We start from the raw sequence: 144,179 nt of genomic DNA on the forward strand, positions 1-144,179 counted from the left end.
ATCTAAGTGAATGCACTTCATAATAGACTTAAAGTAATGTTTCCAATGCTAAACCTAATTCTGCTCATTTTACCATAAATGTAGTGATCACAGAAGGACGATTTCTATATTTTGTCCTCTCCTAACACCTTTTGTTTACTTAGTTCAACTAAACGCTTTTCATTGACATGCCCCAACCTCCTATGCCGCAGAAATGTCTTATTTGGTTTCTGTGATGATACAGCTATTGTTAAAGTGATGGCTGAACAATGTAGAACATACAGCCCATTCCTTTTTTCTCTTTTCATCACTGTTTGAAGAATTTCATAATCACCAAAGAAAGAAAAAGAAAACGCAAATAAGAAAAGCAAAACAGTAAAGTAGAAAGAGTTCTGGAAACTTGATTTTTCACTAACTACCAAAACAGAAACCAGGCGGCCTACATTGCCCTTATTACAAAACGCAATGTATTAGCTGCTCTTTTACAAATTGCAGAAGTAACATCATTGCTTGTAATGATTACAAAGTACACCTAATTACTAAACTGAAACTTGTAAAGATTGCAGACAAATCCCATTATACATATTCTTCTTAACATCTCCCCTTAAACAAAACTGCACTACACTTACCAGTAACAACCAGTAACAATCCATTATATGCATTCTCTTTAACATCTCCACTTAACAAAACTGCACTATTTGGCTTTTCATAAAAATGTAAGAATTACAACAACACTGCAACCTAGTCCTAAGTAGCTATGCAGACACTTGAACCAGAACAAAACTGCACTATTTAACTTTTCACAAAATTACAAGAATTACAATAACACTGCAACCTATTCCCAAGCAGCTCTATAGACACTTGAATCAGAACAAAACTGCACTATTTGACTTTTCACAAAACTACAAAAATGACAACAACACTGTAACTTATTCCCAAGCAGCTCTGTAGACACTTGAATCAGAAGAAAATTCTTCAGTTAGTTGACTCTACCTTTGGTATTGGGGAAAACACATTCAGTTTCTCCTTAAGAATTAGAAACCTAGTTGTAGCAAGTGTTTTTGTTAGAACATCAGCAATTTGGTACTCCGAGGATACTTATTGAACAAATAATCTTTTGTCAACTGCTAGCTCCCTCGCATAATGCACATCAATTTCGATGTGCTTTGTTCTTGCGTGAAAAACAGGATTTGATTACAAGACACCAGCACTCATGTTATCACACCATAGGATAGGAATATTGTTGATTTGTAAACCAAGTGCTTGAAACAAATTTTGGATCCAAACTACATCTATTGCTACCTGACTAAGGGCTCTATATTCTGCCTTAGTGAAGGATAAAGCAACCACCTTTTGTTTTCTAAAGCACCATTGAATCAAATTTCCACTAAGAAAGATACTGTAACCGCTTGTAGATCTTCTGTCACCTACATCACTTGCCCAATCTGCATTTGCATACCCTTCTAAAGTGAGCTGCTAATTTTTGGTAAACAATAAACCATGATGCATTGTACCTTTAATGTATCTGAGGACTCTTTTGCATGCAATCTAGTGATTTGTAGTAGGGTATTGAAGAAACTGACTTAGTCGATTGACAGCAAAGGCTAAGTCAGGTCTAGACAATGTTAAATATTGTAGTCCCCTTACAAGGCTCCTATACAGAGAAGGTTGATCAAAGAAGTCACTGTCTTCTTTCATGAGTCTAGTTCCTGTAGCCATAGGAGTGAAAAAGGGTTTACAATCAGAGAGACTAGCTTTGCTCGACAAGTCCTGAGCATATTTGGCTTGAGTAAGCAATAGACCCTCTTTATTTCTATGAAACTCAAACCCCAAGAAATAGTTAAGAGCACCTAGAGTTTTTAGAGCAAACCTACTGTTCAGGTCTGTAACAATCTGATAGAATCATTCCCAGTAATTAGTATGTCATCTACATACACCAATAGGTAGATTACTTTAGTTCATTCCTTAAAGAAGAACAAACTTGTATTAGAAACACTGCCCTGAAAACCCCAATCAATAAGGGCAATTTTTAATTTGTCAAACCAAGCCCTTGGGGCTTGTTTGATGCCATAGAGAGCCTTATGAAGTTTACATACATGTTTAGGTTGAAATTGATCAATAAAACCCTCAGGTTGCATCATAAACATTGTCTCTGTAAGCTCCCCATTCAAAAATGCATTGTTGGTGTCTATTTGCTGAATTTCCCAATTGCTATGGACAGCAAGAGAGAGCATGATTCTGATAGTTGCTAGTTTAATTACTGGTGAAAAAGTGTCAAAGTAATCTAGTCCAGGGGTCTGTTGAAACCCCTTGGCAACTAACCTTGTCTCATGTTTTTGAAGGGTGCCATCAGGTTTCAATTTTGTCTTAAAAACCCACTTATAACCTACTACATTCATGTCTAATGTGAAGGTGGGAGCCAGTCCCAGGTTTTGTTCCTCAATAGTGCATCAATCTCCTCATTCATAGCTATTTTCCATTAAGGAATTATGACAGCTTCTACAGTAGTTTTTGGCTCTAGTAAAATGGACAGATTTGTAATATAGGCCTGACCTATAGAGTGTTGAGACTGAGAATTTGATCTTGTAATCATTGGGTGGTTATTGGTGACAGGTTTGTGCTATTAAATGGAATTTGAAGAACTATCTCTAACTGAATTCCAAAAGATGCAGCCTGATCAGCAACTAATAAACCTTGGTGTGAACCAGAATTTGAGGTACTTTGAGCTAAACCAGAATCTGAAGTACCTTGAGCTAAACTAGAATCTGAGGTACCTTCAACTAAACTTGTTGCATCAGGAGAATTAATTGGTGGATCAGAACAAGTTCTTGTAATTGTGTGAGCAGTAGGCAAAATATCAGAAATAGGACAAGACTGAGAGGAATCAATAACACTAGCATAAGAGTTCATTCCCCTTCTAATATTGGAATCCAAACAGTGAGATAAATCCCAGGATAAGTGTAAACCTTCAATATTAGAATATAAATTTGATTTTGTATTATCCAAATCTTTGAACAGAAAGCAGTTAAAACCAATCTTGTAAGGAAATACCTCTTCATTGAATTTATCTTGCTTTACTATGTGAATTTTACCTGTAGAGGAGAGGCACTTATATCCTTTATGAGTTGAGCTATACCCAATAAAAACACACTGCTCAGTATGGTAGGATCATTTATGTTTTTGGTAGGGTCTTATAAAGGGATAACAGCAATACCTAAACACTTTCAAGGTAGTATACTCAGGTTCCTTAATATAAAAATTATGATAAGGAGAAAAATCATATAAAGCAGAAGAAGGAAGTCTGTTTACAATGAACACTAATATACTAAAGGCTTGCCACCAGAGACACAATGGCATACCAGCATGTGCCAATAAAGTCAGGCCAAATTCAGTGATGATTCTATGTCTTCTTTCTACTCTACCATTTTGTTAGTGTAGATAAGGACAAGGATGCCTAAAACCAATACCATGCTCCTGTAAATATCCAGTAAAAGATCTAAACTCACTGCAATACCCAATAAAAACACACTGCTCAGTATGGTAAGATCATTTATGTTTTTGGTAGGGTCTTATAAAGGGATAACAACAATACCCAAACACTTTCAAGGTAGTATACTCAGGTTCCTTATTATACAACTTCTGATAAGGTGAAACATCATTTAAAGCAGATGAAGGCAGTCTGTTTACAATGAACACTACTATACTAAAGGCTTGCCACCAGAGACACAATGGCATACCAGCATGTGCCAATAAAGTCAGGCCAAATTCAGTGATGATTCTATGTCTTCTTTCTACTCTACCATTTACAAGGATGCCTAAAACCAATACCATGCTCTTGTAAATATCCAGTAAAAGATCTAAACTCACCACCCACCCACCCACCCAAAAAAAAAAGTTTGCAAAAATTTAAGCTTAGCATCTTATTGTTTTTCAGAAAACCTATGAAAATAGGTAAATACTTGGAAAGCTTCAGAGTTAAACTTTAGGGGATATATCCACATATGTTGACTATAATCATCTACAAATAACATGTAATATTTAAAGCCTTCAGAAGAGCTCATAGGTGCAAGGCCCCACAGATCAGAATAGACCAACTAAAGAGGTTTGTAGTTGTAGAACCAGACTTGGGAAAAGAATATTGAGATAACTTGCCAAATTGACAGGATTCACATAAATTGTTATTATAAAAAACACCAGTTACATGAACTTTATTCATCACACTCTTAAGAGTTTTGACTTGTGGATGCCCTAATAGAGCATGCCACAGTTTTGTCAAACTAAGAGGTACATCAGATTTCTGTGAAACAAAAGCTTTATTCAAGCTACAATTATCAGTAGTAGAGCTGCAAGTAGAATTAATTGCATTTGAACAAGAAATGGAAGTAGCAGGAGACAAAGAAACTTGCTTAGCAGTAGGCAAAGACACTTGCAGCTGATAGAGGCCATCCTTTACAGATCCTTGAAGCAATATCTCACTGATCCACTTATCCTTTACAAGACAATGGTCAAAGTGAAATTCAACTATCACAACATTGTCTTTTGTAATTTGAGATATGCTTAGTAAATTCTTAGCAATATAAGGAACACACAACATATTCTTGAGAAATAAAACTCTAGAGGTAGTGTTTTAGTTTAGAAAAGATACACTTGTGTGTGAAACTGGAACTGTTTGATCATTCCCTACTTGAACAGTGGCTCCATCATGGTACTTGTCTTGAATCACCATATTCTTTAGATCGGAGGTCATGTGGTTTGTAGCTCCAGAATCCACATACCATGTCTGATCCTTCACAGTGTGTGGAGTAGCAATTGATGTGCCAAAGGAGGATGAAGTCAAATGCTGTTGTGAGGTCTGTTGTTCTCCATCAGAAACTGAAGAATGACCATACTGAAACTGTTGAAAATGCCCAGAGTTGTGAGCATTTTGTGGAATAGAAACACAGCCTCCAACATATCCAACTTGGGAATTAACTGGTGGATTTGTCCCAGCTGGGTTATATGGATTAAACTGGCTTGGTACAACTCTAGTTGCTAGAAGAGCTTGTGGTGATTTGTGAGATTAAGCATCAATCAAGAAAGTTTGTAGGTTATTGACATGACTAAAATGAGTAACTTGTCCAGCATTGTGGGTAGTCTGTCCAGCATTGTTAAAATTTCCAGTATTATATCCAAGTCCAGTATTGTATCCTGATCCAAAATTGACAAACCCCTGGTATTCATGGTCAAATCTGTGATAACACTGCAGTGCCGAATGACCTCCTTTACCACATACTTGACAGATCAACCTTGGTCTAAAATAACCTCTGCCTTTGCCTCTACTACGTACCAATTGAGAATTATAAGCCTGATACTGATTATATGGAACAAAACCATCCCTTGGAGCTAACTTTTGTGGGTGTTGTTGTTGTATAAGGTTAAACCCAGGTCTAGGAAATCCCAGATTAGCATTAGTAAACTGATTTTTTGTGAACTGACTAGCTGGTTCTAATAAGTGTAGTAAGAAATATTGGGAAAAGGTTGTTGAGACTGTAAGTATGGGTGAGAGGTATGTGTATAGGGTCTGGAGTTAGCAGTATCAAATGTGTGAGGGTTAATGACCTGAGGGGCTGAATTATAATCATTTAGACCTTGTTTTGAAACCATAAGAGCCTCATGAAAATTAGTAAAGGATGCATGTTGCTTTTCTAATCTAATTTCATGTTTGTGAAGCAAAAATTGTGCCTCCTGTAGTGTGGTTTGACTACTGGTTGAGACTAAATTGGCCATTATCACATCATATTCAAGCCCAAGGCCATCCAAGATATACAATAGAAGCTCTTCATCAGTTAAATTGACACCACTAGCAATTAACTCATCCCCTAATTCTTTCATTCGCAACACATATTCATTCACAGTGCTAACATCTTTCTTGGTAGTTTGTAACATGTTTCAAAGATGTAGGGTTCTAGCTTTAAAGGCATATTGAAAATGTAATTCAAGAGTATTCCAAATCTCATAAGCAGTAACACATTTAGCTACATGACGAAACATTGTCTCTGAAATTGTAGAATAAAGCCAACTTACCAAAAATTGATCAATCTTCTTCCATGCAAAGTAATCTGGATTTGGTTTCTTGACTATCTGCCTAAGATCGTCTGACTTTTCAAGAGTAAACATCGGTGGACACATCCTTTCTCCAGTCACGAATACTTCAATTCCATGTGAGGTGAGTGCTGGTAGAATCTGTGACTTCCAAAATGAATAATTTCTTTCCAGGAGTTTCACATAAATGGTAGATAGAGTAAGTGGATTACTTGGAATACTGAAATTTGTACTTTCATTGTTCATTTTTACTAATTTTGAGTGAGAATTTTCTAAATCAAAGCAAAGAATTACCATAGACGTGTGTCTAGGGCTCTAATACCATGAAGAATTTCATAATCACCAAAGAAAGAAAAAGAAAACGCAAATAAGAAAAGCAAAAGAGTAAAGTAGAAAGAGTTCTGGAAACTTGATTTTTCATTAACTACCAAAACAGCAACCTGGCAGGCTAATTTATATTGCCCTTATTACAAAATGCAACGTATTAGCTGCTCTTTTACAAATTGCAGAAGTAACATCATTGCTTGTAAAGATTACAAAGCACACCTAATTACTAAATTGAAACTTGTAAAGATTGCAGACAGATCCCATTATACACATTCTTCTTAACACTACTAAAACCCTTTTGTAACCTTAAGAACTCCACCTTGAGCCTTATAACTATACTCATTTGAATCTAAACTACCCAAGGAAATAAAATTCCTTTTTAACTCGGAATGAACCTGACCTCTGTGAGTACTTTAGAGCTGCCATCATATAAGCTTAACCTAACATCTCCAATACCTAAGACATTACACAGCATTGTAACCCATCAAAACTTTCTCAGATTCTAACTTCTTAAAGTTTATCAAAAAAACTCTTATTTAGAGTCATGTGGAAAGTACATCCAGAGTCTAGAATCCATTCAGAATCAGTTTTCTTATCAGAAGCAACCAAAACATCAGAACTTTCAGATCCATCAAATGCTACATCTACACTTCCACTAGATTCTTTTTCCCCTAGTTTTTTTTTTCCTACTGGATACTCTCTCTTAAAATGCCCTTCTTTATGACAGTAGAAACACTTCCTTACAAACTTGGATTTTGACTTAGATCTACCCCTATGATGACCTTTCTTAAACACTTTCTTTTCAGATTTGCCCTTTACGTTAAGCCCTTCACCATCTAACTTACCCTCTTTCCTACACTCAGCATCTTTGGCAGTAATGGCTACTACCACTTCATCTATCTTAAGGGTCTGTCTACCATATTTAAGGGTATCCACAAAATCTGCATACATTTTTTATAGTGAGTTGATAAGAATAACAGCTTGGTCTTCATCTTCAACCTTGACACTTAGACCTTCTAAATCTTGTACCAGTTTCATGAAATCATTCATGTTTTCCCCTAATGACTTATTTTCATCCATTTTAAAACCAAAAAAATTTTGTTTTAAAACTAGCCTATTAGGAGAAGATTTGGACAACTACAGGGAGTCTAACTTTTCTCAAACCCCTGCTAGTGTGGTCATTTTCTTAACCTTTTTCAAAACCTTGTCCCCCAAACCTATAATCAAGGTACTGTGAGCTTTATCTAGAATATCTTTCTTCTCCTTTTTCAGTTAAAGACTATGGTAAGTTATCCTCACTCTCTAAAGTAGTTGATAACCCATCTTTTACTAGAACAGCCCTCATCTTCATCTTCCATATATAACCCATAATCATATCACCTATGAACTTCTCTACCTCAAACGTATATGTTTCTAGGTTTACAACCCTCACAATTACTAATAAAAGAAAAGCCCCAAATTTTAAGATTTAGAAAAACCCTAAAACATGAAACCCGTAATCAAACAGTTTAGATCTAACCCTAGAAAGTTCCAAATTCGAACAATCAATACAAACCAGACCTAACTTCGCTCTGATACCACTTGTTGAACGTACAAATTCCGTGAATTCTAAAGAACAAGAAATCTAATTTCTTAACATTCATGTGTTCACAATAAACAGAAAATTGCAAGATAAAAGAGACATAAAAATAAAGGTGTAACATTGCAACCCACTATCGGCCCAACACAGCCAAGATATTGTCCGCTTTAGCAGCCTGGGTCGTACGACTCCGAAGCCCAGCCCTTCACTATTTTGTTTTCAAGCCTAAGAACCCTTGTTCAAGCCCAAAACATGTTTTGACTATTAGGGGGTTCCCCTGTATTTAGCTACCTCAAGCCTCTCCTTCCCAAGCAATGTGGGTTGTATCGATCTCACCCCCCCCCCCCCCCCCCCCCCCCCCCCCCCCCCCCCCCCCCCCCCCCCCCCCCCCCCCCCCCCCCCCCTCTCCCCTTTCTCAAGATTCAGTGTCCTCGCTACGAACCCTCTTGGGGTAAAGCGAGATCTCTTGACTATCCATACATTTTCGATTGGGATTGGCTCTGATACCAATTATAACACCCCGGCCCACTGCCGACCCAACATAATCAAGATATTGTCCGCTTTAGTAGCCTAGGTAGTCCAACTCTGAAGCCCAGCCCCTCATGGTTTTGTTTTCAGGCCCAAGAACCCTTGCTCAAGCCCAAAACGTGTCTTGACTATTATGGGGGTTCCCTTGGTATTTAACTAGCTCGAGCCTCTCCTTCTCAAGCGATGTGAGATGTCTCAAAAGAACACATCAAATTTATAGTGGTTCGATAATCAAACGATTATCTACATCCACTCTTCAGGGCAGCAAAGAAAATCACTATGAAGAAAGCAACCTTGTTGCTTACAGAGTTTACAACTCTCTCTCTTTACATGAAGATCCCAAGAGAAACCCCTCTGTAATAGACACGAGATAACCCAAAGTTCCTTACCTCTCATACATCAGCAAAGAATACATTAACAACCATTTATACACAGAAAGGAATAAAGGAGATAACAAACTAGTCTTACCATCAGCGTTTGATTTCATCCAACGATCTGCACAACTCTAGCTCAATCATCGTTGTAACAAATTTTCTCTCTCTGTTAACCAAAAGAGAACAATCGAGAATGAAAAAGAAAAGAATCAAACAGGCTACAATTTTGTTTAACCAAGAATCCCTAATTGGGAATTATCACCAAAGTCCCTGCCTTTATGAGAAATGACCTTTGACCAATGTATTTAAAAATTGACTTCCACGTAGGCACAAAACATATGCCACATCATTATAGATTTGTTGCCAGGCTTGATTTACTACTGCCATTATTTCTATTTCTACACCTGGAGCTATTGAAAATGTTTGCAGCTCCTGATTTCTACAGATTAATAAATTATTCTTCTACTTGATTGTTATTTTATCGGGGCTTCATTAAATAATTTAGAGTAAACAACATGTTCCCACCCAAGGTTTAGCGAAATGGCAAGTTCCCACCCCTAGCTTCATAAATTTCATATTCTCATCCTTAAATTAACATAAAATCATTAATATAACAATCAAAGGATAAAGTGGTCGTTTGCATTGTATTAAATCTGAAATAGAGAGATTGAGAAGGGTTAATTAATTCTAGAGCTGTGTGTTTTGTATCGTAAATGTATTATAGCTAAATAGTTAAAAACCCTAGCCCACTGAGAAGAAGAAGAATTTGAATGCATGTGTTGTGGAGAACCTATAGAATCAATTTGGTGATAGTGGTTAGGTGGTGGTGGTGGCAATGCCTGGGTGGCGGCAATGGCTAGGTGGTGGTGGTAGTGGCAATGGCAGTGGCAGTGGCAATGATAGTGACTAAGTGATTGGAGATAGGATGATGTGAAGGTTGAAGAAAAAGGTGTTATTACAATAAATTTGAAAGTAAGATGATTATTTTCCTAATCCTACTAATTTGGGGGTTAACAAGTAATTTATTAATTTATTTGTTAAGGATAGTTTGGTAATAACACTCTTTATCCTGTGTCAAAACCCAAAAATCACTAACGGTGTTAATTTGAGGGAGGGAATCAGAATTTATAAACCAAAGATGGAAACTTGCTATTTGGCTAAACCTTGGGTGGGAGCATGTTGTTTACTCAATAATGTATAATGTTGTTGTTAATTGTTATGAAGTCATTGAACCGTACAGGGACTAGTCCCTCCTGACTCCAGATTTTAATTTTAATTTGACTTCTTAAAAGTTTTCCAGTAGAGTGAATATCTGAATGACTTTAACTAATGTTTAAGATCCTAAGCTTGATCTTCTGCAAGATCATGAATGCGATGGGCACTTATTTTCAAACAAAACCAAATATAAAATAAACTAACTTTGCTTTACAACCACAACTGCATTATTGAGTAAAAAAAATATGTAGGGTAACAAAATTAAATAATGTTAATGATATCCTTAAGTTTTGACTTAATTGTAAGGATTATCACAAAAAATTCTCTACAGTTAGATTATGTCAGTTTTAATATATTTGTCATCTGATACATATCAGCAACATCAGGCCAGACCTGAATAAGAAAACTTACTTTGTCACATTGAAACTCTACTGCCAATGTGTAACTCTTAAAATTAATTATGAAGGAATAATTCCTTCTACAACAGAAACACACACACCCCCAACAAAAACTACAAAAGCATATAAGAGTTTTGAACATGATTACAAGTAGGATATATGTATATAGGCAATGCATTATTCCCCAAGTATATTAAACAACTCCACAGAAGTGCCAAATTATGTACTTTAGAAAAAAAAAAACCATTTGTTTTTAAGTGTAAAAAGATTACTTTAATCTTCCTTTCCAAGTTAACAGCCTGAAGCGAAGCAGCGCAGAAGTCCCATCGAGGCCTTTTTCTTTGAAGTAGGTACCATAGTCTTTGAGTGTGGTTTCCCTGTACTTAGGAGGATTCTCTTCTGATAACAGCTCCGGTATTGGTCCATAAAGTCTTGATGAGCAATGTGACTGCAGATATGTGCTGAAAAAGCTTGCCACTGATATTCTTGGTCCTACCCGGTTCGCCAGTACTCTATGCTCTGCGCTTATGAATTTGTCATTTGATATCAGCTGCAAAAACCAGAGAAAAACATAGCTATAGCTAATAACCGTAAATTAAAAATTATTTGTTGAAATAGCTATACTGCACCAGGCCAAATGTGAAAAGATGATCAAATTCTTTCCAAACGATGCAAAATATATGAATGGTGAAAATTAACAACATGCCTGCAGAAGATCTCCGATGTTAACCACAAGAGCACCAGGAGTAGGGGGCACGTCAATCCACTGATTTTGATGAAGAACTTGGAGGCCACCCATATGGTCTTGTAGAAGGACAGTGAAAAAGTCACAGTCCGCGTGCTTGCGTGTGCCGATTGTTAATTCTGGCTGTGGGCATGCCGGATAGTAATGGCAAAGTAATGAAAGCCCTTCAGCACAATTCATGTCTTTCAGGTGACTTGTTTTCAAACCAAGAGCCTCTGATAATAATTCGAACAATACATAGCCAAGTCCCATTACTTGCTTCGAGTACTCCATAAGTATATCTCTGCAAGATGGTAACAGGACATTAAAGTCCATACAGTAACAAATTAGTGTTATGTACTTGAAATAATCCTTTTATGTAGTATTATTTCTCCATTCTAAGCGGTACAAAAATCAAAATAAGATTATTGTAGTGATTAATTAGCACAGATTTTTGCACAGAAAATGTGTAATAATTAATCAAGGATTAATGACAGATTTTTGTTATGTACCAATAAAAAAAAATCGACACTCAGATCAACACGAAACAATGCCAATGATAATCAAAACTTTTTCTAGCCAGACTTTAGCCCGGTTAAGACAGCTTAATTTCCAATAATCCATCAAGATTCAATTGTTTATTCTATAAATTTCCCTTAAAGAGTAAAAAAATCTGTAAATAGCTAATTATAAATTACAAATAACATACCTGCAAGCAGCTGGTAACTCTTCAGCCTTGGGAGGATGAGGAGCCATGTAACAAGCAATCGTATCACGCCAGTTCGTTGCTGGTCCAGTATATAAGTCAAAATTGCTATTGTAGATAAACTTTCTGGTATTATCACGCGAGTAAAATTGTTTTTTCACCTCAGAATCTTGCTCAAAAAACCTGCGAGCCCCATCCTTCATCTCCTCCAGAACGCTCTCTGGAATCCCATGATTGATAACTTGAAAGAACCCCAACGTCTCCGAAGCATTTCGAACTCTTTCAACAATCTCCTTGCGGTGAGTGGGATCTTTATCAAGTCTTTCCAGATCAATAATTGGAAACTTATATTCAGTGTCATTAGAAACCTGAGTAGTCTTCTCGAAGTTATCGGGCGGGTTGTAGAATATCCTCGGAATCTTGACAATTCCAGCATCAACGAGTCCTTTAACACCAACTTTTGAGTCATCGAAAGCTTTTAACTCGCTGGCTCGATCGTAGTTGGTTTCAATTGTCACCTGAGCTTCATCTGCAATGGTGGTCACCATTTTCGCTCGTGTGTAAGGAGTAAGGACCTACAATTCTGAGTACTGAAGTTAACTATTGAGAGAAGTAATTGTAAAGAGAGAGGATGAAAAACTTGATATGGATGCTACCATATGCCCCTTAAGGTCGTGAATGGATGAGTGATAGCGTTTTTTGACTAATGCGGCAATGCCAAAGACTAAAATCAGATTTATCATTCAGGTGTCAGCGTCATGAGCTGCCACTGGGGCAATAATGTCATGAATCCAAAAGAAAAATTCTGATAATCCTGGCATCATTTTTTGAATGGAAAAATAAATATAAGGACGATATTGATAAATGTATAGCATAAATAATAACAAATAAACTGTCTCAAGATATTTCAGATAAGAAAATTCAGATAGATTGGATCCAAAATTTTTATGTTAGTTATGATTCTTATGAACCAGTGGTCTGGGATTACAAAGAAGAAGAAAAAATCTATAACGTGCTTCTTTTTAAAGAAAATGAATTCTAAATATTTTTTTATCCCAAAAGCATTTAATTTATTTGATTCATGTTATAAAATTAAAAAACAGATAAAAAAAATAACTTTTTGGAAGTTCTTTAACAATTTCCTAATTAATACCATAAAACAATTTGATCTTTGATTACTAGAACGTTGAACCTGTAGCAGTTTTCAAATTTGAGTGGACTTTGATCAGATAATTAAATTAACCATTTGAATTTGAGTTAAGGGATTTTTCCCACCCAAATTAATGGCTTAACATCAGTTTTCCATTCATAGACTTTTAAAATACCATTTTACTATCCAAATTTATACTCCGATAACAAGAACAAACTCGGTATAGACTGTTTAAGCTTTTAAAGAGGGGAGGCTAATGAATCTTTCGGCGGTGGAAGGCAAGGGTGGATCCAAAAATTTCTGTTAGGGTGAGCCAAAATAAAAACTAATTATACATTAATTTTTTTTCTATTAATATTTTTGTTAGGGTAAGCCAAAATCTAGAAATTGTACATATTATTTTTATAAAAAAAATTTAAGGGTGGATCGTTGCGTCCGCCTCTGGTGGAAGGTTAGGTTTTAGTGGTTGGGATTGATTGGAATTTGATATGGGAGGGGCTGCTACGAAAACCCTAATTGCTCGATTACCAACGATTAATTGGATCGACGATAATAAGGTTTGAGGGGTTTTGATGAATGATGATCAAAGAAGAGAATGGTGATGGTGTGATGTCGCAATAATGCCAAAATCGAAAATAGAATATAAATTTGGATAATAAAATGATATTTTAAAAATAAAAATCTGTGAGTGGGAGTGCCATTAAATCATTATTTGAGTGGGAAAAGTCGTTTACTCTTTGAATTTTTTGCAAAGCATATAAAAGACATTCAAGTAAAATGCTTGGCATTTATATTATCAAAAATTTAATTTTGATGAGTAAAAGCTCCATAAGGCCAGTCTCAATCACTCAAAAGTCGGTTAATAGAGACCTAATCACCACTCGGCCCATGAAAGTTGAGCCTTAGGGCATCTGCCAAGAATAGAAGTGGGCTTCAAAAAGAGGCCCTGAGGAGGACCTAGAAACTCAAACATTGATCTTTCTCGTGTCGTGGAATAACAATCACTAGACCAAAGGAAATTCGTCATTCCAACCGCAAACTACTATTGCAGATCACTCCCTAAAGTACTTTGGTAAGGCAATCTTTTACAATGATTGACAAAACCATTAGTTGAACTTAACGATGATTATGGATATTCTTTTAAATCTTCATTGCCAAGTTCATAGCCTGTAATGAAGCAGCGCAGAAGTACCATCAAGGCCTTTTTTCCTGAAGTAAATAACATAGTCTCTCACTGTGGTTTCCCTGTACTTTGGAGGATTCTCTTCCGATAACAATTCCTGTATAGGTCCATAGAGTCTCGAGCATGGGACTTCATCTGTGGTGAAAAAGCTTGACATTGATAATCTTGGTCCTACACTGTTTGCCACCACTCTATGCTCCACGCTTATGAATTTATCATTCGTTATAAGCTGCCAAATCAAACAAAAATGTAACCACATCAATTTCAATTCGGAATTAATAGTTTAACAATTCATGATATATCTGGAAAAACTGAGAACTAAAGACTTGCCTGTAGAAGATCTCCAACGTTAACCACTAAAGCCTCGGGACTGGGGGGAACATCAATCCAGTGATTTTGATGATGAACTTGGAGGCCACCAATATGGTCTTGCATAAGCACAGTAAGGAAGGCATTGTCCGCGTGCTTAGTTGTGCCCATAGTTAATTCTGGCTGCGGGCAGGCCGGATAGTAGTGGCAATAAAATACAAGCCCTTCAGCACAACCCATCTCTTTCAGGTGATCTGGGTTCAGCCCAAGAGCCTCAGACAGTAACTCCAACAGTAAATATCCCAATTTCATTACATGCTTGGAGTACTCCATCATTATATCTCTGCAAATTTGCATAGGAAGTGACAAATGCCATATTAGACACATGACATGAAAGAAACCAGATAACAACTTAATTATAAATTGCAATTAAATCACAAAACCTGCAAGCAGCTGGCAGCTCTTCTGGGTTGGAAGGATGAGGAGCCATGATACAAGAAATCGTATCTCTCCAATTAGTTGATGGTCCAGAATACAAATCAAAATTGCTATTATAGACAACCCTTTTGGTCATATCACGGGTGTAGTATTCTTTTTTCACCTCAGTATCTTGTTCATGAAACTGGCGTATGCCATCCATCATCTCTTTAAGAGCGCTCCCTGGAATCACATGATTGATCACCTGAAAGAATCCCCACTCCTCCGATGCATTTCGGACTCTTTCAACAATACTCTTCCGTAGAACTGGATCTTTATCAAGTCCTTCAAGATCTATTATAGGAAAACTAAACTGATCCTCACCAGAAACCTTAGAATTACCATTAAAGTTGTCGTGTGGATGATAAAATATTCGGGGAATTTTATCGATTCCAGCATCAACAAGTCCTTTAACTCCAGCTTTCGTGTCATCAAAAGCTTTTAATTCACTTGCTCGATCGTAGTTCATTTCTAATGTGGTCTGCGCCCCATTACCTGTGCTAGTTACCACCATTTTCTCTCTTGTGTGGCAGCCTACGTAGGCTAATTACTACATTAAGTCGAGTAATATAATGGGAAGAGAATATTTTTTATTAATGAATATACTTTTGACATGCTACTATACAATAACTGCCGCCCACTTTGAAACTACAAGTCAATTACAAGCCCCCTTCGAGACAAAGCAAAAGTTGTGGCATCTTTACTTAACTAATATAACGGCCAAAAAAGAATAAACCTTACGCTAACTCTTGTATTAATTAAATTACTATTGAGGGAATATATATACACACAACAATTGCTGCCCACTTCGAAACTACAAGCCCACTTCGAAACTACAAGCCCACTTCGAGACAAAGCAAAAGTTGTGGCATCTTTACTTACCTAATATAACGGCCAAAAAAGAATAAATCTTATACTAACTCTTGTATTAATTAAATTACTATACAAATTAAGGTGTATATATATCAAATTTATCCTCATATATTATAAATTAAGATTTATGGCTCATCACTTTCGAACGTATAAAGATAAAAAAAATATATATATATAACTCTGAAGTTTTATATAAGAAATCTTCTATGTATCCTTCAGCTTTGCAAGAATTGATAATGTGGACTGTAATGAATAACATTTTACATGTTTGCTCTGAGCTGAAGGGTGGCCTGACTATTGAATGCTCATTCAGAGCCATCCCATTTTGAACATAACTTAGGCTTCGGTAAAGTACACAAATACGATAAAAGTGTTGGAAGAGGACATCATCAAGGAAAACTGGAAGCAGATACATAAAATAACAAATATCAAATAAGCAAAAATATATATTACATATATATGCATTATAGTTGTGTATTTGGATGGGAATATATTTAGCGGCTTGAGGTTGGGGAAAGATAAGAAAGCAGGTCATGGTCAGCTTCAAATTTGGCCATGTCTACCTCTGTCAAGTGAATCCATGCCTCTATTCCATCTCCACATTTGGTGTCCATTAAAACAAATACATTCCTGTAAGGCAAACCACCCCAAGCCACCCATATTGGCCTCCCCCACCCAAAATCAGCTTCATATACAGGAAACCTACATAAACTAGTGTTAAAGAATTTAACCACCTCTCTTTTGTTCAATGTTTCGTCATCGCTTTCCAAAACACCAAAGTCTTCAAACACACCATTTTGTAGTTTTATCACATAATCCTTGTTGATTTTGCTTATTGCATTTCTAAACTTTCTGATTAGCCTATAACAATCTTTCGACTCTGAATCCTCTGAAACGATAGCGGCTGACGGTCCAGCTATATTCCCAAAAGAATCATCAGGTAGTGGCTCGTGCATCCTCTTTCGCAAATTCACTGCATGAACCAGCAAGCAAGGTCTTTCAACCCCAATCTTTAATTGGGTGGACGCAGCAAAACGACTCCAAATAAAAGATGATAACACCTCAACACGCGTTGGATGTATCCCACCATCAGAATATTTTTCTCTGAGAGCAGCTATCATAGACCCACTGAAAACAAACCTCCTCAACACAATATTCTTCTCTGAAGGAACACTAACTGTGCCAGTTAGCCCACCTATATCTTTAGGTGGAAAGAGAGTGGCAGACACAAACTGTGGACAAAAATTGGCACTTTCACCACGAGCAGTGGCAGCCCAGTTCCTGATAAAGGTGATCATTGATGAAGCATCTGCAATCTTGTGTGACATGAGTACACCAATCGCAAAACTGCCACAGTTAAAGAAGTTGATTTGAATGGCGAGGACAAAATTTATGGGGCCATCATCGTAAGGGAGGAATCTATTGAAATCACTTGCAGTTGGTTCCTAGATGAATTGTGAGAGCTGGCAACTGACTTGAGCCTTCAAGAAAACCACACCATCATCGTTGCAGTGTACATAGTTGTCTTTGAGGCATCCGGCTAATGGATAATAATGACAGAGAACCTTTGACAAAGATGATTTTAGGTTGCTGAAAATATCATTGTTGCTAAGTTGGTGATCAATGATATTGTAGAAGTAGATCAAAGGAATATGGAAAGAGGGAGATAGTTGATCAGGAAAGGAGAATTGGTAATGGTGAAGGTGATGTGGAGTTGGAAAAGAGGGTTTGATCTTCTCTTTGGAGACAACTTCAACATCGATATTCATTATTTGCTACCAAATTAACTTTAAGCTACGTATCAAAAAACTATATATGATTACAACAATCAAACTGTAATTGTTGTATATGCAGGTTTGAAAGATAAATACTGAGAGATTACAATGAACCTCTATTATATATATATATATATATATAGAACTTAACTATAAACTATAAAGCACGTTTTTTCCACTTATTTCTAATTAATATTAAGAAATAAAAAATTAAAAAGTCTCTTTCATGAAATTTTTATTTGAAGTTGACTATTACGAATATTCTCTATTAATAATATATAATTCGCGTACTTGCTGTAATATACGTGTATTGAATATATGATTTATTCAACGAGCTACTACTTCTAAAATTTAAAGGTAACCATTTGAGACCACAAGAAACACAATAATCAAACACCAATATCTTTTAAGAAAATGTTTCTTTTTATTGGGGATTGATACGATTGCACCCACCAAGTAATCTTGTGATTTGTAGCACCTTCTTCAAAATATTCTCGTTTGTAAGTTTTGATGATTCCCCTTATAAAATCTCCAATATGTAAATGCATGGATCAAATAAGTTCAAAATTTTTTGTACTTTTGTTCAAACTCAATATTTGGAGCTCGAAACCAAACAAAAGATATCTAGATGACAGATACGACATAATGTTTAGGCTATGTTTGTTTCATTCAAATACCACTATCATATCCTATTATCATATTCAAGCATATCCAAGTATACATTTGTTTTAATATTCTCAATTCTCTTCAAAATTCAATCATATTATATTCAACTCAAAGCATTAACAATTATCACTCTCAACAAAAGTTTTAAAATTAACAAAAACACCCTCACCCACTCAAGCCACTATCACCTGCCAACAGCCACCCTTGCCGCCAGCCATAGTCGTTGCCACCGCCGTGGGAGCACCGGTGACCAGAAATCAATCATGCAAATACACACACAACAAAACTACTTCTACAATCAAAATACAATAAAAAAAGCTATCAAAAACTCAAAAATCTCAACCCCAAGTCTTCAAAATGGTGAAACCCTAAATGGTGGGGGGCAACAGCCAGCGAGCAATTGGTGTCAAGAAGCATAGGAGTTTTGGAAGTGGGAGACCGGTGAGATGATTGGTGGTCAAGAGATGGATTTTTAACGCTGGGATTAGAAAATGGCAAAAATCGTCCTAGATCTACCGCCGCAGATCTGGACGGAAAAGGCTAGATTGGCACACGACAGCCAAAATTCAACTGGTCATGTGCCATTCCGACAGATTCTGGCCACCTTCCAACAGTCATGGCCGGGTACCGACAATACGTGGGGTAGGGGTGTTTTTATCAATTTATAAACTTTTATTGTGGGAGTGTTTAATTAAATTAACAAACCTAAGAGATTAAAAATAATCTAAACATTTTCAGAAAATGCTATTCGGAATTGTACCGAAAACTTCTCAGAATCCTATCCTATTTTCCAAAAATGCTATTCTAAAAAACTTACCAAACAGAGTTGTAGATTTGGATGATACCTCGAAAATCAAGATTTCTAGTTCTTGATATGAAAAAAAAAAAGGAAAGATCTCAAAAACTAATTAACTTTGATCTTTTAACTCAAGTTAATTTAGCCACTAGATCCACCATTGGGTGACCTAATCGTAAAAAAGCAAAGGAGAATCTAAGTTTACATGGTCTTTTGAGTTCGAGTCCCTGCAGCCCCTAATAAGGGGTCAAGTACTGGAGCTCGTACCTAGCCGATAGTTTCAAAGTCTCAGAAAATTAGTTGAGGTACGCGCAAACTGGCCCAAACATTCTCAGTCGTCAAAAAAAAGAAAAAAAAAAAACTCAAGTGAATTTTAAGATACAATTTAAAGGATTTAAGTTTTGTCCTAGTATATTAATCATTAATCATATGGACGGAGGTTGTTAATTTGATGGGAATTGATAATGGACTTGAGAGAATGCAACCAGTGGTTGAGTTTTTATTGAATTAATCGAATCAAGTTGAGGGTTTCTGGATATTATAGTATAATGCTCCTTACAAGAAGTAAACTACAAGTAAAATAGGCCAAATAGCTGATTGCTGATCTGCACCACTGATTATATAAATGTGTGTTTGTAATTATAAATTTATATGTTGATAATTAATGAATCATTGATAATTGAACTGATTTTTCTGATATGATATTATAAGTCCTGACTTCTGACTTATTGGCAAGATGATGTAGGAGACAAGCAATATATATAAATGGTCACACTAGTATAGTGTAATAGCTACCTCATGCAATTGCAGCTGTATAGGATTTATTTTGAAATTGAATTTCAAATAGGAAGTTATTGAGAAGATGAGAGAAAACTGAGAGGACGTGAAAAGAGAATTCTTGAAAAACAAAAAATTATATTGACAGTGAGTCAATAGATCTCAAATACACTGATAATTAAGAGATGTCCCAAACGCAATCTAAGAGAAGAGCAATGAGAAACAGCTAATTAAGCCCCGAAAAGTGCCAGGCATTAATGCTCTGATTTAATCAACCAGACACATTAGTATAATTCTATAACATACCAAAAGCTGTAATCTTCGAGGCATAAATTCCAGTCCTAAATTCTGCTTTGCAGCCCAAATTAGTGGACTTGCGGTTATATATATATAATCGGATGTTTGGATTAGTTTGTGCGTACCTTAACTAATTTTTAGGGTCCATTAAACACCCTACAAACCCAAAAAACTAGTAAACCACAATCTTATTGTGGTAGGTGACCCCAACACTTGAATCCAAAAACTCAAAAAAATGAGTAAACTTTTTTTACCGTCAAGCCAACCCTTTGAGGTTAAGATGATATATTCATTTCTTCGTGATTCTGCTGCATTAGTTATATGTTGGACTGTAATTAATGATAATAATAAGGTTTTGGTTCAATATTGACTATAAATTGAACCAGCTGTGAACTGAGGGCCTTCCTCAAAATGAAATGATCATGAAGTGGAACAAAATTGAGTTTTGGAGAATGCCACTGTTAAACAAAATAGAGATAGTATCTATCAGTTCTCTATAAGCAATTTAAGCAAGAACTGTGGTTTTTTATTTCACAATTAATTCATCCTGTCATGCTCAATGATCATTGACGCTGACATAAATATGGAAGAGTAATGCTACTTTTCTTAACCTGTATTCAAAATTTCATTTTTATGATGTGAAATTTAATTTCCTAAAACTATGTTCTTTATCACAGGATTATCTTATTATTTTCATATAATTTCAAACAATAATACACATTATTACATATGTTGAATTCTGAATGTATTAGTTGAATGAGGCAGGAGAAACAAAGGAGAGTAGCTCCTCGTCAGCTTCAAATTTGGCCATGTCTTCCTCTTTCAAGTGAACCCATGCCTCTATTCCATCTCCACCTTTGGTGTCAAATAGAATTGCCAAATTGCTACAAGCCAACCCACCAACAGTTACCCAGATAGGCCTTCCCCAACCAAAGTCAGTTTCATACAATGGAAACCTACATAAACTTGTAAAGCAGAATTGAACCATATCTTCTCTATTCAATCTTTCATTAAGACCTTCCCTTAAACCAAAGTCTTCGAATACCCCATTTTGTAGCTTTTTCATATAATCCTTGTCCAGTTTCCTTTTAGCCTCCCTGAACTTTGTAACCAGTCCATGACACTCTTCCCCAGTAAATTCTGATGAGATCATTGTCACTGCAGGTCCAGATATATTCCCAAAAGACTCATCAGGCAGCGGTTGATCCATTCTCTTCCGCAAATTCACTGGATGAATCAACATGCAAAGCCTCTCAAGCCCCATCTTTGTTCTAGTGGAAGCCGTGAAACGACTCCATATAAAAGATGATAAGGCCTCAACACGGGTTGGATGAATCCCGTTGTCAGCATATGTTTCTTTGAGAGTAGCCAGAACGGAGCCACTGAACACAAACCTCTTCAACACGATGTTCTCCTCAGGAGGAACATTAACTGTGCTTGTTATGTCATCTAGATCCTTGGGTGGAAAGAGAGTGGCGGACTCGAACTGTGGACAAATATTGTCAGTTTCATCACGAGTAGTAGCAGCCCAGTCCTTCATAAATGTGATCATTGATGAAGCATCTGCAATCTTGTGCGACATGAGTACACCAATCGCAACACTGCCACAGTTAAAGTAGTTGGTTTGGATGGCCAGGACAACATTTGTGATACCGTCTTGCTTGTGATCGTTAGGGAGAAATTTGTTGAACTCACTTGGAAGTAGTGGTTCTTCGATAATTTGAGAAAGTTGGCAACCGACTTGAGCCTCCAAGAAAAGTACTGACGCATTGTTGCAGTCTACATAGTTGTTTTCAAGGCATCCGGTTAATGGGTAGTAATGATTTAGAATCTTGGACAGTGAGCTTTTTAGGCTGTTTGAAATTTCACTATGGCTACGTTTGTCATCAAGATGGTAGAAGTAAATCGTAGACATAAAAAAGGTCGGAGATAGTTGATCAAGAAAAGAAAATTGGTAACGGCAGAGATGCTCAGGGATTGGAGTACAGGGTGTGATTGATTCTCTGGAGATAACTTCGACATCAATCTTCATTATTAGCTTGCAACTATAAGCTACCCAAGATATGAGTATTTGTGAAGGCGCTGATGGGCCAAGACGGCAAGCAAGTTATATAGAGCTGCAACGCAACACACCTATATTATTGCATATTGGACTTGTTCAACTACGTACATTATCAAGCTTTACACTGCTTTCATCGAAATAAATTTATAAACACTTACTCGACCGGCAGGCGGCACATCTGACATACATATCTGACTCTGGTCTTTTGTTTTCTTCCTTTTAAACCCTCTGTGGATAACAAATTCGGTAGAATTTATTTTACAGGAAGCGGTGTCTTGAAACCAATAGTGAAAGGGAACCGATAAGAGCGCAAGGGCGGCATTTCAACACTGTTACATTGAGCTTTCAGGGATAAAGACAAATACCTCCTGGTAGATGCTCATTAACTTGATCGTATAAGTACAATAAATGCACATTCTTCAGTCCCTTACTTTACACAGGATTTGTTTTTGAGGTTAAAAAAGGATCAATAACGACAATAATGTTAAGCTTTTCTTTGTCTAATTTTTTTTATTTTTTTATAATCTGAGTGGATCAACTTATATTTATCCCAATTAATCTCTATCAATTAGATAAAAACTTCAATGATTATCTTTATTAACAATTAAAGAAAAACTCAAACTCATAACTTCTTAAGTCATATATCCAAGAATTCATATCCGTCCGTTATTCAGACATAATTATAAAAGCTAGACCGAAGAAAATGACCAAGCTGAGCTAAATGAGATCAGATTCAATAAACTTGCAAAGAAGTATGGAGTCTAATTTTGTTTACGGTTGTTTCATACGTAAAACATTTGGAGCAGAAAGAGAAAGCTCTTTTATCATGAACGCGACACATTTGTGATCAGAAAGAGATATGAGAAGTTGCAATGCAGACTACTGAAATATTCTTCTAATGTATGACGGAATGTGACTGCCCATGTGTATACATCATCAGAGTTTCCATCGNAAAGTTATATAGAGCTGCAACGCAACACACCTATATTATTGCATATTGGACTTGTTCAACTACGTACATTATCAAGCTTTACACTGCTTTCATTGAAATAAATTTATAAACACTTACTCGACCGGCAGGCGGCACATCTGACATACATATCTGACTCTGGTCTTTTGTTTTCTTCCTTTTAGACCCTCTCTGGATAACAAATTCGGTAGAATTTATTTTACAGGAAGCGGTGTCTTGAAACCAATAGTGAAAGGGAACCGATAAGAGCGCAAGGGCGGCATTTCAACACTGTTACATTGAGCTTTCAGGGATAAAGACAAATACCTCCTGGTAGATGCTCATTAACTTGATCGTATAAGTACAATAAATGCACATTCTTCAGTCCCTTACTTTACACAGGATTTGTTTTTGAGGTTAAAAAAGGATCAATAACGACAATAATGTTAAGCTTTTCTTTGTCTAATTTTTTTTATTTTTTTATAATCTGAGTGGATCAACTTATATTTATCCCAATTAATCTCTATCAATTAGATAAAAACTTCAATGATTATCTTTATTAACAATTAAAGAAAAACTCAAACTCATAACTTCTTAAGTCATATATCCAAGAATTCATATCCGTCCGTTATTCAGACATAATTATAAAAGCTAGACCGAAGAAAATGACCAAGCTGAGCTAAATGAGATCAGATTCAATAAACTTGCAAAGAAGTATGGAGTCTAATTTTGTTTACGGTTGTTTCATACGTAAAACATTTGGAGCAGAAAGAGAAAGCTCTTTTATCATGAACGCGACACACTTGTGATCAGAAAGAGACATGAGAAGTTGCAATGCAGACTACTGAAATATTCTTCTAATGTATGACGGAAAGTGACTGCCCATGTGTATACATTATCAGAGTTTCCATCGAATTTTGAAATAAGTCAATTAAATCAGGTCGACTTCGTCAAATCTGCTTCCCATGATTAACCAAGACAAATCTCTCTAAATTCAGTTCAATGACAATCAATTGGCTTGGTAATAAACAATATCATACCCTCAATGAAAGTAAACCACATTTTTACCTAATCTTTAAAAACAAAAACCAAAAAATCTGATACAAACATTGAAGCATACAAAACTAGATCGTGGACTACATCCAGGCAGAGTCAGATATCGACTGTGAAACTAGACCCAGGCATAACTGCATATAACTCTTTAAACTGTTTTGGTTTTGAGAGCCTTTTTCCTGAGTTGTCTCCTCGGCATTGAGTTCTTCATACCAATGAAAAAAAGCAAAGCCCCAAAAAGTGCCAAGCTCTGCAAAAAGAAAGCAGAAACAGATTAAAAACTACGCCCTGATTTAGACAAAAAAAACCATAAGAAAGCTTAAAAGAGGGGTAAGAGGGAACCAACGAAGCTTATAGCATATTAAATCTTAATTGCTAACCTGTGTAAACTTCGAAAAAAGTTGACCGAATTCCTTCTTGTCAGCATCATAGTTGTAGAAGTCATATAGAATAGGAGTAGCAATAGCCTGATGCAGAAGCTGCGCCCCAAAACAAAAATGGAGTTAATGCAGTTAATTTGAGTCATTACTAGTTTTAAAAACCAGAGAGACTACAATACCAACCAAAAGATACGCTCCAAGAGAACTTCCAAAGATGAAAAGAAGGCCCCCAACACCCTTCAATGCTATAGCAGCAGCAACTAAATACTTGATCTGTAAAGGAAAACACCAATATTTCAGAAAAATCACTAAATTATATCTCAATAGTTAAGTTTCAAGAAGTTAAAGGGTTACACACTTCAACTTCTGGAACTTGCAACCCAGTGTGAGTTGACACGTGCTTTGAGAAGATGTTGAACTTTGGTTCCAATGACTTTGCTGCAGGCCCACCATCAATGCCAAAATCGTTGAACCTATAAGCATGAATAAAAAACATTAAAAAAACAATGATTAGAACTTGAAAGTCTGCATTGCTACAAACATACAAGTTATGGAATTGGGAAACAACTGCACATGCAGTTTATAATCATCTGCTGCACTTAAAATCATAATTGCACCAAATTAACACCAGTGACAATAAAAAATTGATTTCATGATGCAAATAAGCATGCAACAAAAAATGAGTTTCACTGTGACATTGTTCTCAAATGTTAAAACTCTAGCTGATGCTCTGATTAGAAATGAAAAGCATTTCAGACAGCTAACTGACAAGTATGGGTATACAGCAACCTATACTTGATACACTGCATATAATCTTATTTTAAACTGATGAAATCCTAAATTCTGAGTATTCAAGAAAACATAAATATACTGAGAAAAAAACTGTGGAGATTCTTCCATGACACCAACCTTTTAACCAATCACATACCACGGAAAAGTAAATAGCATCATTCAGCTATGAGGTCAACCCTCATTCACTTAAAAATGAAGTCTACAGTATCAAATGCGTTTCCATACATTTGACACAGCAATAAAGCTATTAAAATTGAAGACTCTTATCAAATTTCTAGTTACAAAGTACACCTGCTGGATTAGTTTTACAAACAATAAGAAAAACTCAAAATGTTTTAACTAACTTAACTACCTGACTAGGATACAAGCCAAATAACAATAATTAACAAACTTCAGCAAAGGCAGAGCCACAAGCATTATTTAAGCCATAGCAGGGATGGAAGCAGAAAACAGTAATAAACTAATTAATAATCATCACTATGTATTATTAAATTTTGTGATCACAAGATAAAGTCGTTAAAAAATAAATAAACACCTAACTGTCCTGTAAATATTTTATACTGCTCATGGATAAAGTTATTTACTATTTTTGAATACACAATCATTAAGACTTGTGAATAAACAAATTTAATTATCAATATATAAAAGCCATCAACCAAATAAAATTTTCTAAATCTGGCAACCGTTGTCATCAACGGAATACATTTTAAACAAACAACGCAATTATCATACATGGCTCAATTCAAATAAGCTGAGCCTTCCTAGATAATCAAATTCAATGAAGTTTCAATTTCCTTGTCAAGAACAATAAAAAACGAACTTCAACACGTGCAACCAATGCCCATCACATAAATATCAGTTTTTGTAAAAATGGTTTAACTTCAAATCGGCAAATAAGGTACCACTTAATACAAAACACCTAATGGAATTAAACAAGATACTACACTAAGCATTTCCATGGCATGGTTGCAATAATATGTTCCACCTCACTGATCACAGCATTGCCAGAAAACCAACTCCTTAACACACTGTTACGTACAATATGTTTCACTACCTCCAGTCCTCAACATTAAAGGAAAAAAGAAATAGCATAACAAGTGAATCTAACTAATATATCTATATACAGACAAAATGAATCTCAATCACGCGATATCCTCAAATCCATTCATTCACAACCAATAAAAAACCGTCACCAGACGTCTCTCTTTACGGTTCTACCAATTAAAACTCCTAAACTACAACAGCAAATTCAAGATCAATAGTAATAAAGAATCTACTAAAAAAATTGAGCAAACTCTTCACCTCAAAATCTATTTATCAGATCCAATGCTTCAAAGAAGAACAAACAGATATACACTACGATAAGCAGCATAACCATAACGTTTAACCTTCTATGTATCTAAAATTCAAATTTTTCCCTCCTTTTTCTAACTTTCGCCCGGAAAAGCAAACCCTCATTCAAAGTTCAAACTCACAAACAAACACAAAAACAGAATTAAAAAAGAAAAAAGAAATAAAGAGCAAGAAATGAAGCAAAGTTGAATAAACAAGCAGATCTGAAGATGTGTTTTAGAGCTTTACTCTTGCCATGCCGATAAAATAAAAACCGACGCGAACATCACTCTTCCAATAAACGAAGCGAAAGCCATTTTCAGGCAAAGACCGAACACAAATATTTGAGTTTTTGCTGTTACTAGGAAAAAATAGTGGGGGCCAGACTGAATCCAATTCCAACCCGACTTTGTAAAATCAAAACACGGTGGAGTGAAATAAGGGACGGAGATTTTATAAAGACAGACATGAAGAGAGAGAAAAATGATGACATCGATCATACGCGTACTCCCGCGTGTATGAAAATAATAGAAAATCGCTTTGTTTACGTGTCACGTGCTATGTTTGAGGGAAACACGTCGGTAAGCCAATGGCGTAGTTGGAGGGAAATGAAGAAGCAATGACGTGGAGAGGGGAGAGAGTGTTGGAGAGGTCAGGTAAAGTACTTTTTGTAAGGAAAAATAGGAAATGACCCTGTTATTGTGGGATTACGGTTGTGTCCCTTGTCTTTGAATTTTTTGGCTTTTAGTGGTTGTCTGTTTCCAATGAGAGTTTGAAATTTGAACGTAGAGTCCATGTTCAAAAGGTCTTTGGTCAGAGTCATGCCACGCATTTGGCGACTTGCCTTAAGCAAACAATATTTTTTACAAATTAAAACCTTATATTATCAAAATAAATCTACAATTCCAATGGGAGGCGAAGCGTGATTATTTAAAAAAAGAAGAACCAATAATCAATTATCTCCTAGATTTTATTACTCACTATTTTAGACGAAAATGAAATTTTAGCATTTATGGAAGATATGGGCATAGTTAGATTGAACAAAATCCCGAGGAAATGACCCACGAAGACAATGAGAAAAGACGATGATTTTACGTGTGATTAGACATTACTAATCCTATAGAGAAGTGGTAGGAGCGTGTCAACAAGTAGGTATCACGACATATGTGATTCATTGAACTTTCAATTTTTTTAATAAAAATCTTATTGCTAAGATATAGCTAAAGGAAGGAGACATCTCAATAATTAAATAAAACACAAGATGTCCAATGACAATTTAGCCTTTAGAGTCTGCTCTAATTGGATCAACAGTTGCATGTTCCAAATTGGATCAATGCATGTTCTCATTGGATCCCAATTCAAGCTGGCTATTGCAGACTCAAACTACTTTATTTCTTTTTACTTTATTCTTTGTTTATATTTTATACGGGTTCTTAACCTTTGAGTGTTAGTATCTCTGGACTCTTGAGAAAAAATATAAAACTTTAGTCCCATGAGGCAGCAAACTCGTTAAAGACAAGAATAATGTTAAAAAATGAGGAGAATAATAAATGTATGATTGAGAATAAAGCGTTAGTAATCCCTAAGGTTTCATAGTTTGCTCATTTGGCAAGCGAAAATCAAATCCTTTCTTCTCTTGAGTGATTGCTTGAGTTAAGCCTTCTTTACTAGTGTTGACTTTTGAGTCCCCATTTTCTGTCCTCGGATCATCTTGTGGGTTTTGTTTACCCTTTTTGTGTGTGATGATCTTGGATTATTGATTGCTTGAGTTAAACTTATCTGTCATAGTAATGTAATACTTTACCACGGGTAGAGATGGCAATTGTACCCGGATTTCTAGGTACCCTACCCAGCTCGTACAAGTCAAGCATTACCCGCTATTTGCGAGGATAGGCACGGGCCTAGGTATGGTTTTAGGGCCTACCCTTAGATACAGGTTGGGCCTGGGACAACCATTGTCGAGCCCAACCCAGCTCGAGTTTTTACTTTTTATCACTTAAAAAAAATTAAAATTTTATTTGATTTGATTATGATTTTGAAATGAATTTATGACAATAATCAATTGCGAAGTTAGTCAAACCCAAAATCTTTTGTCTACCATATTAATCTATACACACAAAGCATATAGTGATTAAAGCAAGATATACTATTAATTAAGTTAATATGAATGACAAAGAAAAATATATCAAAGATTACCCATGAAAAAATAAATTATAGAAATTAGCATGAGCTCAGACTGGGAGTCACAAAAAGCCCATTAGACCGCCCCTGGGTATCACTCGACATCCACGCAACAAGCCTAGGTCGAGCTTGGGTCAGGGTCATAGGGTCGGGTCTAGGCCTGGGCCAAGGGGTACCCGATCCTAACCCGACCCATTGTCATCTCTAACCATGAGAAGTCATTCATAGTTTATTAATAGAAGGAAGAAGAAAAAAATGTAATAATATGAAAGTGTGTGTGCATAGAAAACTAGAATAGTGAAAGAAAAAAAAACTAACAATGGTTTGAAAAAATATATATATATATTGTGCGGGGAATCCAGAGAGGATAATTCCCTATTAGGGAAGAAGATATTTAGATTGGCTCAGTTTGAAAGGAAGATATTTAGATTGACTTAGATTCTAACTAAAGTAGCCGAAGATCATGCAACTTCCTAATCTTACATATTTAAATCTTACTTCAACTATATAATGTAAATGAGTGCTATATAAACCCCATCATATCTTGTTTTCTGCGGTGGGTTAGCAATTTGTTCTAGGCATTCTATTTATTTCTCTTGTAAGCTCTCTAAGATAATAAAAGAATAGTAAACGTAAGCTTAAGTTTTAACTTGTCGAACCACTTTAAAAATTGTTTGTGTTCTTTACTTTATTGCATTTTTTATTACATTGTTGATTTACATTAAATCACACACACATCGGTTTCAATTCTGTCAACGTTAATCGGATCTCTCTGGTTGGTACGAGTTTTCGTATCAACACCTTATAATACTTTATCGCATTTTTCATTACATTTTGCCAAAAAGCTCTCAAATCTTAGAAGCTCGCAAAGAGGTAGTTCGACCCAGAATCAGTACGATTCAAAGCTCGATCCAGTTGAAGCTCGTCACAGTGACCAATTCTAACATCTGTTCGACATAATCAAAGATAAGCTTCAATCTCGGATATTTCAAAAGGAATAAGATCAACACTGCTAACAACGTAATCTCAACGCTCAATCACGAAGATCATGAGATTGCATATCAAATCTAATCGCAATCCCAATCTTATCTCTCTTTCATTTTATCAAAACTAGTATAAATACCCCCTCAAACTATGAGAGAGGGGTTAGCAAATATTTTTAGGCAATTTATATTTTTTTGTAAGCTCTCTAAAGCAAATAAGAAAACAGTGGACGTAGGCTTGAGTTTGAAACTTATCAAACCACTTTAAAATTTGTTTGTGTTCTTTACTTTATCGCACTTTTACATTATCATCACTGATTTATATTAAGTTGTGCACACACCTGTTCCGATTCCACCAAGGTCAGTTGAATCATACTGGTTGGTACGAGTTTTCGTATCAACAACAATAAATCAAATAATATTTCTATCATAAATCTATTCATTCATATATATATAAGGCATTGTGGGGGTATATGTGTTCCATCCATCAACTTAATTCAAGTAATAGGACTAAACTGTTACTTTTTGAAAGGTTGGGACTAGAAAGGCTTCTAATTTATATCAACACAAACAAAAATGGTAAGAGAGGTGTAACAGCTCATTTGTTGATAAATTGATGCGGTATCACGTGAAGACAACAACTCACATAAATCTGCATAGCATAACACAAACATTAAAGCAGATCAATGAGATGCTGCTCAACAATAATTTACGTACTTATTTATTTATTAATGAGCAATTGAATAAGTCAATGTTTGCAATGGTCTGACTAAATCGCCTGCTTTATGTCGATTAAATAACCGAGTAAACGACATTTTCCCACCCATTAATGACATTTCTCGCCCATAAAGTTTCAAAATATCAATCTTCCACCCACAGTTTATATTTCGTTAATATTTAAAATACACTTCACTTTCTTAGCCGGTATTCAGTGAGTTACCAAAAGCCAGAATAAGAGTAGAGGCTGGAACCAGCTAGAAATCAGTTAAAAACAATAAACTCTAACTTTGCGGTGGTTGACAATCAATGAGAAATCAGGTACCGAAATAAAAGAGGTTTTGTAGAGAGGAGACTGGAAGTTCAAATGGTGATGACAGAAAGATTTTTTATCGTCGGAATTGGCTTTGAATAGTAACAAAATATTAACTTTGGGTGAGAAAATAATATTTTAAAAGTTTTTTCGGTGAAAAAGTGTCATTAAGGCAAACCTTGCGTGGGAAAAGTAGTTTACTCTAAATAAACTGTCTTTATTTTTCATAATAAATTTTATCTGAATAAATTGTCTATCAATGGTTGTTTTGGAAATCCAAAGGGTCTTTAAATTTAATTTTAACACATAATTAAGTAGAGTTGTTAAAAACCTAATCAATCAAGTAGTGACATATGTACATACATCTTTAATTTTCTTTTCTTTATTTTAAGATTCGTTCAACAGAATATATTTGTAGAATTCAAAGTTCCTGACAACTAATTATTAGACTAAAACGTGATAGCTAATATATATATATATATATATAATAATGTTATCAACCTTAGAAGCAAACTTAGGAATGTATTCAATAGCATTTGATTATTAATAAGAGTTCTATTATGAAAATAAACTATGATAATTTTTAAAAAAATATTGTTAATGATTATTAGTTCATTATAACGACTTACAAATGTGATATATAAGTATAATACGATACCATTTTCCAATAACTTTAAAATGTGTCACCTTTAGGTAAGTTGTATATGCATTTGTACTATGCAATCTAAATAAAATATCACTCTACTTATAATTATATATTAAGCATTTTTACAAGTTATATATAACAAGTATTTTTTTTTTTTTTTTTTCTAAACACAATCCATAAACAATAAAACGTCTTTAATTACTAACAGATATATACATAAAAATTTCACTGATTTCAATTGTATTCACAAGAAAATATGTATTCAATATAACAAGTTTTATCATTTGAAGTGTATATTTTATTTTAAATAATAAGAGAAGTGAAGATAGTGCTTACATGATAAATTGAATTTATTTTTAGTTAAGAATTTTTTTAAGGAAATAAAGAAAAGAAATGTTGGAATGACAGAAACGATAGTGTACAAGTTTTGTATCTAAATGATGTGACATTGCTTTAATAATAAAAATTATGTGTAATTATCTATATATATATTTCTATAATAATATCATATAAATTAGAATATAAACTTATTTTGTATATAGTATATTGTGGGTATAATATCAACCCCATATGTTTGCGGAAATAAACAATAATCACCCGTTAGTGTGTTAAATTAAACCTAACCCCTCATCGGGAAAAATCCATCAACAACAATCTGTTAGATTCAAATCAGTACCCTTCAACATAAGATAAACAACTTAACTACTACCAGCAAGTCTTATTATATTTTCTCTTATTAACAAAAAAAACCTTATATTAAAAGAAAAATAAACAAGCTTATAATTTTTTTCAAAGTCACCCGACACGTTTCACTAAACTTTTTCATTTCATCAAACAACAAAAATCTGGCTTCAAGGTGTTTGCTAGGGGCGGGAATGGCCTTGAGCAGCTGTGTAAGGCTCCGTTTTTTTTTTTTCTTTCGGCAATTGCACGAGACTAGATTTGGCCTCACAACAACCGCAAGTGCAAGGGTGAAACCAGAAATTTATTTTGGGTGGACCGAAAACTCTTTTAAAATAGTACTTAATTTTATATGAATATAATTTATTAATCGGAGCAAATTATACGCTAATCAAGTGGGACATAATGAGTCGGGAATTTGTTTTCCCATCTAAAAAAACTCTAATTATATGATAATAAAATAAAGGAAAATGCAAGTTAAATTAAATAAATTACTATTGAAGTTGTCTTTTATCATGCTTTAAATTTTAAAATTATTGAAAGCTCAGTATATTTGTTTTCCCAAAACTCATCCTATTGGGTGCTCTTTGTTATTTCATGAAATATACTGGGGTTGACTAAATCACTTCATATATTTGTATGCGTTGCAGACCAAAGTGGGATGAATCTGAGATGGTAATTAAAAAAAATAAAAAATTAAACCTAATAATAAGTTCACAGCAATAAGAATATCCTTAGGGTCAGTTTGGTTCGGGGTTAAGTGGCATTACTGGGGTAATGTCATCTTATATTACTTGATTACCACGTTTGGTTGTCAAGTAATATAAGATATCAGTAATCTTTAAATACCAATAGTAGTTACTATTGGTAATATAAGAGGTAATCTGATTACCTCCATTTTCTTAGGTTTTCTGAGATTACCAGGGTTATCTTTTTTTGTTACAATTTTATCCCTTATTAATAAAAATTTTGGACAATAATACCCCTACTTTAAAACAAATTTACATTAATATCCTATTTCAATTTTACCCTTATTTAATTAAAATTTTGGACAATAATGCCCTTATATTTAAAATAATTTACAGACCACCACTGCCACCAAGCAGCCACCACCACAGCCACCCAGCCACCACCGCCGACAGCGGGTCAACCACCACGGACCACCGCCGGAAAATTTCCGGAGTCCCTAAAAACACTGAAAATTCTGTGGGAGGCTCCGGGAGGCTTCGCTATGGCCGTTTTTGGCCATATTGATGGCCGAAAACGGCCAGATGGGCCAGATCTGGCCCGATATGGCCGTTTTCGGCCATCAATATGGCCAAAAACGGCCATAGCGGAGCCTCTTGGTCACGGTGACGTACTCACGGGCACATCCGGCGGTGGTTCGCGGTGGCGGCTGGAGGTGGGGGTGATTTCATCATAAATTAAAGTTTTATATAAGCGGGGGTGTTTTAGCTAAATCTGAAATATTGGGGGTTAAAAGAATTATTCAAAAATTAATAATAAAAATAATTTTATATTAATATTTAAAAGGGGGACAATTTAGTAATTTAAATAGCATACCCACCAATTTATTCCCCATAACCAAACATATTAATATAACATACCCACCAACTAACCAAACATATTTTTCTAAAGATTCCCAGTAATCTTTCAAGGTAATCTATCTTTCCAGTAATTCAATATTCCCAGTAATCTAACATTCCTAAACCAAACGCCCCCTAAAAACTATCAGCTAATTGCGTGTCCATCTAAACTAGTTATGTTCTCTCTCGTCTCTTTAATATTTTATATTAAATGACCGATTTAAGACATCCCCTACCCAACCCCGAACACTGAACCGCAAACAAGAAACTCCATTTAAATCTCGACTTCTCAGTTCTCTCTTTCGAGGAGAACAAAGAAACCCGACCCGAGATTCACTCTTTACTTTCTGCCGTGAAAAACGACACAAATGGGTTTCTTTTCGTTCCTCGGACGAGTCCTTTTCGCTTCTCTCTTCATTCTCTCCGCCTGGCAAATGTAAGCTCTCTCTCTCTCTCTCTCTTGTGCTTTTCTTTATTTAGATCTACTCAAGTATGAACTACTTGTAATGTTTTTAATTCGCAATCGTTTTCTAATTGTTTTAATATGTTAGATCTGCTAAGTGTTTGGTCTTGTTATATGATTTTGTGATATTTGTTTTTGTGTTGATTAATCCTTTGTTTGATTGGCGGGTTGTGCTTGCTGAGAATTTTAAATTCAGTGAAACAATTTTTTTTTTTAATTTTTTGGGTGAAGTATTGAAGTGTTTAAGTTAGCGATGGTAAAAAAATAAAATATGGGAGGTAATTGTTAATTTTTGTGATATAATTTGAATATTTACATAAGTTCTCGGTGATTGTGAAACTGGTAAAATATTTGGAATTAACGGTCGGTGACTGTTATGAAACCGTGCGTTTTAACGTTAAGGTGGTTGAGATTTACTTATCAAGGTAGTGAAGCTGGAACTTGGAAAGTTATCCGAATTATTTTATTAGTTTCTTGATGGATGAATCCACTTCCTTTAGCTTTAATGTGAAAGGAATCCTGAGAAATTGTGTGTTATTATAATGCATATCACGTGTAATAGTTGCTGGTTATCAATAGTTGTATGTGGAATACATTCTTTCATGGCTAGTGGAAATGGAATTGGTATGATATATATCTTACAACCTTGTTGCAATATAACTTTGGACGTTGCTCTTGTTGGCTAAATTCCTCTGACTAGAGCTGTCTTTGTACCATTCAACAATTTTTAGCTGATAAAGTCCTGCCTCATTGTTTGAAGTATGCAATTTTCGACAATTACCATTTTTGAAGAATAAGAATAATGATCCAACTGTAGTTGGCTTTTTGGATTGTTGCCTTGATTGTAATGCTCTCGTTGGGAATCATCTTTTGAGATCCATCTATTCCATATTCAATAGAATTATGGGAAGATTTTAGATTTAAAATGATTGTAAAATGACAGAATTTTCATGTAATGGATCTCTGAATATGGAATTTATTCCAGTTACTGATATAGATGAGGTTATTATTATTTTTAAACATTCCCTTTGATAATCTTCTCTGATTTTCTAAATTTTTTATTTAACTTTTTTTATCTGCAAAACTGTAGATTTACATTCTTTAATTTAAAGAAGAAAATAATGCTATTTTTTGTCTCAAATTGCATGACACTTTGCCTTGCTTGAGGACTTTTGGTTTTCCCCTTTTTTTTTCTTGTTGACATGAATGTTGGGTGGTACAAGTATATAATGGTGTTTCCATTTGATAAGCCAATCTCCAGTTGATTTACTCTTGCACAGCTTTCTTACTGAGATGGGTACACTATATTAATGTTGCGTTTTCAAAACTTACAACAAATGCTCATGTTTTAGGTTTAATGATTTTGGGGTTGATGGTGGGCCTGCGGCAAAGGAGTTGATACCCAAACTTGCCGTTGCTAGGAAGCACCTATCCTCAACATTAGGGTTAGGAATACCTGATATAGAAGTAAGTATTTTTCCTCCCATTTTTTTTTTAAATTTCAAATTTTTATTTTTTTGACATTCAACTTTTCTGGTTTTCTAAATCTGCAGGACCAGTTAGATCTTGATGTCATCTTGTTTTGTGTTAATTTGCTTAACTGATTCAGAAGTAATTTTTTACAGGTTAGACATATTGTTGCAACTACTATCTTTCTGAAAGGAATTGGAGGTATTTTATTTGTAATTGGCAACACCTTTGGAGCTTTTCTCCTGGTGAGAATTTTCTTCCTTTTGGTTCACTAATTAATTACCTCCGAACATGAAGTTACAACTGAACTTCACCTTGTAACTACTGCTGTTTCCAACAGTCAACAAACTCTAATGTCCCCTATTTTTGCAGCTTGTCCACTTGGTGCTTATCACCCCACTTCTGTTTGATTTCTACAACTATGGTCCGATGGACCCTGAATTTGTTCCTCTCTTAAATGAATTCTTGCAGGTTTGTATGAAATTCAAATTTATGGTGTTTTTCAGCATCTCTGTGCATTCAACTTTTTGGAATGTTAAATTCATTTTTTGTATTTCTGGCAGAACATTGCACTTTTTGGTGCATTGCTTTTCTTCATAGGAATGAAGAACTTAATTCCTAGGAGGCAACTCAAGAAGAAGACTCCGAAAGCAAAAACAGGTTAGGTACACCAGAGAAGCTATTTTCCACTGTTGGGATTGTTCTTTCGGGCATGCCCAAGAACTTGGGGTTACCACTGTCAATGCAGCATCAGATACTGTTTTTTGGAGTTTTTTCAAGTCAAGGACCCAAAATTTTTATATTCTTTTCCTTTTCTAGAGATTGTTATGCTGACAGTCCCTGCTCACAGGGTATATTGTCATTTTGGAAAGTGAATGGATAGCAACATATTTCATTGCTCTTAGCACAATTAGGATTTCATACTGCAATTTTCGCTGATCATGGATGATAAACTGCCATGCTTTTTATTTGTAGATTAAGATCTTAGACATTTTGTTAGTAAGTCTTGAAGCCTTTATAGCTTGTGTGTGTTTTTAAGGAGTCATAACTCATAATCATGAAGTGAAGATCCAAAAATGTTCAAAACACCATCCAGGCTGGTATCTCTAAAAACTAAAGAGTAAGTTTACTGATCGAGATTCTTCGAGATCTGTACATGACAGGTGATGCTCATACTGATTCTGTTTAAAAGATAATTCTATGGCAAATGCTTATTTTTATTACATTGATATTTGCTTAAGTGTTTTTTACTAATTTATTAGCAATTTAAAGCTCTGAAATCGCTTTTTCCTTCTGTAGATAATTACATTTAGCATATAGCTATAAATATCAATAATTATTATTTTATTTACCATTTTTGGAGACTTTAAGCAAATTAAAGTAGATTGAAATCTAGAGTATTTTATTGAAATTGGAAATTTATTTGCGATTACAATGGGAAAATAAAGAGAGATGAATCATAAACTTGTGGAACTGTAAAAATGCTGTCGAGTAATGCAAATTAAAAGATGAACAAATTAAGACGTCCGAGCAGATAAATCTAAAAAGTATTACAAGCCTTCATTTTACAATAGAGTTATATTATATACCGGCTTTTCAAAAACTATTCCTTTGTTTCACTCTTTTGAATCATTTTTCTATTATTCTATTTGGGTTAGAAAGCTGAATATATGTTTGTTTACATAAGGGATCATTATTCTTAAAATTAATTCAAATCAAATAAGATTTTTTCTATTGAAAATGAAAAGAGTGGGAACTTGTTTTTTATTATCTTATTATATCATCATATTCTATTCAATTCAAAACATTTAGAATTTTTAACCCCTATATTTGTAAATTTAGATAAACACCTTCCATAATAAAAGTTTAAAAATTGCTAAAGCACCCCAGCTAGCAACCACCATTGGGCATCGACATCGAAACGACGCATGATTAGTCAGATCAGGCTGGTTGTGCATCGATTTTGTTGTTTCCGACCAAATCTACAACTAGATATTTGGCCGTTGAAGGCGGCCAAATTTTGGTTGTTGTCGACAACTAAATTACCGTTGACAACAGCCAAATTTTGGCCATTGACGGCTACCAGATTTTGGCTATTGACGACGGTCAGATTTTGGTCATCGTTGACAACTTCATTTTTGGGGGTGTTTTTGTTAATTTTTAAAGTTTTATTGTGGGGGTGTTTTTGTTAATTTTTAAAGTTTCATTGTGGGAGTGTTTTTTGTTCATTTTTATAGTTTTATTGTGGGGGTGTTTTAATTTTTAAAGTTTTATTGTGGGGGTATTTTTGTTAATTTTTAAAGTTTTATTGTGGGAGTGTTTAACTAAATTAACAAATATAGGAGGTTAAAATAATATCAATATTTTTAGAATTTTTTTTTCTAAAAATCTACCAAATAATATTCAACATTTTATCCAACTCTGATATAATTTTTAAATATTATATCAAACATATTGTCAGAATCATATCTTATTCTATTTAATCCAACTCAACTCAACTTAAAATAGTTTTTCAAAATATCATATTTCAAATAAACTACCAAACAAGCCCATATCAACCGATCCTATTTTATTTTTTATTTTTGGCTCATTGCACTTGCATTGGGGTCACCTTGATATTTATTTGAGTAAAACACATTTACCCATTGGTGAATCTACAAGTTCCCACCCCTGGATTCATAAATTGCAAATTCTCATCCAATTTTAACTTTCAAACGTTAAACTTAACAGTTAAAAGGGTATTTAAGTCTTTTTATCCAAAAATAGTAAACATAATCTCTCTCACTCCCCCAAATTTGTAAAATTTTAAAATAATCCTCCACATCGTAAATTTTCCTCATAACCCAACCCTTCCTCTCTGCCTCCGCCTCCAACTCCACTACCACCACCACCAACACCACTGGCGGCTAGATCTGGCCACCATGGAGATTAGAAAAGGAGAAAGTGGCAAATAAGAGATAAGGAGAGAGAGAGAGAGAGAAGAGATAAGAAGAGAGAAAAAGATGGAGAAGATTCCAACGGCCAGATCTAGTTGCTGTGGAGAAGAGGAAGGTTGAAGAAGAGATTGTTATTGAAATAAATTTGAAAAGAAGATGATTAATTTTTTAATTCTATTAATTTGAGGGTTCAGAAGTAATTTATTAATTTACTAATTATTGTGATAAGGGGTGAAAAAGGTATTTGACTAGTCAAACCTGGTAAAAAAAAATGTACCTTAACATAGTTTAAAATTGGGTGAGAATTTGCGATTCATGAAACCACGGGTCAAAACTGTAGATTCGCCAAATCTTGGTGGGTAAAAAAATGTCCTTTACTCTTACTTATTTAAGGGTGTTTCTCTAAGCTTATAAAAATTAGTTTATAAGCAATAAGTGTTATAAGCATTTAAAATTTTAAGTAATTACGTGTTTGATTAAAGTACTTATAAGTGACTGATAAATAGTTAACATATTTGATAAAATGTGACTTATAAATACATTATATTATAAAATGACTAAAAATAGTACTATATTAAATAAGGGTATACTATAGAATTTTAAAATTAAACAAGGATAATGTGATAATATATTTGGTCAAACTAGCTTATAAGCCAAAAAAAAAAAAGTACCTCCTCCCTAACTTATTTTTTTTTACTTATAAACTCAAAAAAATTATAAACAAACAAATGAGTCTAATTTTAGAGTTTATAAACTAGACAAACACCCCCTTTCAGTTTTTAACTTTCAATCGATTTTGCTGTGAGTTAAACATAATTTCTCTGATACTAACGGACCGTTAAAAGTTAAAATAAATAAATAAATAATAATCGGAACAAGTGAAACATAGAAGAAAGAAGCGGCAAAAATCAGTCATCTTGTTCCAGTTCCACTGATCGCTCACAGTACCATGGTATGGCAGCGTCCAGACACCATCAAAAAATTTCATAACTCTCTTTATCTCTCCCAAATTTAACAAAACTCTGGTGTAATCATGTCAGGATTACTTGAAAACCGTGGTACCTTCGCAACTCGTCACCGAACGGGGCGCCAAATTAGTCGTAATCAATCCTGGTTGTAATCTAACCACGCCTTAATTTATTAACTTTTACTCCGTTAATCACTTTTTAGTTTTTAATTTTGGTTTAACAACATGGCCAGGTTCCGCTAATATTCGGATCGGCCTTGCCCAACAGGACTCTCCCTTTAATCTTCCTCACTGCATTGCACGCCGCACTAGTCAAAACCCTAAACTAAATGTCAAAGATCAGGTTCACTAATTTTGGTTAATATTTCAATTTATTTTAAAGGTGTGTTAGTGTTTTGGTTAATTTTGGGAGTGTTTATCAATTTTGTGTTGTTTGTTCGCTTGTGTTTTTAGATGCTTAATTCTCAGGTTACCACGCCGCAGTACGTGGAGCGGGATAAGGCTTATGATGCTGTGAGTGAGTTTTTGCTTTGTTTTGTTTTGTTTGGTATGGTTTGTTATTGTGTTTTTAAGGTATTGTGGTTTTTTGTTAAATGCTTGTTGTGTTTGAATTTTAGATTGCGTCATTGTTGAAGATACCATTTATCGATGAAGAAGTTGCTAATAATTCATATCCACGGAAGGTATGCTGAATGATTTGTGCAATTTAAGTTCGGGGGGGGTTTGGTTCTCCTTACTTGCTATGATATCATTTATTATTTGTTTATTGTATGTTCAACATTTTTGTAAATGCATAAAGATTTCGGTAGATGCAGAAGCATGTTTAAGATGCTGGAGATAATATCGTATGTAGGTGCTATATTTGATGTACAAAATCGGGTAATGGCAAGACTATTGTGCCTTGATTATCAGGGTTTGACGATTGTTCTTATCATTGTGTGATTACAAAAGCTCATATGTTTTCCATACATTTCATCCTTGCGTTTAGGTGATGATAGGGGACTGTGCCCATCATGCAAGGTTTAAGGTCCTGACTAGTTATATACTTCAGATCATTAGATCGGCTTTGTGCTTGGGTATTGTAAGTCAAAACAATGATTTAGGAGGGAAAAAAAACTCATAAAGTCTAAAGAAAACATTATGTATATTACTCAAAATTATCATCCTTACTAGTGAAGTTTGGACATTAGCTTAGTCATGTATGGTTTTGTAGTAATCATTGGAAACTATTGCAACAAAAGTTTAGAGAAATTTTGTTACTAAAATTCTTTTAAGCTTTATGGAACTGAAATAAGTTGTAAAATATTTTTTGCCGGCACTGAAGGTGCCGGACGCAAAATTGCAAATTGTCAAGTTTGTTAAAAATATTTTCAATAAATCATGAAACGGACATAGAGCTTGTTCAACATGATTTTGTTATGACTTGATGGAATTTGTGCAGATGGGCCGTGTTGATGGATATAATCCGCAAAGTAGCCGGAAGGATTCAGCCTTCAATTGGACTAATGTGTATGTAAAGGAATCTACATCATCAGTGGAAGAAGGTAGAAAAAAAGTCATTTTCTTTGTCCTTTTTCTGTCCTTGTTTGATTACAACCATTGTGTTCTGTCATATTTGATATATTTCCTTTTCATGTTTCATTTTACAAGGCCAATTAAATCTGTTTTTGAATTTCTAACCTTTATGTTGCTGATGTGACCTTTGGGAAAGAGTGCTGGGCTGATTTAAAGAGATTAAGATTTTTCTTTGCATTATTTGCTCTTGATTGTTGGTTGGACTGCTAGTGCGTTCCTTACATGTATTGCTAGACATTCATAAGTCCAAACCACCGTAGTTTGAGTAAATAAATTAGGGCTCATGTTATTAACATCAAAGGTAGAATAAAAAGATAAATGGCACCAAGTCATATAACAAATTTATGCAAACAATTTTGAATCAACTGCGGCATCTTTTGATTCTGTTCTAAACTTTTTTTTTTTTCTCCCCCTTCACCTATCCTTTTGTATAATTCCTGTTTACTACAGTTTTGGCACCCTCTTTTTAGCGTTTTTAATATGCTATAAAAATGCCGATAATTTTCTTTGCCAAATGAGTAGTATTTTTTACCCATTACTGTTCTTGCTTAACTATGCTTGGACCTGGGTGAAAACCTGTTACTGATTGCAGTATGCAGTCTACAGCCATTGAGCAGAGAGAAAATGATGAGTAATGATCTGGTACTGCACCATCTTCTGGTTCTGAGTTCATGAGTTGCAGATATTTATTTATTTTTGTGCTTTATGGGGGTGGGGAAGAAGAAATGTTGGATTAGGTCATGGTTTTAGAATCTAAAGAAAAAGACTCCATAATAGTTAATCACCCCCTTCTCAGAGATGCTATGATGTTAGTTTGACCTAGTACAGCATCTATTGTCCCGCACTTGTTGAAGCTGAGCTCTATATGAAGCTTACTGCTGTTTATTCCTCTGTGCATGTCTGAGGGCTACAAAGCCGTCCATATATATATATATATAATTTTTTTTTTTTTCTTTTTTTTCCTACTCATAATTAAGGCCCACAATTTGAGTTAACCAGTGTCCATTATGATTGTATATGGTAGTTCAATCAGATCATAGTATTTCACTTTATATTTTCGTACTAGAAGCTATATCACTTTGTTCTTACACTTACATATCTTTGTAAATTGATTATGCAGAAAGTTTATCATCAGTGAATGAAGGCATGACTGATGAGTCAATGGGCCAGCATGAAAGTACTGATAATAAAGAGCTCAATTTAAATGAACGTAAGTTCAGAGAGTTCATTTGTGGTGAGGAAGCTCTAAAAATCTCTCCCACTGAGCCATATTGCTTACACCGTCCTGTTCGTAGAGGTCACTTAAACGTTTCACAACATTATCCAGTGCAGCAGGTACTTTCTTTATGTTTTATTCTGTCATGCCTGAGAATATGATTGTCAACTATTATTAATGTAATATCCTTTTTGAGAAAAGAGTACATATTTTCTTATAAGATTTACTGTAAACTGTTGACCTTTCCATCAGCTATTCTTAAGCAGCAAATTTTTGTCTGCATCTTACTAAGGATTGCTTCATCACATTAAGATGTAAATTTATCATATGCTGATGCTGTTATGCTGTTATACTATAGTGGTTAGTAATTGTTGAACTATTTAACTCTTAATAATATATTGCCTAGGTACTTGAGGACATGATTGCTATTTGGGACTGGATTTTGGTAGAAAAATTGCATATACTGCACTCAGAAAGAAATTTGTATTCTGCTATTCTGGTCATGCCAGAAACATTTGATAATCGAGGTATTTTTATGTGGATGTTTTTTCTTCAAATGGGAATGTAGTGATTTTTCTCCTTCATTTAAATTCTCGGTATGTTTATATGTAATGGGAGAACTCACTTTTACTTATTTTCATATTTGCTACCTCAGTTATATATATGTTTGCATGTGTTTTTTTGTACGTAAACTGTATCAAGTTTAGGTCTTGTTTTGTTTTTTTTTTTGTCTTAAGTCTGAATGTAATTGAAGTTTGGTCAATCAGACATTTATGATTTTTTCTTTTATATAAATCATGTAAATGGGGAAAGTCAAGAAATTGGTTTTTATTTTATACAAAAATAATTAAATGATTTAATATTACTTTGAAACTATATATATATTTGTGTTGTTTTCATTTTCACAATTTGATTATTTGCAAGTGCTCTTAACCTGTAAATTATAAAAATATGATCCTTTACAAGGGCAAATGTGTCAAAACACCAATTTTGAGATTTTTTTGTAGCACTTATCATCAAACATTAAAAAAGTAAATATAAAATATTGTTCAAAATTTTATATTCAAAGTAATTTAGTTCTCAGTCAAATTCAAACATATTAGTTGTCAAACAAAAAAACAACTATCAGCTTGGTCTTCTCTGCCCTGAATTGTTTAGAATAGACAACAAGCTGATTTAAAATTATGATCTTTCTTGCATTGGCATTTAACAAGAATAAGGCTATGTATCCCAAGTTTTGTATCCTAAGTGATGCAGCATTATATTAGTGATACGTGTGGCTTAAGTGGTCCTTGATGTTTATCTCTAAAAAAATTACATATCACTTCGGATGCAAAACTTGGTATATTAACAAACGTGTTTTAACTTCAAACTTTTATCATGATCATTAGTTTTATGTAACATTGGTATGTATCAAAATCACATTGCAGTGAAATTACATTGTCACGTGATTCTTTCTTTTTTGACCACTATAAATTGGTTTCAAAGATGCCAGCTGGTTTAGCTAGCTGAAATCTTGTGAAGTTGTACTATATATTTAAGCTTTGGCATCTCCACATTGCATGATTTCAAATGTGTCTTTAATTATCCTTTGCATGCTTGATCAGATTGACATGTGAACCCTGGTAATAGATTTATGTGCAATCATCTTGCCTGCGTAATGCATGGATCTACTCCTTGCACCCTTGTGGTTCTCATCCATCTTTGCTTGTTTTACTAATTTATATGAATTTATGTATTCATCCTTCTAAAGAGGAAAAAGTAACTAGAATAGATTATTAATGAGGGTTCTTTAATTATCTTATTCTTAATATGTAAAGTGCAGAAATAAAAGAAATGCTTTCTATTGTGCTGCGAGATTTGCATTTTAGCACAGCAGTGGTACACCAGGTGAGAATTTTCTATAAAATAATATTCAATGCCACCTTGTAAATTATTATTTTTTTATCCCTGTTTGAATGTCTTGAATGATACTTTATCCTAGTTTGTAATTATCTTATCAAACTTGAACTTGCTAGAGTGTGTTGAAGATATGCAGTCTAATATTTTTCTTCTGGCTGTATGATTTTCTTTTGTCTGATAAGTGTGTTTTATTGACTGGACTACTATATTGATTTATCTTGATATCAAATTGCTTTACAATATTGCAAGCATATCCTATGGTCCAATTAGCCATTTCACATCAGAATGGGTCCACAACAAGGGTTTGGTGCAATTTTGGGCATCGTATCAGGAGCTTATTTGTTTTATTTAATATATTGCTTACATATCAGAAAATGAATCTATTGTTATAACATTGTTTATTTCGTATTCATGATAAGTATGTGTGTTACACTCAACAGTGTCCAGTAATTTTCATTTTTAAACATATGAACAACTTCTAATGCTTGCTATAGAGAGTATTATCTGAAACACTTCATATATTTTCTTCTCTGTGCCATTATGATTCGTAAGAATGCTGCCACAGCTGGCATAACATTTTTCTTTTACCAATGTGTTTGCACTATTGATCCTTTTTCTATTTTTATTTTTTATTTCAACATTTACTTGTAGATATGATTCTTAACATTTTTTATTTTTTATTTTTCCTGTGGTCCCTGTTTCTGTCCTTACATATATGGCAATTTTATTCTGGACTACTTTTACCAGGAAGGTCTTGCTGCAGTGTTTGGAAATGGATTGTCAACAGCGTGTGTTGTAAATATGGGTGCTGAGGTGACATCAGTTATTTGTGTTGAGGTAACCACAGATTGCAATTGCCCACCTTTGGATTCCTCTGAATAGCAGCACGGCTGGATAATGCCAAAATAAAGAGAGCTAGGGTTTCACTCGTATCTTAATCTATTAAATGTTTCTTTTGGTGTTCAGGATGGAGTGGCTCTACCTAATACAGAAAAGACTTTGCCTTTTGGTGGTGAGGTGTGAATTCTGGTTTACCTTCAACTTATTACTGAAATTTTTTGCATGAGCTATAAATTTAGGAGGAAATCACCTAAACTTATGAAAGTCTCTTACACTTTTTATAGTTGTTTTATATTTGCAATTTTGAGTTAGACATTTACTTCCATCTTGTATAGATTGTGCATTGAAGCTTGTTAGTTGCTTTTACACAGCTTCTAAGTTGCACTGCACCTTCGGGTTGAGTATATGTGCCATGTAGGAACTAATGGAATTAATTTTTTTAGTATCATACCATTTTTATTCACAGATGTTAAAGTGGCAAGTTTTTTGGGGAATAAATTGTTACCCACGTATTGGGGTGGTTTTTGTAACACCAGATCTTATTTCTTATATCCAGTTACTTTATCCTTTTCAGTCAGCTAATCTTTATGGTTAGTCTAACTATTAATGTCTACTGCATGAACCCTGATTTGCTGTTTGACATCATCTGTGACCATATTTGTTTCTCCAATGTTGTCACTTATTGCTTCAACCTGTTCTTTAATTTTATACCCTCTTTCTCGCTCCTGCTTCATCTTGACATTCATTCTGCCGGTGCATTCTTTATTATGGTTTGTTTCATGCTTTTCTATTAATTTGGATTTATTGCATGGGTGCTCAATAGTCATTCTTAAGAATTGCCATGCGATATTGACAGAGTTGTATGCTCAGCACTCCTGAAGCATCTCTTTGCTTCTTGAACAATATTGGTATGGCAATGTCTTTTTTGCCTCTTCCCTTTGTGAAACTGCCCATATGGCGATGTCTTTATTGCTAGGGCTGTGCAAAATTATCCGCTATCTGAACCGAACATGCTAACCGAACCGAATTTTTCGGGTATCCAAAAATTCGGGTCGATTTCGGATAGTAATTCATGAGATACCCGAATTTTTGGTTCGGGTATCGGGTCTTATTAAAAATAAAATCAGTTACCCGATACCCGGTTTTATTAAAAAAATAAAAAATAAAACAATTTTTCCTTTTTTGTTTGACTCATAACAAAAGCCCCAAATTAATTTAACCCTAAAACGCAAATCTCTCCAGCGTCTTCTTCTTCAATTCTTCATGCAGGTTCTGTCTTTGCTATTTTGCGTGGGCAGCAGATATTGTATATTGTTGTTTCTAATAGTCTTGTCGTTGCTTGTGAAGGTTTTGGTGTTTTGTAAAGTGTGACTCACTGACTCTGTGTTATGTTGAGTTAAAAGAAATGAGTTCAATTAGTGATGTTGTCTCATGCATGTGGGTTTACTTACTGGATATTAAGATTACGTTTCTTGGTCTTGAATATTATTAAGATCTAGAAGAGAAGACGATGAAAAAGAAAGAGAAAAGTAGTGAAGGAGAAGAAATGGAGAAGATTGGAAAGAATAAGAAAAGCAAAGGGAGAAGAAGAAATGGAGAAGACTGGGAAGAATGAGAAAAGCAAAGGGAGAAGAAGAAATGGAAAAGACGAAAAAGAATGAGAAAAGGAAAGGGAGAAGAAGAAGAGAAAGAAAAGGGTCGGTGGAAAAATTTGATGATGAAAGAGAAATGGTCAAGTGGAGCCATGGAGGTGAATAAGACGAAGAAGAAAAGAAGATTGGAGAAGTAAAAATTAAATTTACGATTTTGTCCTTTAAAAGTTTAATTAAGTATTTAAACATTTAAAATTCGGGTTATAAATCGGGTAACCGAAAATCAACCCGAATATTCGGGTATCCTAAAAACTGGTTCGGTTTTCGGGTACCCGATTAAAATGGCAAAACCGGTTCAGGTACCCGGTTTTGCACAGCCCTGTAATTATTGCCTCTTCCCTTTGTGAAATTGCCCATATGACTTCTGATAAAAATAATGTGCTTGAAAAGTGAAAGAGGGAAAACACCAAAGGGCTAGATAATCAGAAAAGTCAACATGTGAACCTTCAACAAAGAGATGGAAAATTTTTGTGGTGATACATTTATTGTTCAACACAGGATTGATGGCAAAAAGATTCTGGTTAGGAAGATTTACTTTGTTTGGCAAAAATGTTTAATGGATGATGTTAGAAGGATTTCTGAAGCAGTCATATTGTTAGAAGTTTCCTTATTCGTAATACTCGATTTCTTATGGCATTGTTATCTTCTGCATTCCTGAGGGATTATTGCTCTTTTCCATGCTAGCCTCCCACCATTTTGTTTGTAATGTTTTCTTATATCTTTTGATGTTTCATGTGTTACTTGTTTGATGTCCTCGGAAAGACTTATTTATCTTTCCAACTGCTTGCTGCTACTATTAATGTTGCATTTATCCCCTACTATATTGACTAACTAGTAACTACATTGTTTGGCCAAACTTGAACTAGCTGTTGAATCTTCATCCTTTGAACTGAAGTTAGCATTGCTTCATTATTTAACTTTAGCTGAATATGGCCATTCTAACATTTTCTCTCACATTGAAGTGAACCTCATTTGATTGTGTTGGTGATTTCATAATTATTACTTAATTCATTTCATTTAGTTAAGTGGTCAGCATATATTTTCAGGATATATCAAGATGCCTTCTCTGGACTCAGAGGCATCATCATACATGGCCACAAATTCATACTGACATTTTGACAAAGCCTATGGATCTGCTAATGCTTAATAAACTGAAAGAGTCCTATTGTGAGATCAAAGTGAGTTTTCTTTTCTTTTCCAATTTGAGATTAAAGTGAGTTTGGATTTTTCTTATCTGACTGACAGCTTTCTACTTTTCTCTTGTTCGGAAGTATGTGTTTTTTTATCCATAATAGGCAATTATAGTTATTTTTTTCCCAACCTTTTATTTCCTGCATATAGGAGGGGGAAATTGATGCTGTTGCTGTGGTTCATTCATATGAGGATGGCATGCCAGCTGGATCTCATAAGACAAGGCTAAGTGCTTTAAATGTATTTCTCTCAAAAAGGAAATTTTATCTAACTTTTTTTTTGTTCTTTTTTTAAAGTTTATATTTGGCTAACCCAAACTCATATCCGGATTTTTTTTTTTTTAATAATAGGTTCCTCCTATGGGTTTGTTCTACCCAAAGCTTTTGGTTCCAGATGTGTATCCTCCACCACCTCGTTCATGGTAAGTAATATCTGTTAAAATTCACTTCTTTGCACCATAAATTATTTGTGGCAAATTTCTAATTTGATATTGTCTAATGGTTTGAGTCCAGGTTTAATGACTATGAGGATATGCTGGAAGATACATGGCATACAGAATTTCCCAGAAGATCTGACATATCAGATGGCTTATATGGTGGCATTAATGTTGGTCTACCAATGTGGGAGAGCTACCCAGTTTTGGCAACTAAGCCAAAAAGAGAAGAGAAGATTGGCCTTGCCGAAGCTGTAACAAGTAGCATTCTTTCAACTGGTAGGTTTGTGTATATCTTCCACTGTGTATCATCGAATATTTTATGAGTCCCATCTAACTGTTGGTTATTATCTTTACAGGTCGTATAGACCTCCAGAGAAAATTGTTTTGTAGCATACAATTGGTGAGTTTTGGTTACTGGTGTAGATTTTGTAAGGATTCCATAATAAACATTCAATGTTCCAAGAAATAACATGGTTTTGTGCTTTAGATTGGTGGGGTAGCTTTGACGGGTGGTCTCATTCCTGCTGTGGAGGAGAGGTTTGTTTCATCCTTGATTTTCATGTTAAAGAATGTGCTGGCTGTTAGTTGGGTATGATGGAGATTGGTCTTGAACTTTCTAAACTTAAGATCATCTTATTGAAAATTCAAACCAAATTAGATTAACCCATGTAGGGTTCAGGTTGGCTCAGTTCGTAACAGATTTCTGTTACATTATATTTCATAAACAATCATATGAAAGTCAACTCGTACTAATTTATAACCACCAAAATATGGAGAATTCTGCACACATTATAACAGATAAAATGAAGATTTTTAGATGTAGCATTCTTGAATAAAAGAATGTTACTGTAAAAGTAAATTTATAAAATGTAGATATATTTTGTTCTTATTGATATTTATCAGGTGTGGTTCTTGGATTCAATTGGTTTACCCAACATTTGATCAGAAGCCAACTAATACTATATCGTTTTCATATATTTGAACCAAAATCTATCCATAACTCCAACACCTGATCTAACATGAGGTGGAAGTAGGATTGGGTTTGTTTTCTTAATAGTAGGAGCAATTTTATAACACTAGCCGTGAGTTGGATATTGTGTATTGCATCATTATTAAGAATAAAAGATATAGCAGCAGCAGTTATTGCTATACTTTCAGCCAACAATATCTTAGAGTAATGCATTTGTACTGCAAACTTGAAGAATTGTTACACTGATTGGTTTAAACTATGTATTGGCCTAGCTTATTAGTTTTTGAAATATTACTTTGTGTGCCTAAGATGATGCACCGTGTTTTCTTTAGTGCCAGTACTGTAAATATTCATTGTAGATCTTGTGGCATCTTCAACCATGGTCTTTTCCGTCTTTATTTTAGTACATGGAATTAAGTAGTAACCTGGTAAATTTTAGGTTTATTTATCTCTATTTGATTGAATTTGATATTTGCATAGGAACTATTATAACTTATCAGGAGAATTTATATTTTCGGTGCATCTTAATCCACTGGCATGATAATCAGAGAATGATGCAAATGTCATCAATTATTGAGATTCTAGTCCCAAATTGCTTATGTTTTAAACAACTATCAAGAAAGAGACAAAACTTTTAATTCTTTGTGAAACATAGTGGATAAATTCAATTCCTTGTATGAGGCCAACAGTCTACAATTATTTTAATGAATCTCATTTACCATTTCTTCTTGCAGAGTTTTACATGCGATTCCTTCAAATGAAGCTATTGATATGGTTGAGGTTAGTTTACATATCTTATCTTTGTGTTCGTACTAAAGTTGATGTCATTTTTTTTTTTTTTTTTTTTGGTTTTGGTAAACAATATAGATGATATCTGGTCTGGTCGAACATTGATGCTTAGCATTTGCTTCTTATTTCCCCTTAGATAGCTCACTTTGGGCTGTGCAAATGCACTTTGTACTGTTCTTTTTGGGATGCATGTTTCGTATCATTGTTATATACTAAATTTTAATTTGCTAAGATAAATTAATGCTATTCATTATATGCATAATAAATGAGCGGAAATGTTAACTTTCCATCTATTTTGCACATTGTTTTTCTTGCTAAACCATTATGTTTCTAAGGGAAGAAATTAGAATATCATTTAAGGATCTGTTGGATATTACAATCCCTTTTTTTATTTTATTTTTAAATTTTAGATAGATTATTGAGAGTAATAGGGTATCTTGGGGCATCATCATATGTTTTAATCTTCTGTGTTACTCTCAGAATTTGTGTGGTTTCTCTCGTGCTTCAATTAATGGGGACACAGATGAAACATGAAATCTTCAATAAGGTCTATAGTATGTGAAGAATACTTAGCATTTAAGGAAATTGTTTCATACATGGAAAGTCTGATTAGGAGCTAGCATGCTATTAAGTTGATTTACCTAATACTTTAATGAGTTTATGGTAAGTAATTGTCTTACTAATGGATCTCAAATTTTTTGTTTTAAAACTTATCATTGGATAATGGATCTCAAATTCTTTGTTTTAAAACTCATCATTGGATAATGGATCTCAAATTCTTTGTTTTAAAACTCATCATTGGATTTTGGTCACAAGTTTTCTTATTTTGCTTCAGTTGACGCTAACTCTTGACATTGTCTAACCTTGATGTATGTAAAATAGGTGTTGCAGTCAAGAACAAATCCTACTTATGTGTCTTGGAAAGGCGGAGCTGTAAGTTGGATCTCATTACCATTATGTTATGTTGTAATTATATTCCATGTCTTCCAACTGATTTTTGTTATTGATGTCCATTAGAAAAATCTGAAGTACTTCTATGGTGATTTTACATAAGCAGAAATTCGACCACATAAAATATGATATGTATAGCGTCATTTTATTTTCAAAAAGAGGGATGAAAGGACCAAGACAATTGTGTTGCCCGTACCATGAAACTGCAGTGGACATCCAATTAGCAAAATATATCATGTTTATTATTTACATATTAATATGTAAAATAGTACATTGTTGTGATTGGGAATTAGATGTTATACTTGCTCTCAAGCCTCAGGTTTTTGTGTCTTTTTTTGGTTTATTCATCTTTTTCTTGAACTCATTTTAATCTGAACAGTTATTTAATGAAGTTCAATAGCATATGTGTATATTACTTTTCTCAACTTTATAAAGTGTCATTAATTGTTGAGTGAACTCCATATTCTGTACACTCCAACAATCAAATTCCCATTTGAAATATTGTTTTCCTGGTTTTCTCTATGATTGCTAATGTAGTTCATATTCTGTCCATGACAGATTCTTGGAATTCTCGACTTCGGCAGGGATGCCTGGATTCATCGCGAGGACTGGATTCGTAATGGGATTCACATTGGAAGTGGCAGAAAGTACAAAGACTCCTATTTTCTTCAAGCACAAGCAATGTGCTATATAAATTCCTGAAAGGTAATACAAAATGTACCTCTTAAATTATGTTCCAGTTTCAGCCTGAAGCCCACTTCCATTGAGAGCTTTCAAGTAAAACTTTCTAATCCATAATCATAGCATCAACAGTTGGAACATTTGGTGCATGTTTTAACCATTTAACCATTTCCATTCACAGTTTTTTTATTTAATCTTTTTTCCATCATTATTTGACAAAAACATATTGAATAAGAAATTGTATACATCCTAAAAAGAGATACCCCTAATATCACTTGCTTTTGGGGGAAGTGGCATTGATTAAGTTACGTATGGAAGAAACAAATTGATTCAGGTGCTATGCCAAAAGAAATTTCTTCTCTACCCTCTCCCATGTTTTTCTCTACACTTGAATCGATTCGGTTTTCCATACTGCAGCATCCAGAAGTCGGTGTTCCGTCTCACATTTGATAACTTTTTAATCAATGCCAATGTTAGGGGTATTTCTCCTACTTCAATGTATTCTTTTGCAGAACTTTCTTTGTATTCAACTGTTAATATTACTTGTATAACTAGTTTTTCTTCCTGCTGTTAAACATGCTGTTTTAACGACATTTTATACTGATTTTGTAGCTATTACCTCAAGATTCTAGGGACTGAATCAACTGATAATACTGTGCTTCAGGAGTCGGTGCTTTGATTTCTTGTTTTAGTTTTAGATTGTACAGCTGACAAACGGCACTCAAGTATTTTGGCATATGTTGATGTAAAGTACCAAATTCTTGACCATAGCTTACATAATGCTATCTATCCGATGAAATTAGTCAAGCTTACAGAAATTTGTAATTTCCTTGCATGCAATATTTGATAATTGATATCTCCAGTTATCCCCGAATGATTTAACTGCCTCCGTGGCGTTATCTCGGGATCAGGAGTTCGTGGGTTTCTCACATTTTAATTAGATCTAAGAAGGTTTTACATCTTTTTTTTTAGATATAAGGTTGTTCAGTAGTAGAGTACTACGGTTGAATAAACAAAATCACACTGCCACCACCATTTTTCAGGGTGTATTTCCATTACAGTCAAAATTCTTTGTGTTTCTGTTATAGCTCATAAGCTTAATTGTGAAATAATGTATAAAGTTGGGGATTGTACTTTAATATGGTATTGCAAATTCTACCCAAGGGCCATTCTGGGGCAGATGCTGAAATAGATCATCATCCTTGCTATTGAAACAAGAATCATTCCCTTGATAGATCGTTCGCAAACCACTTTACTCAATTTCTTTCCACAATTTGAGAATTGTACATGGCCTATTCAAAAATAAAACTTTCAAGTTTCTATGTTTTAGATGTACATAGACAAAAACATCCCACATTGGAAAGGCAATAAAAGTGAAAAGAAAGAGCTTACTATAAAATTATACACTGAATTCTTTACAAACTTAAAAGGGTCGGTTGGCTAAGTATGCCACACTCGCCCTAGTTCGGTGAGTGCCGTATGGCCATCAAGACATATGGCCGACATAATTTGTGGAACCTTATAGGGTTGGCTCGCTTGGCCGACCCTGCATCTCTATATTAATACATTTAACCTTACTTTACCAAATTTAAGACAGTGGCATTCCATTGAAAAACCATTTACAACAGATGTCCAATTTCATTTGCAATCTTTGGGGATAATGGCTCAGTATCTTTCTCTATGTTTTTTCTGCTGGGAACTTTCTCTATTTCTATAATATAAAGTTTTCCTGATCTGCTGATCATTTTTTATCTCTATACCAAACAATTATTTACTTGGAAATTACTTACTACTGTGAAAACACCTTTTGCAACTATCACTTAAACCATTTTATATTTATAACTAATTCAGTACTACTTTAACATTAGCAAGATTCAATAACATACCCTTTTCGAAGAAGTGTATAAACCAAGAAAAACTAAAAGAGTAAAGATGATGAACAATTGCAATGATAAACTTCCAAAGCTTCAAATATTTCTTTATTATAAAAACATCAATCAACTATCTAATCTCTTTTGTAACCCAATCTCTTGGACGTCATTAATTATTTAATCCAAAACACTTTTGAGATGATCATCAGAGCTTAGAATTGGCCAAAACCACTTTTTGAGCCAATCCCAGAACGCCGCATAGCTCCGGATACAAACTCTTCCTTATCTCCGCATACACCTCACCACTCCATTTCCTGGATGCCAATTGCTTCCCCAGGCGCATGCTAGCCTCAGCTACCTGTTCCACGCTATCATGCGCAGAATCCACAATCCCCATCTTCACCGCCTCCTCTCCCTTGATCTTCCTGGCCCTTAATAAGATATCGCGCCGAACCGAAGCCGACCCAATCTTCGCCCGAAACAGAGCCACAAAATAATCAGGCAAAGTGAGCCCGATATCCACCTCGCTCATGTACAGCACGCCTTTGTCACGCCTCATCAGCACGTAGTCGTGGCTCAAAGCCAAACTGAAGCCGGCGGCAGCGGCATGGCCGTTGATGGCGGCTACGGTGGGCATGGGTAAAGCGATCATGGCTGCTACAACGGGCTTAAAATCTTCGACCATCTGGTGGAGACGTTCTCGGGCACCGGTTCTAGAGCCGGCAGCTTGGGCCCAGGCGAGGTCGAAACCGTTGGAGAAGAATTTGCCATGAGAAGTGGTGACAAGAATCGACCCGGGAGTGGCTTGAGCTTTGGCTTGGGAGAGCGCGGAGAGTATGGAGTCGATCACGCGTGGACTGAACCGGTGCTCGTCTAGATCGGAGGAACCAGTTAAGGTCAAGATGAAAACGTTGCCGTGTTTCTCCAGGGTACACATTTTTTTTTTTTTTGGGTTTTTCTTAATCTTGCCAAATAGAGGGGATGGGAGCCGTCGTGAATATCAAGGAACCGAATAAGATTGCATTGGTGGACCGGTGGTTCATCATTTTATTAAATAATCATTTTTTAAATATTAAATATAATAAAAATTCAAGGAAAAACAAAAGAAATGATCCTTATTTTACAGAGGTTTTTATGAACACCCTTGAGATTTAATGAGACCTATAAGTTTTAGAATTGAACATTTACATCCTTGTAGTTTCATAATGGAACACGTACATCTTTGCAATTAACAAACAATATGAAAAGTTAATTCGACTACAGAATCTTGATACAATAACTAATATATTCTTATTTTATCTTTTCCTCAATAACAAAAAAAAAAAAAAAAAGTTAATATCTAACATTTATCATATGATCAAATTATTAAATAGACAATCCAATAAAAAATTTGGGAAATAAAATACTTGTTTTATATTGTGTCATATATTTTATTCTCATGATAGTTACTTTTTACAAACATCATTCAATTATAAGTTTGTAAGTATTGTACTGAGACTACAAGGATATAAGTTTTCATTATGAAAATTATGGTTTCTTTCAGTAAACCTCAAGGGTGTCCCTGAAAAACCTCAAATTTAAATGACTAGTCGACTGAGAAGAAATCCTGAGCCACGGCACCTTCTAATAAATACTATGAAGCCCCATTCTTAAAAATTGAAATCGACTTACATATAGAATTTGTTGGTACAAAAATTTGAACCAACCAGATATCTGATTGATCTTGTCGAAATCAAAACTGATGTGTGCGTGATTAGTAATAATCAACGATAAATATGAATGAAATGAACTAAAAAAAAGAGATTTTTAAAGTGGTTTGATCAAGTTAATAGCCTACATCCACTGTGTTTTTGTATTTACTGTGAGAGTTTACAATGCAATTCTTATCTGAAATTCGTGACCCCCTTCTCATTGTCTGAGGGGGGTTTATATACCAAATTTGTACAAAGGAATAAACAAAATTCAGAAAATTGTAACTGATTTGAACCATAATTCCAATATCCTCGCGATTGGGCGTTGTGATTGCACAGTGATCACCGTTGATCCAATCATTCCCTCAATATCTGGGATCTAAAGTAATCTGGTGATTGATTGAATGATTTCTTGAATTTTTCATGACTATCTTATGTTGGGTCGATCAATCGTAGTTGTCAAGCTCATTTTAGATCGAGTTATATCCTCGAGTTGGCCCGAGTTTGGCGAAAAACCACACACAACATAATTAACAAAAAAGTAAGGTAGAGAATATTTTAGCCCAAACAAATTATAATTAGCAGTATGGAAAGGCAAGAGAAACAAAAAAGCGTTCAAATTTAATCGGGTTGTCTTTTTACTCATTTTAAATTGTCTTGTTCAATCAGTTTATAAACCCCATTATGTAAAAAACCATCCTATATTTAAATGGGTAAAATCGTAAATAAAAAGAGATACATACAAGGGGTAGGATTCATATATCTCTTATTAAAACTTGTAGAATTATGTATTATATAAACCCGCACTAGCTCCAAAGAAACCTTTTCATTCATATTTCAATCTCTTTTTCTTGGTATTCATGCTATAAATAATTACTTGACTTAATAAATTATCCAACGCCAGTGATATAATTGAGACATCTCACATGGTTTGGGAGGAAGGGACTTAGCTGGTTAAATACTAAGAGAACTCACCAATAGTCAAGACGTGTTTAGGGCATAAAATAAGAGTTTTTGGGCTTGAAAACAAAACTATGAGGGGTTCGGTTTTAAAGTCAGGTCACTCAGACTTCCAAAACGGATAGTATCATAACAGTGTTGACAGAGGCGGATCCAACCCCTTTGAGGGTAGGCTAGATTTTTTTAAAAATTATTAATATAGATCCACAAAAAATTGTTATTAATATATATATTTAGGTTTACTCTCAAATTTTTTTTAAAAGAGAACTATTATACATATATCCAATGTAGGGGTGTTCAAAAAAATGCAAAAACCGAACCGAAAAAACGATTCGGTTACGGTTCAAAAAATTCAAAAAACCGAATATTCGGTTCGGTTACCGGTTCAGGAGAAATTAGAAACGGTTAACCGAAAACCGGTTTTTCAAATATATATATATTATATTAAATAAATAAATAATAACCTAAACTAAAATAAATCCCTAATTCACTCAATCTAAAATCCCAACCCAAATTTTTTTTCTTAGTTCCCAATGTATTGTCTATATTTACAATTTAATTTAAGACAAAATTTAAAAAAAAAAAAAAGTTTTATAAAAAAAAAAGAGAAAATCGGTTCAAAACCGGTTAACCGCTTTTTTTAAAACGGTTAACTGGTTCGGTTTCGATTCAGGAATTTTTCCGAACTGAAAATCTGGTTCGGTTTAGAAAAGCGGTTAACCGATTCGGTTAACCACTTTTGAACACCCCTAATCCAATGCCCACAAAAAAACTTACTATTAATATATATATTCCAAGCTCACATCATATTAAAAGTTTAAAACTCTCTCAATTCTTCTTCTCCACGGTTCGATGTGCTTTTTATGATTTTATCACTAAACTTCTTTACTCTCTCATTCTCTTTTTATTTTTCTCATGTTATTCGTTCTTAAAACTTTTGAAAACTAAAATTGTTGAAACTTTCGTTACTTAAGGTGCCACAATTAGCTCTGTTTTCTATTTTATTAGTTTTAGGTATTTGTATTACTCATTTCAATTTAGTTTATTTTATGGTTGAATCATACTTGTTTTTTGAAGGTTTTTTATTCTAATTTGAGGGAAAAAGACATGAATCTTGTAATTTTATTTTGTGTTTTGTGTCTAAGAATGTTCTTGCTTTCCCAAATTAAAACCTTAGCTATAGTTTAAATGACATTATTCTTCACCATTCACCCACTACTTTCTTACATTTCAAACGTTACCGTTCAACTGCTCAAAATTATTAAAGAAATTTGAGTTATTATCTATGTTAATACCATTTTTTTAATAAATTTGTATTAAAAGTCAATTTAAGTTTTGGTTGACTTTAACTTAGATTAAATATGATAAAATCATGAAAATTTATATTATAATCTTTAGAAGCTAAAAATTAAAAAAATAATAAAAAAAAGAAGATTTTGCTTAAGATTTACTCCAAAATTTACTTTTCATAAATATTACATCATTGCATTTTTTTTCTTTTTAGGTTTTTGATATTTTATTATTCTATTAACTTAAAGTTTAGTGATTTTTTAAAAAAATTTCTAATTGTTGGGTAAACAATGACGCGCCAGGAAGGGCTCCGAGCAAAAACTCTGGGTCCGTCGCTGAGTGTTGGGCTAGCAGTAGGCCAGGTGTTACATAAATTCTGAGCAAAAGAAAGGAGGGAGTGGAGTGAGCTGAGCACTGTTTTAATTCAATTTTGAAGAAATAGATGAGACTGGTTTAGGCTGAAATAGTACGACCCCATAAAATAAGCCTATGTCTTTTAATAAAAATACAAGGAGAGTTGAATTAAATAGCTTTTTCAGTGTCATAGTTGAACTCATTAATATTGACCTATCCTCCACCTCTCAAGTCTCTTGAATAGCTGAATTTAAGTGCACCCTCCATTATCTTTTTAACTGTATTGCTGTGTTGGTTTGAGGTGTTCTCAGTTCAACCCCATCTCTTCTAAACAAAATTTAATGGGCTCTCAGTACCTACCTGTCCTACTCAACTATTCTCCCTTGTACACCATTTACATATTTCCTTTTCCTCAATATATGCATAAAAAGATTCCTTCTTCTTGCACAGTGGCAGTAGCGTGACTGCAACAGAAACAGAAGATTTCTTCATCTCTTTTTCATTCGAAAGAAGAAGACGGAGAAAACAAGCGAGTTTCAGAGGAGAGGACGGGAGGAGGACTGGAGGAGAGACGAGTAAATGTAATGAAGAAGAAGACGAGTTTGAGTCTTTGAGAGGGCAGCGGCGGCTACCGGAGTTTGAAAGAAGGAGTATGATTGTGAAGTTAGGGATTCAAACTAATAAAGATAATAAAGATTTTTAAAAATTAAAATAATATTATTATATTAGGATTATAGGAAAATCGGTTTATTAAACTGGTTTCGGTTAACCGGTTACAAAAATAATATAAATCGTAAACCAAACCAAAAAACCGGTTTAGCAAATTTTTTAAATCGGTTTACCGGTTTCTCGGTTCGGTTTCCTTTTTTTTTTTTTTTTTTTTTGCAGCCCTAATCAGAACCGATGTGTGCATGATTAATGATAATCAGCGATGAATATAAATTAAATGAACTAAAAATAAAGAGATTTTTAAAGTGGTTTGGCCAGGTTAACAGCTTACGTCCACTGTGTTTTTGTATTTGCTGTGAGAGCTTACAATGCAATTCTTATTTGAAATTCGTGACCCCTTCCTCATTGTCTGAGGAGGGTTTATATTCAAGATTTGTACAAAGAAAGAAACGAAATTCAGGAGATTACAACTGATTTGAACCATAATTCAAATATCCTAGCGATTGGGCATTGTGATTGTACAATGATCACTGTTAATCCAGTCATTCCCACAATATCTGAGATCTGAAGTAATACGGGGATTGACTGAATGATTTCTTGAATTGTTCGCTACTAGTTTATGCTAGGTTGATCAATCGTAGTTGTCGAACTCATTCTGGATCGAGCTATATCCTCGAGTTGGCCCGAGCTTGACGAAAAACCACACACAACATAATTAAAAAAAAAGTAAGGTAGAGAATATTTTAGCCCAAACAAATTATAATTAGCAGTATGGAAAGGCAAGAGAAACAAAAAAGCGTTCAAATTTAATCGGGTTGTCTTTTTACTCATTTTAAATTGTCTTGTTCAATCAGTTTACAAAACCCCATTATGTAAAAAACCATCCTATATTTAAATGGGTAAAATCGTAAATAAAAAGAGATGCATACAAGGGGTAGGATACATATATCTCTTATTAAAACTTGTAGAATTATGTATATATTTAAATAAACCCGCAGTAGTTCTAAAGAAACCCTTTTCATTCATATTTAAATTTCTTTTTCTTGGTATTCATGCTATAAATAATTACTTGACTTAATAAAGTATCCAACACGTGATAAATTGAGACATCTTACATGGTTTAGGAGGAAGGGGTTCAGCTGGTTGAATACCAAGGGAACTCACCAATAGTCGAGGCGTAGGCCTAAAACAAAAGTTTCTGGACCTGAAAACAAAATTGTGAGGTGTTTGGTTTTGCAGTTAGGCCACCTAGACTTCTACAATGGATAATATCATGACAGTGTTGACAGAAGCAGATCTAGCCTCTTTGAGGATATGCTAGATTTTTTAAAAAATTATTAATATAAGCCCGTAAAAAATTGATATTAATGTATATACTTAAGTTTACTCTCAGATTTTTTTTTTTTTTTTTAAGAGAACTATATATATATATATATATATCCAATGCCACAAAAAACTCACTATTCATATATATATTCCAAGCTCACATCATATTAAAAGTTTAAAACTCTCTCCACTCTTCTTCTCCACGGTTCAATGTGCTTTTTATGATTTTATCTATAAACTTCTTTACTCTCTTATTCTCTTTTTCGTTTTCTCATGCATTCACTCTTAAAACTTTTGAAAACTAAAATTGTTGAAGTTTTCATTACTAAGGTGCTACAATTAGCTCTGTTTTTTGTTTTATTAGTTTTAGGTATGTGTATTACTCATTTCAATTTACTTTATTTAGGGTTGAATCATGCTTATTTTTTTAAAGGTTTTTTATTCTAATTTGAGAGAAAAAGACATGGATCTTGTGATTTTGTTGTATTTTGTGTCTAAGAATGTTCCTGTTTTTCCAAATTAAAGTCTTAACTATAGTTTAAAAGACATAATTCATCACCCTTCATCCACTATTTTCTTACGTTTCAAATATCACCGTTCCTGCTCAAAATTATTAAGGAAATTTAAGTTAGTATCTATGTTTATACTAAGAAATCCCCCTCCGCCCCATCTTAATTCATATTAAAAGTAAATTTAAGTTTTGGTTGACTTTATCATATGATAAAGTCATAAAAATTTATATTATAATTATTGAAATTAATAAAAGAAAGATTTTGCTCAAGGTTTACTTAATATATTTATTCAAGTAAAAAAAGATTGCGTTATTTTCTTTTAGGTTTTTAATATTTTATTATTTTATTTGTTTAAAGTTTGGTGGTTCTTTTCAGTTTTTACTAATTGCCCCAAAGCAAAAATTCTGGTTCGCCACTGAGTGTTGGGCTAGCAGTGGGCCAGGAGTTACATAAATTCTGAGCAAAAGAAAGGAGGGAGTGGAGTGAGCTGAGCACTGTTTTAATTCAATTTTGAAGAAATAGATGAGACTGGTTCAGGCTCAAATAGTACGACCCCATAAAATAAGCCTATGTCTGTTAATAAAAATACAAGGGGAGTTGAATTAAATAGCTTTTTCAGTATCATAGTTGAACTCATTAATATTGACCTATCCTCCACCTCTCAAGTCTCTTGAATAGCTGAATTTAAGTGCACCCTCCATTATCTTTTTAACTGTATTGCTGTGTTGGTTTGAGGTGTTCTCAGTTCAACCCCATCTCTTCTAAACAAAATTTAATGGGCTCTCAGTACCTACCTGTCCTACTCAACTATTCTCCCTTGTACACCATTTACATATTTCCTTTTCCTCAATATATGCATAAAAAGATTCCTTCTTCTTGCACAGTGGCAGTAGCGTGACTGCAACAGAAACAGAAGATTTCTTCATCTCTTTTTCATTCGGCACAAATATCTATTCAGGGTACGTCATCTCTTTGCCTTTGATATCCTTTTTCTGAAAAGGTTTCAACCTTTACCATCAATTTGCTGCAACGGAACTCTTGAATCCTTCTTGTTATTAAAAACGGATCTTTTAGTAAACGAGAAGTTGAAGAGTTTAGATCATCAGGGCTCTGTTAATTGTTTCAGACCTTTCTCCACAAAACAAAAACGACAATCAACAACTGAACGTTACGTTGAATTCTTCGATTTGACGGTTCTATCCTTGACTGAAACCCAAACCAAACCTACCTGTAAATTAGCTGTGGACAGTACAGAATTCAACAAAACGACAATAAAAGATAACAACAAATGCAGACCAGACACGTGTGTGTAGATGGCATGTGAAAGCGTCAGATGAGATCGGAGGGGTGGTGGTTGATAGTAAGTTAAAATGTCATAGATCATGTAACGTTAATTAAAAGGGTGATGGTGGGTGGGGTCAAAATCTGGTGGTGTATGAATTACTAAAAGTTAAGAAATGGGCCCATAGAATTGGGGACGGTGAAAGTGAAGTGGGGTTTTGTGAATGGTATCGTTGTTTATGATTACTGAGTCTAGTCAAATAACGCATCCAACTAGCTCTTTGACCCTATTATTCATACGCTTCCCTTACCTTCCTGTCTTCACCAGCTTGTTTCTTCACAACCTCAGCTTGGCTTCCTTTTTTTTTTTTTTTTTAAATTTATTTATAATCGAAGCTATTGGGATTAATTTATGTACGTCTCAATTAATTTTTAGAAATCTTGAAACTATCAATCAACTAAAAACTCTCCCAAAACCTAAAATTAAACGAATAAGAGCTCTAATAATTATTCTTATTAACAAGTAAGAGAGATTTTAACTTAAAACTTTTTGAATAATACATCTAAAAATCTCTATTAAACCACTCCGTCACACCAAAAGCTTCCAGTTTTAATTAACCTATTCTCAGTGCTTAGTTTTCATACTTTCACCAGTAAAATTTAAATTATTATTGATAGATAAAGTACTTTTAAATATATGGAAAACAAAATATTTATTAGAATATTATGTACCCAACATAAATGTGTAGACCTTTTTAGTTTTTATCTTATAAATAAATATTATCACTTTAAGAACTTAATAATAAGTGATTTTTTTTTTTATTCAATAGAAAAAAATGTATTATTTATTTTAAATTGGGAATGTGGTAAATATTTATTTAGTAAGAAAGCTCATATTGAAAATTGGAAAAATGAATCAATAGAATAAAAATAAAATAATAATAAAAAAAGTTTAGAAACAGAATATTCCAGCATAAAAAATAATCGGCTCCAAACTCGAGCTGTGAGCCAGTGACAGCTCATTGTATATTAGATGCTTTCTGTTCTTAGAAACGTGTACACCACGTGCCTTCTTTAGTCTTACCCACTCTTATATATAAACCTTCTTCCTCATTCTTTCTCTCACCTTCTTCATTTTTCTTCTGTAAATCAAATCTAAAACAATTAATACAAAATCTTTTTTTTTCTATGGCCGAATCATCCAGAAGTAAAACCGGCACCCAGCCAAGCCGGCTCCAGCGTCGCCGCCCGGCTTCTCTGCAAATCAGTCCCGTCTCCACTTGGAACGTAGCGATTCCACTCCTATCACCACTTGCCTCGTCACCGACATCGATTGACGTGGCCGCTGAGATTAAATCACGGACGGATTCACGGCAAGAGCAACGGACGGAAGGCGAAAAGCCGGTGTTCAAGAAGTGGCAGCATCCGGCGGCTCCATTCTGTTACGAAAAGACTCCGATAAAGCCGTTCTTTTCTGTGCCTGTATAGCCGGTAAAATTAGGATGGTCAAAAAAAGTAGATGGTAGACGAATCTAACGGTGTACGTGCGTGTTGGGTTTACTTTGTGAACAACATGCACGGGACTTAACTCATTGTATATGTAGTGTTTTTCTTTTTATCTTTTTTTTTTTTATTATAATTAACTTCTTCCATAATATTATTTGTTCATAACTGATAAGAAAATGATTGAAGGTCTAGTAATGAAAATAATTGATCAATTACAGGTAAATCTGGGATCATTGCATTAGTTTTAGGCACTTTTAGCCATTGATATTGCTTTTCATATTCAACTACAAGAAATCTAAGATTATATTGTATAGTTGATTAGGTCAGTGAAAATAGATGATGATAATAAAAGAAGATGAAATCTTAAGTGGTTTTCCAAGTTCAAATTCCCATGACCTTGATAATGTATTGAATAGGGTATAGCCATTAGAGTTTTTAATCGTGTGGTTTTAGGTCCTAAAGGAGCGGCAATTATGATCTCTTACTCTTAGAGATCTGATTGGTAGCTCGAAAGATAAATAAATAAATAAATGTATTGAATGAATCAATTGAATTGATTGAAAGGAAACGCAACACTGTTGAACTACCCAAATTAATAATGCCAAATTAGAGACTATTACAATGGCTAAATCAAACAAACCATGTCGTCACACTTTTGACAAACTTTACCATAAAATTTTAATAATATTAGAATTATATGGATTAAAATACAAAGATTCCACTATTACTATACCTTGTCGCAAACACAGTCAATAAATGAATAAAATTGAGTGGCGACAATATCTATGAATTGGTGGATCTGATCCTCACACCCAGATAGAGGCAAAGCTTAAAAGCTTGGGTGAAAAATTAACATAAAGTGACTTTTTTTAAGAAATATATTATTTANGGAGACTATTACAATGGCTAAATCAAACAAACCATGTCGTCACACTTTTGACAAACTTTACCATAAAATTTTAATAATATTAGAATTATATGGATTAAAATACAAAGATTCCACTATTACTATACCTTGTCGCAAACACAGTCAATAAATGAATAAAATTGAGTGGCGACAATATCTATGAATTGGTGGATCTGATCCTCACACCCAGATAGAGGCAAAGCTTAAAAGCTTGGGTGAAAAATTAACATAAAGTGACTTTTTTTAAGAAATATATTATTTATAAAATAATATGACATATACATAGGAAATAGAGATTCGATGCGGAAATCAATGGCCATTGTTAGTCTCATCCACAACAGTGGCCCAGTCCAGGTGCCTTCGTCGTTTTCAGATTTCAATATTCATTGGGAAAGGAATTTGGTCCCAACTTTATTTTAACCAGAATACAATGAATATACTGTCATTGGACCTCACTCTTCACCAAGATACGCCAAAGCAAATCGAACCTGGACGGGATTTTGCCTTGGACCTTTTATTTATTTATTTGTAATTAAATATATTTCTTCAAATTTTATCAAAACTCTAAACTTGGCAGCACCTTCAAGTATGATTCTTGAAGCACGAGGGTTGAACAGTCAAACTAAAATGGCGAAGATGCAGAGCCACATAAGGTGTATCATTATCAATATTTAAGGAAAAGGGATTCCTTCTTCAGTACCCATTCCATTACCAATAAATAGTCAATCATTCCCTTCTCTAGTTTATGCCATGATTGTGAAATAATGGTCAATTCAATCTTTCAGTAATCTGAATATGCTTCCTTTTCATCTTAATATTTACAAATGACAAAGAATTGTGGAGAAATTCAAACCCAAACCACTAGCGCCATCAGTTGTTTAATAAGACGGAGCAATCACGGTCTCAATTTTCAAAACTTATTTAGACAAATGAATTCAAGCTATGAATATTTGTATAAGACAGAGCAAGCTGTATAAATGGTTTCTGACCATTTGGCAAACACAAACAGCAACCAAAGAAAAAACCCTAAATGGTGTTGACTGTTTCAAAATCTAGATAACTCGAAACAGCAATTTCAACAGTCTACCTGATTTTATTTTACATGTGAAAATGAAGTTCCACGACCTTGATTGCTGTGAATTGAAACACGGCTAAAGTCGTTAGAAAACTGATAAAAAAAACAATAGCTTGCCCCGCGGAAGAAAATATTATGCTTTCTTGAATTCTTGTGTTTAAACGCCCGCAATGAAAATAATAATATATTGGCTTTTCCATCATCTTTTGTAAAGGTCTACTCATCTACACATAGATTAAGAATATATATATATATATTCCAATTAAGCGTGAAAAAGTCCTGCGGATAATGAACACAGAAGTTTGTAATAAAAACAAAAATAGAATTGTAAAGGTCCTCTTGTTGGTATTTTCCTTAAGTCAGCTTAATTCAAAACCAAGAACACGGATTTGGTTGGAATGGAATGGTGTTCCCACTGGAATGGAATGGTGTTCCCACTTATTGTTGCAAGCTTATATTTCTCAAAGAAGAAAGAGAAGAAAGCTGAAAACAAGAACACGGATTTGGTTGGAATGGAATGGTGTTCCCACTTATTGTTGCAAGCTTATATTTCTCAAAGAAGAAAGCTGAAAACAAGATAATATATGTATTAGGATTTGATTGGTGCAACTACTTTCACTTGATTTGCGATAAAAGGAGAAAGAAAACGTGTTTTTGGCAATTTCTGGTGAACATTGATAACTTCAGTTACACGGTGCAACCCTCTAGACCTTCTAAACTTTGTTGAAGAAAACCCATTTACGTATACGAAAAATCATTACTTCCATTGACGACTAGCCAAACTTAACTAAACATTCATTTGATTTTTTTGCGTATAGAATGAAGATCAGTCATAGAGGAGTCGATCCTCAAGAATGGAAAGACGCATAACCTCATCGGTGGGTTAACATGACGTTGGGACTTATTCACTTGGGCCTATTGGGCTGGGCGACATTGCTTGACCCTCTAGGCCTTTTCATTGATGTGGGCAGGCTAGGCTGCACTTTTTTGTTTTTCGTGGGGGTCAGAGACTCCAAGCTACAGTTGAACAAATAGTTGGAAAAAACCATACATCAAGACAAGAAATAGACCTTTATCCTTTAAACCGACAGATTTCTGAATAAACAAATTGCCTTGATTGAGTATCAACAAATCAAAGGCATGATAATTCCTCAATTGTCAAAAAGATACACCTATATAACCGAAAAAATTAACACTACCTTCTCCACGACAAGGACTTTCCAATTACTAGATTATGCATTACAAAAGCAGATTGTGGGGCAAATTCAACAGCCTTACCCATTTATTCTCATCTCAAAAGTTAGTCCAAACACAAACTTACATGCAGAATGCTGGGAATTCGTAACTATCAACCAATCCCCTTTATATGCTTTTACGTATTTATCTTCTCCACTCTCCATTAACATGCATGTCCTTTTCTTCTACATAGTGGATTTGTTTACAGCTTCCTCACCATCATATTTATATCCTTAATTTTGTTTTGTTGTAGTTAAACTAGGAATTTGACCTTAATATTCGAACTAATGATGTCTTGATTAAATAAACTTTGGTATCTCAAGAAACATAGCAATGATAATAATAATAAACTGATGTATTACTTAATAATAATGCGTTGAAAAAGCTAAACAAGACACTCAATAGATGATTCATCATTATAGCAAACTTCCCTTTTGAGAAAAAGGAGAGAAAGCAAAAATACACGATGGACCACGGCTCTTCCACATGCACCTTCATATGATGATGAGCAGAAGAATCAAAGGCACACACAAACACAAAATTATAGGCAAAAGCTGAAAACGTGGTCCTCTCTTCCTTATGAGATAAAGATATCCCTCCAAAACTTGAGGTTTCAACAATATTGAACCCAAATTCAGAGGTCCATGAGTTGAAAAAGTGGCAGCAGAGACAGCCAATGTTGTGTACTTGCAGCTCTTAGAAAGAGAAACAAGCATGGTCCAATATCTTAAATTACAGAGGAATATTAAGTTGTAAGCCTACTTATTTGTTTGATTTTTAGGCGTATGTGAAGATGTGAGTGGCTGAAACGTGGGGCTTTTCCTAGCTAGCTGTTGATTCTTCATGTGCCCACATGAAGTTATTAGCATGTTCCCTTGAAAGATGGAAGGTGAGCTCCCACATGATTTATGGGCTGAAATTTTTGATAAGTTATAGGTTATTTTATATACAATTTTAAAGAAGCTGCAGCAACAAATAAGCAATTGGGATGCTGCGCCCAACTCCTTTTAATGTACATATCTATCAAATAATTTGATAGATTTGATTAGACCTTCGTTCTCTTGGGAGATCAGAGTACATATTTTACAAGAAGAGAAGCCAATTCATAATTTTTGTTTTTCGTGTTTTCTTTTTGTCATTATGTGATTGTTTCTTTATCTCTTTTGCAGAGTGACTATCCATAAATAATACATATGGATGGTCTTGGCTCTCAAGTAGTAAGTGAGATGTGTCTATGAAAAAAACAAGTCACCAACTCCCACTATGGTTAACTTTTGACGAACTCCACCCAACTTTAGTCAAAATTTCATGCATAATAACTTCTTTTTCCCTTCATTATTAATCAACAAATCTAACCCAAAGTCTTTGCTAAAAGATGGGACAAAGAATTTTCACTCTTTTACTTTTTGTTTGATGGAGAAAAGAATTGAAACTTCGACGTGGGGTTAGGGGTTGCTTGAATATTATCAAGAGTTGGGAGATGGAGAAGTTACAACTTAAATCACCCTCTGCTAGCTTCGTCAAAGATTGTTCAATTTGAAATGGAAACTAAAACTTGTAGATTTCTCCATCGAATCATTTAAACCAATATGCAAGAGAAGAGCTTGAATTACGTAACCAAATACAGTGTGTAATCTTTGACTGGAAAGCCCTAAATGCCAAACTTGGGAGGAGATTTGGCACCAAATATTGTCTGCCACCAATTGTTGTGATCATATAATTAGGTTTAGAAATAAATATTTTTAGCCAAAAATTGATGCCCGTTTTATTCATATATGGGTTAGTTTGTGTATCAAATATATGTTAAACTTTGGATTCAAGTCAAAGTTGGTTTGGTAGCTTCTATTTTTGTTGACCCTAAAGCAATCTTAGGTCAAACCCACTTCGTCTCAGATTCTCAGGCACCCGTCACTTCTTTGTATAGTACTTTCCTGGCAGTGGGGATGGATACCAAATCCTCAAAGAACCACCCATAATTTCTCACACTTTATAATTCAATTAATTAATATATTTGTTAATTAGATTTGAATTTGCAGCGTGTTCGTTGACTTATTCAATATGAAATGCAGAATTTTTTTTTTTTTTTAATGTGATAGCCCTTGTAGAAAGGTGTATATAATTTCCAAGTCCAGTTCTTGGAAATTTTCTTTTAATAATCCTTGAATGTTCTCTAACTTCATTCCAACGCAGAATTAAATTATCATTAACATATTAATTTAAATAACTCTAAAACGAATGTAATAATTTTCATGGAAATATCTAAAAACATTTATTAAAACAAAAATTAAAATCTATGCGTACCAAATTGCAGTAAAAATCTGTTTCCAAAATATGATATGTATAAATAAATAATTGCTTCGGGTACTTTTAAAAGGGCCAGTAATGCTTTAAAGGGAGAAAATAAAAAAGTCAACAGAATTCAATTAAAGTACATTGAATGGTAGTAGCAGAAGACAATTTTTAAAAGTTAAAACCCTCAAAAACTCAAGTATAGTTTCAAATAGTGATTCCCACAAGCACAAACACAATGAGAGCTTCTCTGCAACACTGGTGCTCTTCTTTTTGATTCCCACTTCACGCCCTTCCTTTATTTCATCACTTTCATTTTTCCTCTTGCACGTTGTTCTTACTTTCTCCAACACCAATCAATTGTTGCAGAAAGCTTTTTGTTTTTTTGAGTGTAATCTCCAACTACCCAACTCAGATCTCTAAGCAGAAATGGTGGCAGAACCTTGGATACTCAAGATGGGAAACCAAGTAAGTAGCAATCTTAAACACGCTCTCCTTCTTGAACCTTCTTCCAAGAAAAAAAAGAGCCCAAAAAGCCATGAAGCTAAACACTTCATTGGGATTCTTTCTTTTGAAGTGGCTAATGTCATGTCAAAGACTATTCATTTACATAAATCTTTAACAGATTCAGAGATCTCCAAGCTGAAAGCTGAGATCTTGAACTCTGAGGGGATTAAGTACTTGGTTTCAACTGATCAAAATCATCTTCTTCAGCTTGCTTTAGCTGAGAAGCTGGATGACTTGAACCGGGTTGCTAGTGTTGTGTCCAGGTTAGGGAAGAAATGTTGTGAACCAGCTTTACAAGGATTTGAGCATGTTTATAATGATGTTATGACTGGAGTTATTGATGTTAAAGAATTGGGGTTTTTGGTTAAAGATATGGAGAGTATGGTGAGGAAAATGGAGAGGTTTGTGAATGCAACTGCCAATCTGTATAGTGAATTGGAGGTTTTGAATGAGTTGGAACAAACGTCTAAGAAGTTTCAACAGAATCAGCATGAAGAAAGTCGTAGAGCGTTTGAGCAGAAATTGATTTGGCAGAAGCAGGATGTGAGGCATCTTAAGGAAATTTCGCTTTGGAATCAGACTTGTGATAAGGTTGTTGAGTTGTTAGCTCGGACTGTTTGTACAATTTATGCTAGGATTTGTGTTGTTTTTGGGGAGACTGCTTTAGAGAGGGACATTCTTGGGTTGAGTGAGGAACATTCTGTTGTGGTGAAGGATGAATGCAGACAGGTTTCGGGTCACGTCCAAGTGGTTTCAGGGCCATTGAAACGGGGTCTCAGCAGGCGTAGTAGTAATGGGTATCATTCAGGGTTAATTGAGAAAGGTGGACTGGAAAAAAGGGAGATTAGTTTGAAGTCTCGGATTGACTCAAAGAGAGGTGAAGTAGCATTTTGTCGAGTGAATGACTTTAACGTTCCGTGTGGGGCTAGCCCTGGAAGGCTTTTTATGGAGTGTCTTAGTTTAAGCAGTTCAGTTTCGAAGTTTGATGATGATGGGATTGATTGTGAGGAACGAAGTAGTCAAATTTCAGGCTGTTGCAGTGTTGGTAATGGCAGTTTAAAGAGAGAGCCAATTCATTCTGGTTCTTTTGTCCGGAGTCAAATCAGTGTTCCTTTCAGCGTAGATCAGAGACAGTCTATGTGTGGCGTGACAAACGGTGCTCATTTTGCCCCCAAAAACAGATTGACCGCATATGCTTCTCCCTCTACTGTGGGTGGTTCTGCTCTTGCCTTGCATTATGCAAATGTCATAATTGTCATAGAGAAGCTGCTTCGTTACCCTCATTTAGTTGGCGAGGAAGCTAGGGATGATTTATATCAGATGTTGCCTGCAAGCTTAAGAATGTCTCTCAAGACTAATCTCAAGTCTTACATCAAAAATTTGGCAATATATGATGCTCCACTTGCCCATGATTGGAAAGAGACCCTTGATGGGATACTGAAGTGGCTTGCCCCACTGGCTCATAATATGATCAGGTGGCAAAGTGAACGAAATTTCGAGCAACAGCAAATTGTGACGCGGACAAATGTTCTGCTGCTGCATACACTATATTTTGCTGACAGGAAAAAGACAGAAGCAGCCATCTGTGAGCTCCTTGTTGGCTTGAATTACATATGTCGCTACGAACAACAGCAAAATGCCTTATTAGACTGTGCCAGTAGTTTTGATTTTGAGGACTGCATGGAGTGGCAATTACAGTATGGCGCTTCTTATTTGAATTGATTACATTGTTGGATGTGTATACCTTAAAGAGTCATGTAGAGCATCTTCCTCCACTCCTGATACTTGTATGAAGACACAGATGATAATTTAACAAAATGTGAATATCTGAGCTTTGCACACACTAGAATTTATATTATTGAAGACCGGAGTTGAGTGATGTAATTTATTGCAAGGTACGAGAAGTTTTGACTTCTGAAGTATATAATTCCAGTTATATATGGAAAAGAAGTGTAATTCTTCTCTGTAGAATGTGTTTATATTTCTGTATATAATTGTTTTTTCTTCTGGAAAAATATGTGTTTTCTTTTTCTACATTTAATTCTTCTCTGTGGAAACACATTGATCCTCTGCTGGTGATTGGTTCTTCTTGATTGACTGCCTTATACAAAACCGATGTTGTAGATAAGTATTATACTGTACCAAACTGATGAATGCTGTGGCTAATATAGACTTAATTTTGTCTAGTGGTTGATTATGAGTTCTGCACTGAATTTTTTAAGTAGTGGCAATGGAAATTATCCAGATTTAAGTTTGAACAGAGAAATTTCCTATTTAGTTCAAACTTGATAGTTATTCTGTACTTTATGGGACATTATGGAACGATAATAGCCTCACTGATCCGGAGAAAAGACGCAAATTAAATTCCCAACTTCATTTTATGAACAGAGAAATTACTCTTCATCTTTCTGGGCATGTGTGATGTGAATGAGGCTGATATCAAACCATGTGTCTTTTTGGTTGAACTTCATTTCGACTGCATCTCTTAGTAGTAATTTTAATATCATTATAACTAATCGTATGAACATTTTAGAAAACATCTTGTGGTTCTGTCCATCCAAAACTTGAAGGAGGGTTCTTATTCTTGTGTGCTTGAATATGCAGTAAATCTTGATAATCTTCATTGGCGATCACTACCTGCTCAAGGGACATTATTCTGGTGGCCATCACAGTTGCCTATTTCTGCTATGGTATGAATGTTGTATCTTGAACTAACAAGGGTGTCACTAGATCCAATCCAGACATGTTAGATGCAGTTAACCATGTCCATTGTAGCCGAATAAATACTTTCAATTACTCACTAGAACAGAATTATTGAATGTAGTAAATTAGTCTGATTCTTGAAGGTTACAAAAATTATTGCAATTTGGTTTGTGTCTCGAGGTGTGAATAAAGTAGTGACAACAATATCTTAATCCTGTAGATGAATTTTAAGTCTTCATCATTCAGAACTTTAGAATCACATGCACCCTTTTTTGACCCTTACATGAGCTTTTCATTTCAGTATACAGCTGTTAGTGAGCCCCAGAAAAATTCAGAAGTCCTGACATCTGTGTACCTATGCCATTTTTTACAGGCACTGGCACATATTGTTTGGGATTTCATGATCGAACATTTTAAAGGGAGAAAATAAAAAAGTCAACAGAATTCAATTAAAGTACATTGAATGGTAGTAGCAGAAGACAATTTTTAAAACCCTCAAAAACTCAAGTATAGTTTCAAATAGTGATTCCCACAAACACAAACACAATGAGAGCTTCTCTGCAACACTGGTGCTCTTCTTTTTGATTCCCACTTCACGCCCTTCCTTTATTTCATCACTTTCATTTTTCCTCTTGCACGTTGTTCTTACTTTCTCCAACACCAATCAATTGTTGCAGAAAGCTTTTTGTTTTTTTGAGTGTAATCTCCAACTACCCAACTCAGATCTCTAAGCAGAAATGGTGGCAGAACCTTGGATACTCAAGATGGGAAACCAAGTAAGTAGCAATCTTAAACACGCTCTCCTTCTTGAACCTTCTTCCAAGAAAAAAAAGAGCCCAAAAAGCCATGAAGCTAAACACTTCATTGGGATTCTTTCTTTTGAAGTGGCTAATGTCATGTCAAAGACTATTCATTTACATAAATCTTTAACAGATTCAGAGATCTCCAAGCTGAAAGCTGAGATCTTGAACTCTGAGGGGATTAAGTACTTGGTTTCAACTGATCAAAATCATCTTCTTCAGCTTGCTTTAGCTGAGAAGCTGGATGACTTGAACCGGGTTGCTAGTGTTGTGTCCAGGTTAGGGAAGAAATGTTGTGAACCAGCTTTACAAGGATTTGAGCATGTTTATAATGATGTTATGACTGGAGTTATTGATGTTAAAGAATTGGGGTTTTTGGTTAAAGATATGGAGAGTATGGTGAGGAAAATGGAGAGGTTTGTGAATGCAACTGCCAATCTGTATAGTGAATTGGAGGTTTTGAATGAGTTGGAACAAACGTCTAAGAAGTTTCAACAGAATCAGCATGAAGAAAGTCGTAGAGCGTTTGAGCAGAAATTGATTTGGCAGAAGCAGGATGTGAGGCATCTTAAGGAAATTTCGCTTTGGAATCAGACTTGTGATAAGGTTGTTGAGTTGTTAGCTCGGACTGTTTGTACAATTTATGCTAGGATTTGTGTTGTTTTTGGGGAGACTGCTTTAGAGAGGGACATTCTTGGGTTGAGTGAGGAACATTCTGTTGTGGTGAAGGATGAATGCAGACAGGTTTCGGGTCACGTCCAAGTGGTTTCAGGGCCATTGAAACGGGGTCTCAGCAGGCGTAGTAGTAATGGGTATCATTCAGGGTTAATTGAGAAAGGTGGACTGGAAAAAAGGGAGATTAGTTTGAAGTCTCGGATTGACTCAAAGAGAGGTGAAGTAGCATTTTGTCGAGTGAATGACTTTAACGTTCCGTGTGGGGCTAGCCCTGGAAGGCTTTTTATGGAGTGTCTTAGTTTAAGCAGTTCAGTTTCGAAGTTTGATGATGATGGGATTGATTGTGAGGAACGAAGTAGTCAAATTTCAGGCTGTTGCAGTGTTGGTAATGGCAGTTTAAAGAGAGAGCCAATTCATTCTGGTTCTTTTGTCCGGAGTCAAATCAGTGTTCCTTTCAGCGTAGATCAGAGACAGTCTATGTGTGGCGTGACAAACGGTGCTCATTTTGCCCCCAAAAACAGATTGACCGCATATGCTTCTCCCTCTACTGTGGGTGGTTCTGCTCTTGCCTTGCATTATGCAAATGTCATAATTGTCATAGAGAAGCTGCTTCGTTACCCTCATTTAGTTGGCGAGGAAGCTAGGGATGATTTATATCAGATGTTGCCTGCAAGCTTAAGAATGTCTCTCAAGACTAATCTCAAGTCTTACATCAAAAATTTGGCAATATATGATGCTCCACTTGCCCATGATTGGAAAGAGACCCTTGATGGGATACTGAAGTGGCTTGCCCCACTGGCTCATAATATGATCAGGTGGCAAAGTGAACGAAATTTCGAGCAACAGCAAATTGTGACGCGGACAAATGTTCTGCTGCTGCATACACTATATTTTGCTGACAGGAAAAAGACAGAAGCAGCCATCTGTGAGCTCCTTGTTGGCTTGAATTACATATGTCGCTACGAACAACAGCAAAATGCCTTATTAGACTGTGCCAGTAGTTTTGATTTTGAGGACTGCATGGAGTGGCAATTACAGTATGGCGCTTCTTATTTGAATTGATTACATTGTTGGATGTGTATACCTTAAAGAGTCATGTAGAGCATCTTCCTCCACTCCTGATACTTGTATGAAGACACAGATGATAATTTAACAAAATGTGAATATCTGAGCTTTGCACACACTAGAATTTATATTATTGAAGACCGGAGTTGAGTGATGTAATTTATTGCAAGGTACGAGAAGTTTTGACTTCTGAAGTATATAATTCCAGTTATATATGGAAAAGAAGTGTAATTCTTCTCTGTAGAATGTGTTTATATTTCTGTTTATAATTGTTTTTTCTTCTGGAAAAATATGTGTTTTCTTTTTCTACATTTAATTCTTCTCTGTGGAAACACATTGATCCTCTGCTGGTGATTGGTTCTTCTTGATTGACTGCCTTATACAAAACCGATGTTGTAGATAAGTATTATACTGTACCAAACTGATGAATGCTGTGGCTAATATAGACTTAATTTTGTCTAGTGGTTGATTATGAGTTCTGCACTGAATTTTTTAAGTAGTGGCAATGGAAATTATCCAGATTTAAGTTTGAACAGAGAAATTTCCTATTTAGTTCAAACTTGATAGTTATTCTGTACTTTATGGGACATTATGGAACGATAATAGCCTCACTGATCCGGAGAAAAGACGCAAATTAAATTCCCAACTTCATTTTATGAACAGAGAAATTACTCTTCATCTTTCTGGGCATGTGTGATGTGAATGAGGCTGATATCAAACCATGTGTCTTTTTGGTTGAACTTCATTTCGACTGCATCTCTTAGTAGTAATTTTAATATCATTATAACTAATCGTATGAACATTTTAGAAAACATCTTGTGGTTCTGTCCATCCAAAACTTGAAGGAGGGTTCTTATTCTTGTGTGCTTGAATATGCAGTAAATCTTGATAATCTTCATTGGCGATCACTACCTGCTCAAGGGACATTATTCTGGTGGCCATCACAGTTGCCTATTTCTGCTATGGTATGAATGTTGTATCTTGAACTAACAAGGGTGTCACTAGATCCAATCCAGACATGTTAGATGCAGTTAACCATGTCCATTGTAGCCGAATAAATACTTTCAATTACACACTAGAACAGAATTATTGAATGTAGTAAATTAGTCTGATTCTTGAAGGTTACAAAAATTATTGCAATTTGGTTTGTGTCTCGAGGTGTGAATAAAGTAGTGACAACAATATCTTAATCATGTAGATGAAATTTAAGTCTTCATCATTCAGAACTTTAGAATCACATGCACACTTTTTTGACCCTTACATGAGCTTTTCATTTCGGTATACAGCTGTTAGTGAGCCCCAGAAAAATTCAGAAGTCCTGACATCTGTGTACCTATGCCATTTTTTACAGGCACTGGCACATATTGTTTGGGATTTCATGATCGAACATTAGAACTGATGTTTGTATTTGTATGGTTTCTTTTTCCAAACCTTCTTTTTATTGTTTTGGCTCATGTTTAAGTGTGTATTGTTGGAGGCAAATACATCTTTGGAGAACTATAAGTATAAAACAATAGACTTTACGAATCACATAATTCATGTAACTTTATTGGAGATGCAAAACTGAGATTTAAAGATACATAGCATTCTTCAAAACTCAAATCTAACCATTAATATAGAAAAATTCCCATGGACAGGAACGAGGGTATAAGGGAGAGGAGAGAAGCTGAAAACTAATTGCTCACTACCTAATGGAAATCAACCCAGTAAGTGCCCAAGTTTAAACATTAACCATCTATATTTCAATTGATATGCAATGAAAAGTCCTTTTCTCTTGGTTTAGCAGATGAAATAGGTTGATGATATGAAGTGAAATACACTAAAATATGCAATGGAGTTCACTAAGAATTGCAGGAAGATAATGGTTTGAGATGCGTAATTATGTTTGTACAGAAAAAATTGAAATATAATTGATGGCAGTGGGACTAGGTGATGGTGAAGGTTGATGTGAAATAGCTCCTTGGAAGACTAAAAATGAAGGAAACAGCAAGAGAAGCAGGTGCGTATCACGTGGCATTCAACACTCTGACAGGTGGTAGAAGAGGGTATTGAGTGAACGTATACGGTGTACTAATTATTATTCGTCCTTCTCTCACTACTTTCCTCATTCATCAACCACATGTTTCTAAAGCCTTATTGCCATTCTATCGCATATACAACTACTAAATTTTGACCAAATACTATCCTTTTAAAAAAGTGCTTTCACTTTTGTACAACTATTAATCTATTGTACTATATACTATAAAGTAGACACAAAAACACTTTACATTAATCCACTATCAATAATGATTTATATTTAATTTTTCCATCTAAACTTTCTTGAATCAATTTCATATATCCTGTGTGAACGTTTAATTTAAAGCACACCCAAACTTTTAAAAAACCTTGATTAGGAGACGAGAGTTTTGGTCATTTGTATAGCACAAGGACACCTTCATCACCCAAAGACACTTTTTCAGAACAAAACTGTGTAGGTCTCAAGGCTTAAAACGAACAATACTTCCAGGAATTTACCTATCATTCAGTATACATCAACTGAGTGATTTTTTATGTTTCCAGAAAAATTAAATATGCTTCAATTAAACAATGATACAAGGGTATACAAAATTAATCCAAACTTAACATTGGAGTCATAAGTGCCTGGTGGGGTTAAAAAAACCAACTTCAGGATCCTGCAACTAAATACATTCCAATTGCTTTCTAATTATCCCCCTTAAACATACTCAAGTCTCAACCTTCTCTACAGTTGCTGTACATAGAAAAGATTGAGGTACACCACAAAACTTGTGTAATAATGGGCTAAAAAGTTTGGGCCATATGGGCCACCGACGTTTTCTTCACTCTAGTCGATCTCCTGGCCGTTAAGCAACAATTTAAACCTGAGTGCTAACTGCTAGGCACCGACTCCATGACTTAACTCCGAATCAAATCTCAGTCTCGGCTCCCTATTTTATTCTGTGAGAACTGCTTGTGATCTCTTTTTCCGCCAAACAAACATGTGAAATTCAAATATTTCAATAGTACAATTTACATTTGCCTTCCTATTTCTTGCATTTTCTCGGCATCCAAACGGACCTTATTTGAAATTTGTTGTTGACCAATCTATTACATTTTGTAACAAGTCGCGGAATCACAGAAGCAGAGAAGCTGAAGCTCTGCTGATAACAAATCATGAGTTATAGAAGGTTCGTTAACAGTGACTCTCCATACATCTGTTTTTCATTTCAGTTCTATTCTATAGAATCAATTCACTTGATTATTCATTTTGTTAAATCTATTTTTTATATTTTCTATCTCGATTGGTTCATATTTACATTTATATCTGTTTTATTCGTTACGAAGATACGTTTGATTGGTTTCTAGGGTTTTTGAGCTCTAAAAACAATAGATTAACAATTCAGAAGTCATGTTTAGTTGTGCTAGTTTAATACATTGCATTTAATGATTAATCGTAAATCTCTTTACAATTTTATGAATACCTAAATTTTTTATTCATAATATGATGATGTTAATTTCCGTGATGCTTGAACCGGCGATGCATAGTCGAAGTATTGAGATTAATAGGTTAAAAAATCTATCCATATCTTCACTTTTGACTTGTTATGTTAGAATACGCCTCTACAGATATCCTTTCATTTCTGAATTTTCAATTTTTTAGTTATACATTCTCTGGTTTTCCGTTTTGTGTCCTAAAAAATTGGAAATGGAACTGACATTACACATTTTTAAGACCCAAAGTAAATAAATAAATAAATGGGAATAAATAAAATTTAAAATAAAAATAATAGTGAACTGCCTTAATATTAAGTGCATGTTCTTGTTTAGTTTTCTTTACAAAAGAAGTCCTTCACAGTGTTTATACTTGCCCCTCATAAAGCCACACTGAAGAGCAAGTCTTTAATTTTCTGATCTTCATTTTACTAGCCTAAGGCCCTTCCGTGTCACACTTGTTGAAGTACTTTAAATTTCAAAAATTGCCAAAACTTGAAAATTTTCCTTGATTATTGATGCAGCACTGATCTATCTTTGAGAATTTTGTTTCCTCATATTTCTTCCACATAAAAAGTTAAGAATATCCATGAATGTGTGGCTGTTTTCACCCTTGATATCTAGTCCTTACTGCAGACTTTCCTTTGTATATAAATGAAGCTGACAATAGTCTCCTTTATTACTTGTTTTCTTTCATTTTCAAATGGATATGATAACTGCTGTTTCTGATAATATATTTGTATGCAAAAGATTTTTACATTATTTAGTGCTCAAAAGAGGTTTGGTTTAATCTTTAGATGCTGTCTTGAACGACATTAGAACAAGTTGTTCAGGGTGGGCTGGGGTTGAGATGGGTATTAGGCTCATAAGAAGATTTTCTTGCTCAATTTTTTTCTTTTCATTCTGCAAAAAATTGCTTAAATCTCTGTGATCTTTGGATAATTTTCATTATATGCATGATGTTTTTTATGTAGATATTGAAATTGTATCATGACCACTTTTATGCAGAGAACACCGTGCTTGCAGAGCATCTCTCTTTGATGACTATGATGGCCTTGAGGAAGGTGGCCTTAAGGCCTCCTCCTCATACTCCCATGAAGTTAATGAGCATGACAACGACAAAGCACTTGACAGTTTGAAAGAAAGAGTTGTTTTTCTGAAGAGAGTAAGTTTGAATCAATAAGATCATTTTCTTTCATATTCAATTATATACACGAACTTGTCTCATGAAATGTCTATCTAAACAGTTTCCACAGGCACTGAAGTTGTTCAGTAATTGTATCTTACAGAATCAACTCCTTGAAAGTTGAAAGTTGTCTACAGCCTATGTATATTTGTGCACACTTTCCCATGAATGATATAGGAAGTACTTGCACTGCAGGAATTAAATTGGTGATTTGTTGGAACATTTGATTCATGAAAAATGTGCATGCTCCTATTGGGAAAGCCAAAAGAGAGAACAATGAAGGGAAAACATAGTCTTATGGCTTAAAGATAAATTTTCTTATACTAAGTTTCTTAATGTGTTTTTTTCTCATTTTCAGTTAACAGGTGATGTACATGAGGAGGTGGAGAGTCATAATCGTTTGCTTGACCAAATGGTATTGTACAGCTAATTCAGATTCAAACATCAATTTCTATGGTGAAAACTGTTTTGCTTTGTTTTGAGTGGACCGTATTGAAAATTCAGGGCAACAGCATGGATGCATCGAGGGGTATAATGTCAGGAACCATGGATCGGTTTAAGATGGTATTGGAATTAAATCTACTCTACTATTTTTAATATGCTTTGCTGTTCTTCATAGGGTGAGACTATTTTCGTATAAGCAATTAACTTAAAATGTTGACATCAAGTTTATGAAAATTTCTATTGTAATTCAACAGTTTTTAAGAGAAGAGTGAAGGTAGTTATTCTTTATACCAAATCTCTTATTCATTAACTTTTAAACCATGGGACTGCAATGGATAGATGACTATGATTTGGTGTCACAAATTAAAGTTGAAGTATCCCAATTCTTCTTAATAGATGTTTGTATCTGTTTTATTATTGTACTTGTTTGGAAAGTGGCTGATTATAATTTGTTGTTGTTATGTAGGTGTTTGAGAAGAAATCCAACCGGAGAATATGTACACTTGTGGCATCTTTTGTTGTTGCCTTCTTAGTTATATACTATCTCATTAGGCAAGTGATCCAGTCATGGGTAGTTACTTTCATTGAATTTGTGTTTGACTATTGAACATTTCCTTGCGCTCACTGTATATATCTAATTTGATATGGTTAGTTCTCTAAAACGGATTAATACCTTCTGAAAATTCATTAGGGTAAGAATTTTTTGAATGTCTTAACTGATCTATAGGAATGAGATATGTTCTTGTTATGTGTAGTCTGTTGATTTGACGCTGATTAGCTCTTTTCTTTTCAGGGTTCTCATGCATGGTTGAAGCAGAAATATAAAAAGCTTGGTTGCTGAAATCTGACGTTAGGTGATGGGAAGTTCCACCGAGTGCAATCATGTGATTTGGATGTGTCCTAGACCTTTTTTCTTTTAATGAGAATGTGGTGTAAATCCACTCATGGCGCCATAGAGATTTTCCCTCAGCTTACAAAGAATGGTTGGACGGCAAGAATATTCAGAACATGTTGACCATTTATGTCATGTCCTGTTTGCCGACAATTTGTTGTTGTCAGTACTTGTACAGTTATAGATGAGAGATAGATGATAGTCTTTTATTTTTTTTTTGCCTGGAATCTGAAAAAGTTGCCTTTCCTTTTCGGTACCAGGGTTGGTTATGCCAAACTAGGGACACGTCTTCACTATCCTTTGACAAAAATACTGGATATGGTGTCTCGGATTTTCTACTACTAAAGGAAAACAAGATATGAAAGTAGATTTCATGTCACTTTCGCAACCTGGAACGGCAGTATTGGCAGTTTCATTTAATGGATAGGCCGAACAACATCTTCCCACCAAAAGTTTGCCCTAACGACAGTTTATTTATGGCTGAGGCATAATGCAAATTGTCAAAGTTCATCAATATTGTTAAAGTACAAGAACAACGGTTAGCTCTTTCAAAGTCAAAAATAGGTCTTTTTCAAACAATAATAAGGTATGTTAAACATATGATACACAATTGAACTATATCTCAATATCAATGTTTTAAAAACCAACCTAAAGCCAAACTCGACAAAGAAGCCTCGGTTGACCGGTTTAATCGTTGGGTCAAACTAGTGATGTGTCACATAAAAAGAAATTCAAAATTTTTGTATCTGTGAAAGTTAGCATGGTGAGTTGGTGATTGTTTCCGGCGCACATTAACACGTGTTGACGTTGGCCTTCTTCCCCCCTTTTTTTTGGTTGTTTTCTCAACCAAAATCAAACCTGCCACCACCATTGGAACCCCCACCATCTCCTCTTCAAAACCATACCCTTTATCCCCTCTCATTACTCACCGATCGCTGGCCATGGAAATCATGTCGATTGACTTTCCTTTGTCGGATTCCGGCCGTTTTGAGCGACGGCAACTCCAACCACTACCACCCTTAGACTCACTAGCTACTCCCCTACAAAACCCCCAAAGTTTCCAAGCCATTCCACCCACCAATTGCCAGCAATCACAAGCTAGGATTTCGCCGTTTCTTGACCAAATTCTGACGACTAAAACTTAATCAAACACCACCTCTCGACTGACGGTGATCCACCTTTCAAAACCCCCTAACCCCGATTCATGTTTGCCTTTTGAACGTCGGCCGAAAGTTGCCCTTTGTTTGCATTTTGATTCAATCTGTTTTTTCCAAAAACCGATTGAACCGATGAGTTGCTACAGTACCCCCAGTCCAACCCCGGGTGAATCTGGGTGAAATAGCCCCCTCGGTTTTTAGGCTCTCTTGGCCTGGCTCACTGGCTGGATCTCGATCGAACCGGTCCAACTGGCGGGGCCGGGTTGGGTTTTAAAACAATATTCGATATAAAGATCAATAGAATTTATTCAATAATATTGTCTAAAATTCTCAAATTTTACGTAAATATTTTGTAACGTAATACTAGTCTTTCTAGACTTGTATAAATTTTTGTATAGAATGGTAACATAAGATGCTGAAACAATTTAAAAATCAGGATTACAAAAAGATTTGAAATGCGAAGATTGGTGTACAAGTGAATTGTATTACTCTTATTGACATACCTAAAAGAGAAGGGCGGGGAACATAATATGTGATGATCAAACAAGTGACCTGCATGTTGTATCTGTAACCTAACCTCAGCTATTCTGTTACCTGAGCTGGTGACCATGTCGAGTTTACTTAATCCCATATCCATTCTTTCCCGGTCCTCACAAAATGAATACAATAATGTTTTCAAACTGGCAATCATAGATTTCTATCTTTAAGTTTAAGGTTTACTTTAATCCCATATCGATTCTTTTCTGGTCCTCACAAAATTAATACAGTAATGTTTTCAAGCTGGCAATCATAGTTTTCTATCTTTAAGGTTTGCTTATATACATTAATTAACCTCTAACCCTTAATTACATCATTTCCACTCATGACTCCTGAATTAATTAATTAATTGTTGAGGATTTACTTGTTTAAAGCATCAAAATAACAAATCCTAAGGAGGGCCGGCAGTTAGTCAAAAGATGACCTGGTAATTTCACAAGATTTGAAGCCAACCTGAAGCAGAAGGATCTTAACCAACCCATGACAATTCGTCAACTCGATGGCTAATCACACAGAAAATTCAATAAAAAAACTTTACGATAAAACTTTTTGTAAGTCTGTTGATGAACTGTGGATTCTAATCAATGAACCATACAACTGGGTTTAAGAATTTGTTTGGAAGTGAGAAATCATGTCAGTAGTTTACACAGGAGATATCTGCAATTCAGATAATCCGTTATGTGTCACTCACAGCCACCCAATTAAACATAAAAAATTGAGTCCTGCAAGGATAGCCGCAAATAACTTCTATTATGCCTAAAGAATAAGGGTTGACGTAAGCGCATGTCAGGTCAATCAGAGTTCATGAATATTTTGTGTCATCTAGACGCTGTCATGTTGTGCAAGGACGGAAGAGGTAAGGCTGTTGTCAGTGTGGCAGGTGAAAGTCTGGCTTGTGAGTGGCTAGGAATTGTCCACTTGTCCAAGCCTTACGTAATTTAAGGATATCTCTTGTGCAAACAATCAATGGGAAGCAAGTTAGAAATTGTACCACACCTGCCCAACTACAGAATCATGATTACTACCTTGAATCTCTCGACTATAAATAGAGGGTTTCTCTCTTATTTGCAGGATTCGCTTATTTTTAGTTTTCGAAAACAGACTCTCTCTCTCTGTATTTCAATTCTCTCTAGACTGTAACTCAGTTCGTTTTACGCGACCTGATTATAACCATCCATTAATACATATATAGTGAACGTAGGATTCGTTTTTTGACATCTGAACCACTTTAAAAATTATCTATTTTATCGTTATGTATTTTCATATTGCATGTAATTTTTAAATCTGTTTAACACTTTACAGGTGCAATTCATTCTGTCAAAATAAAGGATTATCAACTTTCATGTTACAACCGCTTTTCTGGGATTGATTAGAGCCCTCCATCTCCGTGGAGATTTGACTAACTGCCGAATCCTTAACTTGTTCAATCAAATTAAGTTGACATATATAATAAACATTTATTTAAAGACAACGCAACTTGGACGGTCCACAATGTATTGATGCTGACTCTCAATCTCATATATTGCTCCTTCGTTGGATTTCACTAAGTCTCTGTCAGGATATCTTTTGGTATCTTTTTTCTGCTTTACAACTTTATTTGCTTGTAAATTTAATTGATAACTCTGATGTAAGTTCCTTGGTCTTACCCAATTATGTTTTCAAATTGATTATAAACCTATCTTGTTACTAAAATGTGAATATTCTTTAGATATGAACGGGTATGAACAGGTGAATAAGTAATATTATACAATAATCACCTTTGGGTGATTGGATAAGACAATAGAGATTCTTGAGTATATTATTCAAGAGATCTTAAGTTCGATTCCCCTCAATTTTTAAGAGAGATGGTCACTAAAGAGTTTACTCGATCGTTAACTTCAAGATCCCGAAAGATTAGTTAAGGTGTGCATAAATTAGCTTGAACACCTCGATCAGTAAAAAAAAAAAAAAAACGATACATTTTAAGTGCTATTTCAAATTTTTAATCTTTAGTGTTCTATTATGTCTTATCGTATCATTTATAAAATTCTCATCTTGAACATATCAGTGTTATATAAAATAATACATAGAATAAGAAATTAAAGAAATTATTTGGAATGTATACCATATTATTTGATGTAACATTATTAGTGAGCTATTTGTCCAAAATTTTCCAATATATGTTTCCTTTTGTTGTTACAAATTCACTGCACATTGCATTGACCATTCAAATTGACCTATCCATATGTTTTGTAAATTGAAATTGAAATATATTAATCGCATACATTAATATAATCATCCGTCGGGAGACAAATGGAACAACTGCCGGCCTATATCTGGTACTATAATTACTTTCAAGAATATCATGCTCTTATATTTGTTTATAACAGAGACACAAATTACCATTAAATAATTTATCAAATGAGTTGCATATGCACAACAAAAGGAGGTTCAAATTGTTGGAAATAAATTCTTTCTTTGAACCTCTTTCAAGACTAGCTAAGTACCAAAGAAGTGGTCACTGAATTCCAATTTCAATTAATTGTCGCATCTCTGATCAAAACAAGAATTGCTGGTCTTGGATGCTCCAAAACCATACTTGATCTTAATTTGGTATACACAGTCTTACAACAAGACTAGATTGAAGGCGATGAATCAGTGCCTTTTCCCTAATTTTATTTGGAATTTGAAGTATTTTAGCTTTACCTATAAAAATATTCATGTGTTCTCTCTCTATAAAACTAATTAATTAGGGATATATTATTCTATCCTGTAACTCAGCTAATTAATTACATTTGATCAAAGCAACACTTGATTTTAATATACTTCAACTGCGATTTAATATTCAACTAAAATTTGCCTGGGCTGACAACTGGCCTAATCAAATATTTAATCCCCTTAACTTCACTATTTCTCTTTTAATAGTCAGAAAGGACAGCTTTACAACTCTTTTCCTATATATATAAAATACTCTTTTCCTATATATATAATAATACTTCTTACCAGTGTGTACATATATATATATATATTAATAAAGTTATTTTTATTATTATTTTAGATATTTAATTTCCTCACGTGCACAATGAATCCTTTTAAAACTATCCTCTAGTAAATCATATATCATTAAATAAGATTTGTCTACATAAATTTGTGCAATTTTGACCCAAAAAAATATATATACTGTTTACCATTATGGCATTACATTTATATAAAAAAAATTTCACTACCATTTATTTACTTATTTATATCTAATTTTTTGTGGTTTGATACGATCCTTGCATTATTACCATCATTAGTTACCAGCATTAATCGTGATTTGATATCATTACTAACCACCGTCTTGAACATCTTCATGTGATCGACAGCTTGAAACCTACTTCTTCTACCGGAAAAAACAACACCTTCATGCTGTCTGCTAATGCGTGTTGCCACGAATCCCTTCTCCAACTAATTTGACATTCTTACATAAGAAACAGATGAACTTGAAATGTTTCACAACCTGCTCTTCAAATTCTTACAACTTGCACAATGAGTGAGACAATTAGTTAGTAGGTAAAAGGGGTTCATTAATTATATGATTAAGTTCACGGTGTGTAATTAGAGTTGTTCGACAAGACATCATGCTAACCCGAGAATTTTGAGAATAAATTCAAGGATATGGGCAATTTAACCGGGACATTGAACTATTTTTGGTTGATCGAGTGATTTAATAGGGATTCTTGGGTATATTATTAAAGAAGTCTTGAGTTTAAGTTCCACCTCGATTGTTAATAAGGGTAATCATTAGAATTTTTAATCGATTGTTAATTTTAGGATCTTGAAAAATTAGTTTAAGTATACATAAATTATTCGAACACACTATTGTTAAAATAAAATAAAAATAATAAAAAAAAAAAACTGAGACACTGAAAGGCTATGAGCAGTAATACTATTTATGGCCCCAAATCCAATTCAATTTAATTTAGCTCTCTCTTTCTCTGTTATATTCATATGTTGGGGCACGAGCAAACGACGTGCTTCCCAACTTCCCACTCGCACGCGACCCCACGAAACCCTAATTTCAAAGACCTCTAAAAGAAGAGCTTATATTTGTATTTATAACTTGATTTTCAGGTATGTACACTATCTAAATAAAAAAGAAATACTTACTCCCCAAATCACAACACAACACAACACAACACAGCTAGCTTTGAAAGAAAGAAAGGAAAAAAAACATTTGATTGATTGTTGTGTTTTGAGTATGCTGTTTTAAAAACTGTAAAATTTCTCTCACACTGCATTTGTTTATTGTCTACCTGTCTCAAAGTGTGGGTGCTCTCTTAATTGATTCTATCGAGGGTTTTGCATCTGTTCTTAATTTGTTCTCTTCATTGAGATCACTTCTGGGTCATTGATCTTTCAGATTCTTCTTCATCTTGAAAATTAAAGACCTCCTTTTTTTTTCTCTTCTCCTTTACTTGATTCCATTACCAATTGCATCTAATTCTCTCTTCTTACTACCTCTCTTTCTTCAGTACTCGATCTCGACTCTAACCAGCTTCTACCTTCTCTCTCATTAAGTCTGTGAAGGTTGAGCCACAGTAGCATATAAGAAACAATCCATAGTTTCAAACCTAATCTTCTTTTTCTTGTTTAGCTCTAGTTTGACTTTCTGATCTCAAACCCTCAACTTGCAAAGAACACAAAATATAAACAAACACGCAACCCTTAAAGGGTATTTAATTCTTTGATCGATCATCCTCTTCTCTTATTTGTTCTTTTACCACAATTAGCAAAAATGGCTAACCCTTGGTGGACCAATCAAGTGGGCATGCCGGGAATGGACCCGGCTGCAAATTCACCGATTCTACACAAACGTGACCTTGAAATCTCTGTAAACGAAACCAGTAATGACCAAAGCAATGAAGATGAAGACAGAGACACTGGCGATGAACCCAGAGAGGGAGCAGTTGAAATTGGCAACCGAAGACCCCGAGGCAGGCCTCCCGGATCAAAAAACAAACCCAAACCACCAATTTTCGTAACCAGGGACAGCCCTAATTCTCTCCGCAGCCATGTCATGGAGGTGGGTGGTGGTGCTGATGTGGTAGAATGTGTAGCCCAATTCGCAAGAAGGCGACAGCGTGGCGTCTGTGTGCTTAGTGGCAGTGGCTCCGTGGCCAACGTGACACTGAGGCAACCAGCATCACCCGGTGCCGTGATGGCACTGCCTGGTAGGTTTGAAATTCTCTCGTTGACCGGGGCGTTTTTGCCCGGACCAGCTCCTCCAGGCTCAACTGGGCTAACGGTGTACTTAGCGGGCGGACAGGGTCACGTGGTGGGAGGGACTGTGGTGGGGCAACTGGTGGCAGCTGGCCCTGTGATGGTCATAGCTGCCACGTTTGCAAATGCCACGTACGAGAGATTGCCTCTAGAAGATGAGGAAGAGACTGGTGGTCAAGGACAGATCCAAGGGGCTGCTGATAATTCGACTCCGCAAATTGGTAGCAGTGGCCAACACACTCACACTCCTCTTCATGATCCTTCACAAATGCCTGTTTATAATCTGCCACCAAATCTACTACCAAATGGCGGTCAGCTACACGAGGCTTATGGTTGGGCTCACACGCGCCCACCTTTCTAGATTGAACTACAAGTTCTATTTGTAATTTGAAGGTAGGAAGACTGTACGTTTGTGAATCTTTTTAAGTTCCTTTTTTTTGTGTTATTTAAAGATAGGGCCTTCAAAGAAGATAGAAAGAAGGATTGAGAAGAAGAGCAACATGGTTTTCAATGTATATTAATTATAACTTTTCTTTGTTTCGCTTTGTTTCAGTTTCCAATAAAAAGATTATCAGCTTATTATTCAATTGTTTTCTGGTCACCAATATAATTATATATTGTTGATGATGATCTAGATTTTTGTTTTTGCATTATTTTTTTTGTTTTTGGGTTGGAATTTTTACCATTTATATGATATGATAGATTAGACTTGGAAAATATTAAAAAAATATATTTTTGTGGATAGGATTGGGCGTTCATCAGATAAAAAGTTTTTGGGTTTTGCTGATCAAGAACTTCCACGTCTGTCATGAGCTACTCAGAGGAAGAAATAGAGACTGTCGTATTAGGTTTCAGGGAAGATCATTCTAGGACCTACTTTTACAGATGGTTTTAGATTTTTGTATGTCAAAATAGGTTTGGTAAAGTGACTGAAAATTTGCATAAATGTAAGGTCATTTAAAAGATCAGTAAAATGTCAGAAGAGAAATATGGTCAGTAATCATATTTCTTCATATTTAAAACCAGTTATTTGTCTAACTTTTTTATGATGATTCTGAGGGGAGATCAGCTCTGTCTTCGAATTGTAGTACATATATATTTTAGAACTGTTGGTTAGTCGAGGTATTTCTTTTTATTCTTTTTTTAAGGATATAACTAAAATTAATTTACTTTTATATATATTTAATAAAACAGATATCTATTAGTTTATTATGTCTCAAAAGATATAGATAAAACAGATATCTATTAGTTTATTATGTCTCAAAAGATATAGTTATATCAAATACTTGCTGTTACAAACATACTATAAAATATTCATGTTAGTTTATATAATAGAGGGGAAAACTCGAAATTTGTCTCTACGTTTTAAGTTATTAAATCATTCGACTCTTATGGATTGAGCAAGATATATTATATATTGACACACCAGAACTTGGCAAAGAAATGATATTAATTGTATGTGTAAAGCCATAGATTACTAAAATAAAAGGTAATAATTAAAATAGATTGTAAAAGACATTCTCTTTATATTCAATTTCCTTGAAGGTGGAGCATACAATGTATCTCTGAGCTAGGGCATTTAATAGCCCCCAGATGTTTGGTCAAGCCATGGCAGCTTCTTCCTTTGCAGCATGGCTCCTCTCTATCACCTTGACCAGCGGGAAGGTTCAATTGCAGACAATCTAGCCCTCCCTACCATATGTATATATAATAGTTGACAGCTTCACACTGAATGAGAGCATGATGGTCAGATCTATAAAATTTGATGAAAAGTTTACTTGGAAGACAAATTAATCTGTTGACAGAATGGGGGATCCGCTGTCCATAATCGGCCAGAAGAACTTTTAAAAGAAGGTGGGACTTAATTAGGTGACAGAGGTGACTCTTGCTCCAAGATTGAATAGTTTTCTTCTTTTAGATTATAATATTAATTTGAGGAAAAGCATTTGTTATCCCCCAATTGCCATTGTATGCCCTTGTGATAATGATGATTAAAGTTTTTGTTGGATAATTGTTCCAAATATTTTCGCATGTGTTATATTCTTATGTCATCATCACTGTCACTATGAATCACTGAGACTGAGGTTTATAATTTATATATTCTGAGAGCATCAAAGTGAATGAGGCCCTTTTTCTTCAGTTTATAAGTTACAAATTGTTTACTCTCTCAATTTTCCTTTTTTTTTTTCCCCTCTTTAATTAGTTTTAAAATTTATACTTTTTTTTTTTTTAAAAAACGTGGTGCCTTAATCTAGCATGTAAAATTTAAAAGTATAGGTGATCGAGTGGTTTGAGAGTGACTATTAGGTGTATTATTCAAGAGGCTTTGAATTTGAGTCTTTCTTTGACTGCTAATAGGGGTAGCCACTAGAGCTTTTACTCGGTTAGTAATTTCAGTCTGGGAGATTAGTTAAAGTGCAAGTGGTGACCTAAACAACTCCGATGATCATTTTTTTTTTTTTTTTTAAAGTATGGCCTAACCAAAATGATGTAGGGAAAATATTGTTAAATTAGGAGTTTAGTTTATTTAGGAAGTTTTAATTTAGTTAAATTTTACTTTTCTATTTTATAATTAGTCAACAGTTGAGATTTCTTATTTTAATTAGTTTTTGTGTTTAAGTAGAATTTTATTTCCTTGTTTAATTAGAGTCTTGTTAGGGTTGGCTGTAACCACCCTATATAAACATATTATGTGTTTCTTTTGAAGATATACAATATTGAATGAATTTTTCAGATTTAAGGCTTAAGTTTATGTGATGGAGACTTGTTTATCAGTTCTAAAATTATAGTCGAGCACTATCCTTATTTTATCAGGCTAACTTGCTGCGTCAGTTGGTATCAGAGGAGGCAAAATTCGTCTGATCTAATGGCAAGTGATGAAGTTGTAGGTGGCGGCAACCATTCTCATGATGAAGATCAGGGAGCTGAGACCTCGTAAGGGGCGTTGAGAGCTTTGGAGCAACGAATAAATCTCAGATTCTAGCGTTTGGAATGACACTTTGAAGAAATTGCAGATCGACTTGATGCTTTGAGCGTAGATGCCAATAGAAATGGGGATGTTGAAAGGCAACATATCGAGGATGATGCCGCTCATGGATGGCCTATTGGCAGACCTGTTTTTGCAAATAGACGTAGATAGCCAGTTTATGTGGANGGTAGCCACTAGAGCTTTTACTCGGTTAGTAATTTCAGTCTGGGAGATTAGTTAAAGTGCAAGTGGTGACCTAAACAACTCCGATGATCATTTTTTTTTTTTTTTTTAAAGTATGGCCTAACCAAAATGATGTAGGGAAAATATTGTTAAATTAGGAGTTTAGTTTATTTAGGAAGTTTTAATTTAGTTAAATTTTACTTTTCTATTTTATAATTAGTCAACAGTTGAGATTTCTTATTTTAATTAGTTTTTGTGTTTAAGTAGAATTTTATTTCCTTGTTTAATTAGAGTCTTGTTAGGGTTGGCTGTAACCACCCTATATAAACATATTATGTGTTTCTTTTGAAGATATACAATATTGAATGAATTTTTCAGATTTAAGGCTTAAGTTTATGTGATGGAGACTTGTTTATCAGTTCTAAAATTATAGTCGAGCACTATCCTTATTTTATCAGGCTAACTTGCTGCGTCAGTTGGTATCAGAGGAGGCAAAATTCGTCTGATCTAATGGCAAGTGATGAAGTTGTAGGTGGCGGCAACCATTCTCATGATGAAGATCAGGGAGCTGAGACCTCGTAAGGGGCGTTGAGAGCTTTGGAGCAACGAATAAATCTCAGATTCTAGCGTTTGGAATGACACTTTGAAGAAATTGCAGATCGACTTGATGCTTTGAGCGTAGATGCCAATAGAAATGGGGATGTTGAAAGGCAACATATCGAGGATGATGCCGCTCACAGACGGCCTATTGGCAGACCTGTTTTTGCAAATAGACGTAGATAGCCAGTTTATGTGGAAGAGTCAGACGAAGAAGATGGTTATTATGAAGAACCTGAAAGGAACATGGGGTATGACATAAATCAGTATGGTGACAAAGAATCCAACAAATTCGGATTAAAGATAGATATCCCTTGCTTTTGAGGAAATTTAGATATTGAGGAATTTTTGGATTGGATGGCAAAAGTAGATAGGTTTTTTTTAATATATGGAGATCCTAGAGGGGAGAAGGGTGAAACTGGTCGCATGTAGGTTGAAGGGAGGAGCTTCTGCATGGTGGGAAAGATTATAATCCATAAGATTTCGCGAGGGGAAAACACCAGTTAGAAACTGGTATAGGATGAAACATTTGTTACAAAGGAATTTTCTTCCTCTTGATTATGAGCAGATCTTGTTCTAGCAGTACCAGAGATGCCATCAAGGTCAGAGATCTGTCCGAAAATATATTGTTGAATATCGATGGTTGTTACTCCGCCTTGACTATAATGAACATCCATATAGAGTAGCTTTAAGATTTTTTAATGGGTTGAATGTAAACATACGAGCTCAAATTGATTTACGACCTGACCATACATTGCTTGATGTTCCTCAATTAGCCTTTGATGTAGAATCACAATTAAGAATTAAAAAATGAATTCTTCTTCAGAGAATACATGGCTCACCAGTTATGGAAGAAGATAAGAAGCATAAAGTACTTCCTAAAGCCAACGAAGATCATGAGATGTTACAAATTGAGGATCACACATCATAGGAGATTGAGCATGACTTGAAGTTGAACGAGTTCTCCAAGAAGAGAATATTGAACTAGAGCAAAAGCAAACAATCCTAAAGGAGAAGCTTGAGCAAAAGTAAGTTGTCATAAAGGAGAAACTTGAGCAAGAAGAACACATTCAAGTTAAGGATCAAAAGGATGAAACATCGATGACATTCGATTGTGACTTGAAGACTATATATAGTGGATTACAATGCTCCTAGGAAGATCAATGACAAAGGTTATCTATTTGCTCCAAATGAGGACTTATTACTCTATTTCAAGTATCACTCACCAGATTGAAACTCGAGGACAAGTTTATTTTTAAGAGGGAGAGTATGATGTAAGGAAAATAGTGTTAAATTAGGAGTTTAGTTGATTTATGAAGTTTTAATTTAGTTAAATTTTACTTTCTTATTTTATAATTAGTCAACAGTTGAGATTTCTTGTTTTAATTAGTTTTCGTGTTTAAGTAGAATTTTATTTCCTTGTTTAATTAGAGTCTTGTTAGGGTTGGTTGTAACCATCCTATATAAACATATTATTTGTTTTTTTTTTTTAAGATATAGAATATTGAATGAATTTTTCAGATTTAAGACTTAAATTTCTGTTATGGAGACTTGTTTATCAGTTCTAAAAGTATCGTCGAGCACTATCCTTATTTATTACGCTAACTCGCTATGTCGCAAAATTGGAAACTGTCATCAATCATGAGCTAACACTCTTGTAGTTCTCATCCCATATATTATTTTATAATCTTTTTATGGTTCGTGAATTTTTCGCACTAATACAATAAACCCCAAGTGAGGTACTCTGCCCTTTTAGTTAAGATTGTGCATATGTTGAACAGTTAATTGAGTAGTCCTAATACCTTTTTGTGAATTGGATTTATGGTTACGGAACTTTCCGAATTTTCCGAAGGATATAGCTCCAAAAGTAGTTTTCCTGTGGATTTTAAATTTAGAAGAAATAATATATATGTATGTATGATCCATCTGAAATGCTTTACAGTAGGTAAACCAACTTACCATTTTGTGTAATGTTATTTTCAAAACTTTTTTTAATCTTAATTCTTCAATAAATAGTAAATCTTATATGTGGATATTCACATCATAAGAATGTAATACATGTAAAACTCGAGGACATGTCTATCACAAAACCAACGTTATTTAATATTAAAGAAACCCGATACATCTGCCTGCCATTCTTTCTAATTATTTCATTTTTTCTTAGTTTTGTTGGTCATACCCAATAATAATTGCTTTCAATTGGATATATATTTCTCCCTGTCTCAAATTGCAGCTATATAGCAAGAATAATTAAAATCTTAATTGTATAATAATCATGTTAAGAAAGAAAGCACTTAATCTATATGCAATAAATTGAATTCTTATATCTGATGATCTTATTGTTTCAAAAACTACAATCTTTCGTGCGCTCTCTTTAGTTAGATCCAATCAATTCCACCTGAAAATTGAAAACATGTATAGATTATATTACCTTTAAGCAGTACTAACATTCAATTACATAAGTTCCATACTTCCATTCTTTAACTAACATGCATACTTTCATTCTATTTTGGTTTCAGTGGTCAAAACTATTAGGGAAAGTAAGGACTCGAACTCGAAAGACCATATTAGATCTAACTCTTACTCTTTTACAATTAAGGAGATTCGAAATTAAAGGACAATGTTAGATCATAATAAACATTTTTACCATCAGGTCATCTAGTGATAGTTCAATTTGGACATTCTTTAACTAGCATGCATATTTCTTTCAAACACGTGCATAAGTCTTTCTATCTATAAACTATATGTTCTCAATTAGGATATAACAATCTTACCAGTTTATTACATAAATTCGTTAATTTGTTATAAAATGAAAGTCACCATAACCTCAATCAACAACCGAATTAATGATTCATGTCTAGCTTAAACACATTTTTTAAATCCACTATGACATTGATTTGGATTGTTTCTGCAAGTTTTTCTTTCCTTTTTTTCTTTTATTGAATTTTTTTATTGTTTTTTCAGATTGCAAGCTGGAGTAGTAAAACATTGTTTAATTAATTATCTTGCATGTGGTTTTCAGAACTAAACTTATAAAATTGTGGGTAAATTTACAAGTTGAAGTGAACTTCACCACCTATAACTTATCAGCCTTTTAATTAAATTGGTTGATACAGTTAAAGTTCACTAAAAAAATGTAATATTCTGATAAGTGTTAAATTATTTTAGTAAAGTCGTTTAAGATGTGTTTAATTATATTTTAATGAAACTTTAATTAAAGGATCCTAAGGTTGCTAGCAACAGCCAACAAGGAGGACCCGCTTCACATGAATTCACGTGTCATACTTAATAAATCTTAATATAATATTATTAACAACTTGGATACAACGTTCCAACGATAAAGTCACATAAAAATAAAAACACAAATGGACCCATTTGTTCAATAATTACTGTCGCTTCCTAATTAAAATATCACTCCTTAAGACGAATAAAAGCAGATATGTTCTCTCTTTTGCTGCAATTGCCTTTCCAAGTGTTGCCACCCTACCCGCTTGCAGTTGAATATAGACAGCTTTTCTTTGAGACAATGAGAAGCCATTTTGGCTACAATAATTAGAAAGGGAATCCACTTACCCTTACATTAATGAAATGTAGACCACCCATTAACACCACTAATTAACAATATTTAATTAAGCTTAATGGATTGGTGGGGTTGCTGAAAAATCATCCAAGAGAAATCCAGGAATATGTTAGCTTTTCTTTTAAGTCCATGTTGATGCTGAAATTCAATTCGCAGCGCAGTCCTAATTGTGTCGTGGAGTACACATCATCTTTACATCTTCTACGATCCATATTAAAGCACAGTTTAACCTAATCTTCTGACTTAAACCAATCAATAATCTCATCGCCTTTTTCCTTGAGATTGAAAAGCCAACTAATCAAATTACAGCTGTTGAAGCAAAAGCGTTTCTGCGTTTTGTTTTTTATTTTTTTCCATGACCAAGAGTGCCAAGAAGTTAACTTATAAAGGAAACCCCAAAGTTAAACTGATATCAGAGCTTAGATTATTTTACAAGTTCAATTTTGTCGGTGAGAATAAGATGGTGCTGCATTCAGCGTTTAAAAACTTTAAATTAACGAATATTTATTGATTAGTTCCTAAAAATCACATGTGCTCCTATCTATGTTTATTAACTATATATTTTATCAATCTTGGGAAAGCATTGTCTAATCATCAATCAAACTAAATAGAAGATTGATTATGAAATAAGAAAATAAATTAAACATAGAGATCTATGAATCACCTACACATCCTTTACAATTGATCGTTGTCATTGTCTATAAACTATGCAACAATTGCATTACATATAGGATTGTCCAAAGTTTTATATAGGTAGAGATGAAAAAATAATAACTAATAAATTTTTATTCTTTTATTATATTATTCACTCCATGATTAACATGTGTTGTAGTTATGAACTTCTGATTGATTATTTATGTAAATCGGAAAGACAATCGAGTAAAATAATTAACTTATGCAAATTGTTTTTGCTAACATCCCATGACTTACCAATAATTCAACTTCGGCCAATGATACACAAGTTTGAATTAATCTATTAAAAGCCAAAACTGATAAACTATAATATAAGAGTTGTAAGTAAAAAAACTATATTGTGTGGATGAACAGCAGCACAAACTTTATATCTATTTCTTCCTTGTAAATTGTCCATGAGATATAAAAAGTTTAACCATGGTATATATGTGTATATATAAATATTGCTTTATAAGTTTGTGTTTCTTCTAATTAATTTGGTTTGCTTAATCCTCAAGAGGATAGTCTATTTAGTTGGACCTTTGCTATGGAATAAAAGGTGAATGATCAAACCTGAGAAATTTTTGTACAATCAGAGCACCACGCTCCTTGAAGACTTACATTAGACTTCTTAATAATAATCTTATGATTTGTCAAGAGCCGACTGGTAGATATTAACATCAAATGCAGAAAAGAAGAAGAAGAAGAAGAAGGTCATGATTTATGCTTTCATAAACAGAAATAACCAAACTTATCTAATTAAACATCAGCATCTGAAATTATTTAAAAGAAAGAAAAGGAGGAAGAGATCACAGATCACTGCTTGGATCTGCATTTATTATTTTGATGCTAATTCCTTTTCATCAATAATATGATTGAACAGAGTTTGATTGCTACCCATGTTACAGCAGCTTTGGTAGGGTCAAGACCTCAACCATATTCAGCGAACATGTTCTTTTTCTTTCATGTATATGTTAATAAATCTCACCTCAATTAAAAGATTTGATCTTGAGTTTGAATTAGACATATATATGTGCATATTAATTAAATGAAGTCCAGCTTCAACTTAATTATTGATGTCACCTCAACTTTCTATCGCCATAATATATAACCCCCATGCTCGAGTTTGTAATAAGCATCAATTTTTATTTTTATATTTATTAAATAGCTAGTTTCAACAGTACTTCACTGGATATAGTGAATATAAAATTACTTAAACAATTTAAAGCAACACAGACAGATATATAATATCACAGAACTATATACTTCATATTTTCAACAAGTTAAATGGAATACCTAAGAAAGATTTCTCAGCAATAATATAATATCACAGAACTATATAGTTCAGTGTTGAAACTTTTGTTGTACTTGAAATATGTTTTTTAACCTTTTTACTCTAAAATTAAGGAAAATTAAAGGTCAAACTTAATAAAAGGCAAGAGTGCTGAGTTTCTGGAGAAACGTCAATAGAACACAAATGAACTTTGAAATAATTAATGTGGTTCGGCAGATAGAGTTATACTTATACGACGTAAACTATGTAAAAGTAATTACGTACGTATATAATTAATGAGATATCACTTAAAATACATAATATAATATAGGGGACTAGAGTGTTCAAGAATTCTGAATAAGGAGTAAAATAAATAATGACAGTAGTAAGGTCCACCACTACTGTCAAGTCTGAACCCTAATCTCAATCCATGAAAAACAACAAAATTATAGATGGTGAGATCTTCGTTTATCTTCAACTTTCCAATTAAGGAGGTCAAAAAGAAAATCCCTTTCCAGTCTAATCATACTACGTGGCAGAATTATGAGCTGTACGTCCCCACAAATAAGCGGGTTTTTCTCCCTCCCGTCAAATGCGGGAGCTCGTAGATTGTCGTCACGTTTCGTTAAATCAGCAGTATTAAAAGTGAAAGCTTCTAATCGTAAAAGTAAAACCAAAACCATTGATATTTTTACTCATTAATCCAAATTAAAATATTGTGATTTAACAAAAACTATGGATGTGATTAAGTTATAATAGTCCAATCATTTGTTTTATGGAAGGCCTCCCCAGTTCACCCTAGCCACAAAAATGAAGGCAAGAGCTGAATGATTTAGTCCACACGTACCCTTAATCCATGCACATATTTTTCAAATTGATGTTTACATTTTACCATACGATTAACCAAACAAACATTATTCTCACTTCAATTTCAATATACATATATTATTGAAATTCGTCTTAAAGCAAGTGGGTACTCTGTGTTGATCACGATAATTGCCGGGCGGCGGCTTCAACATATTATAATTAATATTCATGCTTTGCATGACTAAAATTAACCATCAACACGTTTCTTGGATACCTCATTAGTAAACATAATGCAATAATTTACGGATTGTTTAATAGAAATTGTCATTTTCGGCTGCTGGATGAGGAGATATTTCTGCAGTTTGATTTAGAAGTCGTTTCTTGGATTATACGGGTTCTGCAGTTCTCTCTTTATGCTAGACAAAGATGTTGTATTTAAAATCCCTTACCAGTTTCAATGTTTGCCATAACAGTGGTCACAAATACATAAATTATTAACCATCAATGTTTTCTTTCTTTGGTTGTCTCTGTCTTTTGTTAAAAATAATAATAATAAAATTAAACGTCCAATCCCCTCCACAAACTCACTCATGAGCAATATTTAATATATATATTTTTTTTGTCATTCGTATTAACTTAATTAATATTATCTCCAGCTTTAATCATTATATAGGGACCATATCAAGTTCAATAACAAAATAAACACTCTATAGCACAATAACTTAGCTCAATTTTGATTGGGTCTACGCTTAAAAAACATTTTGTAGAAAAACCATCCAGCGAGATGACCAACTTTGTAAGAAAATCCATTCTATGGGCAGGCCCATTCTACGAATTGGTCCATACCACGAGTCAGTCCTCTCTACAAGCTGGGCTACTTTACGAGTTTGATCATTCTACGATTTGGGCTACCCTACGAATTGGGTCAACTTATACTTTGGGCCACTCCACAAGTTGGGTTTTTGTATAAGTTTAGTTAAATCAAGCTCCAACCCATTAGCATGTATCCAAACCAAAATAGGACTCAAAGTCTCATATACTTCCTAATTCATCCAAGATTCTTAATCTTACATGAATTAGTGCTTCTAGTCCTACTTGGGCAGGCAATATGAGTTTCCTCTTCACTCGAACTTCTATTGTGAGAACGCTTAATTCTACAAGGACTCAAGCTTCCTTGACTCACTACATAAACAGAGGTCAGTCCTCTCATTACTCATTCGATCAATAGCCCCTCTCACTAGTTCACTAAGTTCTTGCTCCCAAGAACCATCATCTTTCTCCATCGTAGAGCCTAGTTCCGACTTGCTCTATTTCCTGTAGAGTTGTGCCCCGGCCATTCTAAGTCGATAAATTGTGCCTAGTCAAACACTCTCGGTAGACCCTTTCTCACTCTCAACCTTACTAATTTCCCTTCAGCCGCGCTAACTCGAACATCAAAGTGCCTACGACCAAACCACACCGATGACCCCCGAGCCTTCACGTTCACTCTTCTTTGTCCTTGTAGATCTACAAGATTGTCAGTGGCCTTATCTTCATAAGATCGTCCTTGTTCGACTCAACCATAAATTTTACCATCTAAATCATCATACTTTTTATTTTTGTGTGTGTATAGATTAATATGGTGGACAAGATATATTGGGTTTGACTAAAATCACAATTGATTGTTATTATAAATTCATTTCAAAATCATAATCAAATAAATAAAAATTTAAATGATAACTAAACATTGAATGACATTTTCATTTTATTTATTTGGAGATTGCAATTTAACATCATCAAATAAAATTACATTCTTGTACGGAGATAGGACTAAGCTTTAATTTTAAACTCTTATGAATCCAGGCCCGTTTTAGCGGCCCAAACCAGAGTCCAATGGCTCAAGTCTGAAGCAAAATGGGCATAAAAGTTATTTTACAAACACAGGGAGATATTTGCTTTGTTTGATGGTAAAGATATAACGGTGCTCTTAATATCAATTTAAAAAACAATTCTAAAATATATGGAAATATATTGCAGCTAGCTTATGAGAAACCACTATATAATTGCATTTAAGCCTTTGATATCGTTCTTGTCCAGACATGAAGACAATTGGGAAGAAGAGTTTGCATATACATAAGTGAGTTTATAAAGAGTGAGTTGAGAAAATAAATTGTAAAAATTAACATGGTCTGGGCTGATACAGCAATAAGTTCAAACCCACTATGACCCATGGACAAATATTGATGGGAGCTCCGAATTCTCAAGAAAGTATAGTAATGTTTCGATCTACTCATGGGCCATGGATAGACCCATGGGTTTTTAACATTTTTAAAAGTAAAATATGAGAAGGTAAGAATTAGGTGAAATTTAAGTTTGAAAATGTATTTTAATGAGTGACATCACATGTGATGAACAAAGGAAAATAATACAATTAGCGGCGATAATGCATTGAATAACGTGACAAAATCCTGATAATTGATTAATTTTAACTTGATATTAATCAACGATCAAGATTTTGTCACGTTATTCGGTACACTACTATCAATGGCTATAGCATTACTGGATGAACAAAACAACAAATAAATTGGTTATGGAAGATTCATGCTTTCCCAAAGTGTCCTTTATATATATTTTTTATATTCTAATTCTTTCTAAATATGGTATATTAAACATTAACAATTATTTCTTAGACATTAATATTTGATATAATATAAAAATAATATTACACATACAATATTTTCATATAACATTTTTTATATTGCGTGGTAAAAGATGATTAGGTAAAAATTTAATTTTAATTTAAAATCAATCAATTATATTTTACTATATAATATTATATAAAAATATTATATGTGATATATTATTCATAATATAATGTAATATATGGTATTTTAAGTTGGTGGATGGTGGATCTACTCTTTCCAGGTGTGCAATTAAAGCTAATACGACAACCTTCCCAGTCCGTTTTAATCAATAATTAATTACTTACAACTTGTATTAAGATTTAGGAAGCACGAGGGATCTTTGAAAACACAAACATCCGAAAAATTATCAATTAATTAATTAATTATTGGATTATCACGAGCTAACAGCTGTTAATTATGAAGCTCTACAGAAGAGCGAGCATGAAAATGATTGTCTATTAATCCAACGACATCTATAGCTAACCCTGTAACCAAACACGCTCAGTCTTTTTAAAAAAAGAGTGATTAGTACGACCTAATTATTGTACTAATTATCTTAATTTAATTAGGCCCAGATTAGGTCCTGGGGATGAATAATGGTGTTACTTAAAGTAGGTTATTAATTTATTATCCAACATATAGACAGCAAAATCCAAAATTACTCAATTAAGCAACTTCAACTTATTTTAATCACCCGACATATTTTTATAATTTTGGTTATTATAAATTTGGACCGTCTTCTAAGGTCAAATTAATTTAATTTCAAATCACTCAATTTGATCCCTTTTGAATTCTATCCATTTGGAGGGAGAAAAACTCACAGAAATGGATCTTGTTTCAGGCACCAAGGCATTAATTTATTCATTTATATAGTTTCTTCTTGTATACAGGGCCCTTTGACAAAGAACATTTGATCTCTCCCAAAGCAAGCGATTATATAATTTATAAATAAATCCCCAAGTGGGTATGTAAGCCCATCTTTCTTAGATTCACTTCATGCATTCCAATGTTCCAACTTCTAAAATTTAATTTAGTTTAATAAAAGGGTTTTTGATGCAGAGCCCCTGGCACAACACTTTGTTTACTAGAACCAAGTTAATTATTATTATTATTTTTTTTTTATGAACAAGTTGTGATTCTTTCTTTGACTAATTTATTGATCCTAAAATCATGCTTTTATATTTCAATAATCAAATTATTGTCTGCTTCATATGAGACACCACCCATTCCATTCATGTATTGCTCCTTTGAATGAATGAGACTCATAATAACCTCTCTTTCTTTTTTCAGTATCAGGTTAATTAGCCATTACCATAAAGATATTGGGTTTAGATTCAAGTACAATAAAATAATGGTTGGATCTATGGTCTAAAATTATGGTGTCTTATGTGGATGTTAGATTTATATAAGCATGCGCATGAGAGCTTGTTTCCACTTATGTTTGGTTTTCTTGGGACCCTACTAATACCATTAGATTAAGGCTTAGTTTAAGAGTAAAGGACTTTTGCCCTCCCAAGGTTTGCTTTAACGACACTTTCCCACCTAAAGTTTATATTCCGTTAATACCTAAAATACACTTCACTTTCTCAAACGGCGTACAACGAGTTACCAAGAACTATGATAAGAATGGTTTATTGAGTGGAGACTGGTGGATCGAATGATAGTGATTGATTAAATATTCGTCTTGGAAATCAGTCAAAAATCAGTTAAAAACATGAAACCTACGCTTAGCGGTGGTCAACAATCAACGAGAAATTAGGTATCGAAGTGAGAAGAGTTTTGTAGAGAGGAAATGAAAGGTTCAAATGTTAGTGACACAGAGAATTTTCGCCACCGAACTTAGCTTTGGGTAGTAACGGAATACTAACTTTGGGTGGAAAATTGATATTTTGAAACTTTTTGCGTAGGTAAGTGTCATTAAGGCAAACCTTGGGTGAGAAAAAGTCGTTTACTCTTAATTTAAACAGTAGATTAAATTAATATGGTTAATAAGACATCAAACTTTTTCAACAGCCTTTGGATATAAAGATAAAGATTAGAAGGTGGGACCTGATTGAAACGATTGTCAATCAAATAAATAAATAATAATGTTGACACTTTTACAAAACAGTTGAACCAACCATCGTTATACCTAAAAATTGATATTCACATATAATGAAGCAGTCCGGCACTAACACCACCCCACTTTCCAAGAAATTTCACTACAAAAGCGATAGATGGCAAATCACAAGAATTTGTGCTGTGATTTGGTCAAATATTCCAAAAGGATCTAACGTCAACTCCTTTCAATTAAAAATAAAAATGACCCAAATTCATATTCAAACCAATTTAGGGGGTGGGGTGGGGTGGGGTGGGGTTTGACATGGGTCTGCTCTCTGGTCTGGGTCCAACTCCACGTGCCGTGTCACTAATTGAATCGAAACCAAAATAAAACTTGTACGTAATGCTGTGCATGGTTCTCATCATCATCAACCAGCCTCACGCGTTTTTCCATAAAAACAACCCACAAAACTCAAATCTTCGAGGGAGAAGAGTTTCTAAATATTTGCATATTATTAAGATTGTTCATCTGCTTTTACAATATCCACAAACTATTCATTATCAACATCTGAATTTGCATACTTTGTTCTGTATATAATACTCGAGCTTTCTTTTCTCTACACTCCTGTGTTTGTATCAAAAACTTCCAATCAACCTTTAATGGTTTCCACAATGTTTTGCCTATTTATCAGGATGATATATGTTTATGACGATGTTTATTTTATATGCTTTCATCTAAACTATGCATATATAGAATAATGAAAAAATGTTCAATCACATTTAAATAGAACGGAGCTAAACTTGTATACCATTTGACTGTGAATGTACTGTACGTAACATGTCTATGCTGGGAACTTGGTGGGGGAATAAGGGGGAGGCAAAATGGTGTCGTTTGCTTATTTCATTGAGATCTTCACCAGAATAGATTCAAAGATTGCTGCAATTCGGTAACTTACACTTTGTTTGCGTGCAGCAGGACTCTTCGAAGCTCATTGGCAATTCCTTGCAACAGAATTGGTTTTCGAATAACACCATTCATGCCGGCCTGCATGCATCTGTCCCACAAATCGTCATCAGCACTTGCTGTCAAGGCCACAATCAATGGCCAACTACGACTCCGGAATTTCCGAATTCTCAATGCAACTTCAAACCCATCCAACTCAGGCATCTGAAGATCTAAAATGACAATTTGGAATGAACATGCTGCAGGGCCAATGGCACTAAGGCATTCAAATCCAGATGAAACAGCAGACACATTGCAACCTAACTTCTCAAGCAGCTTCCGGGTCACCGCTCTATTCACATCATCACCATCTGCTAATAAAACCTGCAAGCTTCTTAAAAGAGAATTGGACTGTGGGTGCTCTGACGATTCACCGGATTCAGAGATGGCTATTGCAATGGATGGTCGTAGTTGAAACCGAAGAACAAGCCCCATGCTTTGAGTAAAACCATGAGAATCTGGGACAACCCAGATGTTCCCTTGCATCAACTGCCAAAAATAAGGAAACGAAAATAATTATGAATTGTTCAAATAAATGAAAGAGCATGGTTGGAGAAATGGTTTTCACTACATCCCAAGTTAAACTTTGAACCGTTAACACTTAGAAACCCTAAAATAAATTTGAACAGCTTGGTCCTAGTAGTACACCTGCCTAACAGTAATATCCTCAAATATGTTTTGAACAGTGACACTTTCATGATTTCTACTCTCAATGGTCACTTGCACATTAGTATACTGCAAGATGGAACCATATTGTGATAAAATACTTTAGCTGGATTTAACAATTCAACTAAACAACAATAATGATATATATATGTAAGTAATGTGGGGTAGCTTTATTCATATATAAATAAGAAAAGCTAAGTTCGTCAAGCATATACTTAATGTCAGCAAGAAACATGATAATCTAAGACATTAATCAACAATTAAATATATAACATATTATCAGTAACAAAATAAGAGAAAGGAAGACTAAGGGACCACTTATATTTCTTGAGGAATCCACCAAAATGTTAGATGATTAACCAGTCTGGTCATGAATGGTTTTATCCCCATAATTACACATAGAGGTTTACTGTGGTTTTTCCGAAATAAACAGGAGCAATTACCAACAAAGCACAAAATTTATAAACTACCATTGTAAAAATGATTCAAGTATAATCCAGCTTCTAAGTTAACTAGTTTTTTCTTTCCATATTTCACAAGGGATGTCTTACAACCTATTGCCCAGAAAAAAGACATATGAAAAGACAAACAACTTAGTGACCATTCTCACCTGCACTATCTTTTTGCAAATGCTGAAGCTCAAGCGGTCCTCAATTCCTTCACTGGCACTTCTTCTACCACCAAGCTGTCCCCCTGAAGTAGAGCACTCTGATTGAGAACCAACATTGTGCATCCCAATTTCAAATCTGATATATACATCCCCATCAGGTGAGGTTTGCCTCCAGGTTGCCCATCTTTGATCATTCCTCTCCTGACTTCCAGTCTCTGAGACAACTCGAAGCATTACAGTCCCTCCCCCATTGTTGCCATTCAATAGGTTTCCAACCATATGCAAAATGACCTGAAAAACTCTCCTTTCATCACCCATAACATGATCAGGCAAGGACCTCTCAACCTCAATTGAAAAACCAAAGCCCCTATAAATACACAAGCACCTGGCAAGGCAAGCCACTTCTTTTATCATGGCATGTAACCGGAAAGATCTAATCTCAAATGGGAACCTCCCGTTGTCCTTTGTTGAAATGTCCATAATGTCATTTACCAAAGTCGAAAGGACATTGCTGGTCTTCATCATTGTATTGACAATCATCTTTTGGTCATTATTCATATCTCCATCCTGCATAACCGAAAGCAAACCCATAATTGAATGCAGTGGCCTCCTCATCCCATCACTCATTACCTTCTGAAATGCATTTCTAGCCTGGCTTGCCATCATAGCATCTTGTTGTGCCTGTTGTAAAGCTCGATTTTGCTCCTCCAATTGCTCCCTCATGAGCTGGGACTCTTCAAGTACTGCAGCATGAGAGAGTGCTACAGCCACCTGATCAGCGACCACCTTAACTATCTCTAGTTCCTGATTGCTCCAAGTTCTAGGTTCTCCACTTGGAAGAACCAAAACTAATATTGAATAACATGCTTGGACTAGCTCTGGAGTTCCCCCTTTAAAATTTGAAACCCGAAGCATTGGCATCCTAATTGCAGCCACAGGACCTGGCTCACCAGACTCTACACTACTTGCGGTGGCAAGTGCTGAGCTAGGTTCGAGGATATGCACCCCATCACTACCCTTAATCCTCAAAACATCTGGATGAGTAATTGGTATAGAACAATTACATAAATCCGAGTAATTCCTACCATTCAACTCATGGGTCAAATTCATCTCTGTTTTAATCTCATTAGGCATCCAAACTGCACAATTCTGCAGACCCAGAGTTTTCGATAGCTCGACTAAAGTTGTGTACAGGATTGTATGCCTATCAAGCGATTTGCGTATCTCTTGAGTCAGCATTCGAACATGCAATCCAGTCTCTTTCTGTTTCATTATAAGCCCAACTTCTCGGCCGAGATCCCACGCCTTTTTCTTCAACATGAATTCTCTAACTTTCACTTTGAGAAGCAATGGAATGAGAGTAATGAGAGTTATAGCTGTGGCACATGAGACCAAGGCAGTGAGGATCTTGAACACAGTGAGGGCCAACATTAACTGAAACGGGTGAGGTCCATAGGTCCAGCCATTGAGCAAGTGAGTCATTCCACATAGAACAATGAAGGCAATGAACTGAGAGAGGACCCATTTGAATGGTACGTTTGAACAGCTAACAAAGTAAAGCAGCTCAACCGGGATTGAAAAGTAGGCCACAGCAATCAAGAAATCACTCACTTTTTGGCACTCAAGGATGCTTTCAATGCTCCATAAACTCCCTTCATCATCACAATTACATCTAGGAAAGCCGTTGTCGGCCACGGACACCGATATTAGGAGTGAAATAATCAACAGCCCAGTAGCTAATGCCTTTAACATTGCATCCAAAACTGGACTGCCAGCTTCTTCAATCCATTTTCAACACTAATCTTCAATCTTTCACAACCTCGTAAACTAACAAACAAAGCTGTCTTCAACTAAAACATTATTAACATCCCAATCTTCAATTCTCATTTCCTGCTTAGAACAGAAAAGCAAGAAATAACTTCAATTAAATTAGAACCCCCATTAAACCTTTTAGAGAATTAATTAGCGTTAAATTGAGATCTAACACAACCACCGCCCAAAAACTAATAAATTCCCTCTACAGGTCATACTTCAATTCACTTTTCCTATCTAATTCTCATTTTAAATTTTATATCTCTATCATATATTTCCAAATAGCACAGTAATGAAGAACACGATTTTTTTTTTTCTCACCCAAAAAATAAACAAATAAATAAAGCACGCCGAAGATCCCTCCTAAAAATAGAATGGGAAAAAGAAAGCTTTCTTTTTTATTTGAGAAACAAAGAAATAAAAAACAACACAGCAAACCAAGCCAGCATTTTACTCGAACAAAACCAAATGCGAGTAAAAGATATTAGACATACCTGAAAAATCTACACCAGTGTGGTAAAGAATCCAGATTTCAAATCAAACGCACCTTCAGATCTTATCTTTTCTTCGACATGCAGGGAAGGCCAAAACTGATAAACTATAATAAAGAGTTGTAAGTAAAAAACTATATTGTGTGGAAACAGCAGCACAAACTTTATATCTATTTCTCCTTGTAAATTGTCCATAGATATAAAAAGTTTAACCATGGTATATATGTGTGATTAAATATTGCTTATAAGTTTTTGTTTCTTCTAATTAATTTGGTTTGCTTAATCCTCAAGAGGATAGTCTATTTAGTTGGACCTTTGCTATGGAATAAAAGGTAATGATCAAACCTGAGAAATTTTTGTACAATCAGAGCACCACGCTCCTTGAAGACTTACATTAGACTTCTTAATATAAATCTTATGATTTGTCAGGCCGACTGGTAGCTATTAACATCAAATCGGAAAAGAAGAAGAAGAGAGGTCATGATTTATGCTTTCTAAACAGAAATAACCAAACTTATCTAATTAAACATCAGCATCTGAAATTATTTAAAAGAAGAAAAGGAGGAAGAGCACAATATCACTGCTTGGATCTGCTTTATTTTTGATGCTAATTCCTTTTCATCAATAATATGATTGAACAAGTTTGATTGCTACCCATGTTACAGCAGCTTTGGTAGGGTCAAGACCTCACCCATATTCAGCGAACATGTTCTTTTTCTTTCATGTATATGTTAATAAATCTCACCTCAATTAAAAGATTTGATCTTGAGTTTGATTAGACATATATATGTGCATATTAATTAAATGAGTCCAGCTTCAACTTAATTATTGATGTCACCCCAACTTCTATCGCCTAATATATACCCCCATGCTCGGTTTGTAATAAGCATCAATTTTTTATTTTATATTTATTAAATAGTTTCAACGTACTTCACTGGATATAAATACTTAACAATATAAAGCAACACAGACAATATATAATATCCAGAACTATATACTTCATATTTTCAACAAGTTAAATGGAATACCTAGAAAGATTTCTCAGCATAATATAATATCACAGAACTATATTTCAGTGTTGAAACTTTTGTTGTACTTGAATATTGTTTTTTACCTTTTTACTCTAAGTTAAGGAAAATTAAAAAGGCAAGAGTGCTGTTTTCTGGAGAAACGTCAATAGAACACAAATGAACTTTGAAATAATTAATGTGGTTCGGCAGATAGAGTTTACTTATACGACGTAAACTATGTAAAAGTAATTACGTACGTATATAATTAAGAGTATCACTTAAAATACTAATATATATAGGGGACTAGAGGTTCAAGAATTCTGAATAAGGAGTAAATAAATAATGACATAGTAAGGTCCACCACTACTGTCAAGTCTGAACCCTAATCTCAATCCATGAAAAACAACAATTATAGATGGTGAGATCTTCGTTTATCTTCAACTTTCCAATTAAGGAGGTCAAAAGGAAATCCCTTTCCAGTTCTAATCATACTACGTGGCAGAATTATGAGCTGTACGTCCCCACAAATAAGCGGGTTTTTCTCCCTCCCGTCAAATGCGGGAGCTCGTAGATTGTCGTCACGTTTCGTTAAATCAGCAGTATTAAAGTGAAAGCTTCTAATCGTAAAAGTAAACCAAAACCATTGATATTTGTACACATTAATCCAATTAGTGTAATTAAATATGTGATTTAACAAAAACTATGGATGTGATTAGTTTAATAGTCCAATCATTTGTTTTATGGAAGGCCTCCCCATTCACCCTAGCCACAAAAATGAAGGCAAGAGCTGAATGATTTAGTCCACACGTACCCTTAATCCATGCACATATTTTCAAATTGATGTTTACATTTACCATACGATTAACACAAACAACATTATTCTCACTTCAATTTCAATATACATATATTATTGAAATTCGTCTTAAAGCAAGTGGGTACTCTGTGTTGATCACGATAATTGCCGGGCGGCGGCTTCAACATATATAATTATATTCATGCTTTGCATGACTAAAATTAACCATCAACACGTTTCTTGGATACCTCATTAGTAAACATAATGCAATAATTTACGGATTGTTTAATAGATTGTCATTTTCGGCTGCTGGATGAGGAGATATTTCTGCAGTTTGATTTAGAAGTGTTTTCTTGGATTATACGGGTTCTGCAGTTCTCTCTTTATGCTAGACAAAGATGTTGTATTTAAAATCCCTTACCAGTTTCAATGTTTGCCATAACAGTGGTCACAAATACATAAATTAACCATCAATGTTTTCTTTCTTTGGTTGTCTCTGTCTTTTGTTAAAATAATAATAATAAAATTAAACGTCCAATCCCCTCCACAAACTCACTCATGAGCAATATTTAATATATATTTTTTTTTGTCATTCGATTAACTTATTAATATTATCTCCAGCTTTATCATTATATAGGGACCATATCAGTTCAATAACAAAATAAACACTCTATAGCACAATACTTAGCTCAATTTTGATTGGGTCTACGCTTAAAAAAACATTTTGTAGAAAACCATCCAGCGAGATGACCAACTTTGTAAGAAATCCATTCTATGGCAGGCCCATTCTACGAATTGGTCCATACCACGAGTCATCCTCTCTACAAGCTGGGCTACTTTCGAGTTTGATCATTCTACGATTTGGGCTACCCTACGAATGGGTCAACTTATACTTTGGGCCACTCCACAATTGGTTTTTGTATAAGTTAGTTATCAAGCTCCAACCATTGCATGTACCAACCAAAATAGGACTCAAAGTCTCATATACTTCCTAATTCATCCAGATTCTTAATCTTACATGAATTAGTGCTTCTAGTCCTACTTGGGCAGGCAATATGAGTTTCCTCTTCACTCGAACTTCTTTGTGAGACGCTTAATTCTACAAGGCCTCAAGCTTCCTTGACTCACTACATAACAGAGGTCGTCCTCATTACTCTCATTCGATCAATAGCCCCTCTCACTAGTTCACTAGTTCTTGCTCCCAGAACCATCATCTTCTCCATCGTAGAGCCTAGTTCCGACTTGCTCTATTTCCTGTAGAGTTGTGCCCCGGCCATTCTAAGTCGATAAATGTGCCTAGTCAAACACTCTCGGTAGACCCTTCTCCTCTCAACCTTACTAATTTCCCTTCAGCCGCGTTGCTCGAACATCAAAGTGCCTACGACCACCACACCGATGACCCCCGAGCCTTCACGTCACTCTTCTTTGTCCTTGTAATCTACAGATTGTCAGTGGCCTTTCTTCATAAGATCGTCCTTGTTCGACTCAACCATAATTTTACCATCTAAATCATCATACTTTTTATTTTGTTGTTTAGATTAATATGGTGGACAAGATATATTGGGTTTGACTAAAATCACAATTGATTGTTATTATAAATTCATTTCAAATCTATCAAATAAATAAAATTTAATGATAACAAACATTGAATGACATTTTCATTTTATTTATTTGGAATTGCAATTTAACATCATCAAATAAATTACATTCTTGTACGGAGATAGGACTAAGCTTTAATTTTAAACTCTTATGAATCCAGGCCCGTTTTAGCGGCCCAAACCAGAGTCCAATGGCTCAAGTCTGAAGCAAATGGGCATAAAGTTATTTTACAAACACAGGGAGATATTTGCTTTGTTTGATGGTAAAGATATAACGTGCTCTTATATCAATTTAAAAAACAATTCTAAAATATATGGAAATATATTGCAGCTAGCTTATGAGAAACCACTTATTGCATTTAAGCCTTGATATCGTTCTTGTCCGACATGAAGACAATTGGGAAGAAGAGTTTGCATATACATAGTTTATAAAGAGTGAGTTGAGAAAATAATTGTAAAAATTACATGGTCTGGCTGATACAGCAATAAGTTCAAACCCACTATGACCCATGACAAATATTGATGGGAGCTCCGAATTCTCAAGAAAGTATAGTAATGTTCGATCTACTCATGGGCCATGGATAGACCCATGGGTTTTAACATTTTAAGTAAAATGAGAAGGTAAGAATTAGGTGAAATTTAAGTTTGAATGTATTTTAATGAGTGACATCACATGTGATGAACAAAGGAAATAATACAATTAGCGGCGATAATGCATTGAATAAGTGACAAAATCCTGATAATTGATTAATTTTAACTTGATATTAATCAACGATCAAGATTTTGTCACGTTCGGTACACTACTATCAATGGCTATAGCATTACTGGATGAACAAAACAACAATAAATTGGTTATGGAAGATTCATGCTTTCCCAAAGTGTCCTTTATATATTTTTTTATATTCTAATTCTTTCTAAATATGGTATATTAACATTAACAATTATTTCTTAGACATTATATTATATAATATAAAATAATATTACACATACATATTTCATAAACATTTTTTATATTGCGTGGTAAAAGATGATTAGGTAAAAATAATTTTAATTTAAATCAATCAATTATTTTTACTATAAATTTATATAAAAATATTATTGTGATTATTATTCATATATATGTAATATATGGTATTTTAAGTTGGTGGATGGTGATTCTACTCTTTCCAGGTGTGCAATTAAAGCTAATACGACACCTTCCCAGTCCGTTTTAATCAATAATTAATTACTTACAACTTTATTAAGATTTAGGAAGCACGAGGGATCTTTGAAAACACACATCCGAAAAATTATCATTAATTAATTAATTATTGGATTATCACGAGCTAACAGCTGTTAATTATGAAGCTCTACAAGAGAGCGAGCATAAAATGATTGTCTATAATCCAACGACATCTATAGCTAACCCTGTAACCAAACACGCTCAGTCTTTTTAAAAAAAGAGTGATTAGTACGACCTAATTATTGTACTAATTATCTTAATTTAATTAGGCCCAGATTAGGTCCTGGGGATGAATAATGGTGTTACTTAAGTAGGTTATTAATTTATTATCCAACATATGACAGCAAATCCAAAATTACTCAATTAAGCAACTTCAACTTATTTTAATCACCCGACATATTTTTATAATTTTGGTTATTATAAATTTGGACCGTCTTCTAAGGTCAAATTATTAATTTCAATCACTCAATTTGATCCCTTTTGAATTCTATCCATTTGGAGGGAGTAAAACCAGGGATCAAAACTCACAGAAATGGATCTTGTTTCAGGCACCAAGGCATTAATTTTTCATTTATATAGTTTCTCTTTGTATACAGGGCCCTTTGACAAAGAACATTTGACTCTCTCCCAAAGCAAGCGATTATATAATTTATAATAAATCCCCAAGTGGGTATGTAACCCATCTTCTTAGATTCACTTCATGCATTCCAATGTCCAACTTCAAAATTTAATTTAGTTTAATAAAGGTTTTTGATGCAGACCCCTGGCACAACACTTTGTTACTAGAACCAAGTTAATTATTATTATTATTTTTTTTATGAACAGTTGTGATTCTTTCTTTGACTAATTATTGATCCTAAAATCATGCTTTTATATTTCAATAATCAAATTATGTCTGCTTCATATGAGACACCACCCATTCCATTCATGTATTGCTCCTTTGAATGAATGAGACTCATAATAACCTCTCTTTCTTTTTCAGTATCAGGTTTTAGCCATTACCATAAAGATATTGGGTTTAGATCTCAAGTACAATAAAATAATGGTTGGATCTATGGTCTAAAATTATGGTGTCTTATGTGGATGTTGATTTATATAAGCATGCGCATGAGAGCTTGTTTCCATTATGTTTGGTTTCTTGGGACCCTACTAATACCATTAGATTAAGGCTTAGTTTAAGAGTAAAGGACTTTTGCCCTCCCAAGGTTTGCTTTAACGACACTTTCCCACCTAAAGTTTATATTCCGTAATACCTAAAATACACTTCACTTTCTCAAACGGCGTACAACGATTACCAAGAACTATGATAAGAATGGTTTATTGGTGGAGACTGGTGGATCGAATGATAGTGATTGATTAATATTCGTCTTGAAATCAGTCAAAATCAGTTAAAAACATGAAACCTACGCTTAGCGGTGGTCAACATCAACGAGAAATTAGGTATCGAAGTGAGAAGAGTTTTGTAGAGAGGAAATGAAAGGTTCAAATGTTAGTGACACAGAGAATTTCGCCACCGAACTTAGCTTTGGGTAGTAACGGAATACTAACTTTGGGTGGAAAATTGATATTTGAAACTTTTTGCGTAGGTAAGTGTCATTAAGGCAAACCTTGGGTGAGAAAAAGTCGTTTACTCTTAATTTAAACAGTAGATTAAATTAATATGGTTAATAAGACATCAAACTTTTTCAACAGCCTTGGATTAAAGATAAAGATTAGAAGGTGGGACCTGATTGAAACGATTGTCAATCAAATAATAAATAATAATGTTGACACTTTTACAAACAGTTGAACCAACCATCGTTATACCTAAAATTGATATTCACATATAATGAAGCAGTCCGGCACTAACACCACCCCACTTCCAAGAAATTTCACTACAAAGCGATAGATGGCAAATCACAAGAATTTGTGTTTGTGATTTGGTCAAATATTCCAAAAGGATCTAACGTCAACTCCTTTCAATTAAAAATAAAAATGACCCAAATTCGTATTCAAACCAATTTTGGGGGTGGGGTGGTGTGGGGTTGACATGGGTCTGCTCTCGGTCTGGGTCCAACTCCACGTGCCGTGTCACTAATTGAATCGAAACCAAAATAAAACTTGTACGTAATGCTGGCATGGTTCTCATCATCATCATTCATCAACCAGCCTCACGCGTTTTTCCATAAAAACAACCCACAAACTCAAATCTTCGAGGGAAAGAGTTTCTAAATATTTGCATATTATTAAGATTGTTCATCTGCTTTTACAATATCCACAAACTATTCATTATCAACATCTGAATTTGCATACTTTGTTCTATATACTCGAGCTTTCTTTTCTCTACACTCCTATGTTTGTATCAAAAACTTCCAATCAACCTTTCTGGTTTCCACAATGTTTTGCCTATTTATCAGGATGATATATGTTTATGACGATGTTTATTTTATATGCTTTCATCTAAACTATGCATATATAGAATAATGAAATGTTCAATCACATTTAATAGAACGGAGCTAACTTGTATACCATTTGACTGTGAATGTACTGTACGTAACATGTCTATGCTGGGAACTTGGTGGGGAATAAGGGGGAGGCAAAATGGTGTCGTTTGCTTATTTCATGAGATCTTCACCAGAATAGATTCAAAGATTGCTGCAATTCGGTAACTTACACTTTGTTTGCGTGCAGCAGGACTCTTCGAAGCTCATTGGCAATTCCTTGCAACAGAATTGGTTTTCGAATAACACCATTCATGCCGGCCTGCATGCATCTGTCCCACACATCTTCATCAGCACTTGCTGTCAAGGCCACAATCATGGCCAACTACGACTCCGGAATTTCCGAATTCTCAATGCAACTTCAAACCCATCCAACTCGGCATCTGAAGATCTAAAATGACAATTTGGAATGAACATGCTGCAGGGCCAATGGCACTAAGGCATTCAAATCCAGATAAACAGCAGACACATTGCAACCTAACTTCTCAAGCAGCTTCCGTCACCGCTCTATTCACATCATCACCATCTGCTAATAAAACCTGCAAGCTTCTTAAAAGAGAATTGGACTGTGGGTGCTCTGACGATTCACCGGATTCAGAGATGGCTATTGCAATGGATGGTCGTAGTTGAAACCGAAGAACAAGCCCCATGCTTTGAGTAAAACCATGAGAATCTGGGACAACCCAGATGTTCCCTTGCATCAACTGCCAAAAATAAGGAACGAAAATAATTATAATGTTCAAATAAATGAAAGAGCATGGTTGGAGAAATGGTTTTCACTACATCCCAAGTTAAACTTTGAACCGTTAACACTTAGAAACCCTAAATAATTTGAACAGCTTGGTCCTAGTAGTACACCTGCCTAACAGTAATATCCTCAAATATTTTGAACAGTGACACTTTCATGATTTCTACTCTCAATGGTCACTTGCACATTAGTATACTGCAAGATGGAACCATATTGTGATAAAATACTTTAGCTGGATTTAACAATTCAACTAAACAACAATAATAATATATTAAGTAAGTAATGTGGGGTAGCTTTATTCATAATAAATAAGAAAAGCTAAGTTCGTCAAGCATATACTTAATGTCAGCAAGAAACATGATAATCTAAGACATTAATCAATAATTAAATATAACATATTATCAGTAACAAAATAAGAGAAAGGAAGACTAAGGGACCACTTATATTTCTTGAGGAATCCCCAAATGTTAGATGATTAACCAGTCTGGTCATGAATGGTTTTATCCCTAATTACAATAGAGGTTTACTGTGGTTTTTCTGAAATAAACAGGAGCAATTACCACAAAGCACAAATTTATAAACTACCATTGTAAAAATGATTCAAGTATAATCCAGCTTCAATAAATAGTAAATCTTATATGCGGATATTCACATCATAAGAATGTGATACATGTAAAACTCGAGGACATGTCTATCACAAAACCAACGTTATTTAATATTAAAGAAACCTGATATATCTGCCTGCCATTCTTTCTAATTATTTCATTTTTTCTTAGTTTTGCTGGTCATACCCAATAATAATTGCTTTCAATAATTAAAATCTTAATTGTATAATAATCATGTTAAGAAAGAAAGCACTTAATCTATATGCAATAAATTGAATTATTATATCTGATGATCTTATTGTTTCAAAAACTACAATCTTTCGCGCGCTCTCTTTAGTTAGATCCAATCAATTCCACCTGAAAATTGAAAACATGTATAGATTATATTACCTTTAAGCAGTACTAACATTCAATTACATAAGTTCCATACTTCTATTCTTTAACTAACATGCATACTTTCATTCTATATTGGTTTCAGTGGTCAAAACTATTAGGGAAAGTAAGGACTCGAACTCGAAAGACCATATTAGATCTAACTCTTACTCTTTTACAATTAAGGAGATTCGAAATTAAAGGACAATGTTAGATCATAATAAACATTTTTACCATCAGGTCATCCAGTGATAGTTCAATTTGGACATTCTTTAACTAGCATGCGTATTTCTTTCAAACACATACATAAGTCTTTCTATCTATAAACTATATGTTCTCAATTAGGATATAACAATTTTACCAGTTTATTACATAAATTCGTTAATTTGTTATAAAATGAAAGTCACCATAACCTCAATCAACAACCGAATTAATGATTCATGTCTAGCTTAAACACATTTTTTAAATCCAATATGACATTGATTTGGATTGTTTCTGCAAGTTTTTCTTTCCTTTTTTTCTTTTATTGAATTTTTTTATTGTTTTTTCAGATTGCAAGTTGGAGTAGTAAAACATTGTTTAATTAATTATCTTGCATGTGGTTTTCAGAACTAAACTTATAAAATTGTGGGTAAATTTACAAGTTGAAGTGAACTTCACCACCTATAACTTATCAGCCTTTTAATTAAATTGGTTGATACAGTTAAAGTTCACTAAAAAAATGTAATATTCTGATAAGTGTTAAATTATTTTAGTAAAGTCGTTTAAGATGTGTTTAATTATATTTTAATGAAACTTTAATTAAAGGATCCTAAGGTTGCTAGCAACAGCCAACAAGGAGGACCCGCTTCACATGAATTCACGTGTCATACTTAATAAATCTTAATATAATATTATTAACAACTTGGATACAACGTTCCAACGATAAAGTCACATAAAAATAAAAACACAAATGGACCCATTTGTTCAATAATTACTGTCGCTTCCTAATTAAAATATCACTCCTTAAGACGAATAAAAGCAGATATGTTCTCTCTTTTGCTGCAATTGCCTTTCCAAGTGTTGCCACCCTACCCGCTTGCAGTTGAATATAGACAGCTTTTCTTTGAGACAATGAGAAGCCATTTTGGCTACAATAATTAGAAAGGGAATCCACTTACCCTTACATTAATGAAATGTAGACCACCCATTAACACCACTAATTAACAATATTTAATTAAGCTTAATGGATTGGTGGGGTTGCTGAAAAATCATCCAAGAGAAATCCAGGAATATGTTAGCTTTTCTTTTAAGTCCATGTTGATGCTGAAATTCAATTCGCAGCGCAGTCCTAATTGTGTCGTGGAGTACACATCATCTTTACATCTTCTACGATCCATATTAAAGCACAGTTTAACCTAATCTTCTGACTTAAACCAATCAATAATCTCATCGCCTTTTTCCTTGAGATTGAAAAGCCAACTAATCAAATTACAGCTGTTGAAGCAAAAGCGTTTCTGCGTTTTGTTTTTTATTTTTTTCCATGACCAAGAGTGCCAAGAAGTTAACTTATAAAGGAAACCCCAAAGTTAAACTGATATCAGAGCTTAGATTATTTTACAAGTTCAATTTTGTCGGTGAGAATAAGATGGTGCTGCATTCAGCGTTTAAAAACTTTAAATTAACGAATATTTATTGATTAGTTCCTAAAAATCACATGTGCTCCTATCTATGTTTATTAACTATATATTTTATCAATCTTCGGAAAGCATTGTATAATCATCAATCAAACTAAATAGAAGATTGATTATGAAATAAGAAAATAAATTAAACATAGAGATCTATGAATCGCCTACACATCCTTTACAATTGATCGTTGTCATAAACTATGCACCAATTGCATTACATATAGGATTGTCCAAAGTTTTATATAGGTAGAGATGAAAAAATAATAACTAATAAATTTTTATTCTTTTATTATATTATTCACTCCATGATTAACATGTGTTGTAGTTATGAACTTCTGATTGATTATTTATGTAAATCGGAAAGACAATCGAGTAAAATAATTAACTTATGCAAATTGTTTTTGCTAACATCCCATGACTTACCAATAATTCAACTTCGGCCAATGATACACAAGTTTGAATTAATCTATTAAAAGCCAAAACTGATAAACTATAATATAAGAGTTGTAAGTAAAAAAACTATATTGTGTGGACGAACAGCAGCACAAACTTTATATCTATTTCTCCCTTGTAAGTTGTCCATGAGATATAAAAAGTTTAACCATGGTATATATGTGTGTATATAAATATTGCTTTATAAGTTTGTGTTTCTTCTAATTAATTTGGTTTGCTTAATCCTCAAGAGGATAGTCTATTTAGTTGGACCTTTGCTATGGAATAAAAGGTGAATGATCAAACCTGAGAAATTTTTGTACAATCAGAGCACCACGCTCCTTGAAGACTTACATTAGACTTCTTAATAATAATCTTATGATTTGTCAAGAGCCGACTGGTAGATATTAACATCAAATGCAGAAAAGAAGAAGAAGAAGAAGAAGGTCATGATTTATGCTTTCATAAACAGAAATAACCAAACTTATCTAATTAAACATCAGCATCTGAAATTATTTAAAAGAAAGAAAAGGAGGAAGAGATCACAGATCACTGCTTGGATCTGCATTTATTATTTTGATGCTAATTCCTTTTCATCAATAATATGATTGAACAGAGTTTGATTGCTACCCATGTTACAGCAGCTTTGGTAGGGTCAAGACCTCAACCATATTCAGCGAACATGTTCTTTTTCTTTCATGTATATGTTAATAAATCTCACCTCAATTAAAAGATTTGATCTTGAGTTTGAATTAGACATATATATGTGCATATTAATTAAATGAAGTCCAGCTTCAACTTAATTATTGATGTCACCTCAACTTTCTATCGCCATAATATATAACCCCCATGCTCGAGTTTGTAATAAGCATCAATTTTTATTTTTATATTTATTAAATAGCTAGTTTCAACAGTACTTCACTGGATATAGTGAATATAAAATTACTTAAACAATTTAAAGCAACACAGACAGATATATAATATCACAGAACTATATACTTCATATTTTCAACAAGTTAAATGGAATACCTAAGAAAGATTTCTCAGCAATAATATAATATCACAGAACTATATAGTTCAGTGTTGAAACTTTTGTTGTACTTGAAATATGTTTTTTAACCTTTTTACTCTAAAATTAAGGAAAATTAAAGGTCAAACTTAATAAAAGGCAAGAGTGCTGAGTTTCTGGAGAAACGTCAATAGAACACAAATGAACTTTGAAATAATTAATGTGGTTCGGCAGATAGAGTTATTCTTATACGACGTAAACTATGTAAAAGTAATTACGTACGCACATAATTAATGAGATATCACTTAAAATACATAATATAATATAGGGGACTAGAGCGTTCAAGAATTCTGAATAAGGAGTAAAATAAATAATGACAGTAGTAAGGTCCACCACTACTGTCAAGTCTGAACCCTAATCTCAATCCATGAAAAACAACAAAATTATAGATGGTGAGATCTTCGTTTATCTTCAACTTTCCAATTAAGGAGGTCAAAAAGAAAATCCCTTTCCAGTCTAATCATACTACGTGGCAGAATTATGAGCTGTACGTCCCCACAAATAAGCGGGTTTTTCTCCCTCCCGTCAAATGCGGGAGCTCGTAGATTGTCGTCACGTTTCGTTAAATCAGCAGTATTAAAAGTGAAAGCTTCTAATCGTAAAAGTAAAACCAAAACCATTGATATTTTTACTCATTAATCCAAATTAAAATATTGTGATTTAACAAAAACTATGGATGTGATTAAGTTATAATAGTCCAATCATTTGTTTTATGGAAGGCCTCCCCAGTTCACCCTAGCCACAAAAATGAAGGCAAGAGCTGAATGATTTAGTCCACACGTACCCTTAATCCATGCACATATTTTTCAAATTGATGTTTACATTTTACCATACGATTAACTAAACAAACATTATTCTCACTTCAATTTCAATATACATATATTATTGAAATTCGTCTTAAAGCAAGTGGGTACTCTGTGTTGATCACGATAATTGCCGGGCGGCTTCAACATATTATAATTAATATTCATGCTTTGCATGACTAAAATTAACCATCAACACGTTTCTTGGATACCTCATTAGTAAACATAATGCAATAATTTACGGATTGTTTAATAGAAATGGTCATTTTCGGCTGCTGTATGAGGAGATATTTCTGCAGTTTGATTTAGAAGTTGTTTCTTGGATTATACGGGTTCTGCAGTGCTCTCTTTATGCTAGACAAAGATGTTGTATTTAAAATCCCTTACCAGTTTCAATGTCTGCCATAACAGTGGTCACAAATACATAAATTAACCATCAAGGTTTTCTTTCTTTGGTTGTCTCTGTCTTTTGTTAAAAATAATAATAATAAAATTAAACGTCCAATCCCCTCCACAAACTCACTCATGAGCAATATTTAATATATCATTTTGTTTTCATTCGTTTTAACTTAATTAATATTATCTCCAGCTTTAATCATTATATATGCCAAAAACTGTACTGGATCATGTCAGACTCAATAACGTAATAAACACTTTATGATACAGTAATTGAGACCAATTCTGATTGGCCTATACTTAAAAACATTTTGTAGAAAGACCATCTAGCGAGATGACCAACTTTGTAAGAAAATTTATTCTATGGGCCGGTCCATTCTACAAATTAATCCATACAACGAGTCAGCCTTCTAGTTAGATCATTCTACGATTTAGGCTATCCTACGAATTAGGTCAACTTATACTTTGGGCCACTCCACAAGTTGGGTCTTTGTACAAGTTAAGCTAAATCAACCTTCAGCTCATTAGCATGTATTCAGACCAAAATAGGACTCAAAGTCTCATATACTTCCTAATTCATCCAAGATTTTTAATCTTAGATGAATTAGTGCTTCTAGTCCTACTTGGGCAAGTAATATGAGTTTCCTCTTCATTCGAACTTCTATTGTGAGAACGCTTAACTCTACAAGGACTTAAGCTTCCTTGACTCACTATATAAATAGATGTCAGCCCTCTCATTACTCATTCGATCAATAGCCCCTCTCACTAGTTTACTAAGTTCTTGCTCCCAGGAACCATCATCTTTCCCCACCGTAGAGCCTAGTTCCGACTTGCTCTATTTTCTGTAGAGTTGTGCCCCGACCATTCTAAGTTGATAAGTCGCGCCCTAGTTAAACACTCCCAGTAGACCCTTTCTTGCTCTCCAACCTTACTAATTTTCCTTCAACCGCGTTGACTCGAACATCGAAGTGCCTACGGCCAAATCACACCGGTGACCCCCAAGCCTTCACGTCCACTCTTCTTTGTCCTTGTAGGTCTACAAGATTGTCAGTTGCCTCCTCCTCATAAGATCATTCTTGTTTGACTCAACCATAGATTTTACCATCTAAATCACCATACTTTTTATTTTTTGTGTGTATAGATTAATATGGTGGACAAGATATATTGGGTTTGACTCAAATCGTACACACCGGTGATTGATTGTTATTATAAATTCATTTCAAAATCATAATCAAATAAATAAAAATTTAAATGATAACTAAGCACTGAATGGCATTTTCATTTTATTTATCTGGAAAATAAATGGAATGCAATTTAACATCATCAAATAAAATTACATTCTTGTACGGAGATAGGACTAAGCTTTAATTTTAAACTCTTATGAATCCAGGCCCGTTTTAGAAGCCCAAACCAGAGTCCAATGGCTGCATAAAAGCTATTTTATAAACACAAGGAGATATTTGCTTTGTTTGATAGTAAAGATATAAGAGTGCTCTTAACATCAATTTAAAAAAATAATTCTAAAATATATGGAAATATATTACAGCTAGCTTATGAGAATGCATCTAAGCCTTTGATATCGTTCTTATCCACACATGAAGACAATTGGGAAGAAGAGTTTGCATGTACATAAGTGAGTGTATAAAGAGAGTCTGGGCTGATACAGCAATAAGTTCAAACCCACTATGGCCCATGGACAAATATTGGTGGGAGCTCCGAACTCTCAAGAAAGTGTAGTAATGTTTCGATCTGCTCATGGGCCATGGATAGACCCATGGGTTTTTAACATTTTTAAAAGTAAAATATGAGAGGGTAAGAATTAGGTGAAATTTAAGTATTTAATTATATTTTAATGAGTGACATCACAAGTGATGAACAAAACAACAAATGAATTGGTTACGGAAAATTCATGCTTTCCCATTGCGTCCTTTATATATATTTTTTATATTCTAATTCTGCATTTCCTAGACAATTAATATTTGATACATCATACAATACAATATAATAATATGGTGGATGTGGATCTACTCTTTCCAGGTGTGCAATTAAAGCTAATACGACAACCTTCCCAGTCCGTTTTAATCAATAATTAATTACTTACAACTTGTATTAAGATTTAGGAAGCACGACGGATCTTTGCAAACACAAACATCCGAAAAATTATCAATTATTTATTGGATTATCACGAGCTAACAGCTGTTAATTATGAAGCTCTACTACAGAAGAGCGAGCATGAAAATTATTGTCTATTAATCCAACGACATCCATAGCTATCCCTGTAACCAAACACGGTCAGTCTTTTTAAAAAAGAGTGATCAGTACGACCTAATTATTGTACTAATTATCTTAATTAAGTCCTGGGAATGAATAATGATGTTACTTAAAGTAGGTTATTAATTTATTAATCCAACATATAGACAGCAAAATCCAAAATTACTCAATTAAGCAACTTCAACTTATTTTAATCACCCGACATATTTTTATAATTTTGGTTATTCTAAATTTGGACCGTCTTCTAAGGTCAATTTAATTTAATTTCAAATCACTCAATTTGATCCCTTTTGAATTCTATACATTTGGAGGGAGAAAAACTCACAGAAATGGATCTTGTTTCAGGAACCAAGGCATTAATTTATTTATTTATATAGTTTCTTCTTGTATACAGAGCCCTTTGACAAAGAACATTTGATCTCTCCCAAAGCAAGAGATTATATAATTTATAAATAAAACCCCAAGTGGGTATGTAAGCCCATCTTTCTTAGATTCACTTCATGCAATCCAATGTTCCAACTTCTAAAATTTAATTTAATTTAATAAATGGGTTTTGGATGCAGAGCCCCTGGCACAACACTTTGTTTACTAGAACCAAGTTAATCTTTTTTTTTTTTTTTTTGAATGAACAAGTTGTGATTCTTTCTTTGACTAACTTATTGATCCTAAAATCATGCTTTTATATTTCAATAATCAAATTATTGTCTGCTTCATAAGAGACACCACCCATTCCATTCATCATTTTTGTGTATTGCTCCTTTGAATGAATGAGACTCATAATAACCTCTCCTTTTTTCAGTATCAGGTTAATTAGCCACTACCATAAAGATATTGGGTTTAGATTCAAGTACAATAAAATAATGGTTGGATCTATGGTCTAAAATTGTGGTGTCTTATGTGGATGTTAGATTTATATAAGCATGAGCATGAGAGCTTGTTTCCACTTATGTTTGGTTTTGTTGGGACCCTACCAAGACCATTAGATTAAGGGTTAGTTTAAGAGTAAAGAACTTTTGCCCTTCCAAGGTTTCCTTTAATGCACTTTCCCACCCAAAGTTTATTAATACCCAAAATACACTTTACTTTCTTAGCCGACGTATGACGAGTTACCAGGAAACATTAAGGGTGTTCAGTTCCGAGTACCCTGCATTTTTTGAAGGAACTGAAACCGACGGTTCCTTGAAATTTGGAACCAGAACCAGAACCGACGGTTCTGGTTCCTAGGTACCCAGAACCAGAACCTGTAACAACGGTTCCGGTTCCGGTTCCGGTTCTGGGTACCCTGTAAAATTTATGACCCCCGTAAAGTTTTTTAAATGACAAAAAACCCTAAAAAACTTACAAATACCCCCCCACCTGGCACTTGCTGACAAAAATAAAATTACAAATTATAAATTATAAATTCAAAATTACAAACTCCGTTACTTTGTAAAGGTAGATTCTCAAAAGTCAAACCAACTTACTTTAAATGTTATGAAATATAAATATAAATGTATTCACATTACTTTTTCTACAAAAGTTTTTATTAACCCCCCTAATCTTTAATTTTATTTCATATTAGTCTCAGTTCCTAGTTCCGGTTCCTAACTCTAGGAACCGAAACCGCACAGTAATGTTTCAAAAATTTGGAACCGAAACTTACCTATTGACGGTCAGTTCTAGGTAGGAATCGGAACCAAACCTTCGGGTACCCGTCAGTTCTGGTTCCAACCGATTCTTTTGAACATCCCTAGGAACCATGGTAAGAAGGGTTTATTGAGTGGAGGCCGATGGATCGAATGGTAGAAACTGATTGAATATTCATCATAGGAATCAGCCGAAAATTAACTAAGAACAAAAAACTTTCGCTTTGCAATGACCAACAATCAGCTAGAAATCAGCTATTAGAGTGAGAAAGGTTTTATAGAGAGGAGATGAGAGGTTCAAATGGTGGTAACAGAGAGAATTTTCACCATCGAACTTAGCTTTGGGTAGTAACAGAATACTAATTTTGGGTGAAAAAATAGTATTTTAAAACTTTTTGGGTGGATAAGGGTCATTAAGGCAAACCTTGGGTGGGAAAAAGTCATTACTCTTAATTTAAATAGTAGATTAAATTAATATGGTTAATAAGACATCAAACTTTTTCAAGAGCCTTTAGATATAAAGATAAAGATTAGAAGGTGGGACCTGATTGAAACGATTGTCAATCAAATAAATAAAAAATAATGTTGACACTTTCACAAAACAGTTAAACCAACCATCGTTATACCTAAAAATTGATACATATAATGAAGCAGTCCAGCTCCAGCACTAACACCACCCCACTTTCCAAGAAATTTCACTACAAAAGCGATAGATGGCAAATCACAAGAATTTGTGCTGTGATTTGGTCAAATATTCCAAAAGGATCTAACGTCAACTCCTTTCAATTAAATATAAAAATGACCCAAATTCATATTCAAACCAATTTAGGGGGTGGGGTGGGGTGGGGTGGGGTTTGACATGGGTCTGCTCTCTGGTCTGGGTCCAACTCCACGTGCCGTGTCACTAATTGAATCGAAACCAAAATAAAACTTGTACGTAATGCTGTGCATGGTTCTCATCATCATCAACCAGCCTCACGCGTTTTTCCATAAAAACAACCCACAAAACTCAAATCTTCGAGGGAGAAGAGTTTCTAAATATTTGCATATTATTAAGATTGTTCATCTGCTTTTACAATATCCACAAACTATTCATTATCAACATCTGAATTTGCATACTTTGTTCTGTATATAATACTCGAGCTTTCTTTTCTCTACACTCCTGTGTTTGTATCAAAAACTTCCAATCAACCTTTTATGGTTTCCACAATGTTTTGCCTATTTATCAGGATGATATATGTTTATGACGATGTTTATTTTATATGCTTTCATCTAAACTATGCATATATAGAATAATGAAAAAATGTTCAATCACATTTAAATAGAACGGAGCTAAACTTGTATACCATTTGACTGTGAATGTACTGTACGTAACATGTCTATGCTGGGAACTTGGTGGGGGAATAAGGGGGAGGCAAAATGGTGTCGTTTGCTTATTTCATTGAGATCTTCACCAGAATAGATTCAAAGATTGCTGCAATTCGGTAACTTACACTTTGTTTGCGTGCAGCAGGACTCTTCGAAGCTCATTGGCAATTCCTTGCAACAGAATTGGTTTTCGAATAACACCATTCATGCCGGCCTGCATGCATCTGTCCCACAAATCGTCATCAGCACTTGCTGTCAAGGCCACAATCAATGGCCAACTACGACTCCGGAATTTCCGAATTCTCAATGCAACTTCAAACCCATCCAACTCAGGCATCTGAAGATCTAAAATGACAATTTGGAATGAACATGCTGCAGGGCCAATGGCACTAAGGCATTCAAATCCAGATGAAACAGCAGACACATTGCAACCTAACTTCTCAAGCAGCTTCCGGGTCACCGCTCTATTCACATCATCACCATCTGCTAATAAAACCTGCAAGCTTCTTAAAAGAGAATTGGACTGTGGGTGCTCTGACGATTCACCGGATTCAGAGATGGCTATTGCAATGGATGGTCGTAGTTGAAACCGAAGAACAAGCCCCATGCTTTGAGTAAAACCATGAGAATCTGGGACAACCCAGATGTTCCCTTGCATCAACTGCCAAAAATAAGGAAACGAAAATAATTATGAATTGTTCAAATAAATGAAAGAGCATGGTTGGAGAAATGGTTTTCACTACATCCCAAGTTAAACTTTGAACCGTTAACACTTAGAAACCCTAAAATAAATTTGAACAGCTTGGTCCTAGTAGTACACCTGCCTAACAGTAATATCCTCAAATATGTTTTGAACAGTGACACTTTCATGATTTCTACTCTCAATGGTCACTTGCACATTAGTATACTGCAAGATGGAACCATATTGTGATAAAATACTTTAGCTGGATTTAACAATTCAACTAAACAACAATAATGATATATATATGTAAGTAATGTGGGGTAGCTTTATTCATATATAAATAAGAAAAGCTAAGTTCGTCAAGCATATACTTAATGTCAGCAAGAAACATGATAATCTAAGACATTAATCAACAATTAAATATATAACATATTATCAGTAACAAAATAAGAGAAAGGAAGACTAAGGGACCACTTATATTTCTTGAGGAATCCACCAAAATGTTAGATGATTAACCAGTCTGGTCATGAATGGTTTTATCCCCATAATTACACATAGAGGTTTACTGTGGTTTTTCCGAAATAAACAGGAGCAATTACCAACAAAGCACAAAATTTATAAACTACCATTGTAAAAATGATTCAAGTATAATCCAGCTTCTAAGTTAACTAGTTTTTTCTTTCCATATTTCACAAGGGATGTCTTACAACCTATTGCCCAGAAAAAAGACATATGAAAAGACAAACAACTTAGTGACCATTCTCACCTGCACTATCTTTTTGCAAATGCTGAAGCTCAAGCGGTCCTCAATTCCTTCACTGGCACTTCTTCTACCACCAAGCTGTCCCCCTGAAGTAGAGCACTCTGATTGAGAACCAACATTGTGCATCCCAATTTCAAATCTGATATATACATCCCCATCAGGTGAGGTTTGCCTCCAGGTTGCCCATCTTTGATCATTCCTCTCCTGACTTCCAGTCTCTGAGACAACTCGAAGCATTACAGTCCCTCCCCCATTGTTGCCATTCAATAGGTTTCCAACCATATGCAAAATGACCTGAAAAACTCTCCTTTCATCACCCATAACATGATCAGGCAAGGACCTCTCAACCTCAATTGAAAAACCAAAGCCCCTATAAATACACAAGCACCTGGCAAGGCAAGCCACTTCTTTTATCATGGCATGTAACCGGAAAGATCTAATCTCAAATGGGAACCTCCCGTTGTCCTTTGTTGAAATGTCCATAATGTCATTTACCAAAGTCGAAAGGACATTGCTGGTCTTCATCATTGTATTGACAATCATCTTTTGGTCATTATTCATATCTCCATCCTGCATAACCGAAAGCAAACCCATAATTGAATGCAGTGGCCTCCTCATCCCATCACTCATTACCTTCTGAAATGCATTTCTAGCCTGGCTTGCCATCATAGCATCTTGTTGTGCCTGTTGTAAAGCTCGATTTTGCTCCTCCAATTGCTCCCTCATGAGCTGGGACTCTTCAAGTACTGCAGCATGAGAGAGTGCTACAGCCACCTGATCAGCGACCACCTTAACTATCTCTAGTTCCTGATTGCTCCAAGTTCTAGGTTCTCCACTTGGAAGAACCAAAACTAATATTGAATAACATGCTTGGACTAGCTCTGGAGTTCCCCCTTTAAAATTTGAAACCCGAAGCATTGGCATCCTAATTGCAGCCACAGGACCTGGCTCACCAGACTCTACACTACTTGCGGTGGCAAGTGCTGAGCTAGGTTCGAGGATATGCACCCCATCACTACCCTTAATCCTCAAAACATCTGGATGAGTAATTGGTATAGAACAATTACATAAATCCGAGTAATTCCTACCATTCAACTCATGGGTCAAATTCATCTCTGTTTTAATCTCATTAGGCATCCAAACTGCACAATTCTGCAGACCCAGAGTTTTCGATAGCTCGACTAAAGTTGTGTACAGGATTGTATGCCTATCAAGCGATTTGCGTATCTCTTGAGTCAGCATTCGAACATGCAATCCAGTCTCTTTCTGTTTCATTATAAGCCCAACTTCTCGGCCGAGATCCCACGCCTTTTTCTTCAACATGAATTCTCTAACTTTCACTTTGAGAAGCAATGGAATGAGAGTAATGAGAGTTATAGCTGTGGCACATGAGACCAAGGCAGTGAGGATCTTGAACACAGTGAGGGCCAACATTAACTGAAACGGGTGAGGTCCATAGGTCCAGCCATTGAGCAAGTGAGTCATTCCACATAGAACAATGAAGGCAATGAACTGAGAGAGGACCCATTTGAATGGTACGTTTGAACAGCTAACAAAGTAAAGCAGCTCAACCGGGATTGAAAAGTAGGCCACAGCAATCAAGAAATCACTCACTTTTTGGCACTCAAGGATGCTTTCAATGCTCCATAAACTCCCTTCATCATCACAATTACATCTAGGAAAGCCGTTGTCGGCCACGGACACCGATATTAGGAGTGAAATAATCAACAGCCCAGTAGCTAATGCCTTTAACATTGCATCCAAAACTGGACTGCCAGCTTCTTCAATCCATTTTCAACACTAATCTTCAATCTTTCACAACCTCGTAAACTAACAAACAAAGCTGTCTTCAACTAAAACATTATTAACATCCCAATCTTCAATTCTCATTTCCTGCTTAGAACAGAAAAGCAAGAAATAACTTCAATTAAATTAGAACCCCCATTAAACCTTTTAGAGAATTAATTAGCGTTAAATTGAGATCTAACACAACCACCGCCCAAAAACTAATAAATTCCCTCTACAGGTCATACTTCAATTCACTTTTCCTATCTAATTCTCATTTTAAATTTTATATCTCTATCATATATTTCCAAATAGCACAGTAATGAAGAACACGATTTTTTTTTTTCTCACCCAAAAAATAAACAAATAAATAAAGCACGCCGAAGATCCCTCCTAAAAATAGAAAGGGAAAAAGAAAGCTTTCTTTTTAATTTGAGAAACAAAGAAAAAAAAAACAACACAGCAAACCAAGCCAGCATTTTACTCGAACAAAACCAAATGCAAGTAAAAGATATTAGACATACCCGAAAAATCTACACCAGTGTGGTAAAGAATCCAGATTTCAAATCAAACGCACCTTCAGATCTTATCTTTTCTTCGACATGCAGAGACGTATTGAAATAATTCAAGACCCATCTTCATATTTCACACTAAAGTTCATCACTTAAAGCCATTGATAAAGCAGTAACTTGTACACAACACAAGTACAGCCCCCAGTTCAGCAGCTGTTTATTTAAAAACCAAAAGGAAAAAGAAAAAAACCCACAAATTCCAAGAAAAATGAAAAAAATTAAAGCCAAAACCACCGAAAAAAAAACCGGCCAACCCGCTCCGCTTAAACCGCTGATACAAAATAACAGGCGGGCGGTGATACACAACTAGCACCCAACAAAACAAAACACAACAACACCCGCGTTGATGTGAAGTATCTGTTTCCTGTTTTATGTATTTGAAGAAGAAGAAGAAAGCTAAAGAAAACAAAAAACGAAACGGTTGAAGGAAGAGAAATGAAATGAATTTAAAGTTATAAAAAAAAAAAAAAGAAAAAAAAAAAGAGGGAGATAGAGAGAGAGAGAGAGAGAATTGAAAAAATGTTTATTGTTATCGTTCATGTTTGATATGTAGGAAGCGCCGTTGTTTTTGTAAGAAGGGTGAATGAAAAGGAAAGGGTGGAGGGTGGGACCCAGATTCTTACATGAAGAGAACTTGGACGCTCTTTTGAACCAAAACGTCCTCGTCAGACCCAAAAAGATTTGTTTTATTTTCTTTTCTCAAAAAACGTTTCTTTCCTTTCGTTTTTCTTGTTTTATTGCTTCTATTCATTTCTCCTTTCTTAATCTCCCCCCCTCTCCCCACTTTCCAATTACATTCACCTGCTCTTTGTTTTTTCAAATTTTCTTTCATAACTCTTAAAACCAAATTACATTCCACGTGGCAATTTCTAGATCTCTATTAGCATATAATATGATGTGTCATCATATGTAACTCAACTTGGTTTAAAGGATTTATTAATTTTTATAGGCCCCAAGGTTTGTCGAAACGACAAGTTGGTACTCAAAAGGTTTTGAAATGATAAATAAGTACTTTCCGTCATGTTCTGTTAGTAATTTTCGTTTGATAATAGTGAAAAGACTAAAATACCCTTAAAATTTTAGTTTTTTATAAATTTAAAAATATCTAAAAAACCCCCTAGGTTTGCTAATTTAACTAAATACCTCAATATATAAGAATTTTATAAAATAACAAAAACACCCCCGCCACAAGCAGTGCCAGATTCCGACCACCACCGCCGGAATCTAGCCGAAAAATTGCGTTACGACACAGACCCGTCGGATCTGTGTCGTAATGCATAGATCAGGCATTTTCCGGCAAGATCTGTGGCTGATCTGGTCGGATGATGATACAGACCCGTCAGATCTGTGTCGTAACGCGTCGATCTGGCATTTTCCGACCAGATCTACTGCCAGATCTGGCCGTCAAGGCCGAAAAAGGCCAGACGCACGGATCTGGCCGAAAAAGGCCAGATCGACGCGTTGCGACACAGATCCGACGGGTCTGTGTCGTAATGCAATTTTTCGGTCAGATTCCGACGGTGGTGGCCAGAATTTGGCACTGCGGGTGGTGGGGGTGTTTTTGTTATTTTATAAAAATTTTATATATTAGGGTATTTAGTCAAATTAGCAAACCTAGGGAGTTTTTTAGAAATTTTTAAATTTATAAAAAGCTAAAATATCAAACTTTCAAGGGCATTTTAGTCTTTTCACTATTATCAAACGAAAATCATTAACAGAATATGACAGAAGGTACCTATTTATTGTTTCAAAACTTTTTGAGTACCAACATCGTTTTGGCAAACCTTGGGTATGTGTAATTCGTTCTGCCATTAGTTATATTAATATTTAGATTTATTACAATGAATTTCAAAGGGTTAAATTGACACATTACGAAAGTATAATTATTTTTAATGTTAAAAACCTTTTTTTACCGACCAAAGTTACCCAACTCTGGTATCAATGAATGCACGCGCGTTTAGTTGGTGGTGGTGGAATTTGCACTCTAATATATTTATCATTTTCATAAATTAAGGGGTTACTATTTATTAACAAAATAGATTTTAATTTCTTTATGTTTTCTCTGCAAAATTACATAGAGGATAGAATACAAAAAATCAACCCAATAAATGAGAGTAAATAAAATAATAATAATGGTACACTATTTTGTATGAAAATTTGATTTTATAGAGTATCCACTAAATAATATGAATATAGAAAATTTCTTCAAGACTTATACATTATAGACCAAATAATCAAACAATTTATTTGCATATATATGAAATAATGATATTAATTGATAAACCACATGGATGATTTGATGTTAAAAGAGTAAAATGAAGTTTTATGAGTTCTTGAGTTTGAATCTCTACAAATGTTAATAAGAGTGGTTACTGAAGGGTTTACCTGGTCATCAACTTCAAGACCCTCGAGAGATTAATTGAAATATGGGTAAGTTAGCTCGGACATACTCATTAATATATATATATATATATATATATTTGGCTTTTTTTTTTAACATGAAAGTTGTAGATTTTCAATAAAATAAAAAAACAATTATTCTTGATTCCCAAGTCTCAAGGTAGGTAAAGAAATAATGATGCCAAGTGTTAGAATTTTTAATTATTGACTAATGATACTGTATTTTAATCAGATTAGTAGGACGTTGGAGTAAGATGAATAAGTTAAGTAACGCATTGATTTTATCAATAAGGTAAAAACATAGGTTAATGTTTAATTAAACCTAAAGAAATAAGATGAAGAAATTATGGAAAATAAGAAACCTTTTATTTAAGGATTTGTCATTTTCACTTTACTTTTCTAAAATTTAAAGATAAGGTTGGAATTAATATTATGACAAAAACAAAAACAAACACAAAGACAAAGATGACATACTTCCTCTCGTGTCATTTAATTCTTAATTCTTATTAAATTCTACATAATTTACAACTTGAACAATTCAATATTTCAGTATGATGGATAGTGGGAATTATTTGATAATTCTATTATCAAAATAACAAACTTATTTGACAAATATTTTAAAGTCAAACATTTATTCTACAATATCTACGGACACAGTGCATCTACTTACCGATTAATAGGCAGTCAAGATTACTCACTGTTACCATATACGAATAATCAATGTGATGCATGTGATCACCGACCAGGGTGTTCACACGCACTTCGTTTGGGTTAGGGTGAGAGTTGGAAAGTGCGCGTTGGAGTATTTGCACTAAAAATGGTGAGTCGCAGGATAGGTCATGGTTTTGCAATACCCACCATTGCTATATATGGAAAATACTGGTTTTAACCTTTTTTAGGCATTGATCTGGAAAGATTTCTTTATGCAGGAAAACGTACGGTCAGCTAGCCAGATGCATTCCTATGTACCAATTTTCTATCCAATAATGTATCAAGATAATTTATAATTGTGGTTAAATTCTTAGTAAGTCGCATGCCCATTTTGTAGAGGTCATCTTTAATTTGTTGAAGAGTAAACCACATGTTTCCACCCAAGGTTAAGCGAAATGGCAAGTCTTCACCATTGATTTCATAAATTTCATATTTTCACCTTTAAAGTAACATTATTAGCAAATTTTAGGTTTTGACACAGATGCAGATGACGCTATTACCAAACTACCATCTCATCTTCTTCTTCACCTCCTCCTGCTTGTCCTATCTTCTTCTTCCTCATCTCCTCATTTTCCTTCTGTCTTCATCTTTTTCATCTCCTTTGCCTCCTCTCATCTTCATCTTCTTCGTCTCTCAATCAACTCCCAATTGCAACTGTTGCGTGAAACTAAGGGTGGGTGGTGGATGACGATCGGCGAGCAATCACCATCTGGTGAGATGGTGGTTTTGTTAAGGAGATATCGGTGGTGCTGATGGTGGGGGTAGGTGGAGTTTTTGGCATCGGGAACAACCAAAATCCGGCTGGAAACGAGAGGTAGCACGAAAACAAACTTAGTGGCACCTAATGATTGGATGGGGCAGTGAGGCGGGGAATAGAGGGGTTTTGGTGTGGAAGGGTGGGAGAGGTGATGGTGGTGGCATCGGGGTCCAACGGTGTCTAAATCAAGCCGGTTGGCCCAAAGGCAGCAATTGTGAGGGTGATTTTGATTTTATTTTTGGAGTTGTTTGGGAGTGATTTTGCAGGATTTTTTGTTTGGAGTTTTTTTGGCTATTGGTTGAAGTTTATTTGTTGAATTTTGGCAAATCAAATAGTTGAAAAACTGGCCATTTTCTACCCAACCACTGGCACCCACCTTTTTTTGTTTTTTTTTTTTGTAAAAAAAGCCACAACCAAATCCAACCACAGCAAAGGTAGGGTGAGATGCAGTTTGGATCTGGTGGGGTTGTTGGAATTTCGGTTTGATGTGGTTTGATATGAAGTTTGGATCTCGTGGAGGTCCAAGTGCCAGAATCGCACCTGGCTGGATGCAATTCTGGCCAAAATGCACCCGACCAGATGTGATTTTGGTCAAATGAAATCTGGGGTTTGGAATGACCAATTTACCTTTTGACTTTTACAGTAAACAATTTTCTGTTAATTTAAGGGTGAGAATCTAAAATTTATGAAACTAGGGGTGGAAACATGACATTTTGCTTAACCTTACGTGGAAACATGTTGTTTACTCTTTTTTAAATTTGGGTTATTTTTCACTTAAAAGTTAATTAGGAAACATTAAGGTCTTATTGGTATTACAAAATGTACTATGAGTGTTGGTATATGATTTTTGTTTTTATTTTGACAAAAGTGATAATTTTTTTAATCAATGAACTATTATTTAATCAGCCTGGGTTTCCCTTGGTTGCAGCTTGAGAGAAAATCTCGAGAAAAATCAAGCTCTGTTTGGTACAATATTTCTATGCCATCCTATTTCACTATCCTATCCAAATATATATTTATTTCAATATTCAAAATACAATCTTATTCTATTCAACTCAAAACATTAACAATTACCTTTCTCAATAAAAGTTTTAAAATTAACAAAAACACCACCACAAACCCAAGCCACTATCATCTGCCAGCAGCCATTGTCGCCGTAACGACTCATGACCAGCTGGATCTTGTCGGTCGTGCACCAATCTGTTCGTTCCAGCCAGATTTATGGCTAAAGATCTGACTGTTGATGGCCAAATCTGGTCGTCGTTTGACTATTGTTTATAGCCGAATATCTTCGCAGTTGTTTGGCCGTCAATGGCAAAATCTGTGGCTGTAGATCTGGCCAAAAAGGCTAGATTGATGCATGACTGGCCAGATCCAGTCGATCGTATGCCATTCTGACATATTTCGGTTGCCTTCTGGCAGTAGTGGCCAACTGCCGACAATATATGGGTGGATGGGGGTGTTTTTGTCAATTTATAAACTTTTGTTGTGGGGGGGTGTTTAGTTAAATTAACAAACTCATGGGGTTAAAATAATCTAAATATTTTCAGAAAATGCTATTTAGAAATGTACCAAAACTTCTTAGAATCATATCCTATTTTCCAAAAATGCTATTCAACATAGAATGCTATTCTAAAAAATGAACCAAATGGAGCCTCGGATTTTTAATTAATTATATATTATTTATTATTTTTAAATCTCTTAATTCTAATAAATAAGTTAATCTTTTTATTGAATAAAATTATTATAAATTAATTTTACTATGTAAATATAGTTTTCATTTCTCTTCTTTTTCAAAAGATAAATCTAAATATATTAAGTATGTAATTTTCTAATGAGACACTTCCTTCGTATCAAAATGTATAATAATTTTTCATTTAATGCATACTTAAATACAAAATTTTCAACTTGACTCTACATCATGTTAGAGCAATCTAGCCCTGCATCAAGGTAGAACAATTCGACACTACATCAAAATTCGACTCTACATTACGAGTTGGCACAAGTTGACTCAACATAACACGTCAAGCAACTACTCCAATTCAAGTCAACTCGATTGTGATCTCTTCACTCATGCTCGTCAGAGATAGCGTCGAGTAGGCATCCTCTATTCACTGAGTATGAAAGAGATCAGTCGCAATCCTCTCAGGGGCACCGCTTCACTCACTCGACACTTTACATTCGACTCGAACTACTCTCTAAGCTATGAGCCTCTTAATTTAGAGAGTGGGGGACAAATTGTTGATACAAAAATTAGTATTGGGATCTCGAATGGCCAAATAGCAATAGGCTCCGCACCAAGGCCCAACTTTGGTTGGCCTAATAACAAAAGGCTCTACGACAAGGCCCGACTCTGGTTGACCCAATAGCAGATAGCTTCATGGCACAATCCAACTTTGGTTGGGCTCATGCCAAAAACCCAACTCCGGTTGGCCCAAAACTTAAGGCTCAATGTCACAACCCAACTCTAGTTAGGCCTATATCAAAACCCGTCCTGTGAGAGGACCATCCAACAAGATAACCGGTTCTGTAAGAAGGACCGCTCTATGGGTTGGCCCATTCTAAGAGCTAGTCCACACCACGAGTCAAGATACTCCATCAGTTGGACTAATCTATGAGTTGGATCACTCTACGATCAAGGCCACCCTACGAATTGAGCCAACCTAAATTTTGGGCCACTCCACGAGTTGGGCCTTCATACAGGATAAGTTACCTCAGGCTCCCGCCCATTAGTCTACACTTATCCCACAATAGGACTTTAAGTCCCATACATATCCTAGTACATCCAAGACTTATTGAGTTTCATGTTTACTCAAACTCCTATTATGAGAACTCCCTGTTCCACAAGGACTAAAAACTTCCTTGGCTCACTATATAAATAAAGGCCAACCCTCTGATTATGGATTTCAATCACAGCCCCTCTAACTAGTTCACTAAGTTCTTGCACCCAAGAAACACTGTTTTTCCTCGTCGTAGAGCCTAGTTTGGACTAACTCTACTCCCATTATAGCCGTAGAGTTGTGCCCCAGCCACTCTACGCCGATAAGTTGTGCCCTAGCCAAACACTCCTGGTAAATCTTTTCCCGCTCTCAACTTTACTAAATTCCCTTCAACCATGTTGACTTAAACGTCGGAGTGTCTACAACCGACACTACATCGGTGTCCCTAAGTGCTTCATGTTCACTCTTCTTTATCTTTGCAGGTCTACGAGATTGTCAGTGCCTCATTCCTCACATGATCAAATCCAAAGGACTTCCGAGTAGATTTTACCGTCTACAATTTTTTATTTTGCCCTTGAGCAAACCCCATCAAGTATCAACACAAAAGCCCTAAATTACAGCCAAGCAATCTCTAATAACAAAAATTCCTTATCATTTAATATCTTTTTGATAATTGATTGAATTTATTTTTGTCCTTTTTTTTTTTGAGTCTAGATGTTGAACATTTCGATTGACGAATTTTTTAATGGAGCAAAACATTGGGGGAAAATCTAATTTTACTTAAAATTTCATGGAGATTTCTTTGGATTAAGAACAATCTATATAAAATAAAAAAACTTTTGAATTAACCTGCAAATTTTAACCAAAATCTATTTTGAAAATTTCTCAATATATTTTCTATACATCTTTTTTACTCCTTGTTTCAAAGTAAGTAACCGTAGAGAAATTTCTATTATTTTTGAAACTTCAAGGGAATCTTTGTTATTTAAACAAACCTTAGGGGGATTAATGCTATTAACATTTTTCTTTTCAAGAAATTCACCAAAAAATATGGCTTAAAAAAATTCCAGTACTTGGTTGAATGAGCATAAATTTTTGTATAATATAGTTATGCCAATAAAAAATTATAGTATGTGAGATCCATTGATTGAACTTGTAATTGATATTTGATGGTTATGAAGAATGTGATTAATGTTGAAATTCATCAGTAAATGAATGCCAGCTTAGGCATTTGAAATTTAATCAAGAAAATAAATTTAAAGTTTTCCAAAAGGTAAGGATGTACTATTACAATGAAAATTACAGCACAATATTATAAGTGAAAATGATAGTTTCCTTTTATCAAGTGAAAACAAATTTTCAAACAATCAGACGACAAATTTCTTTTTTGTTTCATCTATAATTCAACAATTAAATAGTAGAGTGCATTTTTTTTTTTTAATTAAATGATTTTAAATTTGAAGTATACATCCTCGTCATTTTAAAGGGAAAATTAGGTCTTGCGTGTTGGAGAAAATATTTACCATGGAAGAAAATGTGGTATAGTAATTCCCTTCACGTTTTCCAGTTGAAAATCATGCTAATTAAGGTGCAACTTTTCCTGATCGCTGTTTGGTGAAGAATTTTAGGAAAAGCATATTTGTCGTGTACATAAATCCTTAATTAATTAATTAATACTATTTTTTTTTAATGATCGAGAATATTTTGAACCAATTTACACGTATTTTAATTAATCTTTAAACCTTGAAACTTCCCATTGATGTTATCTTAAAATTGATAAATGAGATTTGGAAAATATGTAACCTTAAAAGCAGTGGTTGATTTACACCTAATTCCAAAAAGTCCGAATTTTGTTGGTGAGATTATAATGACAACTCAAAGGCAAGAAGGAAAAAACTGTTGTGAGCAGGATTGTGCATGCATTTGCAATTGCAGTCAACGTTTCCGTATGACCATTCCATCTTCTACACGCACCCACCCAAAACGCCAGAAGTCATTTCAGCCTCTGTCAACTGCAATGCAAAATCTGAAGCATATCAAATTGCTCTTCTTTCACAAAACCCTGCTTCATTTGCCTGGACAAATACAATATATTTGATAAAAGCTTCAACAAAACAGTTTCCTCCAGTAATTTCTTGATAACAACTACATCGTAACTTTATTTTGTATATATTCTGTTCTTTTATTATTATTATTATTATTATTATTATTATTATTATTGAAATAATGTACAAGATTATGACTGGCGATGACGAAGATAAATTTGAGTGGAATACGTTATTTTGTAAAAGACACAATTAAGTATGACTAGACATGAGATGAGAGATATTAATTGCTTTGGCCAATGGCAAATGGGTTTTGCAGTCAAAGCAAGTATCATACATTGAACCAGGAGCATGATTTTAATTACTTTAATTATTACTTGAATTCAGAAGGCTTTCCTTTCCTGGGGGCTTGCATATTTTGTACGTTTAAAGTTTAAACCTATAAAATATCAACTTTAACCTTTATCATTTTCTTTGACATATACAATTAATTAAAACACTGTGTAAGTAGTTGAAATTTGTTCATCAAAACCATCGCCACTGGAAATTTATATATTCTATTTTTGGAAATTACTCTAGACTGTAAAGTTGTTTTTGGTCATAAACACTAACAGGCATGAATAAAAGCAAATCAGTACTTGGGTAAATTTATAAGAGCAAGAGCACATGGTTTCCTTTTGAAACCTCACTGTTTTTAACAAAATTATGTCTCTCACAGATGGGGACTATACCACCCATTGTTTTTGACTTTGGCTAGGGCCTTTGGGGGTCTCTCAATAATTCCACTTTCAAAAGCCATCACCGTATCATTTGTTTTTTATTTGACGGTGTACGAGGGCTAGTTTATACGTACCTCAACTAATCTTCCGAAACCCAAAAGTTTATGATTAGATAAGTCTCTAGTTTTTTTGTGGAGGTGTTCAAACCAGTTTACGTGTATCTTAACTACAGTAAAACCTCTCTATAGTAATAATAATAAGACTAACTAATTTTATTACTATGAGGAGCTTATAACTTAATAGAGGTGTAGTTACACAAATTTCTTATTTTATAATTCATGTTTTAGTAGTACAATATTAGGATTTCAATTCATGTTTTAATAGTATTAATGTTTCAATTCAGCGCTTCAATTGCCTACTTTTGAAAATGATAGAAGATCGTGTCTTGAAACTAATAAAGATAATTGTCCTTGATAGAAATGTAAATGCAGTTGCTGCATAGTCAATTGATGTGAAACCACAGACAATTGTCAATTGTTTTAAGCATTACAAAATTAGGACCCCCGATGTTGATGAATTGTAAGTTACAATTGAAGTGGATGAGGAGAATTAAAGAGTCATTATGGAAATTGATTGATCAGATTCGACAATTTCACTACATTAATCAAATTGATATTAATCTCTTCCTTAATCATCCAAATAAGCAACAAGTCATGTATATTTTAACAAAAGAATAAATCATTGCTACAAATAGTCAAATAGATAAGAAGAGAAAGGAAATAATTATGAGGATGATAGTATGAAAATATAAAAAGTTTCATATCAAGAAGCTCTAAACATGCTTGAGAAGCAATAAATGTTTTGGCTTCAACAAGAAAATGTTTATACTAGTGAGTAATGTACTCGCAAATTAAAAGATGTGGTAACAATTCTAAAGTATAAATTATTGTCCCAAACAATTTTAGATAAATATTTTATTTTATCTTAAACCTTTAATGTAACATAGCATATTTTTTTTTCAATATACGTATAATTATTACTATGTGGAGACAACTTTCCTTAAGACAAGAATTATAAAGATTATAACTTATTACAATGTAGAGTTTATTCTTATTTATAACTATCCCAAATTTGGAATATAATTTTTTATGACTGTATAAAGTTTATTCCTATATAGAGTATCATTCTAAAGAGGTTTTATTATAATTCCCTGGGGCCCTGAAGTTAATGATTAATGATTGGGCAAGTCTTCAGTGACCACTCCTATTAGCAATCGAGGTGAATCAAATTCATTACCTTTTTAATAATACCTCTAGGAGTCCTAGTTGACCATTCGGCCATCCAGTGATGGTTTCTATATCAACTTTTTACCACATCAGTTTAAACTAGCTCCTTGCCAATATTCATAAAAAAACTTGTAAATTGAAGAATAATATATACCCAAATTAATAATGTAATTTATAATAGAAAAGGAAGCATTAAGAAAGTAAAACGGCAGCCATAACCATAATGTTCTCAATTCACCAACAGATTTTCAACTCTTAATAAATGTTTCTTTTGAAACTCTTTAAGATAATAATTGTTCAAATAAATCTTGGTGGGCGGGCGGCATTTTAAACGTATGGTTTCAGAATTTCCATTATTTTCCTTCAACAGATTGAGATTGAGATGAGACTGGGTCCGGGTCCGGGTCCCTTTTTCTTATCAACAATCCAATTATTCTCTGTTTTCGTTGTATTTAAGTCTCTTCCTCACTTCTTTCAAATCACTTCCCTAAATTCCATGTCGGAAACCTCCCTCCCTGTACAATTATCATACATTTATAAAGTTTAATAGAATTTTGTTTTAGTTATTTCAGAATAACGTGTCTTAATTAATTTGTGTAAACATTACTTGCATATATCAGCATATCTGCTAGTAAAACTTTCCAAAAATGGTTCAGAAGAATATAAGAGAACTGCTTTCCTGGATCTATCCAGTGGAAATACATAATATAGTGCGCAATGATGGAACTTTTTTTGTAGTCAACTTCGTGAATGGAATCAAATTCTATGCGGTGAATAGTAATTCTTCATGAATCATGAATCATATCTCACATAGTTTCTACACCTGAGATTTGAGAATATTTTTTATTTTTAATTGCGTGTAATCCCCAATTATGCTATACTTGTAAATGCCCTCGTTACTGTCTCTCCTTTTTTCAAAACACGTTTTGTTTCTTTTTATATCTATTAAAGAGAATTTTAAGTGAAATTCTTGTTGAAGTAGTAGTTATAAGTCTTTGAATTATTTGTTCCTCATCAACTAATGAAAGTGGGTATGAACAAGCTGACATTGGTTTTGCATTTGTAACAATTACAAAGGAAATCCATGCATGGTCTATCTCAAGAGCTGAAGCTAAAGTACTTCACATTTTCGTTGGGAAGATCTTGTAAACTGTGTTTATTTTAGTACATCCATACGGGTCCGGGTTTGAATCCGAATTGAAACCAAATGATCATGAAGTCCTATAATGATTGTCGAATCTAACAAAAATTTGACAAAGTAAGAAGAATCAAGTAAGGGCCAAGGTGATGAGAATGTGGGGTAGGAGAGAAGAATATTTCTTTGCTAAGTGGCTTTTTACTGTCAATAGCTTTGTAAAGGAAGTTGCTAAGGGAGATGAATCATATATAGCCAAAGTTTTAATTTTGTTTAATTACTATCAAGTCGTTGTGTCAAAGACACTACTGATTATAACTGGATATTTTTATTAATTAATAGTGGCTCAATCAGCGAAGATTCATGCACATCAAAATCTTAAAAGCTAGAGAGNTTCCAAAAATGGTTCAGAAGAATATAAGAGAACTGCTTTCCTGGATCTATCCAGTGGAAATACATAATATAGTGCGCAATGATGGAACTTTTTTTGTAGTCAACTTCGTGGATGGAATCAAATTCTATGCGGTGAATAGTAATTCTTCATGAATCATGCATCATATCTCACATAGTTTCTACAGTTGAGATTTGAGAATATTTTTTATTTTTAATTGCGTGTAATCCCCAATTATGCTATACTTGTAAATGCCCTCGTTACTGTCTCTCCTTTTTTCAAACCACGTTTTATTTCTTTTTATATATATTAAAGAGAATTTTAAGTGAAATTCTGGTTGAAGTTGTAGTTATAAGTCTTTGAATTATTTGTTCCTCATCAACTAATGAAAGTGGGTATGAACAAGCTGACATTGGTTTTGCATTTGTAACAATTACAAAGGAAATCCATGCATGGTCTATCTCAAGAGCTGAAGCTAAAGTACTTCACATTTTCGTTGGGAAGATCTTGTAAACTGTGTTTATTTTAGTACATCCATACGGGTCCGGGTTTGAATCCGAATTGAAACCAAATGATCATGAAGTCCTATAATGATTGTCGAATCTAACAAAAATTTGACAAAGTAAGAAGAATCAAGTAAGGGCCAAGGTGATGAGAATGTGGGGTAGGAGAGAAGAATATTTCTTTGCTAAGTGGCTTTTTACTGTCAATAGCTTTGTAAAGGAAGTTGCCAAGGGAGATGAATCATATATAGCCAAAGTTTTAATTTTGTTTAATTACTATCAAGTCGTTGTGTCAAAGACACTACTGATTATAACTGGATATTTTTATTAATTAATAGTGGCTCAATCAGCGAAGATTCATGCACATCAAAATCTTAAAAGCTAGAGAGAAAATCTGCCTCAACGCAATCGATTTGAAGGCCATATACGATGCACGCAGACAATATATATATTTTCTTCATAAATATATGTAGCAGATGTTAAATCATCACACACTTGTTTCTTGTTTCAACCATTTATTATTTTCCATCATAATCCTGTGAGCAAAAATATCTAAAACGCAGACATCATCATTGATTCGGTTGATTTAATTGCCTTGTTTTCTTAAACCACCTGATTTATAAGTCTTAAACAGTGATTACTGTGATTATATATGCTTTACTTAGCTGTTGCTGTAAGTCTAGTCTAATAAGTAAACAACACCATAAAGTTTCCAATTGTAGCTCAGTAAATTAAACGTCGTTAATTGTTTGTTGTGCGGTAAAATTAAGTAAGGTGATAGAGAGACGAAGGTAAGGGTTGTGTGTGAGTATTGGGGGATGGGAGTGTGGAGACAGAAAACATAATTGGGGAATGGAGAAAGTGAAGGTGATGAAACAATATCCATGTGAAAGAGAAGATGGTACGTAGTAGAATATGTCTAGCAAAAAGCCGGAAAAATAGTGGAGGGGTCCCTGCACATTCTCTCCCCTCCCACATCTCTCCATTCACTAAACACACCATGTGTATCTCTTACGACTCAATTTTATGAGTCTTTCCCATCTATTGCAGGCAAAGACATTTTTCAGTGTTACAGATTCTAACTTAACGCACGTAGACAAACAAAGGGAAGGTTAATACAATAGCATGGAAGAATTACTTACGTGTTTTATATGTTGAATTATTGGTAAAGAAGTGACATAGAAAGGACGTAAGGGAGAATAAATGGCTTATATATCTTTGAATTTCGATTGTTATTTGTGTTAATGGATTGTCGGTGAAGCATGTTTTTTTAAACAATTACAAAAATCTAGCTTTCTTCTGCTTTCGGCTGTAAATTCTATGAGAGGCAAGCCTTGTAAGACTCTAGGTGCCGCTAAGTTACAGGGAAGACTTAACTTTTCATAAGTCTAGATCATAAACCTCTTTCCTGTGCAAACAGGATTTGTTTGTTTATTTATTATTATTTCAACCACCAAAACCAAATTTTATATCAATATTGGAATATTAATTAATGAACATATAAAATAAAGCAAAAATTAATTAAAAACTGAAGTGAAACTCAAAAAGGAAAATAGTAATGTTAACGAAAGTGACTTGAGAAAAGGGCCCTGAATCAATGTTGGGTATTTGTCATTGTTTTCTTCTGTTTTGTGGGGGCAAAACCAACACCAAAAACCTTGTTGAAACGACAGTAATCAAATGATATTGTTGCAGTTATCGTCACCTGTCAGGACCAATAAGGCAACGATTAGATGAAATTCAGCCATCTTTATACGAAAGGAGGGGTGGTTGAGAGGCCAATCTGGGTTCATGCCTAGGACCTAACTGGCACTTTTGTTTAATTATTACGTGGTTGTTACCACCGAAGTGCTTTTCATTTTGGTCTGCTGCCTACCAAAATATTGGACCCTCCTCCGTCAGATTTTGCACAACTATTCAGTTGGGCCAATATTGATCGTAGCCCGCCCAGCAGCATTGGACACACAGCAGAAGCGTGGCCCTCACAATATCTCACTTTGTAATCTTAATTGCTTGCGGGTACGTACATATCAATTCTGCTTCTTTAACAAAATTTGTTGGGAATCTGATGGCTAGGAGTTAATTGATTTGTAAATAAGAAATTATGGGAGACGTGAATTGAAATTCGAGCAAATTATAGGATTTAAGTAAGAATGCGATAGCATATGATGAAATGCTTTCCGGTGCTGAGGCCTGAGAGCCTGAGACGGAATGTTAAGGCTACACTAGAACTAGAAGAGCACTTAACTTATAATAAGTAAACCATAACATTATATATAACTCATAGTACTTAGA

At 34.4% G+C, this 144,179-nt stretch overlaps 15 protein-coding genes and 1 non-coding gene across 18 annotated transcripts; 8 read left to right on the forward strand and 8 right to left on the reverse strand.

The window, feature by feature from the left end:
• Window positions 1–10,622: 10,622 nt before the first annotated feature.
• Window positions 10,623–12,602, reverse strand: LOC116133696 (1-aminocyclopropane-1-carboxylate oxidase homolog 1-like). The gene is made up of 3 exons (XM_031419383.1): window positions 11,915–12,602; window positions 11,188–11,509; window positions 10,623–11,031 (listed from the first exon to the last, which is right to left on the reverse strand). Exons 1-3 carry the CDS (start codon window positions 12,457–12,459, stop codon window positions 10,750–10,752), a joined length of 1,149 nt encoding a protein of 382 aa, XP_031275243.1. The 5' UTR covers window positions 12,460–12,602; the 3' UTR covers window positions 10,623–10,749.
• Window positions 12,603–13,894: 1,292 nt separating this feature from the next.
• On the reverse strand, window positions 13,895–15,544 carry LOC116133685 (1-aminocyclopropane-1-carboxylate oxidase homolog 1-like). Its single transcript, XM_031419373.1, has 3 exons — window positions 14,997–15,544; window positions 14,575–14,896; window positions 13,895–14,473 (listed from the first exon to the last, which is right to left on the reverse strand). Exons 1-3 carry the CDS (start codon window positions 15,542–15,544, stop codon window positions 14,222–14,224), a joined length of 1,122 nt encoding a protein of 373 aa, XP_031275233.1. The 3' UTR covers window positions 13,895–14,221.
• An 853-nt stretch (window positions 15,545–16,397) lies between these two features.
• LOC116133770 (vinorine synthase-like) lies at window positions 16,398–17,231 on the reverse strand. The gene has a single exon (XM_031419463.1). The coding sequence runs from the start codon at window positions 17,229–17,231 to the stop codon at window positions 16,398–16,400; it is 834 nt and encodes a 277-aa protein (XP_031275323.1).
• A 3,598-nt stretch (window positions 17,232–20,829) lies between these two features.
• LOC116134194 (vinorine synthase-like) lies at window positions 20,830–22,290 on the reverse strand. Its single transcript, XM_031419873.1, has one exon. It carries the CDS (start codon window positions 22,244–22,246, stop codon window positions 20,963–20,965), a length of 1,284 nt encoding a protein of 427 aa, XP_031275733.1. The 5' UTR covers window positions 22,247–22,290; the 3' UTR covers window positions 20,830–20,962.
• Window positions 22,291–24,171: 1,881 nt separating this feature from the next.
• LOC116134175 lies at window positions 24,172–27,223 on the reverse strand. Its single transcript, XM_031419862.1, has 5 exons — window positions 27,032–27,223; window positions 25,017–25,131; window positions 24,842–24,931; window positions 24,659–24,757; window positions 24,172–24,528 (listed from the first exon to the last, which is right to left on the reverse strand). Exons 1-5 carry the CDS (start codon window positions 27,097–27,099, stop codon window positions 24,427–24,429), a joined length of 474 nt encoding a protein of 157 aa, XP_031275722.1. The 5' UTR covers window positions 27,100–27,223; the 3' UTR covers window positions 24,172–24,426.
• A 7,033-nt stretch (window positions 27,224–34,256) lies between these two features.
• LOC116134040 lies at window positions 34,257–36,840 on the forward strand. Its single transcript, XM_031419686.1, has 5 exons — window positions 34,257–34,325; window positions 35,705–35,819; window positions 35,978–36,067; window positions 36,195–36,293; window positions 36,386–36,840. Exons 1-5 carry the CDS (start codon window positions 34,258–34,260, stop codon window positions 36,485–36,487), a joined length of 474 nt encoding a protein of 157 aa, XP_031275546.1. The 5' UTR covers window position 34,257; the 3' UTR covers window positions 36,488–36,840.
• A 2,741-nt stretch (window positions 36,841–39,581) lies between these two features.
• LOC116134116 (actin-related protein 9) lies at window positions 39,582–52,611 on the forward strand. Its single transcript, XM_031419788.1, has 21 exons — window positions 39,582–39,710; window positions 39,799–39,871; window positions 39,959–40,068; window positions 40,179–40,238; window positions 40,343–40,408; window positions 41,167–41,269; window positions 42,421–42,635; window positions 42,923–43,043; window positions 44,342–44,406; window positions 45,166–45,255; window positions 45,385–45,435; window positions 47,957–48,088; window positions 48,252–48,341; window positions 48,452–48,522; window positions 48,614–48,813; window positions 48,894–48,937; window positions 49,025–49,074; window positions 50,242–50,287; window positions 51,179–51,229; window positions 51,806–51,952; window positions 52,346–52,611. The coding sequence occupies exons 1-20, from the start codon at window positions 39,708–39,710 to the stop codon at window positions 51,947–51,949; spliced, it is 1,785 nt and encodes a 594-aa protein (XP_031275648.1). The 5' UTR covers window positions 39,582–39,707; the 3' UTR covers window positions 51,950–51,952; window positions 52,346–52,611.
• A 741-nt stretch (window positions 52,612–53,352) lies between these two features.
• On the forward strand, window positions 53,353–53,479 carry LOC116134298. The gene has a single exon (XR_004128713.1). It is a non-coding gene; the product is annotated as a U11 spliceosomal RNA (small nuclear RNA).
• Window positions 53,480–53,855: 376 nt separating this feature from the next.
• On the reverse strand, window positions 53,856–54,767 carry LOC116133732 (enoyl-CoA delta isomerase 2, peroxisomal-like). Its single transcript, XM_031419426.1, has one exon. It carries the CDS (start codon window positions 54,734–54,736, stop codon window positions 54,005–54,007), a length of 732 nt encoding a protein of 243 aa, XP_031275286.1. The 5' UTR covers window positions 54,737–54,767; the 3' UTR covers window positions 53,856–54,004.
• An 8,236-nt stretch (window positions 54,768–63,003) lies between these two features.
• On the forward strand, window positions 63,004–63,500 carry LOC116134185 (uncharacterized protein At4g14450, chloroplastic-like). Its single transcript, XM_031419865.1, has one exon. The coding sequence runs from the start codon at window positions 63,071–63,073 to the stop codon at window positions 63,368–63,370; it is 300 nt and encodes a 99-aa protein (XP_031275725.1). The 5' UTR covers window positions 63,004–63,070; the 3' UTR covers window positions 63,371–63,500.
• Window positions 63,501–69,131: 5,631 nt separating this feature from the next.
• Window positions 69,132–72,193, forward strand: LOC116133450. Of its 2 annotated transcripts, XM_031419166.1 has the most exons (2): window positions 69,132–71,102; window positions 72,018–72,193. In XM_031419166.1, coding segments are annotated over exons 1-2 (1,779 nt in total). In that variant the 5' UTR covers window positions 69,132–69,324; the 3' UTR covers window positions 72,019–72,193. The 2 variants fall into 2 exon arrangements, with proteins under 2 accessions (XP_031275026.1, XP_031275018.1); XM_031419158.1 differs by lacking the exon at window positions 72,018–72,193 and having other exon boundaries at window positions 69,132–71,384.
• Window positions 72,194–72,608: 415 nt separating this feature from the next.
• Window positions 72,609–75,891, forward strand: LOC116133411. Of its 2 annotated transcripts, XM_031419119.1 has the most exons (2): window positions 72,609–74,620; window positions 75,536–75,891. In XM_031419119.1, coding segments are annotated over exons 1-2 (1,779 nt in total). In that variant the 5' UTR covers window positions 72,609–72,842; the 3' UTR covers window positions 75,537–75,891. The 2 variants fall into 2 exon arrangements, with proteins under 2 accessions (XP_031274979.1, XP_031274972.1); XM_031419112.1 differs by lacking the exon at window positions 75,536–75,891 and having other exon boundaries at window positions 72,609–75,102.
• Window positions 75,892–77,519: 1,628 nt separating this feature from the next.
• LOC116134049 (bet1-like SNARE 1-1) lies at window positions 77,520–80,907 on the forward strand. Its single transcript, XM_031419698.1, has 6 exons — window positions 77,520–77,830; window positions 79,143–79,299; window positions 79,679–79,735; window positions 79,825–79,884; window positions 80,231–80,316; window positions 80,558–80,907. Exons 1-6 carry the CDS (start codon window positions 77,817–77,819, stop codon window positions 80,574–80,576), a joined length of 393 nt encoding a protein of 130 aa, XP_031275558.1. The 5' UTR covers window positions 77,520–77,816; the 3' UTR covers window positions 80,577–80,907.
• Window positions 80,908–86,835: 5,928 nt separating this feature from the next.
• LOC116133977 (AT-hook motif nuclear-localized protein 20-like) lies at window positions 86,836–88,602 on the forward strand. Its single transcript, XM_031419639.1, has 2 exons — window positions 86,836–87,984; window positions 88,337–88,602. Exon 1 carries the CDS (start codon window positions 87,107–87,109, stop codon window positions 87,950–87,952), a length of 846 nt encoding a protein of 281 aa, XP_031275499.1. The 5' UTR covers window positions 86,836–87,106; the 3' UTR covers window positions 87,953–87,984; window positions 88,337–88,602.
• A 14,441-nt stretch (window positions 88,603–103,043) lies between these two features.
• LOC116134007 (ethylene receptor 2-like) lies at window positions 103,044–106,566 on the reverse strand. The gene is made up of 2 exons (XM_031419658.1): window positions 104,654–106,566; window positions 103,044–103,866 (listed from the first exon to the last, which is right to left on the reverse strand). The coding sequence occupies exons 1-2, from the start codon at window positions 106,403–106,405 to the stop codon at window positions 103,327–103,329; spliced, it is 2,292 nt and encodes a 763-aa protein (XP_031275518.1). The 5' UTR covers window positions 106,406–106,566; the 3' UTR covers window positions 103,044–103,326.
• An 18,100-nt stretch (window positions 106,567–124,666) lies between these two features.
• On the reverse strand, window positions 124,667–129,671 carry LOC116133677 (ethylene receptor 2-like). Its single transcript, XM_031419366.1, has 3 exons — window positions 129,170–129,671; window positions 126,864–128,753; window positions 124,667–126,076 (listed from the first exon to the last, which is right to left on the reverse strand). The coding sequence occupies exons 2-3, from the start codon at window positions 128,613–128,615 to the stop codon at window positions 125,537–125,539; spliced, it is 2,292 nt and encodes a 763-aa protein (XP_031275226.1). The 5' UTR covers window positions 128,616–128,753; window positions 129,170–129,671; the 3' UTR covers window positions 124,667–125,536.
• Between the last annotated feature and the right edge of the window lie 14,508 nt (window positions 129,672–144,179).

Source organism: Pistacia vera, unplaced genomic scaffold (assembly GCF_008641045.1).
Source record: "Pistacia vera cultivar Batoury unplaced genomic scaffold, PisVer_v2 Contig108, whole genome shotgun sequence".
In the NCBI taxonomy this organism is placed as follows: domain Eukaryota; kingdom Viridiplantae; phylum Streptophyta; class Magnoliopsida; order Sapindales; family Anacardiaceae; genus Pistacia; species Pistacia vera.

Excerpts from the sequence above, each read along its gene's own strand:
- LOC116133696 (XM_031419383.1), bottom strand. The coding sequence starts at position 12,459 with ATGGTGACCACCATTGCAGATGAAGCTCAGGTGACAATTGAAACCAAC. Across the intron at positions 11,510-11,914 it reads GAGTTACCAGCTGCTTGCAG|AGATATACTTATGGAGTACT; the intron begins GTATGTTATTTG and ends ACCATCTTGCAG. Across the intron at positions 11,032-11,187 it reads ACATCGGAGATCTTCTGCAG|CTGATATCAAATGACAAATT; the intron begins GCATGTTGTTAA and ends TGGTTTTTGCAG.
- LOC116133685 (XM_031419373.1), bottom strand. The coding sequence starts at position 15,544 with ATGGTGGTAACTAGCACAGGTAATGGGGCGCAGACCACATTAGAAATG. Across the intron at positions 14,897-14,996 it reads GAGCTGCCAGCTGCTTGCAG|AGATATAATGATGGAGTACT; the intron begins GTTTTGTGATTT and ends GCAAATTTGCAG. Across the intron at positions 14,474-14,574 it reads ACGTTGGAGATCTTCTACAG|CTTATAACGAATGATAAATT; the intron begins GCAAGTCTTTAG and ends TTGATTTGGCAG.
- LOC116133770 (XM_031419463.1), bottom strand. The coding sequence starts at position 17,231 with ATGTCACACAAGATTGCAGATGCTTCATCAATGATCACCTTTATCAGG.
- LOC116134194 (XM_031419873.1), bottom strand. The coding sequence starts at position 22,246 with ATGAAGATTGATGTCGAAGTTATCTCCAGAGAATCAATCACACCCTGT.
- LOC116134175 (XM_031419862.1), bottom strand. The coding sequence starts at position 27,099 with ATGGCTTTCGCTTCGTTTATTGGAAGAGTGATGTTCGCGTCGGTTTTT. Across the intron at positions 25,132-27,031 it reads ATTTTATCGGCATGGCAAGA|GTTCAACGATTTTGGCATTG; the intron begins GTAAAGCTCTAA and ends TCATGCTTATAG. Across the intron at positions 24,932-25,016 it reads TGCAAGTTCCAGAAGTTGAA|ATCAAGTATTTAGTTGCTGC; the intron begins GTGTGTAACCCT and ends TTTCCTTTACAG.
- LOC116134040 (XM_031419686.1), top strand. The coding sequence starts at position 34,258 with ATGGGTTTCTTTTCGTTCCTCGGACGAGTCCTTTTCGCTTCTCTCTTC. Across the intron at positions 36,068-36,194 it reads CCTTTGGAGCTTTTCTCCTG|CTTGTCCACTTGGTGCTTAT; the intron begins GTGAGAATTTTC and ends CTATTTTTGCAG. Across the intron at positions 36,294-36,385 it reads TCTTAAATGAATTCTTGCAG|AACATTGCACTTTTTGGTGC; the intron begins GTTTGTATGAAA and ends TATTTCTGGCAG.
- LOC116134116 (XM_031419788.1), top strand. Across the intron at positions 40,409-41,166 it reads ATAATTCATATCCACGGAAG|ATGGGCCGTGTTGATGGATA; the intron begins GTATGCTGAATG and ends GAATTTGTGCAG. Across the intron at positions 50,288-51,178 it reads AAGCTATTGATATGGTTGAG|GTGTTGCAGTCAAGAACAAA; the intron begins GTTAGTTTACAT and ends TATGTAAAATAG.
- LOC116133732 (XM_031419426.1), bottom strand. The coding sequence starts at position 54,736 with ATGTGTACCCTGGAGAAACACGGCAACGTTTTCATCTTGACCTTAACT.
- LOC116134185 (XM_031419865.1), top strand. The coding sequence starts at position 63,071 with ATGGCCGAATCATCCAGAAGTAAAACCGGCACCCAGCCAAGCCGGCTC.
- LOC116133450 (XM_031419158.1), top strand. The coding sequence starts at position 69,325 with ATGGTGGCAGAACCTTGGATACTCAAGATGGGAAACCAAGTAAGTAGC.
- LOC116133411 (XM_031419112.1), top strand. The coding sequence starts at position 72,843 with ATGGTGGCAGAACCTTGGATACTCAAGATGGGAAACCAAGTAAGTAGC.
- LOC116134049 (XM_031419698.1), top strand. Across the intron at positions 79,300-79,678 it reads GAGTTGTTTTTCTGAAGAGA|TTAACAGGTGATGTACATGA; the intron begins GTAAGTTTGAAT and ends TCTCATTTTCAG. Across the intron at positions 79,736-79,824 it reads ATCGTTTGCTTGACCAAATG|GGCAACAGCATGGATGCATC; the intron begins GTATTGTACAGC and ends TTGAAAATTCAG.
- LOC116133977 (XM_031419639.1), top strand. The coding sequence starts at position 87,107 with ATGGCTAACCCTTGGTGGACCAATCAAGTGGGCATGCCGGGAATGGAC.
- LOC116134007 (XM_031419658.1), bottom strand. The coding sequence starts at position 106,405 with ATGTTAAAGGCATTAGCTACTGGGCTGTTGATTATTTCACTCCTAATA. Across the intron at positions 103,867-104,653 it reads TTTGCAAAAAGATAGTGCAG|TTGATGCAAGGGAACATCTG; the intron begins GTGAGAATGGTC and ends TATTTTTGGCAG.
- LOC116133677 (XM_031419366.1), bottom strand. The coding sequence starts at position 128,615 with ATGTTAAAGGCATTAGCTACTGGGCTGTTGATTATTTCACTCCTAATA. Across the intron at positions 126,077-126,863 it reads TTTGCAAAAAGATAGTGCAG|TTGATGCAAGGGAACATCTG; the intron begins GTGAGAATGGTC and ends TATTTTTGGCAG.